The sequence below is a fragment of the Episyrphus balteatus genome, chromosome 4 (assembly GCF_945859705.1).
Source record: "Episyrphus balteatus chromosome 4, idEpiBalt1.1, whole genome shotgun sequence".
Classification (NCBI taxonomy): Eukaryota; Metazoa; Arthropoda; class Insecta; order Diptera; family Syrphidae; genus Episyrphus; species Episyrphus balteatus.
This window is the reverse complement of record NC_079137.1, coordinates 7353693-7497871: the sequence shown is the minus strand read 5'-3', so window position 1 is coordinate 7497871 and position 144179 is coordinate 7353693. Positions and strand designations below refer to the sequence as shown.

The 144179-nt window shown below is 29.3% G+C and overlaps 3 protein-coding genes across 3 annotated transcripts; all 3 read right to left on the bottom strand.

Moving 5' to 3' along the window:
• Window positions 1-30630: 30630 nt before the first annotated feature.
• Window positions 30631-35832, bottom strand: LOC129918054 (uncharacterized). The gene is made up of 3 exons (XM_055998382.1): window positions 35670-35832; window positions 30717-31435; window positions 30631-30642 (listed from the first exon to the last, which is right to left on the bottom strand). Exons 1-3 carry the CDS (start codon window positions 35830-35832, stop codon window positions 30631-30633), a joined length of 894 nt encoding a protein of 297 aa, XP_055854357.1.
• A 7862-nt stretch (window positions 35833-43694) lies between these two features.
• Window positions 43695-44279, bottom strand: LOC129918341 (drosulfakinins). The gene has a single exon (XM_055998815.1). The coding sequence runs from the start codon at window positions 44208-44210 to the stop codon at window positions 43824-43826; it is 387 nt and encodes a 128-aa protein (XP_055854790.1). The 5' UTR covers window positions 44211-44279; the 3' UTR covers window positions 43695-43823.
• A 30534-nt stretch (window positions 44280-74813) lies between these two features.
• On the bottom strand, window positions 74814-137541 carry LOC129917907 (uncharacterized). The gene is made up of 2 exons (XM_055998119.1): window positions 135145-137541; window positions 74814-78007 (listed from the first exon to the last, which is right to left on the bottom strand). The coding sequence occupies exons 1-2, from the start codon at window positions 135956-135958 to the stop codon at window positions 76779-76781; spliced, it is 2043 nt and encodes a 680-aa protein (XP_055854094.1). The 5' UTR covers window positions 135959-137541; the 3' UTR covers window positions 74814-76778.
• Between the last annotated feature and the right edge of the window lie 6638 nt (window positions 137542-144179).

The following is a 144179-nucleotide window of genomic DNA, read 5'->3' as shown; positions in this document are numbered from 1 at the left end:
AACTTCCGTAGTTTCTTTATTATTGAAAAAATTTCTGCCATTGAAGTGTTTTATTGACTTTTATGTTTTGGCATAAGAATTGTATGGAAAAAAAATCGTAGGTACTTAGAAAATAAAATATAAATTAAAATTCGTACTAGAAAATATTTTTAGATTTTTGGAGAATTTTTGACTTACACGCGTTTTCTAAATTTTAACATTTTATTCGATTTAAGTCTCAAAGAACGTTTAGTGTCAAAAATAGGTCTCCAACAACAAAGTTTTTGAATTCTTGAGAAATTTAAGCGCATTTTAAAATCTACTATATCCCTAAAATCTGAAATTTCACATTTTTCATTAGAACCAACTAATTTCTGAAAAATTTTAATTTTCTTAAAATCTAAAGATTCTGAAAATCTCGCAGTTGAATTATGTAATTGCTTTCAAATTTTGCATTTGCTCCAATGAACTTTTTGGAAAACCAAAAATCTGACAAAACACTTAATCCTGAAAGTGTAATACCGAAAAAAGCTAAGACTTTAAAAGCTAAATTCAAATCTAAAAATGAAAATATACCCGATAAAAATATATGTAATAAAAAATTGGCAGTTCGAAGTGCAAAATAATAAAAAAAAAATTTGGAGAAACTCTATTCTTGTCTCCAAATTTCTGTAACTCAAATTGAAAAATATGAGATGGCTGCGAAACCCAGAACCCTTATTTAATATTAGTATATTTCTGAAAGAAATTTTGCATTTAATTTGAAAAGTATCCACAATTTTAAAATGAGTAAAGCCCAAATTCTATTTCCCAAAACGCCATGAAACTAAAAATCCAAAAAACTTATTAAATTGAATAACGAAAAACAAAAATAAAAATCCAAAAACCAAAATCAAGAATCAGGGAAATTCACAGAAAAAACAAAAAAAAAAAATCGTAAGCCAAAGTCCCGAAAATGCAAATCCAAGGAACATACAATTGGTACCCAAAACTCATAAAAAGTAAAAAATAATTCAACATTTTGCATCTTTTTTTTTTGAAGAACCCAACAAAACAGGATTACGCAAAGCATATCCATCGAACTTATATTTCAACAATTCTCAAAAAAATTTAAGCTCAAGATTTTTTTACTGAAACTAAAAATTTTAAGAAAAAACAGAGAGAGAACAGATCTAATTTGTTTGGAAAAACAAAAATTCCGTGGTTCTTTTATTTCCCAAGGCCCCCACTTTGGGTTGCTTGTACCAAAACTAAAACAGCTCAATATTTAGAGTGTTTAAAACTTAAACCTAAAACCTAAAATATGCAATTAAAAAAATTGCATTTGAAAATTTACAAATTTAAAAAAATATCCTTTAACCTAAAAATTCTTTGGCTGAAACCCTAAACTACAAAAGCAAAAACCATATTCCATCCAATACCTGTAAAACTAAAAATTTTCATTCGACAAATCGAAATCCAAAGAACTTTAGAATTTTTGAAAATTTTGTTTTGAATCCCAAAAATTCAAATTTTTTTATATTATTAAAAAATTCAATCTTGGAAAGTGAGGATTTTGACTTTTTGCTTGGTTTTGGGTTTTCGGGATTTTGGGTTTCGGGAATTCTGGGTTTTCGGGATTTTGAATTTACGAGATTTCAGGTTTTCGATATTCTGACAACAACTCTAATTTATTGTCCAAGAGTTTCCATTCTTAAACTGGCCAACCACAGAAGTTGGTTCCCGAATCATTGACTAATTTTAAAATAAAAAAAAATAATATTTTACAGCTTAAATCACCAAAAAACAAGATATTTGTTCCCTAATTACTTCTCAGCTACTTATCAGAATTTGAGAAGTGAAATATTCTAAAAGCGTCTTTCTTGTCCGCTGGTTCAAAAACGTTTTTTTATATGACGTCCTCTTAAGACAAAAATTCGTTTTAAATGTAAAAGAAGGGTTCGTATATTGTAGATAAAATTTCTAAAAACTGACCCTTGGATAATCTTACATAAAAAAAAAATTAAACATTTTTTATAAAAATCAACTTGAACAATATTTTCTCTTCCATTTAACTAGCTCATCACATCAATTACTTCTATAGTTTTCTCAACTCAAAGACACCTAAAATGATGATCATCCAAACATCTAACTTCCAGCTAAACTGATCTCGGCTAATTGCTTACGAACAACTTCAAAACTTCATTCTCCAAGTATACATCCAAAAGGTGAGTTCTAATTTTGTTTTCATTTAACTTGAAAGTACTTTCTTGTAAAGAGATCAATTGTTAGTCACCTTTTAGTCAAGTAACATGGTTGCCACCACAGTTTTCTAACAATTTTTATAGATTTTTTTTTAAATTATTTTTAAAAATCGCGTTTTCTGTATAAAACTTATACATTTAGAACAAAAATTCGAAAATTTATATGCATGAGGAAAAATATTTTCTATTTTAAATGTGGGATTTCAAAGATATTTTAGGTTTTAAAGATTGTAATTTATTTATAAATTTTTTTTGTTCAAGTTTTTGGTTTTTGGAACGTTGACGAAAAACTTCTTAAAATTCAAATAACTAGGTACCTTTAATCTAATAGGTGTAACCATTTTTTGATTTAAAGAATTTTTAAAAGTGGCAACCATATTAACTAGCACCTAAACCATAACGAATTGTTCCATTTGAAATTTTTCTTCCTCAGTTACTTGCAAAAAATTATAACTAATCTGCCTTAAGTAGCTTCTACTTAATTTGCGCATCCAAAAGATACCGACTGTGTTCCTACTTAAGTTTTGCGTGCACTTTATTGACTGCAGTAGGTTTTGCTTTTCCTACATTTCCTTTCTGTCTATTCAATGACGATAGCGCACAACATGTCCGTGTCGTCAGTCAGTCTTTTTTTTTTGTTAAAATTTTCGTACTTTTTCTGTCTGGAAAACTTAAAATCGTATCCATCAGCAGTTAAGTAGGAGAAAATTGGAAACGCAGAGATACTCGTTCATACGATTAAAAAAAGTATCTTTGTGTAAATCTGTATCGAAAAGTTTGGTTGTTGAACAAGTCGGTCAAATGAAATTGAATTTTGTTTCTTTTTTTTTTTGATTTTGTTTTTTTGTTACCTCAGAGATTTTGTGCACACTCTCGTTGATGTTAACAGTAATGGTGCTTAAGGTCATAGAAGAGTGATTTTTTTTCTTCGGGCAAAGATCAAGGGGATCGAGAGGAATTATAAGTTTTACTTTTCTTCAAGTGCCCGTAAGGTTTTGTTTTTAATTTTCGTTTTTTTTTTTTGGAGAGAATTTAACGATCCAAAAAGTTGTGTAGATCACAATTGTAATGAAAATGAACTCTAATAAAAACAATATCAAGTGCAAAAGATACACAAATTAATGTGCCTATCTCAATTTTTGTTATTTTTACTTGTTTTTGCAGAATTATATACAGAAGCAGATTCATTGTACTTTCTCTTCATGGTATAGTGAATGCGATACATTTTTATACACATTACATATTCTATAAGATATCTAACTGCCTACAATCGCGTATCAAGTATGAATATATTTTTTTTTTTTTGTAAATTTTTTTTTTATATTGAAAATAATCCACCATAAACCACATGGGAGTGCATAATTCTATCAAGAAGCGTTCAACCATTTTGCGGTTTAAGATGAAGTACCCTACCTTAGTAATTGATGGTTGAACTAGTACCTATAGCCTCTTATAAAAATACTTGAGGCTTAAGGTTTTTTTTTTGTTTTGTTTTATTGCTCTTTTATATGCGTTTTTTTTTTCAACAACTTATGGGTTATTTAATGCAAAAATCAGTGAGTCGTGGTGTGCTTTAAAGGGAGGCAATATGAATTGTTTTGAAATATTTGTACTTTTTTTTGGGTTAAAGAATGTTATTTTACTTAGGTATGTAGTTTGTATTAAGAACTTACTAAATAATAATTATCATAAACAATGCATACAAAACAGCTGAAATATTCTTAGATTTGTGCAAAATTCCAAAAATTCCCCGAAAAAAACACCCTTTCACACAAAAAAAAAGCATATCTATTAGGGTGGGTAAAAAAAATCGAAATTCTTTTTTTTTTGATTTTGTACTACGAAAAATCGATTGCAGACACCCCTAGAATATACACACCAAATATGAGCTCTTTATATTAATGGGAAGGTCCTGCGCTTCTCAATTTTCCATTTTTACATCAAGCTTCTACTAAAAAAAAATCATTTTTTTATTAATTGACTTTTAAGAAAATTTCTTTACATATTCTTGTAGGAAATTGAACGCTCTACAAAAAAGGCATCACACACTTATTTCGTTTATCTAACCGTTTAATAGATATTTGAGGTCCGAAAATCGAGAAAATCTTTAAAAAATCGTTTTTTGTTCTTAATTTTGTAACAAATTGAAAAATTATAATAACACTGTTCTCCAAAATTTAACTTGTTTTTCTCCTTCAAATAATTTTTTTGATATTATGAAAGATTAGACTTTAATGAATCTAAATCTGGTTTCAGAAAAATTCTATCAGGTACCATTTTTGTAAAAATGATTTTTAAAAAATGTGGGTAGTTTCTAAAAAATCAACCGTTTAGATTTATTTGAACTCGTGCAAAATTAAAACTATTTGTAGCATTGAGCTCAAATTTGGAGCTCGTAACATGACCTATCGATTGACACCAAATATGTCCTTTTACATTGATGTTTACTCATATTTTCAAATACTGATTTATAAAAAAAGCTGAAATATCGAAATCCTTTACTTTTTAGTAAATCCAACATGAACAAAAACACCTTAATTAAGGAAAATGTAAAATATCAACGCCCATTATATTTAAAAAGTCAAATATGTAAAGAAAACCATAATAAAATATATTACAAAATTTTTACGAGTTTTGTAATTTTATATACTATTTATCTATTTAGAAATATCTGATTTGTAATAAACCATTCGATAAACTGCCTTGTAAAGCTTCAGATTTTTTTCTCCTAGAAACAAAAGTATACTTTTCTTATAGTTTTTGATGTGCTGAGTTAGAATCCGAAGTCAATAAAATTCTATCACGTTAGGATTTTAAGATATTCGCATTAAAGTAACACAAAATCAAGTTTTTGCTTAGAAAATCTAAAAAAAAACTACTATATCTCACAAACCAGAACTGACCGAAATTTTTTGAGTTCGGATTCAAAATCAACACACTAAAGTCCATTAGAAAAGTATATTTTTGTTCTAGGGAGAAAGATATATTAATTTTTAGAGATCAGTTTTTTTATGATAAGATATGCCAAAGCTACTAAACTTACTTAAATTAAGATATCTCGGAAAAGAAAAGAGATATTGAGACGATTGAAACTGAATTTGAAAGAAAAAAATAAGTTCTTTCATAAAACGTAACAATTTTAATTGAAAAATATTAAATTATGCCAAAATATTTTTTCGAAAACAGCAAAAAAATGGGTTTTTGAGATTTTCTAACGGAAATATCTAAAAAAACGTGACGTGCTAGATCAATTCTGACTTCGGATTCGGAATCAGCATACAAAAATCCTTTAGAAAAGTATAGTTTTATTTAAATAGGATTTCCTTGCAGACCAGTGTAATCAATAATAACACTGTGCTACAAAACAAAAAATACACCCGAGAAATTACATAGTGTAGGCTATTCGTATGGTCGAATAATGCATACAAATATTTTTGTTATATTTTTGGATCCCTCCAATTTTTTTTTTATTTACAAAAAACCATTTTTACAGACTCTACGATGTAATCTATCAATATCTCAGTCATTTTTTTAACAATTCTCAATATGTTATATGTTTTTGGAAAGAGGATTTCCAGACCTTTTGAATGATGTATATAAGTCTATTGTTTAAACAAATTAAGTGTTGGTTTTTATCCCATAAATCTTGAAAAAGTGATATTTTTCTCAATTTTTTCAACTTTACCCAATTTTTTTTGCAAAATAAAACAAACAAAAAAACAAAGTTAGGTTATATTCTGGAAGAATATTTATTTAGGCACAAATTGGTGTATTGTTTTGTTGAATTTGACCAAAGCTGAGGAATCTATGCTACTTTTCCGTAACTAGAAAATATGCCATATCATTATGTGAATTGCAAGGTGCACAATAGGGTGCTCGTTTTTTTTAAATAATTAGAATTTGTATGCTCCTAAGATCTTATATGGTTGGAAATAACGTAAAAATAATATTCCCCAAGTTTCAAGTCTCTAACTTCATTCTAACCCGTGCCGCCAAGCGGTTGAAGTTTCTTATGGGAATAACATGGGGTTTCTTGGACCTAGTTCGATCAATTTTATATTCCAGCCAAACCATTTGTTCAAAAAATTTAAAACTTAAAAGACTCACACTTTATAAGTGTAGCTATCATGTGAAAATTTTTCAGATTTTTAATTGTAATAATTTTAGAGATTTAGCTTGGTAAAGAAAATCATTTTTTTCAGACTTTTTCAAAAACCGCTTTTTACACATTTGATGCCAAAAAATTAAAAAAAACATACATTTTATGTATGTGGAAATCCTCTTTCCAAAAACATTATAAAATATTGAGAATTGTTAAAAAAATGACTGAGATATTGATAGATTACATAGTAGAGTCTGTAGAAATGGTTTTTTGTAAATAAAAAAAAAGGAGGGTTCCAAAAATATAACAAAAATATTTTTATGCATTATTCGACCATACGAACAGCCTACACTATGTAATTTGTCGGGTGTATTTTCAGTGTCGCATTGTGTAATCATATTCTTGTAGGAAATAGATTGTTCCACAAAAAAAGTCTTATTTACTTTTTTCATTAATCTAACCATTCTAAAGATATTCGAGGTCAAAGTTAAAAAAAATTATAAAAACATTTTTTACTTTTAAAAACTTTCCAGTTCACTGAAAATTCATTATTTTCAAATTAGCAAGATATATTCTTTTATTGGCTTAAAAGTTCTACAAATAATTCCTTGGCATCATATTGACCCGTAGTTGCTATGTCAAGCGCAATTTTTTTTTTCTTCGTTACCGTATCACTCTGTTTTCAAGGAAAATAAAACACCCTTTCACTTAAAATATTTTCATAAACTGCTAAGATTCTTTGTTTCTGTACCAATTTTCTATTTTTGTCTAGTTTAGTTAATATTCCTTAAAAAAACACCCTTTCATTCTAGATAATTTTGAAAAATTTTAAGATTCTTAGTTAAAATAAAAAACGAAACAATTTACTAAATTTTAAATAATAAACAAAACTAATGTCAAATCTCACGTTTTTATTATTATTGTGTACATTAACTCAACACCTACAAAAAAAAAAAACACCCTTTCACAGAGAATATTTCTCAAGACTCTATAAATTCGTTGTTTTTGGTTCAACTTACTCGTAAATCTCCATACCGAAAAAGTTCATTTTGATGTAACCAGGCATAAGAAAGTGAAAAACAAACTGTCTGTCTGAGATTGTAAAAATAAAATAAAAAAAATAAAAATAAAAACACTGAAAAAAAATAAATTTTAATTCCTGTACATGAAATTTTTAAAACAGCAAATCACTTCACGTCTCACTCAAAGTGCTCCAGAAACATATACATACATCATGTTGTTTTCATATTTAATTGGCCAACAAACTTGTTCCTTTATCATGATTCAACTACACACATTTTTCACGGCTTCAAATCCGATTAATTATAGAGTAATACTTTGTAGTTTAAAACTAAAAAGTTTGTGTGACGCCCGCTGAGCTGTTTACTTAATAAAATAGACCAAACCACACGGAATAGGGAAGTGTTATTAATCATTATAACATAGTAGCAAATTGTAAACCCCGATGACACCTTTCACTTTCAATATTTTTATTTTAAAGAGGTTTTTTTTTAATCCTGCAGAAAAATGCAAAATTAGTCCTATCATTAGGTTGCCAAGATATTATTTTTTTTAAATTTTCCCACAGTATATTTTAATGATGACCCAATTTTTCTTAACCTTTACAACCTTTTTTAAAAAAATTGCATTTCAAAATAAAATTTTAAAAATTAAGTTAAAATTAAATTGGTAACAACTAGTTCATGGTTATAATCAAAGTTAGCCCCTATTTAAGGCGAACAGCAATTACCTCTATAAAAATGTCATTTATTTGCTCTACTCAACAACTTATCCCCGTTTAACTGGGTGCTTCTTCTATAATAATTTACTCTTGACATAAGTTTAAGTGCAACTTACATCATATTTTTTTTTATTTTGAAGTCGAAGTCACATTTGTAATAATCTGAGGTTAATCGCTTTCAAATGGTTGTGTAATGTCACAATCGTGATGGAAATGGTGATGCAAAAAAAGGGCTCGTATGTCCCGTGTTGTTGTTAATAATGATGTTTTTTTTGTAGCAGCTTTTGTCTGATGGTTGTGCACACCTTCATAATGAAAGTGAACGCGACTTTTTTTTCTGTTGACTTTTTTCTATTGTCTTGAGTTGTACTTCGTTTGTAAGAAAATTTCTTACTTTATGTTTGTGTCAAGTAAAAAAAAAAAAACAAGCGCTTCACATTGTTCAGTGATTGACAGACAACTTGTGTTGTGCTTCCCTTGGAGATTTTTTCCTGTGTTGTTGTTTACACTTTAGTACTTGTCGGAAAGATCCAATTAGTCAATCACTTTCAATTTTTATTTTCAGTATTTGATTAAGTAATTTTGTAGCATTTTTGGACTGACATTAACTGTCATAAATTTAGAAAAAAATTAGGCTGCTTACTTTAAAGCAGGGTTGTAAAAAACAATTTTTTTAATGCATTTTTTTTCCATTACAAATAAAAAAAAAATAAATTTTTTGCATATAAAAAAATTTTGCATTACCTTGCAAAAATGTTATTGCAATTGAAAAAAATTTGCATTGAAAATAAAATTTATTTTTATTGCAACTAAAAATATTTTGCATTAAAAAAAATTGTATTGCAAATAAAAAATTTTTTGCATTGAAAAACAAAAAATGCATTCAATTTTTTAATATTCGTCGAATTTCTTACAGTTTTGGCTATTTGACAATAAATTATCTATTTCGATTATAATATTGAACCCCTTATGTAAGACCAAATATTCAAAATTGTGAAAAATTCGACGAATACATATTAAAAAAAAAAATATTTAATGTACAAATTTTGCATTGATTTTTTTTTTAATGCAGAATTTTTTGTTTACAATAAAATGTTTTTTTAACGTTAAATATTTTTATTTGCAATAAAAATCTTATTTTCAATACAAATATTTTTCAGTTGCAATACAATTTTTTAAACGCATTTTTTTTTATTTGCAATTAATATTTTTTTTTTCTAGTGGATTGTTTTTGTATTTGCAATAATTTTTTTTTAAATTGATATTTTAACAACCCTTGTTCAAATACTATTTTTTTTTTTTCTAAAGACAAAATTCTCGTATACCTATTGAAAGTGAAAGGTGCCATCGGGGATTTAAATTTACTATGTCTTTTGATGAATAACTACACTTCCCTATTCCTTGATTTGGCTTATTTTCAAGAGTAAACAATTAAGCAATTATAAATTTGAACTAAGCTGATGGCTACTAATGTTAACGCTTTTTAACTTCTTATTTTCTGTAATTTTATATTGCTTTAAATAAACTAATAATAATAATAAATTTGAACTACAAAGTTAGAGTCTATAATTAATTTGATTTGAAGCCGTGAAAAATGTGTAAATCATGTTAAAGCAACAAGTTTGAGTCAATTAAATACATGATAACACGATGAATTGGTAAAAAGAGAGGGAAGGAAGTTACGAGTAGTGTTTTTTTCTCTTCACTTAAGTTTAACATTAAAATCAAATCTTATAACAGAGGAATAAAAATTAATTTATTATCTATTACATGAAAATATATATTTGACGGTTAACAGTCGAATTGTTTTTTCCTGAACACCGTTTATTTTTAATAAATATGATTTAAAATCATGAAAATATATAACCAGCATAAAAGTGTTCATATATGCGTTTCGCCCCGATGTAATGGTTTGGCTCATCAGAAGATGACCATTACCCCTTGTCTTGACGCATATTTTCCCGGATAAATCGAGATTCCATATAATCCGAGCTGCATAGAGCAACTGCGAATTATCTTCTTTGAAGACTTGTAGCAACTATATAATTCGCAGTTGCTCTATGCAGCTCGGATTATATGGAATCTCGATTTATTCGGGAAAATATGCGTCAAGACAAGGGGTAATGGTCATCTTCTGATGAGCCAAACCATTACATCGGGGCGAAACGCATATATGAACACTTTTATGCTGGTTATATATTTTCATGATTTTAAATCATATTTATTAAAAATGAAAATATAGTTTTTTTCATCTTCTGATATACAAATTAAAACAGACAGTTTATTTTTAGCTTTCTTGTGCCTTCTTTCTTGTTGTTGCAACAAGATTTTTTTTCGAAATAAATGAAGTAAAATAAAAATATTTAAAAAAAAAATGTTAGGTACACATACGCCCGAGGTACCCAACATTATTGTTTTTTTTTTTCCTGATTTTTGTTTAACATAAGAGTACATTCAAATATTGTATTCTGACTCATAAATAATGGTTCACTTGTAATATTTTGGGGTACTAAACACGAATCAGAAGTTATCTAAAAATATTTCTCACGCCAACTATACAAACTATCGAGAAATTAAAAAAAAAAATCGTTTTTCCAATAATTTATTTTACACCTATTTTTTTTTGTAATTGTTGCTTCTGAACAAATCAGGCATTTTTGTTCATTGTCAAAACAATTTTTCTTTTATCATTTACAAAATTTTGAAATACAGAGTTTTAAAATACAAAATTTAGAATTTATAGAATTTTAAAATACAAAATTTTGAATCCGAATTTCGAGAGATACAAAATTTTGAGCCCAAACCTTAAAAAAATTTCATTTTTTTTTCTTATACATTAAAAAAAAAACGGGTTGATGAATTAATTATTTCGAAACATCGTTTTTAATTGTTAGTTAATTTATTTATTCAAAATTCGTACCAAAATTACAAATGATAATACCAACTTTTTTTTTGTAAAAATGTAAGAAAATTTGTATAAACATATATTTTTATAAAAAAAAATTAAAAAAAATTACCTCTTACGATTTTCATTTTACTTTTCAAGAAACTAAATGGCATACTTTGTTGTTTCATTAATTGTGGTACTGAAAAATGAAATTTAATATCCCTTCGGGGAAATCACTTAGGCTGATACTCAGTGGCGTAACTAGCCCTTTGGGGGCCCTGTATCCACATTTTCTTGGAGGCCCCCTTCATCTCCTAGACTTGGATACAGCCTTAAGCCTTAACAACATTGCATTGGTTCCGACTGTTTTGCAGAAATTTGAAGTAAGATAAATGTGGATAGATAAATGTGAATAGATAAATGTGGATAGATAAATGTGGATAGATAAATGTGGATTGATAAATGTGGATTGATAAATGTGGATAGATAAATGTGGATAGATAAATGTGGATAGATAAATGTGGATAGATAAATGTGGATAGATAAATGTGGATAGATAAATGTGGATAGATAAATGTGGATAGATAAATGTGGATAGATAAATGTGGATCGATAAATGTGAATAGATAAATGTGGATAGATAAATGTGAATAGATAAATGTGGATTGATAAATGTGGATCGATAAATGTGGATAGATAAATGTGGATAGATAAATGTGGACAGATAAAATGTGGATAGATAAATGTCGATAGATAGTGGTATAATCGGGTTTTTGGATTTTTTTCAAAATTCCGAGAAAATCCAGTTTAAAGTTCGGGTAAATTGTTTTTTTCGAAAAATTCCCGAACCTTTGAACGCTCCTGGAAGCTAAACCGCTTGAGAGAAATTTTTGGCAGTGATGCCAAATGGTAGCTTGTGTCATGGGCTTACGCTTTGCACATTGTAAGATTTTTAAAAAGCTTATCTTCCATGTTAAACCGCCAAATCATGCCTATTTTTTCAGCATCGGGCTTAACTTTTTTTTTAAACTTTAAGTTCTCCCAGTTTGAGAACCCGTGGACCTACAGTGATGGGAGTTGTACCCAAATGTAGGTTAGAGTCCCCGTTACCTTTGGGTATCAAAAAAAAATTTTTACCCTTTTTCAAAATCCCGAGATATAGGCGTTGGAAGTTGGGGGTGCGAAAAAGCTTCTGGGAGCTGGATTGATAAATGTGGATAGATAAATGTCGCTAGATAAATGTCTCTAGATAAATGTCGATAGATAAATGTGGATTGATAAATGTGGATAGATAAATGTGGATCGATAAATGTGGATAGATAAATGTGGATAGATAAATGTCTCAAGATAAATGTGGATAGATTAATGTCGATAGATAAATGTGGATAGATAAATGTCGATAGATAAATGTGGATTGATAAATGTGGATCGATAAATGTGGATAGATAAATGTGGATCGATAAATGTGGATAGATAAATGTGGATAGATAAATGTGGATAGATAAATGTGGATCGATAAATGTGGATAGATAAATGTGGATAGATAAATATGGATTGACAAATGTGGATAGATAAATGTGGATAGATAAATGTGGATAAATGTGGATAGATAAATGTGGATTGATAAATGTGGATAGATAAATGTGGATAAATGTGGATTGATAAATGTGGATCGATAAATGTGGATAGATAAATGTGGATAGATAAATGTGGATAGATAAATGTCGCTAGATAAATGTCGATAGATAGTGGTATAATCGGGTTTTTGGATTTTTTTCAAAATTCCGAGAAAATCCAGTTTAAAGTTCGGGTAAATTGTTTTTTTTCGAAAAATTCCCGAACCTTTGAACGCTCCTGGAAGCTAAACCGCTTGAGAGAAATTTTCGGCAGTGATGCCAAATGGTACCTTGTGTCATGGGCTTACGCTTTGCACATTGTTAAATTTTTGAAAAGCTCATCTTCCATGTTAAACCGCCAAATCATGCCTATTTTTTCAGCATCGCACAGTGTGTCGAGCCCATACAAAAGTTTATCATAAATACTTGCAGCTAAGTTTTTGGAGTTTTAATATCTTTTTTTGTGTTTTTATGGCAGGAATAGAAAAAAAAATTACAAGTTAACAAATTAAACAACCTATTACTTTTTTTTTAGTATAATTTATGAAATTAACATTTATTGAAGAAGCCACTTGTGAGCAAAATTAATTTTTTTTTTTATATATAAACAAAAATATACTTTTCGTAAGGTTTTTGGTGTGCTGATCTCGAATCCGAACTCAGAAAAATTCTATCATATCACGTTTTTGAAATATTCCCGTTAGAAAATCTGAAATGTCGTTTTTTAACAGTTTTTGAGGTTATGTTCTTGAACGTGGTGATTTATTTTAAATAAATTTGTGACAGTTTCTAAAAGAACTAAATGTTTTCTTTTAAAGCCCGTTTAAATCTTTTCAATATCTTTTTTCTACCTTGAGAAATCTTAAGTTGAAGTCAACTTGTTTTGTTTATATTCTCTATACAAAAAAATCGTATGTTTATTTGCGTTTCATAGCAAATCTCGAATAGTTTTTTGTCAATCGCTTTCAAATTTTGAAATAACGTTTTATTTGCATTTTCGTAAATTCTTATATCGGCGAGGTTGGTAAATACGCTATAATACACAGTAGAGCGTGGCCGGGTCAAGTAATTATATTAAAAATCTAGTATGCAGAAAAATATAATTTTTTTCTTGTTGAAAACAATATTTAAAATATTTTTAATTACATAAACAGCTTTTTGTTACTTGTGTATAGCTAAAAATTATTAAAAACATCGATTTTTTCATTTTTGTGATCCCCTTGAAGATGTTTCTCAAAAAATGAATTATTTTGAGTACTTGACTCGTAGCACATAAATGTGAATATCTCTGGTAATCGCAAACAGAAGCAGACCAAACTTTGCCAATATTAAGTATAAGCCTATGGCAAAATAATATAAAAAAATTATCGATATGATTTAATAAATATTTTTTTAAATTAAGTTTAAAAATTAAATTTTTTTTTTTTGGCCATTTATCAAAGAAATTTTAATAACTCATATATAATTTTATAAATTTAATTTTTTTTTGTTATACGTTTTACAACAACACTCAAATAAACAAAATAACATTAACAAAATTTTTCAAACAATTACCAAATGTGAAATATATACTCTCAAAGATTCCCATAAATTCCTCAAAATATTTTCGATTTCCGAGGTACTCATGTTTCGGAGCTTATTTTGAATACATAACCTGGGTTATTTTGTAAGATAAATATGTTTTCATATGAGTTGACACTTCTAAATTATATTTTAATAGCAAAAATATTAATTTTTAACAAAAAAAAAAGTGATTTATCATAAGGGGACGACACACTGTGCATCGGGCTTAACTTTTTTTTTAACCTTTAAGTTCTCCCAGTTTGATAACCCGTGGACCTACAGTGATGGAAGTTGTACCCAAATGTAGGTTAGAGTCCCCGTTACCTTTGGGTATCAAAAATAAATTGTTTACCCTTTTTCAAAATCCCGAGATATAGGCGTTGGAAGTTGGGGGTGCGAAAAAGCTTCTGGGAGCTGGATTGATAAATGTGGAAAGATAAATGTCGCTAGATAAATGTCGCTAGATAAATGTCGATAGATAAATGTGGATTGATAAATGTGGATCGATAAATGTGGATCGATAAATGTGGATCGATAAATGTTGATCGATAAATGTGGATAGATAAATGTGGATCGATAAATGTGGATAGATAAATGTGGATTGATAAATGTGGATCGATAAATGTGGATAGATAAATGTGGATCGATAAATGTGGATAGATAAATGTGGATTGATAAATGTGGATCGATAAATGTGGATGGATAAATGTGGATCGATAAATGTGGATAGATAAATGTCTCAAGATAAATGTGGATAGATTAATGTCGATAGATAAATGTGGATAGATAAATGTGGATAGATAAATGTCGATAAATAAATGTCGATAGATAAATGTGGATAGATAAATGTGGATCGATAAATGTGGATAGATAAATGTGGATTGATAAATGTGGATTGATAAATAAGGATTGATAAATGTGGATCGATAAATGTGGATAGATAAATGTGGATCGATAAATGTGGATAGATAAATGTGGATCGATAAATGTGGATAGATAAATGTGGATCGATAAATGTGGATAGATATATGTCGATAGATAAATGTGGATAGATAAATGTCTCAAGATAAATGTGGATAGATTAATGTCGATAGATAAATGTGGATCGATAAATGTGGATAGATAAATGTGGATAGATAAATGTGGATCGATAAATGTGGATCGATAAATGTGGATAGATAAATGTGGATCGATAAATGTGGATAGATAAATGTGGATCGATAAATGTGGATCGATAAATGTGGATAGATAAATGTGGATCGATAAATGTGGATCGATAAATGTGGATAGATAAATGTGGATCGATAAATGTGGATAGATAAATGTGAAAGATAAATGTGGATCGATAAATGTGGATAGATAAATGTGGATAGATAAATGTGGATAGATAAATGTCGATAGATAAATGTGGATAGATAAATGTCGATAGATAAATGTCGATAGATAAATATCGATAGATAAATATCGATAGAAAAATGTCTCTAGATAAATGTGGATAGATTAATGTCTCAAGATAAATGTGGATAGATTAATGTCGATAGATAAATGTGGATTGATAAATGTGGATCGATAAATGTGGATAGATAAATGTGGATAGATAAATGTGGATCGATAAATGTGGATCGATAAATGTGGATAGATAAATGTGGATCGATAAATGTGGATAGATAAATGTGGATCGATAAATGTGGATCGATAAATGTGGATAGATAAATGTGGATCGATAAATGTGGATAGATAAATGTGGATCGATAAATGTGGATAGATAAATGTCTCAAGATAAATGTGGATAGATTAATGTCGATAGATAAATGTCTCAAGATAAATGTGGATAGATAAATGTCGATAGATAAATGTGGATTGATAAATGTGGATAGATAAATGTGGATAGATAAATGTGGATTGTAGATAAATGTGGATCGATAAATGTGGATAGATAAATGTGGATCGATAAATGTGGATAGATAAATGTGGATTGATAAATGTGGATCGATAAATGTGGATAGATAAATGTGGATAAATGTGGATAGATAAATGTGGATAGATAAATGTCGATAGATAAATGTCTCTAGATAAATGTCGATAGATAAATGTGGATAGATAAATGTGGATCGATAAATGTGGATAGATAAATGTGGAAAGATAAATGTGGATCGATAAATGTGGATAGATAAATGTGGATAGATAAATGTGGATAGATAAATGTCGATAGATAAATGTCGATAGATAAATGTCGATAGATAAATATCGATAGAAAAATGTCTCTAGATAAATGTGGATAGATTAATGTCTCAAGATAAATGTGGATCGATAAATGTGGATCGATAAATGTGGATAGATAAATGTGGATCGATAAATGTGGATAGATAAATGTGGATCGATAAATGTGGATAGATAAATGTGGATAGATAAATGTCGATAGATAAATGTGGATAGATAAATGTCTCAAGATAAATGTGGATAGATTAATGTCGATAGATAAATGTGGATTGATAAATGTGGATCGATAAATGTGGATAGATAAATGTGGATAGATAAATGTCGATAGATAAATGTCGATAGATAAATGTGGATAGATAAATGTCTCAAGATAAATGTGGATAGATTAATGTCGATAGATAAATGTGGATTGATAAATGTGGATCGATAAATGGGGATAGATAAATGTGGATATATAAATGTCGATAGATAAATGTCGATGTCGATAGATAATGTGGATAGATAAATGTGGATAGATAAATGTGGATTGATAAATGTGGATCGATAAATGTGGATAGATAAATGTGGATAGATAAATGTCGATAGATAAATGTGGATTGATAAATGTGGATAGATAAATGTCGATAGATAAATGTGGATAGATAAATGTCTCAAGATAAATGTCTCAAGATAAATGTGGATAGATTAATGTCGATTGATAAATGTGGATCGATAAATGTGGATAGATAAATGTGGATAGATAAATGTCGATAGATAAATGTCGATAGATAGTGGTATAATCGGGTTTTTTGATTTTTTTCAAAATTCCGATAAAATCCAGTTTAAAGTTCGGGTAAATTGTTTTTTTCGAAAAATCCCCGAACCTTTGAACGCTCCTGGAAGCTAAACCGCTTGAGAGAAAGGACCCCGCACAAATTATATGGGAAGTGGCCCTCGGTGAAATTGTCTGAAATTTTAGTATGTTGTTCTCTTGAAGCCCCTGATCAAAAGTTGCTATGTTGCAAGGGCAGTTTTTAAGATAACGGGATTTTTCCGATGGCTATCTCAAAGCTTTTATAAGGGATAGTTACTCTCTATTTTGTGTTTTGTGCTATATTTAGTGGAATCTATAAGTTTTTAGGGTCGCTGAAACCGAATCCGAAGTCCATTTTGTCCTATCACGTCAGGTTTTCAAGATAACCTCAAAAAATGTCATAGCCTAAAAAAATAATATTTTTTGATCTGGGAATGCGACTATGTTATTTATATGTTTTTCGGGTCGCTGAAGCCAGATTCGAAGTCTATTTTGCCCTATAAAGTCAGGTTTCCGAGATAACCTAAAAAAATGTGTTCTTTCCTTTTTTGAGGTAATCTCGAAAACTTGACGTGATAGGGCAAAATAGACTTCGAATCTGACTTCAGCGACGCGAAAGACATATAAATAACATAGTCGCACTCCCAGATAAAAAAAAAATCGAAGCTGTAACTTTTTTTTTTAAGGTTATCTTGAAAACCGGACGTGATTGGACAAAATGGTCTTCGGATTCGTTTTCGGCAACCCTAAAAACCTATGGATTCCATTAAATATAGCACAAAACACAAAATAGAGAGTAACTATCCCTTATAAAAGGTTTGAGATAGTCATCGGAAAAATCCCGTTATCTTAAAAACTGTCCATTTTTTTACTTTCTGCCCATAGCAACTTTTGATCAGGGGCTTCAAGAGAACAACAAACTAAAATTTCAGACAATTTCACCGAGGGCCACTTCCCATACAATTTGTGCGGGGTCCTTTTTGGCAGTGATGCCAAATGGTAGCTTGTGTCATGGGCTTACGCTTTGCACATTGTTAGATTTTTAAAAAGCTCATCTTCCATGTTAAACCGCCAAATCATGCCTATTTTTTCAGCATCGGGGTTAACTTTTTTTTTAACCTTTAAGTTCTCCCAGTTTGAGAACCCGTGGACCTACAGTGATGGGAGTTGTACCCAAATGTAGGTTAGAATCCCCGTTACCTTTGGGTATCAAAAAAAATGTTTACCCTTTTTCAAAATCCCGAGATATAGGCGTTGGAAGTTGGGGGTGCGAAAAAGCTTCTGGGAGCTGGATTGATAAATGTGGATAGATAAATGTCGCTAGATAAATGTCTCTAGATAAATGTCGATAGATAAATGTGGATTGATAAATGTGGATAGATAAATGTGGATCGATAAATGTGGATAGATAAATGTGGATCGATAAATGTGGATAGATAAATGTGGATAGATAAATGTCGATAGATAAATGTCGATAGATAAATGTGGATAGATAAATGTCTCAAGATAAATGTGGATAGATTAATGTCGATAGATAAATGTGGATTGATAAATGTGGATCGATAAATGTGGATAGATAAATGTGGATAGATAAATGTCGATAGATAAATGTAGATAGATAAATGTGGATAGATAAATGTGGATAGATAAATGTCGATAGATAAATGTCGATAGATAAATGTGGATAGATAAATGTCTCAAGATAAATGTGGATAGATTAATGTCGATAGATAAATGTGGATTGATAAATGTGGATCGATAAATGTGGATAGATAAATGTGGATAGATAAATGTCGATAGATAAATGTAGATAGATAAATGTGGATAGATAAATGTGGATAGATAAATGTCGATAGATAAATGTCGATAGATAAATGTCTCGAGAGAAATCTCTCGAGAGAAATGTCTGGAGAGAAATGTCTCGAGAGAAATGTCTCGAGAGAAATGTTTAGAGAGAAATGTCTCGAGAGAAATGTTTTGAGAGAAATGTCTGGAGAGAAATATCTCGAGAGAAATGTCATGAGACATTTCTCATGAGAAATGTCTCGTTGGACATTTCTCATGAGAAATGTCTCATGAGAAATGGCTCATGAGATATGAGACATATCCCATGTCTAATGAGACATGTACCATGAGACATTTCTCATGAGACATGTCTCATGAGACATATCCCATGAGACATGTCCCAAGAGTCACACTTACCGGTGCCAGGAGCTGACTGTCGATGTTATTTCGTTGACGACCGCAGCCAAACTGAATATTGTGAGTGGTGTGTGGCCCTATTTATAGCAAAATATGATCCTCCCGCAGAAATGTTTAATTCTATTTCCTTTTTTGTTTAGTAGTAGGTACACTCCGCCCCTGGGTGTGGTGTTTTAAGTTTTTTTTTTTTTTTTTTCTTGATAGACAAAGTCAGATTGGTAGGGTTTTCAGAGCCATCCTTTGCTAGTTTTGTGTGGCATGATTCTGGAGGGTGGACCCTCTAGAACTTTTTTATTTATATTTTTTTATTTATTAGCCTACTTCCGATACGATAATCGGAAATAGGCTAAAATTGATTTGGGGTAATTTGACCCCCCAATACCCCACCTCTATTATAATCAAGTTCTATTTGAGGTTTATAGATTTATGTGAATTTTTTTATAAACGTCTTGTGCTCTGGTCTCTTGGGGGCCCCTATAATTCGGGGGCCCTGTTACTTTGATACAGCTGATACAGCAGCAGCTACGCCTCTGCTGATACTCCTAAGTTAGACAGAAAGATATACAGAATTCCTAAAGCTACTTTTTTCGCATTACTCTCTCATTTGCGTTAAAATGAGAGAGAAATGCGTTACATCATATCTGATTCTCATATCAAGTTGAATTCAAGTTTTAATTTTAAACGTGGCCTTTACTCCATTAGGTAGTTCTAATTATCTTTCTATGTATGTATGTATATTTAACAACATACAAGCAGGTTAATGATATTCAAAGTCAAAATCTATGTTTTTCACTATTTCCACGTTAAACTGCATCGCACACAAAGCTGCCATTTAAATGTCAGGGAGTTTTATTGGAGAAAATGAATAACACCCGTCTATTAGGTTGGCAAGAAACTGCATGTAACAAATCTTTTTGTTATCTAATTTCACGGATTGCAAGCCTAAGTAGTAGGTAAATTTAACTTTGAGGTATGATACATCCGCCCTGTGGCACACCATTATCTATAGTTTTCTTTTTCCATCAGTGAAATTTCAGAAGGAAAACCTCAAAACCCTAATTCTTATTCAACAATTTGTTTCCTCACGCAATTGACCTGCTTAAAGCATTTTACCAGAAGGTATCATTACACCAGCCCAATTGGTCAGTTAGAAAAAAATAAAAAAAAAAAAAATAAAATTTCAAACTAATACGCGCCTTAAACATACGTAAAGCGCACACATAAAATTGACTGACCGCATTTTACCTTATTATAAACGATAATCAGCGCCATAGGTGAGTGGTTGTGAATTACAGGTTCATGACTAAGATCGTATAGCTCTTGAGGCTCATCTGTCTGATGCGGCAGTATATATCAGCACCTCTTATAGTTCTAAAATAGGAAGATGATGAGCAAGCAGCGCTCGCCATAAGTGCATAATATAATAATTTCCAGAAATAAGGTAATGAAACGGTTTCACGGTCGAGAGAAGATTCATACGAGTATTATAAAAATAAATAATTTCTGTTGCCCATTTAGATGGGTTTTAGTATGCGCTTTTGCGCCAGCAGTATTTTTATGTTGAAGTGATGCGCGCATATATTATGAGGGACAACGATTTTTCATTCTTCATGGTTGCCATTTTGTTAAATAGAGATTTTTTTACTAAAATTATGGCATTTATAATTTATTCAGTACATTTTCTTAACTTTGCAAATTCGATCATTTGCGATCATTTCGCAATGTAATTACCAACTACTTTGCGTTGTAATCACTATGCATTTCTTATTATTCTTGAAAATATTTGAATTCAATTTTTTATTCCCCCTTTTTGATTTTTTATTTCAAAAATTTTGCTAATTTGCAATCTTTTGCAAAATAGTTTCTCTTTATTTCGCAAGAAATTTTCAATCATTGGCAATTATCTTGCGAAATGGCAAAAACTTTAAATATATTAAGGCTTGATCTGTTTGCAAACTAAATTGCTCATTGCGAAAAAGAAATGAGCATTTAAAACCATTCAACAATCGACTTGAAAATGAATTTAGTACCAAATAAAAGTTTGCGAAACAAGGAAAATATTAATTTTAGTGAACGCGAACAAATCTAATGAAATTTTTAATGTGAAACCTCATTGTTTATATGGCAACCATATTTCCTGGGTTTGCCTTTAGCACAAGTTGAGTCTATGATTTGTGATTCTTCTTCATATAATGCATAAGGTTTGCATTGGATCTGTAGAGATTGGCTTAGAACACAATATACAAAACGAAATGTGCCCGAATGACCCCAGGGACTGTTATTATGATTTTTCAAATAACAAAACCGAATGAGTGGGAGGTTTTCTTTTAGCAGACACAAGTTGAAAATTTATGAACTCGAAGAAAACAAATGTGAAAGGTTTCAAAACATAATGATTCTTAATGACTTGGTAATATTTACATGATTTCTAAAGATGCAAATTTGAAGGGCCTGCAGGAATAGACGTAGTGTGAATTTAGGCTTAAGTGGTCACGACTAAGTTTAATTTTTTATGTCAGGACGTTGCATTTTGCAATGATATGATATTTTAATTTTGCTTGTAGGCTTTCGGTCACTAAGTCACTAAGGCTTTTTATTAAAAAGTATTCAAAAAATTTACGATATACGAGTATTCATTCCAAAATAATAAGTAGCTTCGCATTCTTTTAATTAATTTTCTTCATTTTGCAATTTCCTTTTTTAAATGTGTGTTAAATTAAAAAAAATAAGAAAATAAAAAAGTACCATCACTAGAATAATGGGTAGTGATGGGCATTATCAACGAGTGAATAGTGATGGGCACTCAACAAAAACCTTAAAACAAAATTTTCTTTTAAAAATTTATAGTCATTTTGTAATTTTGTTCGCCTGTTTACTAAAATGCCTACACTGCTCATAGAATTGCTGATAATTTGTGCAAGTTACATTTTGGCAAGACTTTCAAGACAGAAGATCCCACATAAATCATTCTGAAAAAAGACGCAGCTGCAAATCTTCATAAAATAAATTAATATGTCTTCAAAAGTAAAGCAAAATGACAAGCCACTAATTAGAAAAAAACTCCATTTAAGGTCTAAATACTTAATCTTTCTTCTTGCCATTTTTCAAAAAAGCAAAACAAACAAACAAGCTTCGCATCTTCCTTAACAAGCATCTTAAATTAAAAACCACTACAAAGTTTTCAAATCTTTTTTTAAATAATGAAACAGCAACACCTTGAGGCTCATGTTTATTCCACCAACAATCTACAATCTACATCATCTCAAAAGCCATATGATGGATGTATAATAGATGGATTGATCAGAATTTTAAATCAGTTTTTGTAGTCGACATTTTGTGTCAACATCGTTAACAATCTTCACGTCCCAATGGACGCGATCAAGACGACGACGACGACGCCAAAGAAGACACAAAGAGTTGGCCAATTAAGTTCATCCAAAGTGGCGGCCACAATGATGACGGACGATTCACAACAACGCAACGTCCAGATCCAAAGCCTCCAGCTTATTGACTACCGCACGGTCCATCGGATCACAATTAATTCTTTATGCTGTGTGACTCCTTTGAAACACACTTTACCATCATCATCATCATCAGGCCATGGTCAAGAACTATCTTGAATCCAGTTTAAGTGGAATAATTGGGTCACCGGTGACAGAAATCGCAACAAACTAACAGAACTTGCAAACTTGCGAGACAGCATTTTGCAAAGAGAAAAAAAATCCAGGTCTCCTGTCTGAAAGATGCTTTAGGTTGCACATACTAAAGTGGTCCACACAATTGAATCTTCCTGCGATGCAACACTTCTTTCATTATTGTTGGCTAGAGATACCGTTTTGCAAAAGAATCAAAACAACAACAACAACGGCGCGGCGCACCACACGGAAGCCTAATCGCTTTGCGTTTCGCAAAATAGAAAACGTCAAACAAGTTTGTTTAAGCCATACAATAGTTAAGCCCCCTTCTTGTCCAGGAGACTCTCCCTGATATGGTCCAACGAACACAAAATCACTGTTGATCCCCACGTTAGATTCACAACAGTTATAAGGTGTATAAAGATGCTCTCTCACTCTGTCTAAAGATGGAGCTTGTATCAGTGGCAACTTGTACAAAATGACTGATGATGTTGTTGATGAAGTTCACATCACAAGATCAGAAACTAGAGCAGATCAAGACTGGCGATCCACAAGAAGCTGGTCAATCCAGCTCTGCGAAGGTAGGTCAAAGGCATAACTTCTAATCAACAAGAGATTTACTGCTCCTATATCGGTGATGTTGTTGCTGATGCAGCAGCATGCTGAGATGGATAACTGTTTGCTGTTTTGATAGATAAATTCTCTCCTTTTCGGGAGATATTACCATCGATCGTTGATCGTTGGGATAGAAGGGGAAGACTCTTGGAGAGCTGTTGTTCTAGAGACTATCTTAATGCTGACGGACTTGTACTATGTTATGTTAGTATGATGGCAATTATATTGCAAACGTTACGCAATTTTGATGCTAGCAAACATCATACAAAACAACATCGGGAATAAATAATTGAAAAAAAAAAAATATATAAAAAAAAAAGAAGTGCAATCATGAGGTGAATACCAAATGTCTGGATGTTTAAGATGTTCAAGATGTTCTGTTATTTTTTTCTGTTCACCTGCAGACCCACTGAAAGAAAAAAACATGAACGCAAAAAAAAAACTTGCCTAATGAACTTGTGCGTTTGTTTATGTATAAAAAGGTGAGCTATCGGAATGAAGATTAAATCAATTTATGGTTTAATTTTTCAGATTACGGGATGTTTTTTTGATGTTGCTTTGAAAAAAATGGTTGGTTAAGATTGGAAGGTTGTCGTATTTAGTGGTAATTAAAGAGTGTACACAGTTAGAAGTCGTACGTTTTCAAAGACTTTAATAAGCGTTACAAAAATTTTAAAACAGAAAACTGTCATGCTGCAAGTAGTGTTCGCTGTTTAGTAACCATGAGAGTTAAAGATTAGAGTTTTGAAACTCATTAAATATCGAAACATTGGTCGATAAAGCATGAAATTGTTTTGAATTTGACAAAGTTTTGATCAAGAATGAGCAAAAATATTTAAAGTGCTGGAAATGTATTCGTTTACGAAAATAAGGCACAATTAGTAACTTAGCGTTACCTTTAACCAGCGGTGAGCAAAAACGTTCCAATAAATTTTTGTTTGTTACATTACAATAAGTGGTTTAGAAGTTGTAAGGAATCGTTACCGATAACTAGGGAATTAGCAAGACGATTCCAACATTCATAGCAAAGTAGTTTAAAAGTTGTAACGAAGCGTTACCTATAGCCAGTGAATGAGCAAGACGGATCAAACACTCATAATATAATAGTTTAGATGTTGTAACGATGCGTTACCAATACTCAGAGGGATAGCAAGACGGTTTCAACAATCATAGTATAATATTTTAGAAGTTGTAACGCTATAACGAAGCGTTACCTATAACCAGCGCGAGAGAAATACGGTTTCTACACTTATGGTTATTTAACTTACAAATAAAAAGCGGATAAGCAAGAAGGTTCTGAAATAATCTTTAGTTAGAAGTTATGATAGAACAAATCAACATTATTTACATACTTTAATTCAAACATCCTATTAAATAGACAACTTCATTGATATTGAAAATATTTTGATGATTTACTTGACTTTTACCCTTAGGAGGCTGTATAATGAATAAAATATATTTTTATACGGCCTATAACGATCGAACAATCATGGCGCTTTCAACGATATCCCATTTGTCAAATTATGATAATTAACTTAGAAGTTATGATGGATCATACATCAGTGAAATACATAAATCGCCTTTTGGCTTTGCCTCTGGAGAACATCATATTTAATTTAAAATGATGTAATTTTAATGTTCTCGTCGTATTTTAACTATTTTTGGCTAAGGAAAATACTTTTCATAAAAAGCCCAATAACTTTTTACTTAATAGTCGATTTTTTTTTTTATTTTGATCTTATTAGATTGTACATAAAAACTACTTCAAAATTATTTAAAAGAAAAATGTGAACATTTTTCAAATTTATTGATTAATCTATAAAAAAAAACACATACAAAAAAATCAAATCACTTTTACTGAAATTTAAAAACATAAATTTCTCCAACAAGCGCCAAAATAGCAACCAAATATGCCAATCCCATCATTATCCAAATCCACTTTAAATCTTCAACTTTTAGCGATTGAAACTTTTTCGATGGAATACCACCAATCGTTAAATTCCGCTTATGAATTTTTCCAAAATCCATCAGCTCATAAAATGCTCTCTTTGTCCAAAATTCCATTAATCCAGCTGATTGAACTTCTAAAATATGAAAATTTAATGCATTTCTATAGATTGAATTCTCATTCAAAGCAAACGAAGCTGGTATATTTCGGGTACACATTTCCTCAGACCAACGAAATAGTTGATGACCAAAAAATTTTTGCAAATCTTTATAAATATTCCATTTGTCATTATAAATTGCATAGGCATAATTGAGGTAACGTGGTTTTTCTGAAGTCTTAAAATTATTTTCGATTTCAAATAAATTTGAAAATTTTTTAATACTCGGGTTTATTTTTAACCAAAGATTAAAATCAGATTTAAAAATTAAGATTTTCAAACCAACTGATTTCATATCATCGAAGGATTTTATCATATTTTCTGTTGGTGGTTGTGTCATGTAGGACTGAAGAAATGCATTGTATGAAGTTGCCATCATGATTCCAAGGAAAAATATCAGTGAATAGATGATTTTTGTACTGCAAGAAGCGTTTGGGGATTCAGAGAGTGGTTGTCCAAGTATTCCACGACAGCAATTAATGTTGAAGAAAAAATCACAAATTGTCAAATGTGATCGTGATGATGACCTAGCAGCTATTGCCAGTAATGTAGACATCAAAATTCCTACGACGATTGTAAGAAAAAATACGTCTGAATGAAAAACATAGGCAAACATTTTGAAGATTGGAATTTTCGGCTCAATGGGCAACATCAGTCCCCATTCAAGAGAGATAAGGGGATATGAAAAGTCAGTTGGATGTGTCAAAATTAAGGGAAAAGCACCTGATATCTCAACTGTTCCATTTACAACTTTCTTATATAACTCAGGAGGTGATAATGAAGTATTAACATTTGATGTGTTCAATCTAGCATTGTGTCTTTTAGCGAAAGCTTTGAAGAAATTTCCCATTAAGCCACGAATTCTTATTTCTCCTCTATCTTTTGATTTGGATATGATCAAACCTGGCCTTCCGCCGCCAAAAAATACTGGTAATATTATACCTTGAAGATTTCGCATTCGATCTGGAAAAATATTTGATTTTTTTTTAGTCCATTTAAATTTTTCAATACTGAAATCTCCGAAATTACTGTAACTGAAGTAAGTCGAAGAATTGCAAAAATTTTGAAAAACTGCTATTACATTGATCATTCTATTTTGCCAACAGAAGTTAAATACCCTTTTCAATTCCAAAACGTTCCTTGAAGAAGAATTTTTGAGTACAAAAACCATCTTACAAAATCGAAGATGTTGAAGATATTCCAAAAGTTGTTGTTGATGTAGAAATAAATCACTTGATGAATTTAATTGAATTATGTTTAAAATATTTTCATTAAAATCTCCTTTCAAATAAAACGAAGATACTCCAGTTGATAGGATAACAGGAATTTCAAGTTCGGTTAAAACAGTGCTGATGAATTTTTCATTTAATAGATTATTGGACTCAAGTTCTTGAGTAAGTCTAAACAGAAAAACACTTTCAAATCGTTCCACTTGGTGAAGATTTTCGATTAAACTCAAAAAATTCGAATTATTAAATGAAGCAGCTTTAGTTTTCAAAATTACAAAAGAAATTACGAAGAAAAATCGAAAACTTGCAATTTTGTTATACATCATCAGGAAAAGTGTCAATGTTGTGAGTTTAAAAACTTATCAAAAAGTCAGGAGTATCCACTCAAGACTGACAATTTGTCATTTTCACTAAATGCCTTTAATTGAAGGTCTTTTGATAAAATTAATTAATTTATAATCTCTTATTCTTCTCTATAATTAGTTTATTGATTGGATTTTAATTTTTTAGGAAAAAAAAGGGTGGAGAATTATAGCGAAACAAAGTAAATGTCAATTATTTTTACACATAAAAGTTTCGTTACTATTTTTAAAAGGCCATTAGTATTCCCATTACGAAGTGGAGAACAGTTTGCTTTAATTTAAAATAAGTGTATTTTATGAAATTGCTGTGTGTGAAACAGTGACTGGAAACTGTGATTTGGACTTCAAAGAACTAAGCTAAGCATTTTAAATATGATAACAAAGCTAAATCATTTTAAAAAACAGTTGAATTGACGCAGTACTTTTAACACTCTTGTTAATATCTGTAGATACAAATTGGCCATGAAAAATGTTATTTAAAAAATTGACTGTGAAAGAAAAATCGAAATGAAAAATTCTGCAATTTAACATAAGATCGAAAAAGTCAATTTTTACAAACTTACTATAAAATCAACCTCAAAAACATAAGTTTAAATTTAAGTTTAACATAAAATTATCAATTTTTAATTTAAGATTTAGATATCCAAAAAAACAAAATACGAAAATATTTTTAACAATATTTAATTTTTAATCATTACTCTCATTACTTACCCTTAAAATTCAACCCAACCTTGTACAAAAACCGAATAAATAAAATGCGACTGGGTCGCACGAACTTGCTCTTAGAGTTCAAGTTGCTTAAATTTTTAAGACTTTTTATATCAAAGTTTGGGAAAAGTAGATAAAAAAAATATAAAAAAATAAAAAAAAAAACATAAAATTCGGTTTTTAAAGCAATAAAACAACATCTGAAATCAAATTGTCCCACAAAAAAGGAGGAAATTTTCAATTTCGTTAGAGCCGTTTTTTAAAAAACTAATTTTTATAAATAATTTTTTGGAAAAATTTTTTTAATAAAATTGGCATGCCATTTTGTAGAGATCACTAGTCAACATCTAAAACCAAAATTTAAAAAAAACAATGTCCCGTTGCGAAAATTTGATTTTTAAAAAAAAAATTTTCCAAATTAAAAAAAAAATTATTTTTCTCAAAATTTTATTTTGAATTCCTATTAAAATTGAATAAGTGCTTCTGTGTAAAAAAATTCGTTGAAATTAAATTAGTAGCTTGGTAGAAAATAAGATTTGAAAAAAAAAAAAACGGTTCTATGGCAGGTACCGTTAATAATGTTTTCCGAAAAACAACTGTTTTATTGTAAGATAGACCTTACCAAAAAACTAATAAAATTTTTATACATGTCAGGTACCGTTATTTTTGGTCCAAAAATATTAATTCCAAGAAACCCTCTGGAGAGTCTCCAAATAATGCTAGATACCATGTTTGATATCAATCGGTCCATCAGTTTAGGCTGTAGCTCCTTATACAGACAGACTGACAGATTGACGGACTTCCGGGACCCACTTTTTTCGCATTCTCTTTATCATCGTAATATCATGGAAAATTGTTATCGCAACTTTTTTTTTGTACGAATGCATAACTTGATATATAGTTACGGTGACCATATTTCTAGGAGCGAAACTCGGACAAATAAAAGATTCGTAGGATCGTTTTAAAGACATTGGTTTAAAAAAAAAAGATAAACGAGTTTTCATAATTTTTTCTTATATTAATATCAAGATTTCGTAATAGATTTTATTTTAGAATTTTCGTTGAAATCATTTCAGTCGTTTACGAGGAAGTCAGAAATCAAGAAAATTGTTCAATTTTATAATAGGTTCTTTAAAAAAAATATTTTTTTAATCAAAATTGTGAAAGCTAGTTTTGAAATATAGCTGGGATCTTTCCTCTTTCATATGTTGTTTATTATTCGAAAACATTTTCGGGTTTAGCTTTTCAACCTGACAAACACAAGCTGGAACTAAATAATTGAGGATTTTTTTTTTTAAACTATTCGAAAAATTAAAAAAAGTTTATTTTCCAACCAAACATTTATTTTCCGTACAGAGTATTTAAAATTTTGAATACAAAAATCAGAGAATGTATAAATACGGGACAATCACGGGACAAACAACAAAATACGGGACACTTTTTTTTGAAAGTCTTTTTTACTTCAATTTTAATTTAAAATTTTTAAAATGAATTAAATCTGGTTTTCAGAACTCAAACCTTCAGCCTACCGAAAATCACAAATGTTTTTTTTTTTGTTTTTTTAATTTTTAGAAAAAAAAAACAATTTTTATATTGAAACGTAGAATTTTGGAAAAATATAAGTTTAATTTTATTTAAATAATATCTATTTTTATAAAAAAAAAATATTAGTAATATGAAACTTGGCCCAGTTTGACTTAAAAAATATTTGAGAAGAATAGGGACAACATTTTCTAAGTTAGACGCAGAAACAAGCAATCAGAATTTAAATAAATTAAAAGCTGGAGTACCACAAGGAAGTGCTCTAGGTCTGATACTGTTTTGTTTGTTTGTTTTTTTATTTAATTGAGTCCACATCAGCTCTCAATAAATATTTTAAAAAATTAATATTTTACATGCATATTTGTACCAAATAAAAAAAAAAAAAAATATACCCCAAGTTTTATGTCTCTATCTTTAGCTGTGTTTTATTTTCCTCGTGATCCAGATCAGATCATTGTTTTTATTAGCTTTACAACAAAAGTAGGATTTTGTTTTGTTATTGTTTCGCAAATAAATTCATGATCTGATCTGGATCACGATCAAAATAAAGCACAGCTTTAATTTTTAATTTTATTTTTTTTTTTTAAATTACATTACATTAAAAATCCAAATCTTAGGCCACACTAAAAAGATTATTTCTTAATTTTTTAATAAATAAAAACAATAAAATTCTTATTAGAAACTCCTTATTTTTGACTTTAAAAATAAAAATTTCTCCAACAAAACAAAAAGTAGCAACCATCAATCCCATCGTCATCATTATCCAAATCCATCTAAAATCTTCAATTTTCATTGATTCCAATTCGGTTTTATATGATATATTTAACTTTTCAATTTGACCAATTTCCATCAGCTCATAAAATGCTCGTTTCGTCCATAAATCCATCAATCCAGCTGATTGTATTTCCAACAAAAGTGTATTCAATATATTTTTGTAAATAGAATTTGCATTTATAGAAATCGATGATTGTGCAGCTCGAAGAAGACACAACTCCTTAGACCAACGAAACAATTTTTGACCAAAGAAAATTTGTTGATTTTTGTAAATTTCCCATTTGTTATTGGTAACTCCGTAACCGAAATTTGTGTTAAGTGATTCTCTTAGTTTTAAAAATTTTTCAAAATTAGTTTCGGTTTTGAATAATTTTGAATATTTTTTAAAAGAGGGTCTTACTTTTAACAAATTATCAAATTCGGTTTTAAGTACATAAACTTTCAAGCCAGATGATTTTAGATCTTCAAATGAGCTGATCATAGGTTCTCTTGGAGGTTCTGTGATAAACGATTGAATAAATGCATTGTACGAAGTTACAATCATGATTCCAAGTAAAAAGATCAACGAATAAATTAGTTTCATGCTAAAAGAGGCATTTGGTGATTCAGAAATTGACTGTCCAAGCATGCCTCGAAAACAATCGATGTTTAACAAGTAATCACATTTCATCATGATGATATTTCGATGTGATGATCCTGAGAATTTAAAAGCTGCCGCAAGTGATGCAGAGAGCGAAATCAATATTACAATTGTTGGAACAAAAGCTTCCCAATGGAAAACCAAGGTAAACACTTTATAAATAGGAATGTTTGGTTCGATTGGTAGCATTACACACCAATCATAGAATAAAAATGGGTATGAATAATTTATAGTTGGTTGTTGAATAAATATTGGAAAAGCACCAGATATCTCAAAAGTTCCATTAACAACACTTTTTCGAATGTAGTAGGGTAAAATTGAAGTGTTGATATTTGATGTGTTCAATTTAGCATTGTGTTTTTTAGCAAAAGCATTGAAAATATTTCCCATGTAACCACGAATTATTGTATCATTATTGGCAGTTTTTGAAATAATCACTCCTGGAGTTGTACCACCGAAAAAAACTGGCAATATTGAACCTTGAAGGTTTCGCATTCGATTTGGAAACACATTAAAAACATTCTTATTCCAGATGTATTCTTCTATCGTAAAGCTATTAAAATTGTTATAGCTGAAATAAGTTGAAGAAGTTGAGAAATTTTGAAAAACTGCTAATACATTAATCATTCGGTTCTTCCAGCAGAAATCAAAAACCGTTTTCAGTTCGAAATCATTTCTTGAAGAATTTTTCAATAGAAAAATAATTTTACAATATCGAAGATGATGAAGAAATTCCGAAAGTCGTTGAAGAAATAAATCACTTGAATGAAATTCAACGATGGTAAGGATGTTATCATTGAATTTGCCCTTTAAGTAAAATTTAGAATATTCAGTTCCTTGAATCACTGGAGTACCCATGGAAGTTGATAAGTTCCTTATGAATTTGTCAGCAAAATAAAGCTCCGTACTAGATGATTTGAGAAGAAAAATGGTTTGAAATTTTTCAACTTGATTGATATTTTCGATGAAGCTTAAAAACTTTGTTTCTGTTTCGAAAATCGGAGATAGAAAAACTCCAATAAACATGATGATATTGTTGAAAATATAATTCATAACAAACAGAATTATTATTTTTTCAGACAGTTATAGTTAAAGTTTATTATTGTTGTGCTGATACTTGACTGAACAAATATGTAACACTGTTGTATCTTCCTTCTCTTGGTCAAAAGCTTTTAATAGAGTGATACAAAATCACAACGGAAGTCATTAATTATTATGAAATAATTAAGTAATTTAGAACTGAAAGGATTGTGGAAACAGTGATTTGTTTTATGTTTTTGAAAGTCAATATGTAATAATATACATAAATCCAGGAAGTGTTCTGCAGTGTACTTAATCAAATAACAGTGTTTGAGTATGAAATAAATAGCTATTAATAACAAAGTGAAAGAACAGAGAATGTGTACTTGAAGATTGTTGATATTACACTAGTGAGCAACTTTGTTGTAAGCTCGGGAACTACTGAAAGTTTTAAGGATTGAGGATAATAACTTTTATATCGATTTAAAATCAATCCAATACCTTAATTAACTGTCGAAGGGCCCTGTTCTTGGTTCAGTTTTATTCACCCTGGTGATATTTAAGTAATTTCAATTTTTAACACTTTTTTTACACTTAACACATGTGGCTTGCCTCCATGGATTTTGACAATCTACAGAGTAATATCCTACAAAGTTAATAATAACATTATTGTAGTAGATTTCATAAGTTTGAAAATATTATTTCTTCGAAAGAAATTTTTATATCGATTCTTCTTCTGCTTTTATAAAATTCTGCTATTTTTATACTTCTGTTTTAACAAAATTCTGCAAAAAATTCAAGTTCAAAAAATATATTTTTTTTTTAACTTTTATTAACGGTACCTGCCATAGAAGCGTTTTCTTGATAACGAAATTTCTCCTGAACGACATAATCGATTTTTGAACAAGAACCTATGTAAATCTTCAAAAAATTTGTTTTTTAATTTTTAAAAAAATTTTCAATTTTTTTTTTTTTTTTGAAAACGAGTTGATATTTTTTTTTTTAAATTTTGTTTTTATGTGTTGCATGACTGGCGTCGCACGTACTTGCTCTTATGGTAAAAGTTACTCTAATATTTAAGCTTTTTAGTGAGCAAAATATAGGAAAATTATTGTATCATTATTGGCAAATTAAAATTTGATATTTTTAAGGAATTTTATAAGAGTATTGTAAAAAATATAATCTTTGTTTTTATAATTAATTAAACAACGTTTTTAATGATCTTTTACATAAAACCAAGCATGTCATTTGATTTCTTGTATAAAAAGGAATTTTTAGAAAAATAATTTCGAAAATCATTAGAGACGTTTTTTTTTAAAAAATAATTTTTTATTTATAAAAATTTTCTAACATTTTCCATTTTTAAGAAAATATTATTCAACACATAAGAACGAAATTTCAATGAAATTCATCAAACCGTTTTCAAAAAATCGATTTTTCCAAAAAAAAATTTTGAAATTTTTTTTAAAAACTCAAAAAAAATTATATAATGATTGTTTTAAAGTTTCAGTATAAAAATTTTGGTCGAAATCTCCTTTGTCGTTTACGAAAAATTCATAAATCAAAAATACCGTTCTATGGTAGGTCACGGTGATCTTGAAGACGCGGAAGGTTTTACAAAAATGGACCCCAAAAGTAATGATGCAGGATTGTTCGGACTGATTTCAGGATTCTAAATATGTATGTAAGCTTCAAAATCGTACCTGATCCTTTTTTTGAGTTATAAGCATTTTTGTATACACGGGAGGGCATTTTGACTTAGAATGGGGAAAAAATTGTCACTGAAAATTCATTATTTTCAATTTAGCAAGACGTATTCTTGTAGGGGCTTAAACGTTCTACAAAAAATTCCTTGGCATCAAATTGATTGCTTTAACCGTTTAGAAGATATTCGTATCCAAATCGCAATGCATACGGGTCATAAGAAAACTATTGAAATCAGTGAGCATTGGTTTGGATACGAATATCTTCTAAACGGTTAAAGCAATCAATTTGATTCCAAGGAATTTTTTGTAGAACGTTTAAGCCCCTATAAGAATATATCTTGCTAATTTGAAAATAATGAAGTTTCAGTGAATTGGAAATTTTTTAAAAATATAAAATGTTTTTATAATTTTTTTTAACTCTGACCTCGAATATCTTTAGAATGGTTAGATTAATGAAAAAAGTTAACAACACCTTTTTTGTGGAACAATCAATTTCCAATAAGAATATGTTTTGCGCGTTTGATCATTATAAATTTTCAATTTGTTACAAAATTAAGAATAAAAAACGAATTTTTAAAGATTTTCTCGATTTTTGGACCTCAAATATCTATTCAACGGTTAGATAAACGAAAAAAGTGTTTAAGGCCTTTTTTTTTAGAGCGTTCAATTTCCTACAAGAATATGAAAAGAAATTTGCTAAAAAGTCAATTAATAAAAAAATTATTTTTTTTTAGTAGAAGCTTGATGTAAAAATGGAAAATTGCAAAGCGGAGGACCTTCCCATTAATATAAAGAGCTCATATTTGGTGTGTATATTCTAGAGGGGTCTAGTAATCGATTTTTTCGGAGTACCAAATCAAAAAAAAATTTTCGATTTTTTTGACCCACCCTAATGTTTATGCCTTTCTCAACCCAAAAAAAATATACAAGTAAAATAGCAAAATTCGCAAGTATTAATTAGGTATATTATAATTTTATTTTTAAATGAACTTAATGATGTTAAAATTAAAAAAAAAAAATTAAATAGTTTTGACCACAAAAAGTTGTATAAAATTTATTCTTTAGGAAAAAATTGAATATTTCCGTAAAAAAAAAAACACATTTTTCAATAATCATTTTTATCGCAAAAACAAAACCGACTTCCATGGCTTAAACTGGGTTTTATGGTTTTTCTAATAGTTCCTATGGCCAGATTGAAATGGCACATGGCAGCCACCAGCTTTCCAATACAAAAAGAATTATCAAAATTTCTTCACTCAGTCCAAAGTTATGAGGTAACAAAAAAAAAATTCATCAACATGTTTTCATTAGATTGATTTTTCGAAAAAAAAATTGAATTGTTTTTAAAAAAATCCTAAAATGTGTTTTTTTAACATCTGTTGGCCAAAAATAAAATTCTAACCAATAAAATCAGTTTCATAAAAAAAATTTATAAAATGTAACTTTTTTTTTTAATTTCTCAAAAGCGCCTAAGTGGGAAGCCACAAAAATCTACCTAAGATAGAAAAATCAATTAAAAAATGTATGCTACCGTAACCGCACATCTCCCATTAAATAACCAAACATAATTTCCCCCTCAAATCAAAATTACATTATAATGTACATACCTACCATCTTCCATCTTTTATATTTGCATAATCCAGTAATGATTGAAAAAAAAAACACAAGCACTGAATAATTGTTTAAATTGTGTAATCGACAAAGCTACCGTATAAATAAATAAAAAAAAATGTAAAAACAATAACACTTCCTTCCTTCAATTCCAATTGTTCGAAAAAAAGTTCAAAGTTAAGTAAACATTTATCACAAAATAATTCAGCTCAACATCATCACTTTCACTTCGATATCGGGGGGTCATCAAAAACTGACAACAATACATTTTTTTTTCTATCGAATGCAAAATATTTTTTTTCTATTTTTTTTATTTAATTTTAATTGTTCGCACATATTCATATATGAAAAAAAAGTCTTCGAACAATGTGATTACATGCCCCAGCGCCAAGAGTTGCGGCTGCAACATCAGCACCACCAACCCGGGTAGGCTTTAACAAAAACTTCCGACTTTGTTTATGCAAACGATGGTCATGTCTAACGCAGACGATGATCATATTACCGCGCGAGTCAACAGATTCGCCACAACTGCATCCCATCTATGGCCATCATGGACCAGGGATTCCGAATCTCTGTGTTTGGTGAATGCAGCGGCTTCTAACCCGCAAAAATGTCCAATTAGACAAACCAACTTTGCCTGTCTTCTATGGCAGAGGGGATTTTGTGTTGTTTTTTTTGTTTCAACAAACTTGTTTTGACTTCTATCGGACAAGTTCATCAGAATAGAGCCTTTAGAAGAGGAAGCTTTAGATAGATCCTCTCTCTCTTGGTGCATTTCCATTTTTATGGTTTTAGGTCAGTCCGGGAACATAAATTTAAATTCCTGTCCGGACTACCTTGACTTATATATTTTGCATCTGTCGGAGCGGTGGTGGCGTGTGGCTTTTAAATCGAGATCCGAACCGAAAGGAGTCCGAAGAACGGTTCTATTTGCAGTCTCCTCGGGATTAGGTCAGAAATACGAAAAAAAAAAACATATTAGAATGTCCGTTGAGATTGGTTTGGTTAAACTTGTTTTGACGCAATCTTGATTGGAAATAGGTCGACATGCGAGGACTTGGCAGCACTTGGCTATGGCAATGGTTTGTGTTAGAATTAGGTCAATATTGTTTGGCGTCTTTCTTAATTACTTTTGAGCATGATTTTTTGTTAAAATTGATGAGACACGAATGTGGGGAACATGTTGATTTTTGTTCTCCTTTTTTCTATAGAGGAAAAGTAAATATTGGTGACAAAATATATATTTTGAAGTCGTCAAATGAATAAATTTGCAAGACAATCTTCTTCGTAAGAATCTAACGGGATAATGGAGAGAGAGGCTTTGAGAATGAAAAGAAGATAAGTTGCGAATTGGTCAATGATGATGGCGAGAGATGATGTGTGCACAAGTCTGGGAGGAAATTTACATATTAAATTGATTGTGGTGAATCGGAAAGAAAACAATTTTTCTATAGACTTGTGAGGTTTTAGAGGAAATTCGTCGATGGTCTGTCTTGTGAGTATTTTCTTGTGGAATTTTAATGGTTTGGCACACACTCTGTCGCAATCAGTTGGATGGATGGATGACGTTTGACGTCATGTTTTTGTTGATGAAGTGACAATAGATGGGAACATCAGCCAGGAAAAAATAATTTATCCAGTGTTTTAAGTATTTAAAAAAAAGTACTAGATTTTGTAGAGAATTTTAATTGATTCGAGAATACAATTTTTAAGAGCAAGTTCAAAAATATCATATTTGAAATCTGCTCTATGCACTCTTCTTTACTGGGCAATCCTCTCATACCGGTTAGAATTCTGCCTCGATTTTCTTCTTCAACGTGCAATTTTAAACTATATTATAATGAGGTCTACTTTGTCAATTTATAATTATTATATGATTTCAAATTTCAAATTATATGATTTTTTTTAATTTGGATTTTGATTTCAGATTTTTTTTTACTTTAAGTTTTTGATTATAAAGCTACGTTTTGAGTTTTGAATTTTGAATTTTATGAATTTATATTTTGGAAGATAAATATTTTTACATTCTGAGTATTCTGTTTTCGGTGTATTACTTTTGTAGCTATTTAGAGAACTCCATTTTCACTAGTAATGATTAGTATTTTGAGTCCCAATCCAAGTTTTTTATTTACATAATTTGTGTCGAATTTTTGTATTAAAAATATTTTTTGTTTTAATTTGCATAGTCGATACAAATAAAGAGAATAATATTCTTTAAAATTAAAAAAAAAAAAAAAAAAAACATTTAGAGAATGCCTTAAAACTTGGACTTTGCACTTTTGAACCCTTCTACCCCAAAGTACCTACGTAATAATAGCACACAATTTTTTAAATTTCTTATGACTAACTTTATAATTTTTAAGCTCAATAAGGTTCATTTGCTGAAACAATCTAAAGATATTCTCTGTATTCTCTTCCTATTCCTCTGCGTAACCTGTCACACAAGGTTTTATATAGCACTTAAATTCTTATATTTTGTTTCAGCAAATAACTTTTAATGTTTAAACAAAAATCTGGTTTTATGACTCGATTAGCGATATGAAAATGTTTTATCAGAACAAAATGTTACACATACGCCATAGTAAACAACTAGTATAAGAAATCTATGGGAAAATGAGTTACTTTAAATGTAAAAACAAATAACATAAAATAATTTATTAGAACTTTTCATAATAATGAATAATAAATGAATAATAACTTTTATAGAAATTTTAATTCTCTTCCAACTCGATCTTACTATTACTCAATCTAATAAACGGAATCATTTTAAATGGTATTCTGTCTAACTAAACACTGAACACAAAATTAATTTGCTGAACTTAATATTCCGAATCAGTTTCAAATAGTTTTCTCTTACCCCCTCCCCTTCTCTCTTTCTTATGTAAACTAAAAAAATCTTCAACCGTTTGCTTTACTTAGATAATTTGCAAAATAATTCATCAATAAATGACAAATGATTTCCATTTCTTTTTAACTGTAGATATGCATAATTTTTAAATAAATCTGATTGATAGAATTAAATTAGCTGATTGTTTTTTTGTGATTCTGCTAAATTTCTATCATTGGCTACCGGAAGTCGTATAGAGCTACTGATTATTTATTTAAACATTTAAAAAATGTTCAGTTAATTGCAAGGCAAGAAGAGAAAAAAAGGCCATTTATGTGAAATAAAGTAGAACAAAACCTTAAAAACTTTAAACAACCAATATAAAATGCTCATTGATTGGTATTTCGCTACACTAATGATAATTTTATTTAAATAATGCTCCTAAGTAAGAACTTTTTCATACAGAAATGTAAATGCATGTTTTTCTAAAAATTACGCAATAGCTCTCCTCTCCTCTTTTTATTGATTGTTACAAATCATTTTTAGCTCCATTTTTTTTTTTAATTTCAAATAAAAATAACATTTTATTTTTGACAAATCTCAGATAACTAAAAATCTCATCGCCAAATCAATAAAAATTAACATAATTATTTTAATCCGTGCATTGATCGCATTTTGTTATGAATAATAACGCCAGAGATCATAAATTTATGAGGCGAAAGTAGCAAAATTTTTTTTTTATTTTCTCATAATAAATTTAGGTTAGCAAGAGTTTTGTTTTGTTTTTTTTTTTTATTTGTCAAACAAAGTCACTGTGTCAATTTTTTTTTTAAATATACATTTATTCAAATTGTATCTGTCATTAATAAAATTAACTGTCAATTTGAAAAATAAAAACACAAAAGACCGAATCAGTAGCTCTTTCATATCTAATTCCGATTATATTAATTTTTTGATCCAGAAGTTTAAATTTGCAATTCAAAATTTAATTGCAGATTTATGATTTGATATCATATTTTTGGTAATAATATTTCTGAAATATTTATAAACTGACCGAAACGAATCAATTTTTCAATGACAGATAGTACCAAAATATTGCCCAAATTCAGGGCAAACTGGTTTGATTTGGTCGTATTTTCAAAGTAAAAAAAATATTTTTTCTACCTATCATAAAACTGATTTCTTCATTCCTGAGCGTTTAAATTGCCGTTGAATTAAAAATAATAAAATTTTCGAGAAAGATATTTATGGATTTTTCGAAAATTCATTTATATTTTGAAAATTAAATTTTTGAAAACATTCAATGAAATGTTTTAAAACTATGATAAAATTAATTATAACTTTCATTTATGTAAGTATGACTGGATTATTCTATTTATTAACAAAAAAAAAATAAGATTTAAAAAAAAATATATTGTAGGTATAGTTTTTTTTTTAATAAATTATCAACCTGTTTTCAAATAAGAAAATTGTTTTTTTTTTTTCAACAAGTAGTACAAATAACTTTAATAGGTATTACACTTATTTAAACGGTTCTGTTTAAAAATATTCGTTGAAATGGACTTAGTAGTTGAAAATTAAATAAAGTTTTCAAACAACACATTAAAATTAAAAATAAAATAGTTTTTATATTAAAACAAATATTTGTTTTATTAACAAAAAAAATAATAATTTTTAACAAAACAAAAATAAATTTTTTTTTTAACAAAAAAAAATATATTTTTTTTTGTTTAAAAATATTTTTTTTTATGTAAAAAAATAATTTTTTTTTTTTTTTTTTCAAAAATCGATTCTTTCCAAACAGCTTAGTGGATTTACTTGAAAATTTTGTTTTTAAGTGTAAATTAACTTATTGCACTTCAAATTATAATCAGTGAACTCCAGCAAAACTGTCTAGCAAAAAATCCAAACTGTCATAAATTAAATATCGTAGATTGTGTGCATAATTAAATTAATAAGCTTACTCACAGAAGTCAAACGCGTTTTTTTACTTTACATAAATTTGGATGAAAATCAGTTAACGCACAGATAGAAAGTCTCTGTCTCTGTATCATGCTCATGTTCGGTTATCTTTGAAGTTCATTCAGACAAATTTGCCAAACAAACATGAACAGATAAATCAGAAATCAATTTTATTTCAGATTGAAATCAAGTGACAAGATATATTTTTATGGGCGTTTTGATAAGATACTTGTTTGTTGTCCTCAAAATTGCAACCAAAATAATAAGAAAAAAAAGTATCACAAAATGTATGAATCCAAAAATAGAAAATCTTGTATTAATTCACGAAGATTCTCTCAAAAGTCTCGTTTAAATGAGATTTTTATTTGACACTAATTCGTTCCATATTAGAACTCGTTTGTTGTAGTTTCGGTTCCTTGAGAAGATTCAAACACGTTCTACATTTTTTGCCATTGATATATTTTTAGAACCAAATCAGGCTAAATATTTTATCAATGAAAGATGCTCTAATACTCTAGTTGAAAAGGAATACAAAATATTTCAAGTTCACAGTTTTGTATAAATTATTCTAAATGACAACAAGTTTGATTCTAAAAAAGGTTTTTGGAGTCAAGTTTGTTTGGTAAGTAATTTATAATTGATATTGACACAAAGTTAATTAAGTTAGAAAAAATGCAATTATACCTTGTTTGTCAACTACAATTTGTTGATCAATTTAATAGAGATCAAGTTGCAAAGTGCGTGTTCAATCACACTATTTGATGTGACATAATCTTGCTTATTTAAGTGTTAAATTTATTTGTCAAGATACAAGTTAGAAATTAGATAAAATTATTTGAATATTCATGCAAATAATAATATGCAAAAGAAAGTTTTTTCTATAAATTAAGACATTTTAATAAACAATTCCCAATAAATAAAATGTAGAACTACCTAACCTGAGGCCACCAACAGATTTCTGGTTTTTAATGAGTTGCATATTCAAAAAAAGACATGGTTCGTAAAAACTAACACAAAACACGCGACAAAAAAATGTTGCGTTGATTTATTTATCTTTATTTTATTGGTGGTTAATGAACTCTGAAATTGGCTAAAAACCCCTGAGGTGAATAGCGGCATAAATGGCTTTTAAATGATTTTTTATCGATGTCATTTGTTTTGAATAATTTTGTGGAGGTGTCTCTATTTTAAATTTTTAACAGTTTGCTGAGTTATTTAACATTATGAAGCAATTTATTTGATTGGCTAAATTTATTCATTGGTTTTTTGTTCTAATGTGATTTTTGGAATGAAAATTTTTATCAAATTATAACAAATTTCGAATAAAGTTTTAGAATTTATAAATCGAAATAAAAAAACTAACAAGTTTACCAAAAATTAAAAAAATAAAATGCACGACTGGGGTCGCACGTACTTGCTCTTGCAGTTTAGAACACTTTTATATTAGTTTACTTGTAGATTTCAAGACCTGCCTCTATATATAAATTTAAAGAAATTTTGTTGATGTTGGGGAAGAGCCGACATTTAGGGCAAAATTTTGAAAAATTTGTATGGGAGGTACACTTTTTTGACTTTTTTGATTTTGCAATTGCTTCAAATATTACGTCTGCAAAGTTTAATCAAAATCGTTAGAGCCGTTTTTGATTTATTTGGTTTGAATTGAAAAATTTGTATGGGAGGTAGGTACACTTTCTAAGCGAGATATGAAAAAACAAAGAAAAAAAAACAACTTTCAGAATTCCATAAAAATCATCTGTACCAAATTTGAAGAAAATCCGTCCACGCGTTTAGGCTGTGGAAATGTGTACAGATGGACGTACAGACGCACGGACGGAATTGCGAGATCCACTTTTTTGGTTTTGATTAAAACCTCAAATTTTTTTTCGACACGAAACCAATACTTGCCCTATAGAGCAAGTTGATACAAACAAATGACATCTACTTTCCTCGAAAATAAATTGAAAAAAATATTTTTTCCTAAAGTATCTATCCGCTTTTTTTATGATCAGAATTTTTAAAAAAGTAAAATACTGATAAACTTTATAAGTCATCACTTTCGTCACAGTGTTATGAACATAGCGCAGCGTTAAGAATTTATGACCTATGAAGATGCATAATACTCAACTAAAAATGCACCCATAAAATTATGTATCTCAACTTTTCAGCTAAATTATAAATGCACCCGCATTAAATTTTCTTTTTAACCCAATTTGTCATTCAAAAATCACAAACCAGATTTACAGTAATGAAGTCATAAAAAAACATGCCTAATCTTTAATTTATTTTTGGGCAATGAACTAATTTGTGAAAAGATAGGTTATCTTTATCATCGTTTTTTAAACCTATATGCCTCTATTGTTGTTTTATGGTCTTTTAAGGCCTATTTTAGTTTGGGAGAAATGAAAGTTTAAGAAAACGGGAAATTGTTTAGTTAATATTTAACACGTGCTACCTTTTTTGAAATGGGGTATCTTATACATGAAGATATTCAAAACGTAAAGTTTCATTCATAAATACAAGTCATTGAATAATTGGGTTATTTGTTTTATTTTTGTGTAAGATAAAAAGTCTTTAAGAGAAATAATGCCAATAAATTGGAGGAAGACGTTTTATTATTGAATATACACTGTAAATGATACTTCTGAATTGTAAAAATATCAATTGAAAAAAAAAAAAAAAATGCATTTGAATAAAAAAAAATATTTATTGCAAATAAAAAAAATTGCATTAATACAAAGGATTTATTCTCACTGATTTGCGTTGAAAAAATAATATTTATTGTAACTGAAAAATATTTCCATTTAAAATAATTATTGCATTGTAATAAACAAAAAAAAATATTGCAAATACAAAAATTTTTAATTTGAACAAAAAAAAAATTCAATGAAAAATCTGTGCATTAAATTTTTTTTAAATATTCCAATTTTGGCTATTTGACCATTGAGCTATGGTCAAATAGCAAAATTTATGGGAAATTCGACGGTTGTACAAAAAAAATAATTATCGCACAGATTTTTTTTCAATACAATAAATTGAAAAAATTAATGCAAATAGCTATTTTTTAGTTGCAATAACATTTTTTTTTTAATGAAAAATATTTTTTTTTAATACAAATATTTTTCAATGCAAATTTTTTTTGTTTTCAATAAATATTTTTTTTTAAATTTGTAATGGAAAACAAATGCGTAAAAAAAATGTTTTTCTACAACTCCGGCAAAAAGATTTTGTTTGCAATGAGAATGAAGAAACAAAAGTCTTTAAACTATTTTTATTTGGAATGGCAGTTTTCGCAGAGGAGAGAGAAGGGGTGAAGTTAAAAAAAAAAAAACAGTAAGAAAAATTGTTTATGCAATTTAAGCATTTGACACATGCTTTTAAGATTTTTTTTGTGGTTAATCTAATGACATCAAAATCAAGCAAATACGATTACTCTTAGAAACGATTGAACGCCTATTTTTAATGTCAGTGAATGGAATCATCAAAAAATTTCATGTTAAACAAATAATTTAGAAATTTTTTCATTTTCCCTAAAATGAATAACATCTATAACATTTTTAAAAAAAGAAACACAAAAGATTTTTTTTTTTTACATTTTTGGAATGCTGTAATATATTTTTTAATTTATTAAATTATTCACAATATTTTTGTTTTTGTATCTATTAATTAAAAAGAAGTTATCGTCTTCAGTCTCTCATATAGCTAGATCAGTGCATGATGGTGTAGGTGTGTGTGTCCTATAACTTAACGTCCAAATCTCATATGACCGTAATCATCGAATTGATCTTCTCCGCCACGCTTTCCAAATCTCATGTGTCCGTAATCATCAAATCTCTTTGTCCTTTCGCCATCGTTTTCACTATCAACCAGCAAATCCAATTCAATTGGAATCTTCGAACGAGATATCTGCATCATCCTTGGACCAAAACCATACAACGCTGATCGAAGATTTCTGTGTGATCCAAATTGTCGAATATTTCCACTTCCTCCAATACCGCCATCTTGTCGATTATCAAGTTTTTGTTGACTATCAATATATTTATCACTACTTGCTGATTGTCCTGGTACAATAAGGATATAGAATGAGAGTAAAAATGTACACAGGAATAATGACATTGAACAAGTAGACATTTTTTTGCTAGATAACTTGATGTTGTGTTGTGAAATACTTGCTCTGAACTGTGATCTAAAATTGTTTCACCTGAGGGTTTTATAGTTAAAATAAGGATGTAAATTGTTTTTGTATTCAAAAGGAGTATCCTTTTTGTTTTATTTTATTTCTACTTGCAGCAACAAAGTCTTCTTTATTTCTTCAATAATATTTTTGTGCGAAAAAGAAAAACACTGACAGCGTTTATGACAGTAATTGATGGTTGAAAAGTTAACTTAATTATTAGAAGATTTTCTCTGAGGGTGGATTTTGAAATTTAAAATAACTAAAAGACTGTATTGATGGTTGAGTTGTTGCCACGAAGATAAAAAGTATTAGAATGTCACTCAATTTTCTTTTGAGAAAAAATAACTAAAAATAAAAATAGCCACGTAAAATGAAGAAAAGATGAATAAATAAGTTCTGCAGTTTTATTTTTAACCCTAAAGAAAAATGTTTAATCAAAATGAATATTTCCAAACTATTTTAAAAATCTTTGGATCTTTAGAGTCCTAAGCTATCGTTATCGATTCAGAAACCTATTTTTTAAGTTTAGAATTTCTATGTTTTGAATTTTGTGGATTTATGTTTTCGCAATTTGGCTTTTCGTTGTTTTTAAGTTGAAATTATGACTTACATAAATACTAAAAGTATAGAAAAAAGTGCTTTTGTTTCTATTTTGAAATAATTAGAAATAATTATTTAAATTATTATGTAAATTTGATTAAAAAAAAGAAAAGAAAAAATAATTTGATAGAAAAAAGACTTATTATTACTTTGGTAAAAAAAATTTGAAATTTTGTTTAAAACAAAAAATTTATCTTTATTATTTTTTACATATTAAATCAAAAATATGTAATAAATAAATGTATATAGGAACTTAGTCCATATTAATCAGTGTAGTTATCAGATTTTCGTAGTTAAAAAAAAAAAAAAACTAACAAAAAGTTTAATGGATTATGGAAATATAAACTATAATAATAATAAAATAATTTTATAAAAACTTAAAAATCGAATTTCTATCCCACCACTATCCGTGTGCTTAGAGCCCATCACTACCAACTTTGCATTCAAACAATATTCAAACAGCATCAAAGTGGCTCATGCAACAGGTGATCATGAAATCTAGGTCAGATTTGTCTCCTTTGAACTTAAGAAATATAACCGGTTAAAGGGGGCGGATCCAAGAACCAGTTCAACGTAAATTCAATAATGCGATGTTGACAAATTTCACGAATAAAACTGTTTTAACTTAATAATTGGCCACTAAATGTCCCTATTTGTACTTATTCTAACACACTTTTAAAAATTTTAGCTTTCTATCAATTCTGATCCTATTTTTTTAAGAGTAACAAGAAACCGAAAACGACTTATGCACAAGGCGATCTGGCCCCTTTGAACTTAAGAATTCTTGCCGTTGATTGAGGCGTGTCCCTGTGTCACTTTAATAATCTAAATTGAATTCTGGCACGAGATTCTGAAACTCTTATTACAACCGAAAATTTTGCGTACCTATTTCATTTAACGTCTATAATTTTATTTGTGTGATGTCGGTTCCGAAATTATTTGATGAAAAATGATCGGGCTTTTAGAATTTTCTTTTTTTTTCTTTAAGTTTAGGTGTAACCAGTATCAACACTCTTAAAAATTTCAACAATCTTGAAAATTCTTTCAGGATATTTTCTCATTTGGATTTTGGTGTTTCTGAAATGCAAGCTTTTGAGGATTTTAGTTTTCGAAATAAATTTATTTCAATGAGATATTGGATTTTGAGATCACGAAAAGTTCTTAGAAATTCTTTCTTCTTGATTGAATAATAATAATTTTTCGAGTTTTCAAGTTCTTTTTTGCTTAAGTATGTGTTTTTGAAATACTTTGCTTTTCTGATATAAGGTATTTTAAATTTTAAATTTTTGAAAACTCAAAAGAGAAATTTTTTGAAGATATTTTGATTTTGTAATTTTGGCCAAACCGAAAATTTTGAATTTTATAATTTTTTAATTAATAAAGCGGGCCAAAATTCTCACTTCAAAGTTTCCGTTTTTCAAAATTATGTTTTTTTTTTAATTTTTAATTCTGTTTTTAAAATTATGCTTTTTTCTATTCTATTTTTAAATATTTTTCGAAAATTTTTAACACTAAAAACATTTTCTTGATAATTTTAAATTTATTGATTTTTCGAACAAAAAATTGATATAAAAAAAATTGACAAAGTACATAATTAATTTAATTATTAAGCAGCAATTTTTACGAGAAGATGATTTTACAAAATTCTGCAAAAAAAAACTTAAAAAAGGTTTGGAAAATGTTAAAAAAAGCGAGTTTTAATAACATTTTCCAAACTCTTTTTTTTTTTAATTTTCTGCAGAATTTTAAAGATTTACAAACTTTGAAACGATTATTATCGGCTTGTCGATTTATCATTTTAAAAATTACGGAATGACAATCCAGTATTTAAAAAAAGCTGAATTTTGACCCCAACCCAAAAAAAATTATAATGAAATGAGGACTTTCAGAGTTTTTTCTTTTGATATTGGTCTTCTAAGTTTTGAATATTCGAAATATTTTTGCATTTTTGTTCTTGCAAGCAGTTTAAGTTTTGAAGAATTTGAAATATGAAACTTTAAAAATTTTTTGATGTTTCCTAGACTTTTGTTGATCTTGGTGATATTGCTTTTTTTTGGAGTTTGCTTTTTCAATACTGATTTATGGATCCCCGATAGATTCGCATTTTTTATATTATTCATTTTTTATATTTTCGATTTTCGGTTTTGGGATTTTCAAAATTTTGGTTTTAGTTTTTTCAATTTTAGAGATGTTTGATATTCTGTGAAATCATTTCCTTAAAAAAAAGAAAAACCTCATCTAAGTTCCTTTAACAAAATAAAATCCTCTAAAATATGCAAATACAAGTTTTCCCCACAGATTAACCGCTTTTTTTTCAATGCAATTAAGTCATTTTGATCAAACTAGCAATTTATTCGATTGGCTAGATGTTGTCAAAATGTCATCTCACCTGGCTTTATGCACATTTTATTCAATTTGACAGCTGGTCTCAAATCAGGTGCCATAAACTAACAAAAATAATATTTCTCTCAAGCTTTCTCTCTAAACACAAATTCTATAAAAATATGATTTCCATAATTTTTTTTTTATTTTATTAAAACAAAAAAAAAAAAAAATATAAAAATATTTCTCCACCTTGACACTAACCATATTTGCTGGTGTTAAATGGAAATCCATTTTGTCAAAGACCAACAAAAAGTTCATGTGAATTAGCCTGTTGCATTTTTTTTATATAAATACTCACCTTGAATGGTATGACCTTAAGATTAAGTCGATGCAAGACCTTTTTGGGTCTTATATAAAATCTATGATGACTTTTGCAGTGCAAAACTAACAAAAACAAAAAAATAAATTTATTTTAAATTCACTTAGAAACTGTGCCACAACCAACCACTTCACTAGTTTTTCGAGAAATTCACGTTAGCATCGAGATAAAAAAAAAATATATAAAACAACTTTTTCTCCGAATTTCAAGATCGACATCGAGAAAAACTTAGACGATCGACAACGACGACGAAGTTGCAAAAAAAAAGCAGAGAAAAAAAAAGGAAAAAATCTGCGACGGCAAACAGCGAACGCGACGTCAACAACGGCGCACGATTGTACGACGCTGATAAATTATATTCCAAGGAAAGACCAGGACCGATAATGCGGTCCACGCTTCGTCCGTTACAGATTTCCACGGCAGACGAATGAAGCTGATGGTTGCTTCTTTTGCTGCTGCTGCTGCTGCTTCTGGCCAGGTGATGCTGCCGTGGAAGCTGTTAAGGTGGTGGTGGTATAGGTTAGTTGCTTGTTTCTGCAACTTTTCTGGTGGCGGAAAAAACTCCATAGATCGATTGAAGAGAAGAAAAAAAAATAAAAATATAGTGAATGAAGATATATCAAATGCATCACGATGAAGAAGCAGGTTTTTCGGGGTAAATCACCCATTTGATTGCGAATATCTAATTGCTGCTATCGCATATTCTCTTTAGAGTTTTTCAAGAAAAAAAAATAAATACTTTATGTCTTTTGGGCACCGATTTGATGGTCACTGAGCTATGAGGAATTCAATAATAATAATATTCAATGAAGTAGAGGGGAATTCCTTTACCATCATTAAGAATAATGTTATTGCAACACCTTCCAGAAGCTCAAAACATCAGCTTGCTTTAATGCAATTGATGTAGTTTTATTTGGGCCACACCAATCTATTTGATGGTAGCTGATAGAAATACAAGTGTAATAACAGTTATTTAGCAATTTTAAGTTGTTGTTCTGGTACTGGTATAGATTTTTGATTGAGCAATTTTGAGATTTTCAACATTTTTGTTTTGTTGAATTAAAATAAATTTGGAGAATAATATGAAAGCTTTGGTAGTAAAGAATACTGATAAGTTGTGCAAAGATTGGAGTCTTACAAATTAATGTATTTTAAGAATTCGTGATGTATTTACAAAAATATTGAGTTCCGTTATTTTTGTAGTAGATCTCCTAGAGGACTTTTTCAACTGAACAAATGACTTGACTTTTTCAGATGAATACAAAATTTTGATTTTTGACAAAATGGCGGCATCCCAAAGTAAAGAATTGCTTTTTACCAGGAAATTTTTCACTTTAAAGTGACTTAAAAAATCGAATTATCGTCAGAAATTATTCTTTCTTTCATTACCTGGCAAAAGTATCTAAGAAGATCGTGTAAAAATTTCAAGCCGATCGATACAGCCGTTTAGGAGAAATTTTACTCACCGTCTTTGAAAACACCGTTTCGAGAAAAACGCTTTTAAAATTGTGGGAACCATGTAAACTAAGTTAAAACGTATTTCTCCGTAACTAGTTGCCGTATCAATGTAAAATTAATATTCTTAAATATACATATGTACATTCAAAATATGCAAAAAAAATATTTGATTTTTTGACGTGATAACGTCTTATAAATCGATGAACCATGGCAGCCACCACAAAAAAGTGACGCCATTTTCTAACGTTACACTCTCGCACTTTCGCAATGCGACAAAAAATTTCAATTAAAAATTCAAAATAAACTACACTGGTCAACATAATTCAACTTTTTTTTTGTTACAGAAACCAAGGTATACTTTTCTATAGGATTTTGGTGTGCTGAGCTCAAATCCGAAGTCAAAAAAATTCTATCACATCACGTTTTTGAGATAATCCCGTTAAAAAATCGAAAATGCCGCTTTTTACCAGTTTTCGAGATTATTTCTTAGCTTTTGGTTATTTGTTTTAAATAAATTTGTAACGGTTTCTAATAGAACTAAATCTTGTCTTTCTAAATCCGTTTAAATCTTTTAAAAATCTCTTATCTTCTTTGAGAAATCTGAAATTGAAATCAACGTGTTTGGTATATCTCATGTTTATTTACTTTTAATAGCGAATCTCGAAAAGTTCTTTGCCAATCGCTTTCAAATTTTGACACAACGTTCCATTTAGAATCTTGCAAGTTTTTATATTTGCGAAGGTGGTGAATCGCAGTGAGATACATCAAAGCGTGACCGTGTCAGATACTTATACTAAATAATTACTAGTGAGAAAAATATAATTTTTTTTCTTGTTAAAAACAAGATAAGAACTTACTGGAATGTAAATGAAACGTTGTGTCAAAATTTGAAAGCGATTGGCAAAGAACATTTCGAGATTTACTATTAAAAGCAAATAAATATGAGATATATCAAACACGTTGATTTCAATTTCAGATTTCTCAAAGAAGATAAGAGATTTTTAAAAGATTTAAACGGATTTAGAAAGACAAGATTTAGTTCTATTAGAAACCGTTACAAATTTATTTAAAACAAATAACCAAAAGCTAAGAAATAATCTCGAAAACTGGTAAAAAAGCGGCATTTTCGATTTTCTAACGGGATTATCTCAAAAACGTGATGTGGTAGAATTGTTCTGACTTCGGATTCGAGCTCAGCACCCAAAAAACCTATAGAAAAGTATATCTTGGTGTCTGTAACAAAAACCTTGTTGACCAGTGCTATTAGAGATACAAAAATCTTCTATAGATTATTTGAAAGATAATAACCTAAAGCTTAATCCAAATGAAGGATTTTTAAAAATTCCGTCATTTAATAGGGTAAACAGGGGTAAAACGGAAAGATGAAATTTTGGCTAAAATCTAAACGCAAAGTCGTAGAGAATTGATTGATTTTAAAAAAATTTTGAAACTAAGCTATTACGTTTTGTTTCAACATTGTACACGTGTTGGGGCTATGACAAAATGATGATTTTGGGTTAAGAAATTTTTTTTTGACAATTCTACAGATGCCAGGTGAAAGATGAGGAAAAAAAGATTAGGGGTATAATACGGATTTTTTTCCAACACTCTGCGTTTCGAGGTATTTTTGCTTTTTAGGGGTATTTTTGGGTAATTTTTGATTTTTAGCTTTTTTTTTTGGAGCGTTTAAAAAATCTCAAACTTATAGGAAATGTGGGTTTTGCAAAAAGTTGGAATCGTTTAGTGAGTTTTGACTGAATAACGGAAGAAACAAGTTTTTATAAAACACGTTTTTTGACTGTTTTTAACTGATTTTCATCGTTTTTTGAAATGAGATTGAAAGGTGAAATAATAAGCTTTCACATGGTATATATAGGTTGTCAAACAAAAAAATTGATTCCATAGCCTGAGAACATAAAAATAAATGTTTTTTTGTTTTTGCTTTTTTTAATGAAATTTGATTTTTTAATGAAATGCTATCTCTTTTTTTTGGAGATGTCTCATAGACCTGATCGATATATATATTTTGAGCTAAGACAATAAGCTTTCAAATGGTATACAATTTTGTATAGGTTGTTAAGGAAAAAAATGTAATTAATGACATGAGAAGATAAAAATTCATAAAAAATTCATTTTTTGCTTTTTTTTGATGAAAATGATTGTTTTCAATAAATTATTTTTATACCTTTTGCGCATTGTAAAAATTTAAAAATGGTTTTATTCTTAAGAAGAAATACTTGGCTTTTAATTGCATATTTTTTTTTTGTAAGCTTTTAAAATAAAAAAATTAATATAATGAGAAAATATAAAAGGTATTTATTTTTTAGCTTTTTCTTGTTAATTATGATTGTTTGAAAAAAGTAAACGCTTCAATTGACTCATTTTAAACAAAAGCACACAACCAGTTTTCTGACGACGTTATCTCGTAAAATCATCGTCCGTAAACCGGCTTTACAGACAACCTCTTTTTTTCAAAATTACAACTATATAGATATATAACCCCTTTAATAGAATTTTACTTGTTTAAGTACTGTATGTGTATAGGGGTAAAATTCAATGGGGTCGAAACAGATGGAAGTTTTTTGAATAAACTGATTTTTAAAATTTATCTTGCAAAAGTCGACATTTTACGGAGAAAAAAAATATGTAAAATCTGAAGGCTGTCATTTTGTTGCATAACCTACAAATATGTATTGAGAACATTTTTTTTTTTATCGTAAACTTATGAAAATTTTCAAAAATGTACGGGTTTATGTTTCAAATAAGATTTTTTTTATGTTTTTTGAGATTTCACGATTAAAAACAAAATTCTTAATTTTGAATCAAGAAAATTATGTTGGAAAAAAAATTAAAACAGCATTTTTTTCTTCTGAGACCTTTTATTTAAGATGGTTTATAAAAATTTTTCTCCTATTGCATAGTCTTAAAAACGGAGCCAACCAAGAAGCACATTTTCAGTAAATTCCAAAAATGAGTTTTTTTTATTTTGTAAAATTTTTATATTTTACATTTTTGATTAAAAAAATTATCATGAAAAAAATAATTTTTTCATGGAAAATTTTCATACAATTTTTAGACGTCAAAAATATTAAAAAGTCTAAATTACCATGCTATCAGAAATACATTAGGGCATTTTTTCGAATTTAGTGATTTAAGCATGAATTAATAATACCATTACCATTCAGAAAAAAATATCTGCTACTGAAACAATTTTCATTCGCCCACTGTTATTGTTGTCATTTAAAATTTTCTGTTGCCTACTATTTGGCGTTTTCTATACTTTGATTTGCCTTTTTTTCTCTGAACGAAATTCATAAACTATTTTTGAATTATTATGGTCTACAAGAACTTGAACAACAAAAATTAAAATATCAACTTCCATTCAAATTAAAAAATAATAATAATAAAATAGGTACCTATTTCTTTTTAAAAAACCAAAAACTCAATTGGAAGAAATATACATATATTTCCCGTGACCATCGAATATTTTGTTTACGATGTTAATTTAAAATCGTTGTTTCGTTTGTTTTTGGTTTGTGTCTTAGATATTTGAATCGGAAACGGTTTAATTTTGTGTTGCTATTAGAGAAACAAACCAATTTCTTGTTCTGAAATAAGTGTGACCATCCTTTTTCGTTTAAATATTAAGATGATTTTTTAGTTTTAAAAGATTTGGAAACTTAGACATAATAGGCTTATTCTATGAAAACTTTGTTTTAATTTTTTTTTAGCTGTAAATAAATTTTTTTGTATTTTTTTTTATAAAATTCTTTAATTAAATAAAATTATATGACAATTCATTTATATGAATAGTTCATTATTATCTTATCTGTTGTTAGAAGAAAAAAACAAAAAATTCTGCATTAAGATTTTTAACATTTCAGGTATTTTAAAGTCATTTTTGTTTGTCTTTCGTTCCTTTCTATGCTGACTTTATATTATGATTTGCAAAATTTAAAAATATATTCACATTTAAGACCATTTTGTAGCTAATAATTTGTAAAGAGCTGATTTAAGTGACCTCTGAATGAGAAGTGAATACCTTAAAGTAGGTAATATAAAAGAGCTGTCGTGCAAACTTTAATTTGTGAAATTTGATTTCTGTTGCCTCCCCACAACCATTATTATATTAAAAGTACACATTTAGAAATGAATCATAGAAAATTGAAATATTCTAAATCATTTAACTACGACAAACGCACATATTTTGTGTTGAAAATCACCATAAATAAACCATGAGACCTTCTATAGTTCTTCTTTTTGTCGGTCATTAGCATTTATTAAATATTCTTTGCGAGGGTTTAACTAAAATAGTGAAGCCCTCCCATTTAGATACTTAAATATTCTTCGTTGGTTGATAGTTTTTGCATTTGAGTCTGCACTTTGTTTGCCATGAATGCAAATTATTCTCTTTGAAAAGATGGAATATCTGACAGCAACTCATAAGAATTTTGAATCATTTTTTTTTTCTTTAAAAACCGCCTTCTATAAAACTGAATGCATAATTGAAATATGCAAACAAAAAAAATTATACAGTGCACAATGTAAGTATGCCAATTGCGTGAGTGCACGCAGAAGTTTAGAAAAAAAACCTTAAAAGTTAAAAAAAAATATATTCAAATTTAGAGAGGAAATTTTAAATAACCTCCTTTGCCTTTTTCAATGCAGAATTTTCCAAAAACCAAAACTGATTGAAAATGGGAAAAAAGTCCATAAACTATACTCATTACTCATCATCCAATGTTTGGTGCCACCATATTAATGTGAAAGCCTCACTCTCAGCTCAGGTAAGTTCAAATATATTTTCTCTTTCGTTTCCAAGAAAACGCATTTAACAAAAAAAAAGCCCTATAACCACCTGTCTGTGAGATCAATCGCGGTACAATCACCAGATTGTTGTGCTTATTTTTTTTATTTTTTTTTCTCACTAAATCACCACATCCAGTTAGCCACAGGAATACCTTTAACTCTGGTTAACAATGAGTCAATTACATTTTGGTCACTTCAGCGCCGATAACCTCTCTCGCGACCCATTATATTTCTACCCGAAGGCAAAAATTGCCGACTGATGCAGTTAGCCAGTTCGTGCCACATTTATTCGCTAAAAAAACTTTCTCAAAAAAAAAAAACCGAAAGAAGTAAAAAGACACAAACCTTTTGAAAAACGCATTTCCTCGTCCTCTACCATATCGATGACCATTGCAGCAGATTTTACCTGCAACGCACGAACCAAGTAACCCCATTGATCGATTTGGCAAGTGGCCCGCCATTCTCCCTGAGAGAGGAGACTTTTTTTTGCTATTCGTCTTGTCTTGGTTTAGGAGACATTCCGCACCGGACATCATGATTGGCATTTGAGAAATGATTTTCGCTAAAGTCGGTGAAAGAGCTTAAGCCTGGGTCCAATTATGCAAGACACGATGAGAGCCATGCAGCTTGATGCAGCACAAGCTCTCAGTTCAAATCATGTGACATGATTATTGTATTCTGCCTAAGACCAGTCTTATACTATTGCTGTGTGGATGATGTTACGATGATAACTCTTAAAGGCATCATCGATTGTAACCAGTTCGTTCGACTATAGCTTCCAAGTCTTTCAAAGACGTCGACGACGACAAAGATAGAAGAAGAGCCAGAGAGCTCTCTGAGTCTATGGTATAGACATTCGATGTGTATCTTCTTTTTGGGTGGAGTAGCGATTAACAAGTTTATACGATTCGATGACCAGTTGTTTGTGTATTTATACATTTATTATGGTCCAACTTGTGACTGGTGGCACACCTGTGAGGTTGTTTTTCAGCCTCGAGTGAGCACATATCGTTGTTGTTTGGTGGATGGTATATTACAATGCGACCGCAAAAGTGAATAATGTTGGCTCAAGTTTGATGGGAGTTTGTTTTATTTTATTTATTTTTTTGTTTTGTTTGCTATTCAATGACCCAATGGAATGCGGACAGTCTAGTAGTTGAGGCATTATTACAGCTTATGCCAATTTTTGTGGGGGCATACATTTGTTGGTATTATGTTGGGAGGATAAGAACAAAATATACAGTTGAATTCGATGAGTTGTAGATGTTAGATGTTTTCTTATAAAAAAATACCGAAATGTAATAATGAATAAATACAATCCACAACATGTAATTAGTTATTTTAACAATATAAAAGCATGTTACTTAAGCTCCAAAAAGGTGAAAAGGTATGACAATACTTGACATTAGCCTACCAAATACCTTTAAGGTCTGAATTTCGTTGAAATAAAAATGAAAGATCGTTAGAGTGAAATTTCCAACCTTACATTCCACAACATGTATTTCGAGTTAGAGCTGCTCTATTAGGAAGTGTTAAGACTTTTAATATTTTGTTAATGTTTTCTCCTTCAAGTCATATTACTTTGGAATGCAAAATTTTGTGGATCGCAAGTTTGACTTGGGCACTCAAAAAAATTTTCTGTTTTTCTCATTTATTTTTTTATGTGAATATTAATTTTTTGGCAATAATATTCCTTTTTTTTCAAATCTAATAAAAGAAAAATCATCATTGAACACCTTCCACTACTTCCACAACTTCCACAACTTCCACAACTCATGGAATGTGTTAATTTTAACAGAATAGAGTTTTATCATTAAATTAATTTATCATTATTATTAAATTGTTTCATCTAAGAAAGGAAAGTAATTCATATTAATTCATATTCCACAATTTAAAAAATTGTGGAACATATTTATTGTACACTGAAATATGTTCACTTTCAGAAACATCGTTTGTCTGAAAAATGAAAGTTGTATCTGTTCCACAATGTTCTTAGTTTGTGAAAGGTATTTTTTTTAAAATAAAGAAAATATGAACTTTCCGCAGAAATAGTTGCAATTTACGATCCACAAAAACTGCTTTTTACCATGTGCCGTTTCTTTTAGGATTCTTTATAAATCCAATTTGTGGAACATATTTATTATTTACGAAGGTGTTAGAAGCAACTTTTTGCGAATGAATGCAGCCAAAAAAATGACTTAAATATGTGTCAAAAACTTTGTGGAACGCATTCAAGCTCATAACAATAGATTATATAAAAAGATATATGTGATTTATTTCTGAGATTGTATTCAAAATGGTGAAGGTAGAAAGGACAAAGCAAGTAAATTAATGATGTGGAATGTTAATTTATTTTTAACTAATATTTCATTTCTACTTTTATTGATCAACTTATTCAAAATTCCAATACCAGTTTTTTTCTATGTCAACCAAAACTCTGCACTTGACCTTAAAAATAAATACAAAACACACCTCCTCGATGATTGTCTTTGAGATTTGTTATAATTTACCTGGTCAATGACACTTTCACAAATGAACATTAAAAAAACATTGTCAAACTGACCCCAAAAATAAAAGTGAAATCGAAAATGCCTATCTTCCACTATAAAGTTTTATCAATATTTTCATTCTTTACTTGTGTCATACACGTGACCTGCATTCATGGGCGAGTATAATATACTTATGATGTCTACGAACGGACAAAAATCATCTACTTGGTAAACATATTGGTACCTCCTCAACGAAAAATAAAAACCAACAACAAAGACTCATTCGCCGGAAAGCCCTTTCAAATACATACTGTCGGGATCTTGTGGACAATAAATTGTTCTTTGTTGTTATTTCCTTCTTTTCTTTTCAACAAATTCGAAGAATTTTAACTGACAATCGAAAGTTTATCCTGTTTGTTGTTTTCTGTTCTTTTGTTGTTTGTCAGATTGGAGCTCAACCACCATAATCATCTCTAACACATGTTCGGAATTTATAATTCTTGAAATGAAGATTGTGGGTAGGTACTTGAAAGAACTAACTCAGCTGGAGTAGTGGATTTTTTAATTGTTTTCCAATTGGTAGTGGAACCTTGAAATAAAAATGATTCATCATCTCACAATACATTGAGTAATGGATAAGTTTTTTTTGTTTTGAATACAATTTTTAAATCCATTTGCGGTAGCTTTGTTTGAGATATACTTTGTTTGCATTGTTGAATTATATATTTTCGCTTGAACTTGAACTCAACAAATGGCATGAATTTTTTTTAAACACTTTATTTTAACAATATTTTGCTAAAGTTAGAAATATATAATGTTTAATGTACATACATTTTACGGATGTTATTTGAAAATAAAGAATTTTTTCGAGGGGTATTTTTTTTGTGGAAAGTGAAATCTTATAAAACTTAGAAAAAGATCCCAAAATTACGTAGGTATTGACAAAAATACACATCAACTTGTCGCATCTAGTCAAAATTAGCAACGTCAAATCAACTGAATTTAATCGTTTCTAATTATGTAGTAAAAAGCTCGATTTACCGCGAAACACTGTCGTTTTCAAATAAATACAGAATATGAGTCCGATGGAAACAAAAGAGCTGAGCAGCAAACTTGATTTTCAATTACTGTCACTTAATAACGAACGAGAAGCTTTTTCGTCATATTTTATTATATTTAATTTTTGCCCCAAAATGGTAAGGAAGATAACTTTTGTTGATTTCTATTGAATTTTTACTTCCTTGGAGTAAATCGACCAACTTTTGATACTTGCAAGGCTGTCTAAAGCGATTTTCAATTACATATCTGCCAAATCTTCGGCGTAAAGCAAAATTGTTCGAAGTTACAAAAAGCAAATTTTACAGGGCACGATTTTTAAGTTTCAAATTGGTTTAAAGCAACCATTTTCTGCTCGTTTGCCATTCAAGTTATGTTTTTTATAAAGTTTGTTCTTTTCTCTTGAATAAAATATACAAGTTTACCTCATTAGGTGCATACTATTTTTAAATATTTTTTAAAACTAAAAACCCAAAATTGGACATAGAACAATTCCTATACAAATACGTTTTTTCCTTAAATAAAAAGTGGACTTAGAACAAATATGATGTAACTTAGAACAATCAAGAATACTCGGGCTCCTTTTCAAAAGTCTACTTCCCTGTTTTTATTGTTCTATGTCCCATTAAACTATATTATCTGCGGAATGAAATTTTTTTTTTGACAAAAACGGTTTTCAAATTCGGAAAGAGCATCCTCAAATTAGTAAAACTGCATCATTAACTCATTTTCGGTAAAAAGTGGATTTAGAACAATTTTGCTTTACGCCGACGAATTATTCTCCATACTGTTTATTAAGCTAACGAAATACAGTTTTACAGCGTGGATTTTTAATTGTTTAAACTCATTTTTGCAAGCATGTGTACAGTTTGTCATCTTTAAGCAGTAAAATTATATTTTATCAGGATTTCCACAAGGAAGCCACATTGGACCAATTTTATTTGTTCTTTTTCTACATGACATCTCTTAGGTTATCTCGTATTGTATAATTATCAGAATAGTTTCGAATCTTCCAAGTTTGACCTCTATTTTTTTTATACTTCGTATTCGAATTTATAACATTTAAATCTGTTAGAAGAGGGCTACCTAAGACAGATCCTTACAACTTGCCTCCTTATAATCAGCGAATTCAACTTCTAAACATGGAAAATTGACGCTCCTAACTTGTTAGGTTTTATTATATTTAGCCCTGATTTTTCAATCGTCAGTTAGACTATTAGAAGAATAAATGTCAATATAAAAAAAACTTTTATTCCTAGGAATAAGCTCTATCTGAGGTTTATCTGACTATTGAAAAATTGGCCCTAAGCCTTGATTTTTTAATCGTCAGTTAGACTATCAGCAGAATAAATGTCAATATAAAAAAAAAAAACTTTTATTCCTAGAAATAAACTCTAACTGAGCTTTATCTGACTATTGAAAAATTGGTATGTTAGTATGTTATTTTTAGCTAATATAAATTGTAAAATCTGGATTGTGGAAAGTATTTTATTCATTACACTGGCCAACAATTTTCAACTTTTTTAAATTTTCCAAAAAGGTTTATATCAAATTTTATAGATTTGGGTTAAAAATAATATTGTTTTTTTTTTTTCTAGCAGCTCTAGTTTTTGAAATATTTAATTTTTCATATTTTGGGAAATATTCATACTAATTTTTAAGTTTTTCTTATTTTCAGCGTTTATTAAAATTTTACAGAAAAATTTATATTGTATTCGGGGTCAGTAAACCTAAAAATCACTTTTGTTTTTTTCTAGTAGCTCTATTTTTTGAAATATTTTAGTTTTTCACATTTTGGAGGTAACTTCGTACTTATTTTAAACGTAAGCTTATTTTAAATGTTTGTTAACATTTTCCAGAAATTCTCTTATGGAACCTAATGCATTTGGGTTCACTAAGCATAAAAATCACACTGGTTGCCTTATAGGAGCTCTTTTTTTAAGATATTTTAATTTTTCACATTTTTGGGGTATTTTCATACTATTTTTTTTAGATTTTATTATAACAAGCGTTTTTAAAGTTTTGTAAAAACAATTTGTTTCGAATGTAATGTATTTCGATTCAGTAAGTAAAATAAAAATAAAAAAAAAATTGTATGAATTTCTATGCCTTTTCATGTATGAATAATTTAAAAACTAGAGCTCTTAGAAAAAAACTAATATTATTATCAGCGCCCTTAATTTAGTAAGAGATGATAAACAATTAAAGGTCTGGAAATTTTTTGTGTGTTGGGCAGTGATTGTATACTACCTCTTAACACAGGCACTCATGATGAACTCTCTGATTGTAGTTTACAGCTTTTCTCTGAGGTGACTAAATCAAAGAATCTGAAGTGTAAAAAAAAGTCCAATACAAAATTTGCAGAAGTTAAAGATTTATTATTTTTTTCATTTTCTCTTGATTTATTATGTTCCGCTTGCTTAAATAACATCAATTTCCTTCCCATTACATAAATATTGATCCTTTCACAAAGTGTAGAATGTAAACTAATAAACAAATATGAACAGTTTAACAATTTTAAGCAATTAATCTACTTACCTTTACTATAAATAAACAAAATTTTCTATTTTAATAAACAAAACAAAACCTCATAAAAGCTAATAAAAGCGTTGGAGAGAATGCATAAATAATTTTCTTTGATGATTATATAAAAAAGAAGAAAAAGTTAAAAAAAAAAAAATTGAAGAATTTCCTGTTGGCCAGTCTCCATACAAACCAAGTTGCATGCTATATTCCAAATACAGATTGAACCTCATAGTCATAGTCTATAGTTGACTGCCGCACATGGTGTTACTATGTTGCACTAGTTCCCCTCCCTCATCTTCATCGTATCAACAACGAACCACGTACCACGCGCTTTCCAGCACTCCACTCGCGAGTGTTGAAGTTGCATGGAATTTTGTACATTTTTCTTTCTCCATTCACCGAAAAACACGTCCGGTGTCCATTGAATAAGGCAAAAAATTTTTGTTTCCAGGTCACCAAAGCATAAATCAGGAAGTTGAAAGTAAAAAAAAAAAATGAAAACAGAAACCTAAAAGATCAACCAAAAGGGACCACCATCGGGATCTGACAGGTTACTCTGATCACAAACACAAGCCAATCATCTAAAAAAAAAGAAAAGATTCATAAACGAGCATAACTTGGTTTAAACCAAACTGACAGTATAAGTCTGGTTTGAATTTTTGTTGAAAAAAAAAACTTGAAAGTTTGAGCATAATCATCGCTGCGCTGCACAATTCCTTCGACCTCTTTTCACAAAATTCATTGCATCAGCAGGTAATGCTGGTCCAGCTGCTGCTTTTGCTGCTGCTGGTTTGTAAACTTGTTGTCTCGTTGTTGTGTCGAGTGTCGTACGATTTACGCAATTCCTTTTTTGATTAGGCAGTCGGTCAGCTTGTACCTTACAAACTACTATACACGAGTGCATAACTTGAAAAATTAGGTTAGTAGAATCAAAGCAAACAAAAAATAAAAACCAAAAAGAATCAAGAAAAATTTTTTTGGCGAAATTTAGATTAAATAGTTTCCAGAAGCTTTTTAAAGCCTTTAAGGGTTGTAAGACATACTTAATTTTGAAGATTTACTAACAATAATTATTGTCCAGTGAGTAAATCCTTTTTAACTTTTACTCAAACTTGATTAATATCACAAATCGATTTTTTTTAAGTGGCGCCCCATGTGGGACGGTGTCTTTCATATGATATAAATTAATACAGTTTTCTTAATAATATTTTATTTCCTAACTTTAATATTAAAAAAAAAGTACTAACAATGATTTCGATTATATCGATAGAAATCGACAGATACTCCTTTAAACTTTCTATAACTATTTTATAAGATTCAATAGATTTTTAGAATTTTTTTAAATTCCTGCAGCCTCCTCTGGCCGACTGATTTTTGAAACAATTCTTAAGATATGCTATAATTGCTTAAAGAAACGTAACATGATTGATAGGAACTTCTATAAGCTTTCCTAATACTATTGTATTAAAGTCACTACCATTTTTTTTCCGTAATTTTTAAATCTCTGCAGCCTATTCTGACTCACTTTTTTTCTAAACAATTCTTAAGATCGACCATACTTACCAACCATACTTACTTCTATAAGATTTCTATAATTATTTTATAAGAATCGGGTGGTTACTGATTTTTAAAATTTTTGATTCTCTGCTAAAGGTGCGCTAAAGAGCGATTTTTAAAGAGCAGTGATAGCAGTTAGCAGCATATAAAAAAACAGCGAAAAACAGCTGCTATTTAATGACTTTTTAAATAGCAGTTAAAGCTGCAAGTTACTCTTTAAATTTCTTCTTGTTTAAAAAAAAAAATGATTGAAAATGTGGAATACCAAAATAAATGATAAGTAAGTTACCATTTTTATAACAAATAACTAGTTGAATGCTTGTTCTGAAACAATGGAAAGTCAGATAAAACTTCTCTGTTTAGTCATCATATGTTTAACTTTTGTTTACATCTTTGAAGAACATTGAAGAACAAAATGCTGGCAAAAAAAAAACAGAGAAATATTAAAGAGCAGAAAAAGAGCACAGAGCCTTTGCTTATAAAAGCAGTGAAGCAGTTCACTTAATTGCTTCATGATTATTATTGTAAATATAAGAAAAACATAGCAAATTATATTTTAATTTATTTATTTTTTATTTAAGTAAATTACAAAGTTTAAATTCATCTGTCAGTAATTATAATTATAAAATGTTACAAAAACTATTTTCATGTAAGTTTAAAATAATTTTTGTAATAGTGTAAAAATTTTAATATCAAGTTTTAACAGATTTAATAAAATTCGCCTGATGAAGTCGAGAAATTACGACGAAACGTAAGCAAGAAGAAGTATGAAATAAAAATTTTTATTTAAAGGAAGTGACCAAAAAAGCCCGATTCAACAAAATTAGATTGGTTTGGTTAGAAGTGAGCAGTGAGTAGCTATATTGAAGAGCAATCGCAGCTGTTTACTGGTCAGTAGAAGAGCAGAGTGATTGAAAGCAGCTATCACAATCTCAGCTCTATTCTCTGTAGCCTTCTCTATCTTACTAGTTTTTGAAAAAATGGGTGTTTTCATAAACGTCTGCCTAACTTAGGCCTGCGTTAGACATAAAGTCAGATCTGCGATCAGACTAATTTAGTCCAACTGCTGTTCATAAACGTCATTTATTTCACCCGTATAAACTTAGCATGACAACTTTTGAAAAGTTAATTTTTTTTTGGCTCAGTAATTGCCGCATAATTGCCGTGTTTATGCCGTGAAGTCAAAAAAATTGCCGCGCGCTTAGTTTGGTCAGAATCGGTAAACCAAGTTTGTCATGCTAACTTTATATAAAGTTAGCATGACAAATTTTAATTTTTGATCAATTTAAATTTTTTTTTCGCTAATTATTTAAAGTTTAATTGCCGTAATTATGCCGTGAAATCGAAAATAATATATCTCTTTTGGTTTTCTCAAAAAAAAATAAAATGTATTTTTTGTTAACCCTATTCCATATAAAGTTAAGATGACACACCCTGTATTTCTTAAATCCTTGGTCAATTTTTAATTTTTTTTGGCCAATTAATTGCCGCATTGGGTTAATATAAAAACTGCAAACTCAAAAAAATTGCCGCGCTTTTGGTTTTTTCAAAAAAAATTAAAAACTGTTTTTGGCCTCATATCGTATAAAGTTAGCATGACAAACCATCTATTACTTAAATCCTTGGTCAATTTGAAAATTTTTTTGGCTAATTAATTGCCGCATTGGGTCAATATAAAAACCGCAAACTCAAAAAAATTGATGCGCTCTTGGTTTTTTTTGCAAAAAAGTTTAAGTTTATTATTTGAGTCACTTTCCATATAAAGTTAGCAGGGCATACCCTCTGTTTGTTAAATCGCTGATTAAAATTTAATTTTTTTTTTTTTTTGCGAAATAATTGCCACACTTGGTTTTTTTGTAAAATGCAAACTCGAAATTCTTTTTGGCCAGTTTTTTATTCAAAGTAAAGGAAAAAAAAACTACTATTTTTTATGTAACTACATTCTTTGTTAAGTGGTTCCTATAAAGTCATACAAAAAAACATTTTTGTTTACAATGTAAGGTGTTCTTGAATTTTGTAGGTCAATCACATACACCATTTATTATTGTACTATTGTACATTCTAGGACATGGATTTTTATAACTGAGTGATAGTATGATAGACAGGATGTCGGCCTCTTACACGACGTACATGAGTTCGAGTACGGTGATGGGAACGAGTTTTTTTTTTTTTATTTATTTTTTTTATTTTTTTTTTTATTTTAATTTAACATAATTTGTATTCCGATTGACTAATTTGCGTTTCACCGAGTTTCAAATTAACTCGTATTATTAGGCCCATTTTTTCGATAAAGCAGATTATTTCCATCCGAATAACAGGTAGCTACCTATTACATATATTATAAGATAGTAATTTTTCGTTTGAGCAATTAACATTTCACTGGCTAACAGAATAACGTTACAGACGTCCATCCCAATAACAGCTATTAAAGACTATTATTACTTTTATTATAATAGAAGCAATTATATATTACGTCCTCGCAGAGATTTTTTTCTCGTTTATTACAATTTTAAAAATGCTTAAAATATTAATACTTAGATACTTTGCTTTATGAGCAGTGAGTTGTTGTTGCCACTTAAAAACCCATCCTTCCAATACTTGTTATTGAAAACAAGTCATTGGAATATCGCTTTAACAATAAAAATAGTTATTGGAATACAAATTATGTTAAATTAAAATAAAAAAAAAATAAAAAAAATAAATAAAAAAAAAAAAAACTCGTTCCCATCACCGTACTCGAACTCACGTACGTCGTGTAAGAGGCCGACATCCTGTCTATCATACTATCACTCAGTTATAAAAATCTATGTCCTAGAATGTACAATAGTACAATAATAAATGGTGTATGTGATTGACCTACAAAATTCAAGAACACCTTACATTGTAAACAAAAATGTTTTTTTGTATGACTTTATAGGAACCACTTAACAAAGAATGTAGTTACATAAAAAATAGTAGTTTTTTTTTCCTTTACTTTGAATAAAAAACTGGCCAAAAAGAATTTCGAGTTTGCATTTTACAAAAAAACCAAGTGTGGCAATTATTTCGCAAAAAAAAAAAAAATTAAATTTTAATCAGCGATTTAACAAACAGAGGGTATGCCCTGCTAACTTTATATGGAAAGTGACTCAAATAATAAACTTAAACTTTTTTGCAAAAAAAACCAAGAGCGCATCAATTTTTTTGAGTTTGCGGTTTTTATATTGACCCAATGCGGCAATTAATTAGCCAAAAAATTTTTAAAATTGACCAAGGATTTAAGAAATAGATGGTTTGTCATGCTAACTTTATACGATATGAGGCCAAAAACAGTTTTTAATTTTTTTTGAAAAAACCAAAAGCGCGGCAATTTTTTTGAGTTTGCAGTTTTTATATTAACCCAATGCGGCAATTAATTGGCCAAAAAAATTTTCAAATTGACCAAGGATTTAAGTAATAGATGGTTTGTCATGCTAACTTTATACGATATGAGGCCAAAAACAGTTTTTAATTTTTTTTGAAAAAACCAAAAGCGCGGCAATTTTTTTGAGTTTGCAGTTTTTATATTAACCCAATGCGGCAATTAATTGGCCAAAAAAAATTAAAAATTGACCAAGGATTTAAGAAATACAGGGTGTGTCATCTTAACTTTATATGGAATAGGGTTAACAAAAAATACATTTTATTTTTTTTTGAGAAAACCAAAAGAGATATATTATTTTCGATTTCACGGCATAATTACGGCAATTAAACTTTAAATAATTAGCGAAAAAAAAATTTAAATTGATCAAAAATTAAAATTTGTCATGCTAACTTTATATAAAGTTAGCATGACAAACTTGGTTTATAGTCTATTTAATAGACCCGAGCTCCAGAGCAAAAATAGAACAAATTCGTTCAAGACTTTTTATTGGCGATTATGATTCCTTGGCATACAAGAATACTCCAGCCAAAAGTGCTACTAAATCCGTTGGTGCATTTCTGAGAAAACGGCAACACTGGTCGGTTTTCAGTTTTTTTGATTTAACTCGAAAACCAAGCCTGACTTTGAAATGGTTCAAAGACACTTTTCATAGCAAATTAAATTTTCTGTCAAGTTAAGATGGTTAATAAATTTTAAAAATTATTTTTGACTTAAATTCTAACCTAAAATCAATGAAAAAAAAGTTAAAAAATTGACAATTTTATTTTTTCTTACTAAATCAAGGGGCATTTTGTGTATGTAGCCGGGACGTCCAAACTTTGTACTAATGAAATAAAGTAGAGGTAAAATCCTTTGATAATATGCAATTTTAATTTTTTTTTGTCAAGAAACAACTTAAATGTACCTATTCAAAAACTAGCACTTTTTCTAAATTTCTGACTTTTTTAGTTAAAAGCAAGTTTTTAAAACTCGATAAAATCGTATTAATTGGTAACTTTTTGACTTTTAAAGTAAACATACTTCGAAGGATTGATTTAATATAAACTAAATATGGCAAACAAAAAAATTTATTTGCATCCTTATGGCCTTTTGTGCAATTTTGTGTATGTGCATTTTTATAAATACGGGTTGAATGGATGGACGGAGAGTCATTAGCTTTGGTCTATTGCATAGAAGAACATTTAATACCAACTCTTTTACTTTTTTCAATGGCCTGAAAAACAATTCTTGTAAAATCCGCGACCAACGAAAAGTTTCTCTTGAAAAACGAAAAAAATACTCTAATGAGTTTGAAACAAAATAGCTCAGGCAAATTAGTAAATCCAATTGCACTTTTCGCAGGATAAATTTTTTTCATGGAACGTGTTTAGGTGAATGTCCTTATAGTAAAAGTGAATTTTTTGGGATGATAAGATATCGGGAACAGCCGCCATCTTGGAAAAGAGGTCGGTGCCGTTTTTATTTTATAACTCCATTTTTACTCATTTAAACCAAAAATGTCCAAGGATAGACTTATTATAAATTAAATTATCTAAAAAATGATATACAAATGAATTCCGTGAACTAGTTAAATTCAATTTTATAGTCGGTCAAAGTCCAGGTTCTTCTCGCAAGGTTAAGACAATATGACATTTTTTCAAATATCCGAAGAACTTTTTATTTGTTTGGGATTTTCTTAAAGAATGAATTATAGCACTTTTAAATATCTATAAAATGAGCCCTTTCTCGTAACTGTAACCAACATAATGTATGAGCCACCTAACGTCGAAGTTCACATTCTACTAGTCAAAAGTGAGAAAATAACAAGTTTTCTTCTATTAGATCGAGCAAATTTTTGAAATGGAGGCATAACCAAAATATAAGTAAACAGTTTTTTAACTATATTCGTCTAAATATTGAATTCAAAGTTTGAAATCTTTAATGTTAACCTTTATATGGTTTTCGAGGTTTTAAATGAAGTGAATTTTCCAATTAATGTGAATAAGCTAAAGTGACATTATTTATAATTCTAAATATAAGAACTGATGCCCTGTCATTTTTCCTAAACATGAACACCTCAATCTCAGCATTACGATAAGTATAACTCAAGATATGAGGCGTGTAAGCCGTTATGTTTTCGAGACTATTGTGTTTAATTTTTGATTGTTTATTTGAACTATTGAAATGTTCAGTTAAAAAATCGTATATCATGACTTCGACGTTTGGTTGCTTCTGCAATGTGATGGTTACAAAAACAATAAAGGGTTCATTTCATCGATAATTAAAAGTGCTATAATTCATTCTTTAAGAAAATCCCAAACAAATAAAAAGTTCTTCAGATATTTGGAAAAATGTCATATTGTCTTAACCTTGCGAGAAGAACCTGGACTTTGACCGACTATAAAATTGAATTTAACCAGTTCACGGAATTCATTTGTATATCATTTTTTAGATAATTTAATTTATAATAAGTCTATCCTTGGACATTTTTGGTTTAAATGAGTAAAAATGGAGTTATAAAATAAAAACGGCACCGACCTCTTTTCCAAGATGGCGGCTGTTCCCGATATCTTATCATCCCAAAAAATTCACTTTTACTATAAGGACATTCACCTAAACACGTTCCATGAAAAAAATTTATCCCGCGAAAAGTGCAATTGGATTTACTAATTTGCCTGAGCTATTTTGTTTCAAACTCATTAGAGTATTGTTTTCGTTTTTCAAGAGAAACTTTTCGTTGGTCGCAGATTTTTCAAGAATTGTTTTTCAGGCCATTGAAAACAGTAAAAGAGTTGGTATTAAATGTTCTTCTATGCAATAGACAAAAGCTAATGACTCTCCGTCCATCCATTCAACCCGTATTTATAAAAATGCACATAGGGTAGAAGGGGGAGCATTTGCCAATGGGGTGCCTTTGCCAGTCCAGGTTTTTTTCCAAACCAAAAGAATATTAAATTCCGAAAAATCATTTTCTGTTGCACATTTATGATTGAAAACTTTCCACAAAGTTTGACAGCTTTTGGCTGGACACGAAATAAATTAGACGCTTGTGTTAGTTTTTTAATGTTGAGAACCAAAATATGAAGGTACATAACCGTCGTAAATTTTAGGTATTTGTCTTGTTAAATTACTTTTTCATACAAATATCTTTTGAAAATTATGTGTACTACGCTGTGTAGAAGTGATTTTTTTATTGTTTAAGTTATAAAAAAGTTATAAGTACATTTTTGAAAGATTAGCTTGTGGGGTGCATTTGCCATTTGTTTTTGGGTAGGTTTTGCTGTGGCAAATGCACCCCATGGGGTACATTTGCCAGAAGCGAGCTTCCTCAAAAGAGGATGATGGAATCCTAAAAAATCAATCCCTTCTTTGTATTTTCAGGTAAAAAGAAGTTTTGTTTATGATTATTGGTTTTATTTGTATTAACTTTAATATCTAGGTAACTGGCAATCCCTCCCCACCCCCGTGGCAAAGCCTCCCACCTGGGGAGGCTTTGCCACATCACTTTTCGTTTTTTTGAATAAATTATTAAAAATAGAAATAAGTTATATATCAAGATGAAAAAAATATTTAAGTGAAGATAATAAAGACAATAATAATATCAGATACAAAAAAATTAAAAGAAACGTAAAAGCTTTGCGTTTAGACAATTTTCCTAAATCCTGGCAAATCCTCCCCCTTCTACCCTACACAAAATTGCACAAAAGGCCATAAGGATGCAAATAAATTTTTTTGTTTGCCATATTTAGTTTATATTAAATCAATCCTTCGAAGTATGTTTACTTTAAAAGTCAAAAAGTTACCAATTAATACGATTTTATCGAGTTTTAAAAACTTGCTTTTAACTAAAAAAGTCAGAAATTTAGAAAAAGTGCTAATTTTTGAATAGGTACATTTAAGTTGTTTCTTGACAAAAAAAAAATTAAAATTGCATATTATCAAAGGATTTTACCTCTACTTTATTTCATTAGTACAAAGTTTGGACGTCCCGGCTACATACACAAAATGCCCCTTGATTTAGTAAGAAAAAATAAAATTGTCAATTTTTTAACTTTTTTTTCTTTGATTTTAGGTTAGAATTTTAGTCAAAAATAATTTTTAAAATTTATTTACCATCTTAACTTGACAGAAAATTTAATTTGCTATGAAAAGTGTCTTTGAACCATTTCAAAGTCAGGCTTGGTTTTCGAGTTAAATCAAAAAAACTGAAAACCGACCAGTGTTGCCGTTTTCTCAGAAATGCACCAACGGATTTAGTAGCACTTTTGGCTGGAGTATTCTTGTATGGCAAGGAATCATAATCAGCAATAAAAACTCTTGAACGAATTTGTTCCATCCAAAAGGGTCTATTCAATAGACTATTACCGATTCTGACCAAACTAAGCGCGCGGCAATTTTTTTGACTTCACGGCATAAACACGGCAATTATGCGGCAATTACTGAGCCAAAAAAAAATTAACTTTTCAAAAGTTGTCATGCTAAGTTTATACGGGTATTTATTTCGTCAACGTCGGGCAGATTGCGCAGCCAAAATTTTATGGCTGCAGAACTCACGAAGAAGTTTATTTGGCTCTTGATTCGATGTTTTTATTGTTAATTAATGTAAATTTTGTAAAAAAAAATATTAAAAAGCAAAAATATTAATTAGGGTGGTGCAAAAAATTATTCTTTTTTCATTTTTCCAAAAATTTACATCTTAATGACACATAAAATTTCTAAATCGTGTTTTTTGAGATAATGAGTTCAAATAGATTTTTCTCGTATTAGGGTGGCTCTAAAAAATGTTACAGTTGCTTGTGGAATTCCAAAAAATTCTACGTGGATATTATTTTTACCAAATTATACCAAATTATACATATACACATTTTCTTTGTTTCTCAATTCTGTCAAAATATTAATTGGAAATTAAAAGTTCAAGTCAAAATAACAAAAATAGCCGCGAATTTCTTGGATATAATAAATTTGTAAATATTAACAGAAATGTTTAAAAAAAAATTTTTTTTCAAAGGATGGAATTAAGATAATATATTGTTAATTTTGGAGAAGAAGCTGAATTTGCAACTTAAAAATTTTGACAAATGACGCAAATCAGAAAAAGTGTTCATAAATTCAAAGTAAAATACATGCGCAAATAGTTTTTCTGACATTAGTCTGATCGCAAATGACCGCATGTAAACAAAGCAACCATGCAATTATGAAAGCACCCATGGTTTATGAAATAATAATCACAACAAAAACATTACTGTTAAAAAAGTAGCCAAGTTCTCCTATGTTGAAATTATGCTGGCACAAAAAGTACTGAGATGTAAAAGTGTACCAATTTCTAAAGTTTGGGTTCAAATTCGTATCAATAAAATTTTGATTGTTCTCTTGACAATTTTTCTTTTAATTACCGATTTTTAAAGTTATTTCAAAAATTGCCAAGTAAACAATCAAAATTTTATTGATACGAATTTGAACCCAAACCTTAGAACTTGGTACACTTTTACATCTCAGTACTTTTTGTGCCAGCATAATTTCAACATAGGAGAACTTGGCTACTTTTTTAACAGTAATGTTTTTGTTGTGATTTCACTACTTTTTGCAAGGTATGGCTGTAGAATTGAAAATCTCTATATTTGATGAAAATTCAGTGAAAATGGGCGGTTGCCACGCCCCCTGGCTGAAATTCTCAAACTTTAAATTTTTTCTTTGTATAAACTACCATCTCTACCATTCTACCAAATTTCAAGATTCTACGATAATTAGAAGTGCTTTATTATATTTAATGAAAATTCAGCGGAAATGGGCGGATGCCACGCCCCCTGGCTGAAATTCTCAAATTTAAATTTTTTTCCTTTGTATAAACTACCAGCTCTACCATTCTACCAAATTTCAAGATTCTACGATAGTCAGAAGTGCTCTATAATATTTGATGATAATTCAGCGGAAATGGGCGGATGCCACGCCCCCTGAATTGAAAATCTCAAATTTTCGATTTTTTCCTTTGTATACACCACAAGCCCTATCACCGTGTAAAATTTCAAGTTTCTACGTTAACGGGAAGTTCTCCATAATTTTGATGATCTGTCAGTGAGTGAGTCAGTCAGTTACGGTTTTTGCGATTTTTGAAGCCCTATACCTCAGAAACCACTCATCGTAAAAGGCTGAAATTTTGTGAGGAGTTTTGTTTTGACAAGCTCAATAAATGTAGCGAGTTTGAAATTTCTAGCATCTTTGGTGTGAAAGTTAGATGGGGGTCGAAAATGGCCTGAGTTGTTTCCTGTAAATAAGGGTGTAGTGCCAAAGTTGCTAGAGAACTTGGCTGGGCACTACCGTGCCCCTTGATATAAAACTGGGTACCTACATATTTTCGCATTTAGGGGACTCAGAAAAATGGTATATTTTACATTTACGCTTGGAATTCAACCAAATTCGATTTAAATAATTTGACACGAATTAATTCTACTCTAGCAAAAAACGCCCTTAACAAATTTTCTGTGCACTAAAGCTAATTTTTTTTCAAAAAATAAACTTTCTTGAACACCCTAATTAAAAATATTTTTTTTCCATATTGTTTCAAGTGTTGTTTTTATTATTATTTTAGAAGAAAGTATTTTTTTTAGCCACCCTAATGAAACACGGTTTACAAACTGTCCGTGTTATTAAAAACAATAATTTTGGTAACTGAAAAGTAAATATTTTTTTGCTTGCTAAACAAAACTTATTCTGTGGTCAATTTTTACATTTTTTTTCTGACGCATATGAACACTCAGTGACTGCTGAACTACACACATTCTGCAGAATTGGTGTGTTCATTTATGCAGCAAAGCAGAAAGACGATTGTACTAACCCAGATTTCCGACGTTTATGAAAACACCTTAAACAGCAAAATATCCCATTGACAGAAATTAAGGAGCCTTATAGTTACAAAAAAAAGCGGAAGGAAATGTCTCTATAAGGAATTTATCCAACTTGCTACGATAATATGCAACTGTTCTTTGATAATTTCTCACCTCCTTTTGATGTGAGTGATGAAAACCATAGCAAAAAATAGGTACATGTGAATATGATAAAATGCGCATGAACAATATTTTTGGATTCATTCATTTCAATCAATTCACATTATGATGCAGTTCAATAAAAAATAAGTCAAGAATGAAAAGAAGGTATCTTAGCACAGACACTGGCATCTGCAGCCTGTGTTGGAGGACATTCTGATGAAGTCGAGGGTGATAATTTCCGCTTTAAATTAAAAAAAAAAGAATTTTTGAAGGCCAATTAAAAAAAGTAAATATATTTTACTCTTTTTTTCCAATGGCCTAATATATAAATATAAATTTTGTTTTTATTTTCTTTTGGTAAGAAGAAAGTGCTGAACAAATTTCAGTTTCATCACTTTCCAATGGATGTTTCATCAAAATTCGGTAAGTTCTTATTAGCTTTAACAATTTTAGTATTTATTTTTCATTTAAAGCTACTAATTTGCATTGAAATAGTATGCAGAAAAGTACTAAATCAGATTTTGATTTTTTACATGGTGTCAGAAGTGGGATATGAATCTACACTTTCTTTACATTTTCGATGCATGAGAGATAAATTCAACAAAATTGTCCATTTTCAATATTCAATTTGTAAAGTGATTTATTGGTCCTTCATGGAAATTAAAGGAATTTCCATAGAGGGAAGGACCGTTTTCAAAAAATTTTCAAAAATTTTCATTTTTATGTACATAAAATCAGGTGATTAACAAAATCACTAAAAAAAAATAATATTTTTTAAATCTAACCTAGAATATTAATATTACTAGTTGATATTTTTTATATTGAAATCGTGATAGAGGAGACATAAAAAACTATAACCTATTTATTAGAATATTTCAACTAGCTTAAACCCTAAACTAAACTAAATCACCTAAATGATTGTTAACTATATGGTTAAAATACCTGATTTAATTTATGTATTATCACATAAAATTATCACGATATCAGGACTAAGATTTATTATAGTTTTTTGTTTCAAGTCAATGTAAACTTTATTGAAGAAGAGGTGAAGAAGTAAAAATTAAAAAAAAGTTCACCCCCTGAGGACGAATCGTCCCTATACCATAGACAGAAAAGCTTTTATTCATTACTTGTTGAGTGCGCAGAAACTTTATTAAGCTTTAATACAAAATATAGGAGCCTTTGCAAACATAAAAATAGGAGATATTCGATGATTTTGTTTAGTTCGATAAGGATTTTCGATGAAAGGAAACCTCGGAGAGCCTTTAACTCTATCAAATATGGTACATTTCGGCTGCATTTGAGTAGGGTTGCCGAGTCCGAAGAAAACTACTCCTGAATATTAGAGAAAAAAAGACATATTTGGTAGCAAATATTTCAGAAACCAAACCTGGAAGAAACTTTTAGTTTTCTGCTATGAATAGAGCTTATAGAGACCTTTCTTTTGATGTCTCACTCGATGGATTTGGAGGAAATTTTTGAAAATGTATTTTTTTTAGCCAAGGGGTTAACCTTGATTTTTTCTCGAAAATCCGAAAAAAATAAATTTCTAATATTTTTACATAAATTGATAGGCCTGTTCATTGTGAACTCGTATCTGTGAACCAAAACTTGTTTCGAGACTTTGATCCGCTTCCAAATGTACGAAAAAAGACCCATGCACTAGGCGCCCATGAAACTCAGAAGAGATCTGCACCTTTCAACTTTTTATTTCAGTAACCTTCCACAAAAAATAAATCCCACTTTTAAAAGAGGAGGATCCGGAGTCATTTCAAACACCCGTTGCATAAAACCTTGATTTTTTTTTTTTCGAAAATCCGAAAAAAATAAATTTCTAATTTTTTTACATAAAAAGTTAGGCCTGCTTATTGTGAACTCGTGTAAACCAAAACTTGTTTCGAGACTTTGATCCGAAAATATCGGCTTCCGAATGTAAGAAAAATAGACCCATGCACCAGGCGACCATGAAACGTAGATAAGATCTGCACCTTTGAGCTTTTAATTTCAGCAACCTCTCCCACAGAAAAGAAATCGTACTGTAAAAAAGGGGAGGATCCTAAACCAGTTCAAACTTCCATTGCACAAAACCAGTTCTGTGTGTGAAATTTGGCAACGTGGCATTCAACTGAAACTGGGATCCGCCCCTTTCAACGGTTAGATTTATTTACTTCGGAAGTTCCGTGCTAGATTTCATGATTGCCTGGTGTTTTCATGGAGTTTGAATTTGTTTCTCTTTAAATAAAAACACAAAAATGCAAGAAAGTTAAAAATTAGTTAAAATTTTCATCGTTCAACCAGGCGATCATGTTTACTAGAAGGTATATTGATTATTTTCTTATTCTTTCTTTTTTAGCCACACCCGTCAAAAACGGTAAAAGAGAGAATAAACAAAACATCAGGGATTGCAAACAAAGAGACTAGTGATGGGCTAAATGCAGTAATAGTGAGGGGCAGCTGTTTAATTTCCGAAATTTAATTTTTTGAGTTATTAATGTAAATTAACCGTCTAATAAAATTAAATATAAATAAAATTAAACAAAACAAATAATTTTTTATAAGTTTTTATTTTATTTATTTTCAATAAATCATAGTTTATATTTCTATAATCCATTTTTTTTTTTTGTTTAAATTTTCTTTTAACTACAAAAATTATATAATTCTACATTTCATTAATATGGACTAAATATACATATTTATTTATTTGTATATAATTTTTTTGTTTTAATGGGTTAAATATATTTATAAAAATAATAAAAATATGTGTAAGACAAAATTACAAATTAAAATAATAAAATAACCTCATTTTTTTCTGCAAATAATTTTTTGTTTTCTATTTTTGTTTTTTTTTTGTTTAATCAAATTTACATATAATTTTATTTATTATTTCTAATTATTTTATTTAAAATAAAAAACAAAAAATACTTTATTATTTGTTTTTTTTTTTCTTTTCAAATATTTATAAATAATTTTAATATTTAATTTAATATGTTCAACTTTAAAACCTAATAAGGCACATATAATAGTTTTTTTTTTTTCTGTTTTATTTTATATAATTTTTTAAATTTAAATATTTTTTATAATATTTTCATTTTCATACTACTTAAATGATTTTATTTTTATTGTGTTTTCTTCCAATTTGTGATGTTCGTTGTATGACCGATTTATATCTGTTTTTTTTTTGTCTTTTTGGCATCTATTTATAATTTATTTATAAGTATTTTTTTTTTTTTTTGTTATATAATGTATTATTTTTTTTTGTGTTTAAATAAAGAAATAATTTGATTCTCATTGTGAGTCTATTTATTTTTCCTGGCTTTGGTCTATCTGTTAATATTGTAAAAGGTTCTATTTTTATTTCTTTTAATCGGATGATGAATAATGGGTAAGTAGACATTAAATATTTTGTATATAATTATTGTATGGTTTTTATTTTTTGTAAATAAAATAATGATTGGATAAATGATTTAATAGCTTGTAAATTGTTCCTTTGTTTTTAATTTTAAATTTAGTTTAACATACAATTCACTTTCTTTCTTTTAAAAAAGAAGTGACTGTCTCAAATAAATTACATCAGTTTTTTTATTGTATGGTCCTTCGAGCCGGATTAATATTTGATTAAATACAAAGACAAGACTATTTCAAGTTAAAATTTATCATTTCTCGTGAGAAGTGGTCCCTCGATCCGGATTTATGTTATGTTTTTATTAACAAAAAATACTTTTTAGTCAAAATGGTCCTTCAATCCGGATATTAATAAGTTTAAGGACGTGATTATATTAACTACGTAAAATTCATGTTTTGGACAACTGCTCGGGTATTTTTTTTGTAGTAGACAAAAAAAATTAATGTTACAAGCTGAAAACTACACTTCTTGGGCAAAATGGTTCTTAGAGTCGAATTTGAATTTTTTTTCGTCCTAAGATATGACTATTGCAAGTAAATAAATGAAAAATTAGATTTAAGGTTGGGTTAGTCCAAGAACTTGACTATTATATCAAATTGAAGGCCGAAATGTCCAACGATTTGGATAAAAATTTGTTTAAGACCATAAATTAAAATAAAAAAGAGATGGCCCTTCGAGTTGAAAACTGTAAGCTCAAAAAGAAATAAATGGTCCCCGAGTAACACTTATTTAGGGATATTTTGCCTCAGATTTCTCAAATAAATAGAATTTGAGTCGAAAAAGCAGCTGTTTTGGGAGTTTTGCTTTGTTTCTAAGAAAATCTAGGTCCTTCGAGCCGGATCTATGCTTTTTTTTTAGCTTCAAATCAAACAAATTGATTGTGGCACTTAATAATGTTCTTAGTTCGATTGATTACAGATGCTTAAGGGTTTTTTGTTTAAAAAATAGAACTCAAACTTTTTAAAGAAAGAAAAGAAAGAATTTTAAAAGAAATGTCCATACCTTTGATTTAAAGCAATCTCGGAAGTTATCAAAAAAAAAAAAATATTTTTTTTGCATTTAAATAACTTAAGAACCTTATTAATTGAAGGGCCGAATTTGAAATAAAACAATTATCGTAGTTGATTATTGAGTTTAAACGTCTTGAACTTAAAAAAAAAATTAAATTGGTCCTTCGAGCCGGACAATTTGCATTATTCAAGAGTCTCAGGTCCATGGGAATATCCAAGACCTTCTTCAAACTGTTTAAAGAAATGTATTTTTACTCCTTAAAGCCTTTGTCTTTGACTCCTTTAAGCCAGTGTCTTTGGTCCTTTGACCAATATTTTCGATTTCTTTTTGACTTTTTTCTGCTCATATTCAATTTCATGAATTTTCATGAGCTTTCAAAACTTATTTCTCACATTCTTTAACTTAATTTCGTTTTTTTTAATAAAATTTACATTTGTATATTAAATTTAAGTTTAAAGAAAAAAAATAATAACAAACTAAATAATTCTAACCTTCTCCTTAAAAAAAATTCTCCAAATTTTCTTCACAAAAAAAGAACATTTTTTTATCTTCTTGGTTTGCCAAAACTTCCCGAAGGTCCACCACCACCACCATTTCCATAAATTACCGCTCCACCACCATTCCCATATATCGCTTGTGCACTCGTTCCCGGACCACCACCACCACCATTCATCATCATCGGAGGTCCTTGTGATGATTTTCTATGCAGTGTCGCCGAATCACCGCCACCGTTTTCATTCAAATCCAAACCAGCAACCATTTGTGCAATTTCACGTTCCTTCTTCATGTCGGGCGGATTAAATTGTAGACTAGCCAGAGATCCATGACTTCGACTTCGATGCTCTTGCCGAATGGAATAGCTGAAGGCACGTTCATTTAGATGGCCTTTTCTTCGGTAAATGCCAGTGCCACCGGGTGATTCAGCTCCAGAGTTGCCAGATTCGTCCAAACCGTTACCAACTGAGGCGGCTAATTTTCTACTACTCATTGCTAATGGTCGCGGTTCACCAATCATAGACTGCGCCACTTGCGGCGGAGGTGGACCGTGAGCGTGGTAGGCATAGAGTGATGGAACAATTGGCATTCCCACAGGGATGCCACCATTCATTTTGTCCTTTTTCTTCTTCTTCGACGAAGTTGACGTCCGGGATGGCTGCAGAGTTGCATATTGCTGTGGCATCATAACCTGCATTGGCATTCCCATTTGACCCATGTGATGGGCCGCCGCTGGATGATGACCCATCATCGGATGTGGCGGTGGATGGTGTGGATGATGTGGATGGTGTGGTGGAGGTGGGGCGCCATTCATTGGAAAACCTCGATGACTTATTGTGTGATAGTGTCGCGATGGCGGTGGACCGCTAACTGGGCCATACATCACGCTTGCTGCACCACCATGATGCATTCCTGGACGCTGCAGAGTATTTGCATGGATTGGTTTCGGTCGAATTAGAGTTCCCGACAGGCTTTGACTTCCACCGCCCATAACTCCGCCACCGCCCATTGATGATTTTGATGATTTTTTGTCCTTTTTCTTTTTACTTTCCTCTTTCATTGGCGGTGGTGGAACCTCGATGGGGGCACTAATTTGACGAGCCCTCACCGGTCGACCCAGAGTTGATGTGTTGCCTGAGAATACTTCATATGGACTTTCCATGGCAATGCCATCAAGTTGATCTTGCGAACCATTCCAGACTTTATGATTCTCATCGCCGTTGTAAATTGAGCCATCTCCGTCGTCAACAACATGAATATCTGCACTACTGCCATAAACTAGAAAGAAACAAAAACAAAAAAAAAACAAGAATTAGAAAAATGAGGAAAATGAAAATTCAATTAAAAAATCAGAAAAAATTGGTTCTATAACTCAGATCACGTATTAAAAACCTCAAAACAGTGAAAGTCCGTCTGTAAGATGAAAAAGTGGATAAATCTAGAGAAACTTGCGAAGCTTATTAGCTATGTAGGGTTAATTGTTAACAACCAACAAGTTAACCACGATATTATTATTATTTTTTTTGTTGATTAAGATCACCATCACGTGTGTTGTTTGACTTTCAGATTTTAAGATTTCAAGGCTATAAATTCTGTTTTACCTATACAGAAAAAACAGCACAAAACACAAATAAATGTGGAACGTTTTATAGTTCACAATTATTATCAAGTTGAGAAAGGCTGTAGAATGTGATTGATTAGGGGCCATTTAAGCCATGATTAAGATAGAGAGGGAGGTATTACCAGACGCCTAAATTGATTGGGAGATATAAAAATTGTTTCATTTTGATTGAACGTTTAAAAAAACTGTTAAGCTTTCAAGGTCGGTGATTTAGTTAATCTTTAAAATCTTTTGATTGGTTTGACATTTTTTCGAGTTAATTATAGTAATATCTTAGATAATTTACTACAAATATATTTACTCCAAGTCTTTTGGAATGTTAAATACATACAATCCACATTATTTTACGTGTTTATATCGCTAATAAGAATTGTGGAATGTAAGATGAAAATGTCATGCCAACGATTTATAATGAAGATTTTATATATTTCTTTCCATTTCTTATAAGAAGTGGAATGTATAACAGAATTTTTAGAGTGTTTGCCATTTATTAATAAATTAATTTTCTTGGAAAAAAAATGTTGTGGAACGTAAAATTGAAAATCTTACTTTTTTGGATTTTGTGTGCGGTATTTAATTTTACTTCAAAGTTCAAGCTTGGTAATCAATCGGGTCACCGGAAAATTTATCGAAAACAATTCATCGAATTACAATTCATCGAACACAATTGATCGAAAAAACAATTCACCGAACAACAATTCTTCGAATGACAATTCGTCGAATAACAATTTATCGAATGACAATTCATCGAATGACAAATTCATCGAATAAATTATTAAAAATCATTGTTTGCCACCACAATGACGTGCCATATCTTTTTGTAAAGCTAGTAACTTTCTCTTTTAATATGCATTTAAATAAAAATGTTTTAGGGAATTTAAAAAAAATTTCAAAATTTTTCTAAGTCCTAAATGTGAAAAATTTTTCTAAGTCCTCAAATATGAAAAATTGTTCTAGGTTCTGAAAAAAAAATTTCTTAGTCCAAAAATATGAAAAAAATTTCTATTTCATATTTCACGACTTAATAAAATTTTTAACATATAAGGACTTAGAATAATTTTTTATATTTTGAACTTAGAAATATTTTCAAAAATTTTAGTTTGAAAAAAAAAAAATTCTTAAAACATTTTTATTTAAATGCAAAATAAAAGTTAAAGTTACTCGCTTTACAAAAATATATGGCCATTGAATGAAAATTCTTCGAATAACAGTTCCTCGAATGACAATTGCTCGAATGACAATTCGTCGAAAGCAATTCATCGAATGACAAATTCATCGAATAAATTATTAAAAATCATAGGTTGCCACCACAATGACGTGCTATACCTTTTTGTAAAGCTAGAAGGTTACTAGCTTCAGTTTACACTTAAATAAAAATGTTTTAGGAAATTTAAAAAAAAATTCAAAATTTGAAAATTTTTCCAAGTCCTAAATGTCCAAGAATATGAATAAATTATTCTAAGTCCAAGAAAAGTACGGGAAAGTAAGAATTTTGCTGGGAAAAAATTCCAAAATGTATTTGGACTTCAGAACTCGAAAGAATATCAAGATACCAGCCGAAAACCCTCATTTTGCACACTCGGACCTAGAGTCATTTGGCCGCCATTTAGTTTTTTATAAAAATTTTACTTTTTCACATAACTCACGTATTTTTGAACCTACATAAAAAAAGTGTATGGAAAACTTGAAGCTAATTTAATTTCCTACAATATATGTTAAATAACTTTTTTCGATCATCCCTCCGGTTTAAGAGTTAGGGTGGTTTTTTTGAAACACGTCAAAAGGCGATTTTCTTATTTTTGTCATATCTTTTTTATTTGAGCTTTTTTTGAAAAATAGTTCGTAGTAAAAGTTGTAGATCTTTTTATTACCTTCATTTACTATACTTACGATTTGACACACTGTTTTCGATCTGTAGGCAATAAACTTCAAAAAAATTGCAATTTTTTATATAGGGACAAAGGTATTAATAAAGGGTAATTTGCATATAGTCTATTGAAATGTTACATTAACCTTGCATTTTGGGTAGGACAAGATTTTTTTGTTTTGATGTGTAGGGGAGGCGTTTATGTGAGTATACAATCTAGTTTTCGGGGTTGAAAGCCCCCCAATTTGGCCGCCATCTAGGAACAAGAGTTAAAAACTGTTGTTTTTTTTTTTCGATATTTTGGAGACCGTTCGTCTCACAGAAAAAATATTGAAACTTTTTTTATTGAAAATTAGTTTCTCTACAATTTTGATTAAGGGACTTTTTTCTGTAAAATTGAAAATAAAGAAGTTATTCTTCAAAATAGATTACCATTTTCAAGAAAAAATCTTTGTAGGGTCATAACTTTTTTTTAATACTACTATACTATATCGCAAGTAAAAATACAATTACATTTTCAAGAAAAAATATTTCATCATGAGCTGCTGTAGTGGCCTTATACCAAATTGTATTTTTACTTTCGATATAGGTACTATACGTATAGTAATGAAACAAAATTGAAAATGAGTATACGAACTTGTTTGCAGTAAAATTATCTTCAAAAACATTCTTAATATTTTTTTTCAATAGTAGTATTAAAAAAAAGTTATGACCCTACAAAGATTTTTTCTTGAAAATGGTAATCTATTTTGAAGAATAACTTCTTTATTTTCAATTTTACAGAAAAAAGTCCCTTAATCAAAATTGTAGAGAAACTAATTTTCAATAAAAAAAGTTTCAATATTTTTTCTGTGAGACGAACGGTCTCCAAATCAATCAATCGAGCAAAAATGTATTATTAAAAGAATATCTTTTATGTGAAAATTTTTAGTTTTACGTTTCACAACCTGCATTAAAAACAAGTTTAGTTTAATAGATAAGTATTTAGTTTTTTTTAGGGTTCTGACTTTATTTTTACTGGGTTGATAACACTGAGAAAATGATTTTATCAACCTTACATGCTGTGAAACGCATTCATTCAAAAAATCACAAAGTACTAAACAGTATTTTTGACTAATTAAAGGGAAAAATTAGAATCTGTCTGAAAAATAGAGATTGTGGAACGTAATGAAAAATTACACGTAAACAATATTTCGTCTTTGAATATTTTATTATCACAGAATACTAGACTTTACATGGAATATGAAACCAAAATTGTTTTCTCTATTCATTAATTTCTTTTTTTTTAAATAGAAAATGTGGAACTTAAATCTGAAAATGTCATTTCTATGAATTTCCTGCAAAAAAAAAAATATTTCATTGAGAACCTAGCGCTATGCAGCGTGAACAAAACAATCAAATTTTGGAAGAAAGTTAAAAGTTTTTTGGTTATAAAGAATTACCAAATAAATAGAGGTTAAAAAAAAAGTGGATCGCATTTATATTTCACATTATAAAGGCTTTGGGAAGAAATTGAACAGGTAAAGAAATGAAATGGAATTTGGATACAATTGAATATTTTTATTTCTCAATGTAAAATCAATAGAAAATCATTATTTTCAACATTTAACAATTAAAATAGAAATTGTGGAAGGTATCTTAAAGATTTTGAAATATGATTTTAAAAATATAATATCTACTTTTGCCTGAAAAAAAAGGCTTAACAAGACAGTTAAAAATTTCAAAAAAAGTTTGACAACTTGCCAACACTATGACATCTGAAAAATTTTTTTAGTTTGTAGTTTTTAGCTTTACAATCCACAACTTCTACATCGACTTAAAGAAGTTTGATTATTAAATGTCAAAATTCTTCCAAACACATGAATTTTTTTCCCTTCTAGTAAAACTAGATTCATTTTGGAAAAATAAGGTGTAAAGATGTGAAAGACTGTGGAACGTATTCAATTGTCATCTATGAAAAAGTGAAAAAGTTCAAAAACATTTTACGAGATATTATTCGCAACTTCTGAAAATGTCAGTGACGGTGAAATAAGCTAAGGAGGTTAAAAAAAAATTGACATTTGACGTACGGATATCCAAATAGAAGATGTGGAACGTAAAGTTAAGCGTGAATATTCCTACTACTTAAACTCAGTACAAAATGAAGGGCTAAAAAGAAAATTAAATACGGCAAAAATAAGCTCTAAGAATGCCTACAATCTAAAATGAAACACTTTTTAAGTTCAAACATTTGAACATGCATATCAAATCACCTATTTAACAGCTTTAAGTAATCCGGTTAACACTCATTAAATCGCCCACAAAATATCTTCACACTAAAATGCGATAGAAGTCAAATCAAAATCAAAATAGCCGATTTAATTTGAAGCTTAAAATGGTATTACCTTAAAAGCTGTTAGTTTTCTAATTGACAACAAAGTTTGTATAGAGAAAAGGTATCAAAAAGCAACACAGGAAAAAAAAACAAAACTGCTCAAAGTCAACCACCAGCAATATCAACTGTTATGATGATGACTTTGATACTAAACTTCCATAACTATCCATGAAATTCCTTCTTACTTTTCTGACACAATCAGTTTTTCTCATCTAAAATAATAATATTTTTTTATAGAAAATAAAATTAAAGAAGAAAATCAAGTTCTTCAAGGTAAAGACTAAGAAAGAATGAAAAAAAACCTGTCGTCAACAACTAACTAACTAATTTAACTTATCATTTTACCTAACCCCCTTGCATGAAGGGCAGGCAAAAATGTCTTCTATATAACACACACACATACACACAACTTGTTTTTTAGTTATTTTTTGATTTGAAAATTGACACCTCAAGTCTAGGTCTGAGAACAGTGTAATACAAATTCAATCAGATCAGTACCAACCGAACCGGAGTTGATCTGCTTTTTTCTGCTTTAAGATAGGAAGCAAGGTTTTTTTTTTGGTTTTGTAATAAAAAAATGAAGGAACTTGCACTTGAAGTAATGATATCGATACTTTGAAATAGAAAAAAAAAATTATTATAAAATGATCATATGTCAAGTACAACAGGAAGATGAATGAAATCAATGTCTTATAGCCCGAGAAGTAGAGTTGTTATTTTATGAAAGTGTTTTTTTTTTTAAGTAGCAATAAGGCCTTGAATCCAAGCCTGCTTTTGGGCTTTCTGGGGAGTTTTGCTGTAAAATCTGGAAAAGGAAAAAAATATAACCCAACTCCTGATAAATCAAGTTCTAAATCTAGAAGGCGTGATTTTCAATTAAATGTTATTCCATATAGCACATATTTAGTGGACAAGCAAGTCGATTTCAACAAGACCTCATTTGCCAAATTACGATAGGTAGTATAGAAGCTTTGATGGAACAAACATGCCAGTGAAACACTAATCTTGATGCTCAAATTTCAACGTAAACGATATTGATTGCACCAATTTTTTGATAATGTGGTGGAAAATAAAACAACCTACCTATGGTCGTTCTGAAAAACTGGAAACGTGGTTCCAGAGATAAAAGTTAAATATTTTCCACAAATAAAATGTATGTTCCACAAAATTTTTCACTCACTGTTTATTTTAAAAAGATGTTTTGGAAAGTAGAAAGTCATGAAAATATGAAATAGAATTATTTAACTTGATTAGAATAATAAATAAAATAGGTCCCACAATATAGATTTCACGTGAAATCGCTCAATTTAATTGAAGTGAAATACTATGATAATTCTACATAAGTTTAACGAACGTTTAACGATTGCAATTTGTATAAATTTAAAGACATTTTAGGATATAATCTACAACCGCCGCACATAGGAGTATTGTCATCAAAAACCTGGCCATAATTATTTTTCGTGGTTTATGTTATTATTTCTGTTTAAAATGAGTATTCCTACAAGAAAATACAATATAAACCTAGTTTTTGTTATTTTTATTTTTTTACGAAAAACTAAAAAAAATTGATTAATGGCCTGTACTCCGCCTGTCGACATTATTTTTCCCAAAAATTTTTTCCTCATCCCTAATAAGCAAATCTCAGTTTCTTTTCTCTCTTCCCCAACCTTAATTAAGATCACCCAAAATAAAACACACTAATAACATCAGTAAATTTAATTTAAAAATAAAAAACGTTGCATAAAGTAAGGAGTATTTTCTATCAGAAAGTGAAAAAACTAATTGACCCTCGATTCTCTAAAGAGCACCTAAGAGCACCCAATTTTTGTTGCATTGTGTTAAAGAATATATAAACTAACTCATAAGTTTCAATTTATCGCAGATTAACGGGGTATACCTACTAAAACAAAATCATTAAAGTTCAAATAATAACTTTTTGATTTTCAGAAAATCGACTTATGACCAGGTTTTTATTGCAAATACTCCTATGTGCACCGCGCCCCACAAAAAAGTTAGTACCTATTCTTTCACACAAAATGAAGGTCAAAATAGGTCCAAAAAGTGAATACGTGAAGCTAAATGAAAAATACCTATGTTCCACAAAATGTTTCACAAATTTATTGAATTTTACATAGTCTACTGACATGAAACTCTAAGTGAATACGATCCACATAATATTTCAATCAATATTTGTTACCATTTTAAATTTTTAACCAAGCTTTTAGTTTATTTTCTCTTTAAGATAATGTGTAATGAAATATTAATACGTTCCACAATATGTTTGGGCCTTTAAAGGGAAATTCTGTTTGGATTGAAAAAATATATTTTTTGCTTTTAATCAAATCACTTGATTAATCAAATCACTTACATTATTTATCATCTTCAAAAAAGATCTCCGAAGCAGTTAGTGAAGTCTAGTATGCAACTGTCAAATTAATTAGCAAAATTTATATCCTGTTTGTGGTTGTTTTAATTCCAAAAAAAGAAACTCACAGAAAATGGCCCACTTCTACATTTTTATTCTTACACTAATCTTAAATGCGTTTTCAACGCCCTCTACACTGGAAATGCATGCACTGTCACTTCAATTTACAGTCACCCACAACATCTGTCAAACGTCATTTTGAATTTATACTGTCAAATGTCATAGTTTCTATAAACGTGTTGTTCTACTACAAAAAAAGATAGATAACCTTGAAAATATATCTCTCATTCCTGTCACAGTATACTTGTACTTTTATGCTTTAACTGGAGTAAGTACAAAAAAAATGACTTTAAGTCATATTGAATTAAACAATTGTGTTACAATGGACATTAACATAGCGGTTTGCTATCTTGACAGACAATACCTACAACTCTTTTAGGTGCGTGGTTAATAATATAATGGCGTCAACCGTAGTGTCTGTCGGACTTTACTTTAAAAGCAGACAAAAAAAAAAAACACTACCACAGCGTGGGATCTCATAACAAAGCATATTACTAACGGTTTGAATGTCTTGAGATTTAAAAAATAAAACAAAACAACAACAACAAAATGAAACATAAACGCCAAAGGCATTCGTGGCCGGATTTATTGTTTTGTTTTTTTTTTGGCTTGTCTTTATTTTATTTCCGAAAATAGCGGTTGCATTTTATTAAAAAGGTTGAAGTCTTTTTTTTTGTTTTTTTTTTTTTTTTAATGGGTTTATTGAACCTTGGTTTATAAATTAGCAACGGGGCTCTAATACTTAAAATTAAGGTTATAAATATATTACCTTTTTTCACTCTGGCAAATTCAAACAAAACAAAGCCATGTCGATGGTGATTCATTGCCAATTTGAATTGCCAATATTTTCAACTTTCAATGAATTTGCATTAAAAAATATATCTCAAAGCCTACAAAACCCGTTTGGACACATGCATAATAGCAAAATTTGCACAAAAAAAAAAACCAAAGATGGCAAAAAAGAACTAGATTTACACTGTTATCTAACCTCTTGGTAGCAGCACTTTTTAGCCTGGGGCTTGAAACTTCTTTAGTTTTCATGTTGCCATCACCAGGTTCTTTGAAGAGCCAACTTTTATAACATGGAGATAATCTCAAGAAGGCCATTGGACTGCATTTAAGTGAGACAGAATACAAAAAAAAAAAAAAAACAAGGAATATTGAAAGAAGTTGATGACACAAAGTCCAGGAAAAAGAAGAAGACGACGAAAAAGTAGCAGACAACAAAGAAGAAAATTTCAAAGTGGTTATTTTTCATTGGTATTTTGTTGTTGTTCTTATTTATAATTCAAGAAATAATTCTTAACACCTGAAGAATTAGTTACACCTACTTGACGATGATGATGATGATGACTAACGGTTAGTGTCGTGGGTATTTGAATACAAGACATATGGGTTGTATGTGGAACATTTTGGAACATTTCCGCTTTTGGTTTTTTTTTAGCCAAACTGACAACTTGTCAATCAAAAAAAAACAATGTTATGAATCGAAGCTAAAATGTGTGCAAAAAATATTGGTGCCAATTTTGTTTCGTCTCCTTGTTTATATTGTTTTATATTGTTGGTTATTTCAAAAAGAAGAAGAGTAAATAAGCGAAAAAATTGGCCAAAATAAACATTCACGAAAAAAAAATTAGCAACACTTTCGAAAGTAGGTAAATTTCAATACCTTCCACAACAATTTCATTCAATCATTGTCATTCGTGCACAATTGAATAATAAAAGAAATAGTTCCACACAAGTTTCTTACTCATCAAAATGTAAAATTAATTCGTTCCACAAATCTAAACAGAAGTTGTGGAACGTAATGTTTTATGCCTTTAAAAACGGTTTTTAAGTGTCTATTTTGAACAAGGACTATTATTTTATAAGAAGGAAAAATACAGTTTTCGAAAACGTGGTATCGAATTTAAATTTTGGAATTTGGAAAAAAAAAATTTTTTTTATACACAAAAAAAACAGCCGTTTTTGAAAAAAGCCAACATTTTTGTATTAAAAATTTAATGCTAACAATTTTTAATTTTTTGTTTTACAAAAATGTATTTTAATAAGAAAAATAAAATTTCTTACTTTTTTCGGAGCTTAAATTAGCTTAAAATTTTGTTTTTTTTTTTACTCGAAATTTGTCTCAATTTTTTTTTGTGTGTTTTGAAATTTCACAGTTGGAAACATTTTCAACCGAAAAAATGTTTCAACCTGCTATTCAAAAAATAAAATCCTATCTTAAAATTTCTACCATCTCAATAACAAGTTGGACATTTTAAAATTGATAAAATAAGTTGAATGACAAAGGCAATTTTTAATGTTCGTTCTTGTTGATTCTCATACTTTTAAGGGAGGTCTTAATTTTTGTACTGTTCCAATTTTCTCGGATGAAAAAGATGGACATTTTTTTGAACATTTTTTTACAGATTAAATATTTTAGTAGTCTGAAATAAATTCAACTATCATGATGTTTTAATGACACAAGTTACAAACCCTTTTCCAGCTAAAAAGTATGTGCAAAAAAACAAAAATACACACCAACTGCTGACCTAAATTCCTAATTTCATCAATCAAAATTTGATTCCAGTTGAATAACATACAAACAACTCCACACGCCAAATGCAATAAAATTCAATTGAAAACTGGAAAAATCGTCAAATTAAAAAAAAAAAAAAAATAGAATGACAATAAAATGAAAAAATATCCATGGTATGAGTATTATGTGGCTTAAAAACAAAATGTCAATACAAAAAACTCGTTTCAATCGACATTATTTTTTATTGAACAAAAAAAATAAAAAAAATAACAAACATTGTAACAAACTTCGCGAATGTGTGGGTTTAATAAAAAAAAAATTTGTGTCTTTTACTGGGCCAACAAAATCACGTTTATGACCCCCTATAGCATGTGTTTGTGTATATAGTTTGAGTTTGTTGCCAGCCTCCAACCAACAACACACAAAAATTGTAATTGTACATAAAAATGAAGAAAAAAAAAAAAAAAAACAAAAATATAAACAGCCCATTGTTTTTTGGGCTCGTTAGCAATTTACCTTTGAGCAATTTTTTTTCTTGGTTTTTTTGAACACGTGCAGCCTTTTACTATAAAAAGTTTTTCGCAAAGTAATATAATTGAACAGGGACGAAATTATTCATAAATTTATGTAAAGAATTCCCATTGGGCGCCATTTTGTATGTCCCTTTTTTTTAATTTATTTCAATCACAAAAAAGCATTAACTTTTAAATGAAAAGTAAAAGTAAGTCATACACGTGGCAAAAATCAATACAATTGAAAAATGTTGCGTGAATTCAATTAAACTAACGCATAACGCCTTAATTTGCAGTTACAACATGATAATTAATTAATTAATTGACATTTGCTGATTTTAATACTATTCCATAAAGCATTTCATTTCTTTCAGTCGAAATGGAAACAATTGCAAAATTTTCGTTATGAATTTCATTACAGTCCGCAGTCTTGTTGTTTTTCTACTTATTTTTGGTGCTAAAACAGAAGCTGAATTAGATGTTAAGTTTTTTAATTTTGTCGAAAATATTTATAAAGTCGAAAAATTTGAAAGTGTTTTTCTTCTTTACAATGATTTTAATGACGAATTCATACGAAACATTACAACATCACTCAGATTTCCAGTCATTCTGTGCAATTCTGAAGACAATTCTTCATTTTACTTGAAGGGAAAAATTAATGCAAATCTTCTAACGATTGTACAATTTGATTCCAGTGATTTACTTCTTCCAAATCTTCTACTGGAATATCTACAACATCTTCGATTTTGTAAGATCATTTTTGTGCTCAAGAATTCTTCAAAAAATGACTTTGAACTGAAGAATCTTTTCAATTTTTGTTGGAAAAATGGATTGGTCAATGTTATAGCGGTTTTTCAAGATTTCTCTAGTACAATGGCATATTACAGTTATGTAAATTTTGAAAATTTCACTATTGAAGAATTTTTCTGGACAAAAAAGAAGAAGAACTCAGTTATTTTTCCAAATCGAATGCAAGATCTAAATGGCACTATAATATCAGTTCATTTAGGAGGACCAGTACCAGGAGTGATTTTAGCCAAAAATGACAGTAATTATGACAAGATTGGTGGTTTTTTGGGACATTTGGTCCGAACTTTTGCTAAGAAACATAACATCAAATTGAACACATCCATTCCTGAGGCCCCACTTTCAGATGAAGAGTTACGTGAACTTGTAGAAAATAGAACATTTGAAATAACTGCATCTTATGGATCAGTTGTAGCGGATCCAGCGACACATGACGCTAATCCCATTGTGATGTATGATTGGTGTGTAATGCTGCCTGTTGAGCCAAAAATACCAATTTATAAAGTCTTTGCCTTGGTATTTCATTGGGAAGCTTTTCTACTAACGATTTTCGTGTTAGTATTGTTTTCAGTGTTACTTGCGGTAACTGGATGTTTTTCAACTGCTGAACGAAGATCTTTCTTCACTCGATTTTACTTCTTGGATTCATTTCGTGGAATACTTGGGCAGCCGTTTTCTCAAGACCCCCAAGCTTCTGGCAGTACAAAAACCATCTATGCGTTGATCTTCTTTCTTGGAATCATGATTGATACTTCATACGATGCATTTCTTCAGTCCCTAATGACCGAACCTCCCAGACAAAATGTCATAAAATCCTTCAAAGATCTCCAATCATCTGGCTTAAAAGTTTTACTTGTTGAAGGCGACTACCTAGAATATGTACCAGATGATATGAAACAGTATTCCAATAATTTTGTATTGGAAACAAGTATTGTAAGATTCAATCAAATCCGTGATACTCTAACTAAAGAATATGCCTTTGCAATATCCGAATACAAATGGGCGATTTATAAAACTCAATTCGCGTTCATGGGTCAACAATTGTTTCGTTGGTCTGAAGAATTGTGTTTGCTGAAGAATATCCCTTCGTCAATTTTTATAAATGAAAACTCAATTTATAAAAATTTAATAAATATTCATATTTTGGAAATTCAATCGTCTGGTTTGATGGATTTTTATATGAGAAGTGCATTTTATGAGCTATTGGAAAATGGAAAAATTAGTAAGTCGAATTTGGAATATAAACCGAAATTACTTTTTAAACAAATGAAAGCTGAAGATTTGAAATGGATTTGGATACTTTTGGGATTGGCGTATACTGTTGGAATTTTGTGTTTTATTGGTGAACTTTGTGTTTTAAAATTGAAAAATCGAAAAAATATTGTAAAATATTTTTAAAATATTTGTTTTCTTGTTTTTGAAATAATTAAATAAAAAGAAATAGATTTTATTAATGCTTTATTGAAGATTAGTTCTTGTTTTAATTGCCAAAATGGTTGACTTTCGTAAATAGACCAGAGCCAATAATTTTGGAAAATAAAAAAAAATTATTAGCAGCATATGGGTGGTTGGAAAATTAAGGATAAATAATGTATGAAAGGGGAAAAATAAATTGCCCACAAACAAATTGGGTGGGCGAAAAAGTGGGTGTCAAAAATAGTGGTTTTTTACGATTTCTGTCAAAAGTAGACCTTTTATCGAAAATTAAAAGCAAAAGTTGTAGATCGTAAAAGTGGCTACAACTTTTACTCAAACCATTTTTTTTTATATAACTTCAAAATATTGAAAAAAATGCAAAAATACGAATTTTTTAATTTTTATTTTTATCTTTTACAAAAATGGTTGGATTTTAACAAAACTTGGTCAAACATTACTTTGTTATATTTTCTATGTATTTTTTGAGCAAAAAGTTAATTTTTGGATTTATGACGAATTTGAAAAAATAGCCTATTTTTCAAACAAAAAAGTTAGCAAAAAAATTTTTGATTTTTGAAAAGTTTGGAATGTAATTATTTAGTTTAAATACTATTATTTAAGATTGTGTGGAAAAACTATACCTTTGTTTTAGAAAATATTGAGAAAAATTGAAAAAAAAAAACAAAAAATCGATTTTTAATATCGATTTTTCCGTAAATAACAATAATGTTGGCAAGAAATAATTTTTAATAGAAACTAAATTATACTTTACTAATGGCCTTTGACCTTCTGAATTCAAATCTAGCATTAGAATAGCTCTAACGTGAAAAGTTTTTGAGATATTGAATTTTGAACGTCCAAAACGCTATTTTTGTGATGTTTTGGCATGGTAATATCTCAAAAACGTGATGTGATAGAATTTTTTTGACTTCGGATTCGAGCTCAGCGCACAAAAAAAAACATTAGAAAAATATATTTTGATTTCTATAAAAAACTTTGTGACTAGTGAAATCGAACAGGGCAGAAAAAATCGAATGCCTTGTGGAATTTCACTAGTCAAAAAGTTTTTTTTTATAGAAATCAAAATATATTTTTCTAATGTTTTTTTTGTGCGCTGAGCTCGAAAACGGGAACTTTTTTTTCTTACTTTAGGTAGTCGATATTTTGGGATCAAAGTTTCGAAAAAAGTTTTGTTTCACAGATACGCGTTCACAATGAGCAGGCCTATCAATTAAAAAAAAAAAAAAAAATACAAATTTATTTGTTTGGGATTTTCGAGAAAAAATGCATTTTCAAAAATTTCCTCCAAATCCATCGAGTGAGACATCAAAAGAAAGGTCTCTTTAAGCTCTATTTATAGCTGAAAACCAAAAGTTTCTTCTATGTCTGGTTGATAATTTATTTGCAATTGAATTTAAAAAAAAAAAATTTTTTTTACATTCGGAAGCCGATATTTTCGGCTCAAAGTCTCGAAACAAGTTTTGGTTTACAGATATGAGTTCACAATGAGCAGGCCTATCCATTTATGAGAAAAAATTACAAATCTATTTTTTAAAGATTTTCGAGAAAAAATCAAGGTTCCCTTGCTAAAAAAATTGGATTTTCAAAAATTTCCTCCAAATCCATCGAGTGAGACATCAAATAAAAGATCTTTTTAAGCTCTTTTCATGCCTGAAAACCAAAAGTTTCTTGAAGGTCTGGTTCCTGAGATATTTCTAACTAAACATTTTTTCTTTACATTCCGAAGCCGATATCTTTTGACCAGTCTCGAAACAGGTTTCAGTTTTGGAGGTCATAGTAATCCGTTCTTTATTTTTAAAAAAGGTTAGAAAAGAATGGTTCCAAGAATAGGTTTGAATAGGAAAAGAAATATTGAGCCAAGGTTAGTCTCAAAGGCTCCCTAAAGAGCTCATTAACGTCTGAAAGCTTATTCCCCAGCTTTTAAACATCTTTATCATTGAATGGTCGATAAAAAAAGAGCAAATTATCAAGTGCAACACATTTCAAATCTATTTATTTATTCAGTGTAAAATAAATCACAAACAAATAAATTTGACAAATTAACGTTTTTCAAAAAAATTTCTATTTTCCAACTTAAAAACATAAAATTCTCCAATAAAACAGCAAATTCCAACAACATACGCCAGTCCCAAAAATATCCAAATCCATTTCAAATCAGCAACCACCAATTGTTCGATCCTCAATTTCGGTTCAAATTGCAAAAGTGACTTGTCAATTCTATCATTTTCCAATAGCTCATAAAATGCGCTAATCAACCAAAAATCCATCAAACCAGATGATTGAATTTCTAATATATGAAAATTCATCGCATTTTTATAAATTGAATTTTCATTTATAAAAATTGATGAAGGGATATTTTTCAGCAAACACATTTTTTCACACCAATGAAACAATTGTTGACCAAGAAATTCTTGTTGAGTTTTATAAATTTCCCATTTGTATTCGGATATTACAAAGGCATATTTTGTTGTTAAACTATCACGAATTCGATGAAATTTTATAAGATTGCTTTCCAATTTAAAAGTATTGGAATATTTTTGTTTGATATTGCTTGGTACATAAGGGTAATCTTCAACGAGTACGTAGAGTTTTAAACCAGATGATTGAAGATCATCAAATGAGTTTATTTCATTTTGTCTGGGTGGTTCGGTCATTAGGGATTGAAAAAATGCATCGTATGAAGTATCAATCATGATTCCAAGAAAGAAGATACACGCATAGATGGTTTTTGTACTGCCAGAAGCTAGGGGGTTTTCGGTAAACGACTGACCAAGCATTCCACGAAAAGTATCCAAGTTAAAGAAGCAATAGCGAATGAAGAAAGGTCGTTGTTCAGCAGTTGCAAACTTACCAGATAATGCAAGTGATACCGAGAGCAATACCAAAACCAATATCGTAAGTAGAAATGCTTCCCAATGGAATACAAAGGCAAAGATTTTAAAAATTGGAATATAAGGCTGAACAGGCGCCATTACACACCAATCATACAAGAGAATTGGATAAGCGTCATCTTTTCCTGGATCCATTACAACTGATCCAATAGCTGCTGACATATCAACTGTTCCATCTCCAACCAGTTTTCGTAACTCTGGATCTGTCAGTGATGAATTAATATTGGCTATGTTCAATCTGGCGTTGTGTCTGGTACAAAAAGAAAGGAACATGTGCCCAAAAACACCTGCAACTATGTCATTCGGATTTGTACTTTTTGTAGGAATCACTCCTGGTACTGGACCTCCTAAAAAAATTGATATTGTAGTGCCATTAAGATCCCACATTCGATTTGGAGGAAAAACAACTAAATTCTCGTTTTTTTGCCAGAAGAATTCTTCAATAGTAAAATGGCCGAAATTTCTGTAACTGTAGTAAGCCAATGTATTGGAGAAATCTTCAAAAACTGCTATCACATTAACCATACTATTATTCCAACAGAAATTGAAAACATTCTTCAGTTCCAAGTCATTTCTTGAAGAATTCTTGAGCACAAAAATCGTCTTACAAAATCGAAGATGTTGAAGATATTCCAGTAGAAGATTTTGAAGAAGCAAATCACTGGAATCAAATTGTACAATAGTTAGAAGATTTTCATTAATTTTTCCCTTCAAATAAAATGAAGAATTGTCTTCGGAATTGGACAAAATCACTGGAATTTTGATTGAAGTTGAAAAGTTTAGTATGAATTTGTCATCAAAATCATTATAAAAAAGAAATACACTTTCAAAATTTTCAACTTCATAAAGATTTTCTAAAAAATTCAAAAACTTTGAGTTTAATTCAGCTTCTGATTTAGTAGCAAAAACAGTAAGAAAAACAACAACTCTACCGATGATATTAAAATCCATGACAAACTTTTTCTCAACGCAATTGTTTGACTTCTGTTTCCAATTCGACTGATAGAATTTCAATGTTCGTCATGGATGAATATTGTTGACTATAGTATTAAAAATCACTAACTTAAATTTGATTTTAATCTTCATTTTGTAACTGTATGTTAGCAATATGAAGTGCGTTAATTTAATTAAATTCAAAGCATAAATTTCTATTGTAGTTACACTTTTTCTTTAAAATCATCAATTTCAGAAATGAAGATTTTAATTAAAAAACTAGAAAAAATATAAAAAGTATTTAATAAGGCAGGTTTTAAGAATCATGTTGTTTTCAGAAATGTGGAGAAATATCAATATTGACATAACAATACTAATACCTTCGTGTTTGGAGCTTAAAAAGATTGTAGTGAATATACCAAAGATATCCAATAAAAGCGATGAAATTGAATTTGATGCCTGAAATCAGTGAAAAAGTGGGAGATTCCTTTATTAGGTACTTCTCTTGGGCGCCATTTTCTTTCTCTTTTTCATTAATTCCCACGAAAAAGCATTAAAATTTCTAACAAAAAATAAAAGTCAGGAATATGCGTACAAAAAAATCGCTCAAATGATATATCATTACTTGAATTCAATTTAACTTTTGCTTAAAGCTCTTCTATGCTATTACAAAATTAAGATTAAAATCAAATCAACCCATTAGAAAACATTAGTGACTTAAATAATAGTCGACAATGTTCAACAATTGCATTGCAATTCTATTACTCGGATTCTTCGAAACAGAAGTCAAAAGTGTTTTGAACATCGTTAGAAGTGTTTAGACAAAAAAAAGTTCGTAATGTATTTCAGTAGGCTTGTTGTTTTTCTTGCTGTTTTTATCGCTAAAACAGAAGCTGAACTAAGCTCAAATTTTTTAAGTTTTGTTGAGAATATTTACCAAGTCGAAAAATTTGAAAGTTTTTTTCTTCTTTTTTATGATTTCGATGACGAATTCATACGAAAAATTGTAACTTGACTAAGAATTCCAGTCATTCTGGCCAATTCTGGAGACATTTATTCCTCATTTTACTTGAAATTAAAATTCAATGAAAATCTTCTAACCATGTTGCAATTTGATACCACTGATTTGCTAATTCAACAACGTTTACTGGAATATCTTCAGCATCTTCGATTTTGTAAGATAATTTTCTTGCTTAAGAATTCTTTAAGAAATGAATTGGAAGTAAAGAATGTTTTCAATTTCTGTTGGAAGAATAGAATGATTAATGTGATAGTGGTTTTTGATGATTTCGCCAGTACATTGACTTACTACACCTATAGCAATTTCGGATATTTCAATATCGAAGAATTCATTTGGAGCAGGAAGAAGAAGAAGTCTCATATTTTTCCAAATCGATTGAGGGATTTTAATGGTACGACATTACCAGTTTTCTTTGCAGGACCAGAACCAGGAGTGATTTTCATAAAAAACCGAAGAAATAATACAAAAGTTGGAGGTTATTTGGGGCATTTATTCAGTTCGTTTGCTAGGAAGCACAATGCCAGATTAAATACATCGAATGTTAATACTTCTCTATCAGATTCTGATATACGTGAATTAGTACAAAACGGAGCAGTTGAAATATCAGGAACTTTTCCTTCAATTGTATTGGATCTAAGGAAATGTGATGCTTACCCAATTATCTTCTATGATTGGTGTGTAATGCTGCCTGTTGAGCCTCCGATTCCAATTTATAAAGTCTTTGCTAACAATATTGGTCTTGGTATTGCTCTCAGTATTTCCTGCAATAACTTCTAGACAACCCTTCTTCATCCCAAATTGCTTCTTTAATTTGAATTCTTTTCGTGGAATACTTGGACAATCGTTTTTTCGGGAGCGGGTCATAATTCTGCTTGTCAAAATTCTGTACGACAAAATTCTGTGGGGTCAAAATACTGTAATACCATAATTCTGTACATCATTATACTGTAAATACAAAATTCTGTACGTCAAAATACTGTATGAACAAAATACTGACATGCAAAATTCTGTTTTGTAAAATTCTGTACGGCAAAATACTGTATATCAAAATTCTGTAAAAATGCTGTAAAAAAATATCGTTTTGATAATGTAAAAAAGTGCACGCGCACTTTTTTACATTATCAAAACGATATTTTTTTACAGCATTTTTACAGAATTTTGATTTACAGAATTTTGATGTACAGAATTTTGAAATACAGTATTTTGACCAACTAGAATTTTGCTATACAGAATTTTGACTTTCAGAATTTTGTTCCTACAGCATTTTGCACATACAGAATTTTGACATACAGTATTTTGGCATACAGTATTTTGAATACAGAATTTTGCAACATACAGAATTTCGACCCCAACCCCGTTTTCTCAAAACTCCCAAGCTTGTGGCAGTACAAAAATCATCTATTCATTAATCTTCTTCCTTGGAATCATGATCCACATTTCATACGATGCATTTCTTCAGTCTTTAATGACCGAACCTTTAAGGGAAAATGTGATAAAATCTTTCGATGATCTTAAAATATCTGATTTGAAAATCTACATAATTGAAGAGGATTACCTTTATCTAACATCAAAGTTTAGAGAAAAATATTCGAATATATTCAAAATTGAACCGAATTTTCAAAATTTCAACAAAATTGCTAATAGCTTATCTACAAAATATGCTTTTCCAATTAGTAGACCGCAATGGGAAATTTATAAAAATCAACAAGAATTTTTCGGTCAGCAATTGTTTCGTTGGTCCGAAGAATTATGTTTGGAGAAAAATATACAATCATCAGTATTTGTTAATGAAAATTCAATTTACAAAAATTTAATGAATTTGCATATTTTTGAAATACAATCAGCTGGATTGATGGAATTTTGGATGAGAAGAGCATTTTATGAGCTATTGGAAATTGGAAAAATTAACAAGTTAAATATGCAATTTGAGTCGATATTACGAATTAAACAGTTGAAAGTTGAAGATTTGAAATGGATTTGGATATTTTTGGGATTGATGTATGCAGTCGGAATTTTTTGTTTTATTGTAGAACTTTGTGTAAATAAGATATTGTAAAAGTCTAGTTAAAACACATCTGCACATTCTCTACAGCGGCAGTTGTTAGACTCTCTTCAAACTACGCAAGCTTAAACCGTTTTTGTTGAAGAGGAACCTAAATATCTTCAACTCTTTAGTGACTTTTGTTTAGTTGGTCCTTATCACCAACTTCATGTCACTTTCACAAAATGTCAAGCTTGAAAAAAGTACATAAATGTCACATTTTTCTGTGGAGTTTTATATTTTACAGTTTCAAAACTTCGCTCAAGCTTAAAAATGGGTAAAAGATTGTCATTAGTTAGCTTAAATTAAATTCCTTGACCTTTCTACAAATAATTTTCATAATGATAGCAATTCATGAACTTTCAAAGCATGCAACCAAAGTCGAATAAAAACAAAACACACAATCTATGTGTATCCAGATAATGAAAGATTGCAAAAATGAATTTTCAACTAAAGCTTATAGTTATTACCTTCATGTTCTCCGTCAAAACTGCTTGTCAGTGCCAGTTTACGTAAGCATTATAACAATTAAATATTACAAGATAAAAAAAAAAACTAAAAATAATATCACTTAATGCTTTTTTATTTCTCAAGTCTTCAAGTTCAAAATCATATGAAAATAGTTTAAAACAAAAACAACAAATTTATTATCTAACTTTCAAGTTGAGTTGCTATAAGAGGTGCAGAGGCACAAAATTGGCCAGCTTTGAGCAGCAACGGGTGAGATGTATAATTTTCGAAAAAATGCATGCGTGCGTGAAAATTCATTTCTTCAATAAAAAAATACTCCAGGTTATAGATAGTTTTTTTTTTTTTTTGTTCAAATAGGAAGCACATTCATTTTTTACTAGGAAAAGATACATTTTTGTTATATTGCCAACTTAAAAAAAAAAAAAAATATAAAAACAATTTTCCCTGACCTAAGTTATAAGAAAATCATGGTTTTTTGCTTGCACACGCACCTTATTTAATCAAACAACGCCAACTATAATTCCCTGACTTGGCTTTCGTGTTGTTTTTTTGTTTTTTTTTTTGCTGGTATTTCATTCCGCTACCGTGTCGTTTGTTTATATTTTTGTCTCGGTTTCGGTTTGTTACTTTCGAAAGAAAAAGCAATTAAATTAAATGCAAGTTTATTTTTTTCTCTGACTTATTATTATTTTTTTTTTTGTTTAATTTTTTTATTTTAATTAAAAAGCGCATTTTCTTAGTCATTGCCGCCACCATCCATGAAGGCGAATTCATTTCCGACCTTCATTTCATAATAATTTTTTTATGGAATTTATAATAATTATTAAAATATTGTTGTCTGAATGTGTATTATCTACACCAAATCTGAAAAGAAAACAAAACATTCGGTGTTTAATTTACCTTTTGTGAAGTGAAAAATTAATGTGTTCCACATTCTTTTCTTGACTAAACCGAGAAAGGCTTGAAAATTAACAATCTTTTAATTTCACTCGAAATTTGATGTTGTGGAATGTGTTATTTAAAATTTCGCTGCTAAAATTTGGAACAAAAATATGTAACAATTTTTCATGTTAGTGCAGTTTTTTCACTTTAACCATTAAGGCTTCTTTAATAACCAATTTTAATTTCATTTTTAACAATTTTATCTTTACATTCCACAAATCTACAATAGACAAAGGTGAAGTTTTTCCTTGTTTTCTTAGAGTTTTCACTTTAAGTCTCATACTCAGTTATATGAGTAATAAGATCTGTGTTGTATTGTGGAACCTATTTATTTTTCATTTCATAAGTAATGAAAAAAAATGTGAATTTTTTAAAGTTTACCTTCCACACGTGGATTCATGCATTCATTCATTCATTTCACGGGAAGTCATATTTGTCATTCACTATTAGATGACTCAAAAATTGAAATCTTACAAAATTTCTTAATGTGAGTTAAGAAATTTTGTAAGATTTCATGCGAACAAAACTGTGGAACGTAAAAATAACATCTTCTACTTTTTCCAAAGAGCTAATTTTTCATATTTTTCATTTTTTTACCAAAGTTAAACGCCTGTCTTATCGAACTGAAAAAACTTGTGGAAGCTTAACAACAAAAAAAATCAAATCAAATAAAAAAAATGTTAAAAATTGAAGAAACATATTGTTTTGAAAATACTGATTTTTCATTTAACCAACGATATTCTGAATATTTAGTTATCACCTTAAATTACACTAGTTTACAAAAACACTTACACTTACACTTTTCGTATAGATTTGATCCCAGAAAACTCGAAAATCTTATCTAAAAAAATATTTATGGAATATTAAAAAAAAATCGAGTTTTTAAAGAAAATTTCTGAAAAAAAACTTTATTACTGAAAGAAAAAATTAAAATCTTTTGAATCCTCATAGTTTTTTTTTCTGTATAGTACACTTTTTGGCAAAATTTTCTTCAAAATCTATGGATAAATTTTAAAAATATGACCATTTTTGTAACGATCAATATTTACGACTTTTTCTGTTACTTTTTGAGTTTTTGTCAATAACTTGAAAAGCAAGCCGAATTTGAAAATTTTTATTAATTAATTTTTTGTAGATAATTAAGTTTCCTATGGTTATGTAACCTTTTAGAAAAATTAAAAATTTAAATATTGTAAGAAACTTAAGAAAAACTGTACAAAAAAAAAAAAAAAAGAAATTTTTGATGTTTTTACTAAATGGTCTATTTTTATCATTTGAGCATTTATAGATATTGAAAATGTAAAGGAGAAAAGTAGATAGTTTATCTTTCAACATAATGGTCACAAAAATTGAATACGGCTAAAATTGGATAAAATATGGACTTTCAAAATCTACTGTTTTTGGTCTTTTTGAATCATTTTTCTTTAATACATTTTAGAAGTTGTAATTTGGAAAAATTTAAAACTATGAGGATTCAAAAGATTGTGATTATTTCTTTCAGTAATAAAGTTTTTTTTTTAGAAATTTTCTTTAAAAAATCGATTTTTTAAAAATGTTTTAATACATTGCACTTTAACATCTGGAGTGACCCAGAAAAGTTGTTCTAGTGTTTATTGCTTATTTACTCAGCTTCCAGGCGCCGGCTTTTCTGTTCAGATTAGTCGTTTATTACTCAAGATATAGCCCGAATACTAAGTAGGCTGGAAAAAACAACGACAAAAAACTTTGAAAAATCTCGAAAACCTATCCATCGTATTATTTTTCAAAGTGATTTCTGAGTGAAAAATAATGCAAAAAGTATTTTTTTTTTTTTCAAACGAATCAGTTCTCAGTTTTGGTGCAATGCTGAAATCCAGCCACAAACATTATCGGAGACAGAAACTAACTAACCGAGCTCAACTCAGAGATTTTAACTGAGGAAAGTCAAAAAACCTTTCCTATTACATTTGTACAAAAAATCAAAATTATTGTCCAATCCAAATATGTCTAAATAGATTAATAGCCAAATTATTAATAAAATCAGAAGTCAATCATTGTGTTTTACTTGTCTTGTTAAACACCATCAATCAATCAAAGCAATTAAAACTCGAATCGAATCCAAAAGCAATTTCAAAGTTAAACAGCTCCATTTTCTTTAGTTTCAATCACGAAAAAGCATTAACTTTTGTAATGAAAAGAAACAATAAAGAACTATTACTTGAATTTACCCTAATTGCATTTAGAATTATAATGATTCAAATCAAATTGACTTTAATGATTTCAATAAATCAGTAAAGAACAATTGCATTGCGATTTCTTCGAAAACAGAAGTCATAGGTACTTTATTGACCGTTGTAACAAGTGATTAGAACAAAAAGTTGGTAATGAATTTCAATACAATCAGTAGTCTTATTGTTTTTCTTCCTGTTTTTGTCGCTAGAAAAGAAGCTGAATTTAACTCAAAATTTTTGAATTTTATTGAAAATCTTTATGAAATTGAGCAATTTGAAAGTGTTTTTTTACTCTTCAATGATTTTAATGACGAATTCATACGAAATATTGCAACTTGACTAAGAATTCCAGTGATTTTGTCAAATACTGAAGAAAATTCTTCATTTTACTTGAAGGGAGAATTCAATGAAAACCTTCTAACAATTGTTCATTTTGATTCTAGTAAATTAGTTCTTCAAAATCATCTATTGGAATATCTTCAGCATCTTCGATTTTGTAAGACGATTTTTTGGCTGAAGAATTCGTCAAGAAATGACTTGGAATTGAAGAAAGCTTTTGATTTCTGTTGGAAAAATAGTATGGTTAATGTTGTAGCAGTTTTTGAAGATTTCTCCAGTACAATGATTTACTACAGTTATAGTAATTTCGGACATTTTACTATTGAAGAATTCTTCTGGCCAAAAAAAAAGAAGAACTTTGTTATTTTTCCAAATCGATTGATGGATCTGAATGGCACTGAAATACCAGTTTATTTCGGAGGACCAGAACCAGGAGTGATTTTATCAAAAAGTCGCAGTAAAAATGACAAAATTGATGGTTTTCTAGTCCATATAATTCGGACTTTTGCTAAAAGACACAACATCCAATTGAACATATCGATTGCTAATAAATCACTTTCAGATTTAGAATTAAGTGAGATTGTAGAAAATAGAAAGTTTGAAATAGCATTATCTTTTGGAGCAGTTGTAGCAGATCCAGCGAAATCTGACGCCTATCCAATTGTCTTGTATGATTGGTGTGTAATGCTGCCAATTGAGCCAAAAATTCCAATTTATAAAGTCTTTGCTTTTGTATTTCATTTTGAAGCTTTTCTTCTTACGATTTTGATATTTATAATGATTTCAGTGTCACTTTTTGTAACTTCTGGACGACCTTTCTTCATTCGATATAGCTTGGATTGTTTACGTGGAATGCTTGGACAGTCAATTTCTGAAGATCTCCAAGCTTCTGGCAGTACAAAAATCATCTATTCATTGATTTTCTTGCTGGGAATCATGATGGTTACCTCATACAATGCATTTTTTCAGTCCTTAATGACCGAACCTCCGCGACAAAATGTGATAAAATCCTTTCATGATCTTCAATCATCTGGCTTAAAAATTTACTTACTTAAAAGTGATTACGATTTAGATGTATCAGACGAAATCAAACAAAGGTTTTTCAAAAATTTTGAATTGGAATCGATTTTTGAAAAATTCCATAGACTTCGTGATAGTTTAAATACAAAATACGGCTACGCGCTCTCCGAACACAAATGGGAGATTTATAAAACTCAACAAGAATTTATTGGTCAACAATTGTTTCGATGGTCTGAAGAATTATGTCTACTGAAAGATATTCCAACGTCAATTTTTATAAATGAAAATTCAATTTATAAAAATTTAATAAATTTTCATATTTTAGAAATTCATTCATCTGGTTTGATGGATTTTTGGATTAGAAGAGCATTTTATGAGCTATTGGAATATGGAAAAATAAACAAGTCATATTTTAAAATTGAACCGGAATTACGGATTAAACAGTTGAAACCTGGAGATTTGAAGTGGATTTGGATATTTTTGGGATTGGCGTATGTTGTTGGAATTTGCAGTTTTATTGGTGAACTTTGTGTTTTTAAATTGAAATATCGACAAATTGTTTTAGAAGTTTAGTAAAATGGTTTTTGTAAACAAATAACTGTATTTCAATAGTGTTTTATTGGGAAGAAGAAAACTTCAATTGATAAGGTAAAGTATGTTTGGAATGGAATATTTTCGTTTCGTTGAAGAATATTAGACAAAAAACATTCTGGTAAAAATCTCTTTATCTTCAAAAACTCCCAGGTTATCAAGGTATTAGTACTCATTTGCATATGTCAATACCAATATTTCCCCACATTTCTGAGAACTAGATGATTACTAGAACTTGTTTAACTCAATTTATTTGATATTTTCAGCAGGCTTATAATTATAACCTTGATTTCTGCAGTTGATTATTTGGTGAATAATAGTTCTGTTGAAAAATGCTGATGTTTTACTAGAAATCGATTGGAATCTTCTAAGAAAATTTGAAAAATCACAGAATTTTCTGTAGTCGGTGTTCGTAGTGGCAAATAGCCATGGAAAAATGGTGGTAAGGTAGATTTTACAACAGGACAAAATTGTCAACAACAAACTAGAAATTTTTGTTCTTCATATCCGCATGTAGGCAAAATTGAAGCAGTTATTAAATTGTATCCAGAAAAGTCAAAAGTAACTGAATAAAGTACAAATTCGTTCAAAAATTTGGATATCAGTAACAATCTACTTGACGTTCTAATGTGGGAAATGTGTTGAGCAAATGATTCTGAACACAAACTATTTCCAAGAATTGTTGAAGGTGCATTTAGTTCTTTTTGAAAAAGATTAGCTATTCCTTCTCAAAATGACAAGAATAAGACCTTGCCAAACGTTATTTCGGACAAAGAAGATGCCAAATTAGTAGATTCTTTTCAACAGTTAGCCTTTAAGAACTGAAAAAAAAAAACAGGAACTTATCTTCAACAAAACATTTTTAAAATATGTATATTTCAACCAAAAACAAGAAAACAAACAATTTACAAAACTTTTACTATATTTTATCGATATTTATATTTTAAAATACAAACTCCAAAGAATATCAAAATCCTTTTCAAATCTTCAACTTTCAACTGCCGAATCCACAATTTCGGTGCGAATGCCAAATTTAACTTGTTAATTTTTCCACTTTTCCAATATTTCATAAAATTCCCTCCACGTCCAAAAATCCATCAAACCAGACGATTGAATTTCGAAAATATGAAAATTCATCACATTTTTGTAAATTGAATTTTCAACCCATTTGATTGTGATAATGATGACTTTTAATACATTTAGTATTCAAGGGCTCTAAAAACAGTCCCAAGAGAAAAGGCCCTTTGAACACGAATATGCCATGTGCACTCTAAATTGCAATTAAACAAAATAAAATCCCTTAAAAGATGTATAACAATGAAATTAGAAGGGAAAAGAGCTAATAGGTCAAAAACCAGCTGTCTGGATAAGATAACTCTTTTGGAAATGAAAATATTTTTGGGGAATTAGATACTGTCTCAAATGCTTTAAAAAGTTCCATTTTCAAGGGACCCTAAAAATTTCATATCACTGACCAAAGTGGAAAACCTGCCAGGTCTTCTCGGTTTTTAAGGAAAAAAAAAAAAAAAATCTCACAAAAGCGGATGTGAACTATATTACTAAGAAAAGTAATTTTTTATATTTTATACATTATGAACATTTCTGTTAAAGATAGTGGCAGTAATATTGACACTAAACTCACTAGAAGAGAGGTTTTCTTGTATTTCGGTATCGGGAAACAGGTTACTTAAGTTTTTGAACACCCTTTAAAAACATTTAGGAGTTATTCTTAATTGATTTGCAATAACAAAAAAGTTATTATTGACGGTTGCTCTTCAAAAAATTTGGTTGGTAATTATTCAGACATAAGCTAATTAATGTCTGTCTAGACTAGACAGTCAGTGTTAACATGAGCTCATACATTTTTAGAAGGGGTTAAGTTTTTAATTCCAATTCGGAGGACACCTTGCATATTCGTGTTCAAAAGACCTTTCACCTTTGGACAAAGTAATAAGCTTACACTTTGAAAAATTGATGGGTACAATAGAAGACAACAAATTACATGTTTTTTTTTTAATTAAACTATATTATACCCTTCATGCATTAAAAATCATTAATCACACTCAAATAAAACACATGACCAGTAATCAGTATGATGAACTATGAAACTTAAAAATAGTAGATTAGAATTCGTGTGCAATGAATTACAATACCATCAGAAGTAGTCTTCTTGTTTTCCTTGTTCTATCAACTCAAGCTGAATTGAACTTAAAGTTTTTGAATTTTGTTAAAAATCTTGATGAAATTGAAAGATTTGATAGTGTTTTTCTTATCTTCAATGATTTTAATAACGAATTCATACGAAATATTACAACTTGACTAAGAATTCCAGTGATTTTGTCAAATACTGAAGTCAATTCTTCATTTTACTTAAAGGGAAATTTCAACGAAAATCTTCTAACTATCGTGGAATTTTCATCAAGTGATTTGGTTCTTCAGAATCTTCTACTGGAATATCTTCAACATCTTCGATTCTGTAAAACGATTTTTGTTCTAAAATATTCTTCAAAAATTGACTTGGAATTGAAGAGTGTTTTCAATTTCTGTTGGAAGAATAGAATGATCAATGTTATAGCAGTTTTTGAAGATTTCTCCAGTACATTGGCTTACTACAGCTACAGTAATTTCGGTCACTTTAACATCGAAGAATTCTTCTGGAACAGCAAGAAGAAGAACTTAGTTGTTTTCCCAAATCGAATGAAGGATCTAAACGGAACTACATTACCAATTCTCTTTGGTGGGCCAGAACCAGGAGCGATATTTACAGAAAATGCAAATGGTGATATAAAATTTGGTGGTTATGTTGGCCACTTTTTCAATTCCCTTGCCAAGAGACACAATGGTAAATTGGACAATTCAAATGCAAACACTTCAATTTCACGTGATAATATTCAGAAACTTCTTCTAAATGAAACAATTGAAATAACAGGAACAATTTTGATGCTATCAAAAGTATTTCTAAATTGGTGTTCATATCCATTTGCTGTGTTTGATTGGGGTGTAATGCTTCCGGTTGAACCGAACGTTCCAAATTATAAAGTGTTTGTTCTTATTTTTTCTAAGGAAGCTTTTATTTTGACAGTTCTGACATTCGTTATACTCTCATTGACACTTGCTGTGTCTATTAAAATTTTATCAGGAACAAAGAAGATTAGTGACTTCTTCTTCAACTTGGATTGTTTTCGTGGAATTCTTGGACAATCGTTTACTCAACCTTTAGAAGTTCCTAGGAGTACAAAAATCATCTATTCACTAACTTTTCTACTTGGAATCATAATTGTTACTTCATACGATGCATTTCTTCAATCTTTCATGACCCAATCGCCGAGAGAAAAAATGATAAAATCCTTCGATGATCTTCAATCGTCTGGTCTTCAAATCTACCTTACACAATGGGAAATCGATTCTAGTTTGTCCAAATTAAGACCTGAATTTATGGAAAAGTATGCAAATGCATTTTATGGAGAAACCAATTATTTGACTTTGAAGAAATTTCGAGACACTCTCAATACCAAATATGCCTTTGCAGTTACAAGTATCAGTTGGATGAGTTATGATAATCAGCAGAATTTCTTCAATCAAAAACTATTTCGCTGGTCTGAAGAATTGTGTTTGATGAAACATCAATTAATTGCCATGTTGATAAATGAAAATTCAATTTATAAGAAAATTTTAAATTTTCATATTTTGGAAATGCAATCAAGTGGATTATTGGATTTTTGGAAGAAGAGGGCATTTAATGAACTATTGGAAGCGGGAAAAATTCAAAAGTTAACTATTGGATTGGATCAGAAGGTGAAACCAATGAAAGTTGAAGATTTAAAGTGGATTTGGTTGATGATGGGATTGGCATTGATGGTTTCTAGTTTTTGTTTTGTTTTAGAAATTTTTGTTTTTTGGTGGAAAAATGGAAGAAATATTGTTCAATTATAGAAATTAACACTTTAATGACTCTTTTTTCTTTAACTTTATCCCAAAAAAAAAATTATAATAAATAATAATTTATGCAATTTGTTGAATTTTGTTTAAATTCTAATTTTAAAAAATTAAAAAAAAAAAAAAACGGGCCTAACAATTCCAAATGATAACTTATCAACTGGCAATTTTTTTCTATTAAAGTTTATTTTTTTTCCATCTTCCGTCAGAAATATATTCTCAAATCAATTTTTGTATAGAAACTATAAAAAAGTGGATAAGCTGTAACTTATCAAAAGCTATCTGCTTAAAATCTTTTGTTCAACAAGAGGTCACAATTTTCAACTAAAATAATTGCTTGACTAATCTCTGTTAAAAAAAAATATTCAAATACATTTTTTTATAGAACAAAAGAGAAAAAAATGTTCCAAATGATAACTTATCAAAATGATACAATACACAATTGTGTATTAATTTAGGCATCATAAATACATGTTTTTTTATTTTAGTTGCACTTCTCATCATTATTTAAAATGTATTCATAAAGTAAATGTATTATAGCAACAGTTGAACTAAAATAAAAACAACTTATCAATTGCAAATGATAACTTATCAAATCAAAATTAATGACATTTGTTTGTCTACCAAATAACTTGTTATAGTTTATAAAAAATTTAAGTGTTAATAGTGTTATTTCTTAAAAAAATAATCTTTTTTATACAAGCTTTTTAATAAATTGAAAAATTATATCTAAGGCCTCTAAATGTTAACTTATCAAAACGAATTTAAATCTTTAATACAAAAATATAATTTTTAATTTTCTCAGAACAAAAAGTGGAGATTCATGTTAGATGAACTGAGAAAAATATAAAATTCACATTTGACAGCTGTCAGTATCATTCGATCATATATCAAAAAATTAAGTAAAATGTAAATTTTTGACAAGAGAAAGTATCGTTTGTTGATTATTCCTATTTGGCCTCTAATCCATAACTGACCATAAACTAACGCCTTTTGCATTAAATGATAGAAACTAACAAAATTTTGTCACTTTGTTATGGAAACTCAAAACAAAGGGCTTTGGAGTTTCATTTATTCCCTCATAACTTTTAAACTACTTATCATACATTGACAATTGAGGTATCATTTTAAGCGTCTTGTTTGTTTGCTGGTTATAGTATAGCATAAAAGCCAACATGGTTCTCTATGAACAAATTTTTTTTTAAATACATTTTTTGCATCTTTTTGACAGCTGTCATTATCATCGTAAATCTGTCAAAAAAATTAGGTAAAATGTCATTATTGACATAAGAAAGCATTATTTCTTTAGTTATTCCTATTAGGCCTCTATAAGACTTACTCCAGATCTGACCGTTAAAATTGCTAGCAAAATTGACTGCAAGCTATCCCGTTTCTACGTACTTAAAATCCATTCAACTAACCATTTCTTTGTTACCTCAAAGCAATTTTGTAATTTTTACATTTGCCGTTTTTTTGTTGTCATTATTTTCTAACCAAAAAAGAAACAAATTATGGTAAACGAACAAACTAATGAGGCAGTTAAACTTAACTTCTTGTGTTTTGTGTGTCTCTATTCAAGCTGAAAATATTCACAAAAAATAATAGAACCTGCTTTGTAACTATCATTCCAGTGACCACTTGACCATGACAACAAACAAAACAAACGAAAAAAAAGAATCTGCAACAAAATTATTGCATCGATTGAGAGTCTTTGTTATGCAAACAACAACAAAAAGATCTTTCCAAGTTGTTGCATTCAACATAAAATTCGCAATATAACAACAACATTAATAAGCTATCACATGCAGCAGCCAGGCCAGGCAACGCCATTGTTATATGCACTCGATTATGGCACATTTTTATTGCAACAATGATGGCGCTGCTGTTGCATTTTGGGCCGGTGTTACACTATGTTTTCTTGCAGCGGATATGTGTATTAAGATGCTGTTTGTGTTTTTTTTTTGTGTGGCTGCCAATACAAAATGAGGCAATCTATTTGCATATTAAAATATGTGGCACGAAGATATTAGCCTGGCCTAGTCTTGGACGACGACGACCGACTCGACGCCAGCGCCACAATGTGTCCTAGTTAACGGTGAAAAAAAGATTGAAAGCAATTTACGACTTTGGTATTTCAAATATTTTGTGTATGTTGCCACTCCTTTTATTTGATTTTTTTTTTTTGTTATTTATTTAAAGCGTTAACATGGAATGTGGTGTTCTACAAACTGTCATTTAAAATGACAGTTTGGTGAAAAATCAGAATTTCACCTTTTTTAACCTTTGATTACATCAGATAATGAGCGTGGGTGTGGTAATTTAGTCAATTTATCTAAAGTGCTTCTATAACAAATAATTTATTGCGCATATTGATATTTAATCTTTTATTCTTCAAGCCTCAACAGACTTGAAGATGCATCTTCAAACAAATAATGATTAAATCATTCAACCAAAAATAGCAACTTCCTCATCGTTTTGAAATTTACCTAAGCACTCAGCTCAGACTTAGACAACAATAAACAACAAAGAACGTGCTCGCATCAGCTTTTGATAGCTGCTTGCGATGACTGACAGTTGTCTCCGGTTCATAAGTCAAGGTGGTGACTATGAATGCATCGTTGTCAATGGAAATAATAATAAGTAATCACCTCTCAAATTTCAAACTCTCGAATTACAATCACTAAAGTTTATTAAATTATGACATTAGTCTCATTTGTCATTAATGTCAAAGTGACATTTTACTTCTTTATGACACCTTAAGAAGTTAATGTCTCGTTATAGGAGTTTTATATCATTGAAATTTCAGTTTGTCGATGAAACAAACAGATCTTCTGGTTTTTTATTTTAGTGACGATGATGGTGATGATAATGATGAATGATGTCGACGACATTCAAACCATCTTACACAATCACACTGTGAGTCTTGAGATTTTCTTGATCAACCAAGCGAGTCTTTCCTACTTTTTTTTTTGTTGACGGTGAATCAAAAAATCTAGTGGAAGTGGTAGCTTAATGTGTTTTGTGCGCTCTAGAAAATCAAGTCAAACCTTTACACCAACAACAACGATTATAACGACATCTTGTGAGACTTTGAAAAATACAAACAAACAACAAAAAAAATATGAAGTTACCCACCTGGTTACCGGCCGGTAGGCGGCCTACAATCATCTTTACCAACTACAACACCGCTGTAAGAGCCGTAATAGCGTGAGAAAATTTACTTTTGGCACGGAATATGTATAAGAATCCATTGAACTTTTGCTTGTTGCTACCACGACCACCGTTGGTGTTGTCGGAGTTGGAGTCACATAGAATTATGGGAGTGTTGGCAGGCAGCACCTCATTTTTTTTCGTTCGTTTGTTTGTTTCTTCTTCCACTTTTTCTTGACGAGGTTTGAGAATCTAGATTGGCATTGTCTTTAAGTTTTTTTTTTTTCAGTGACTCATTTAATAATTCTATGTGACTTCCCATTCATTGCAGTTTTTATATTAACACAAAAAATGGTAGAAGAAAAAGACAAAAAGGAAGAAGTCGCAACTTTCTCACTAAGGTACCTAAATAACTTTGAGACAGAATGGTCTTCTTTTTACAGACGTAAGAAAGGTTTTTTAAATCAAGGAGGTTCTTTAGCAAAAAACTGTCTTAGCAACCAAGCATTTTTTGTCACAAATTGGTAAGGACTTTGAAGATACATTTGTTCCCTCATAACTTCTAAACTACTTATCATAATTTGACAAATGACGTATCGTTAAAAGCGTGTTGGGTGTTCGATGGTTATAGGCTGTAGAAAGTAAAATTTAAAAAAAAATATGAAGCCCTCTAGAGATAAAAATCATGAAGTATAAATATTTATAAAATAAAACTGACATGTAAAATGGAAAAAAAAAGGTTTAAGAAGTCATCAAGTAGGCTTCTGTTGCACAAATCACTATCGCGAAGGATTTCATATACATATTTGTTCCCTCATAACTGCTAAGCCTCTTAACAGAATTTGACACATAAGGTATCGTCGCAAGCATCTAGATCGTTCCTTGGTTATAGGCTATAAAAAGTCATATTAAAATTCAGATGACGCCCTCTAGAGGCAAAACTTACTAAAAGAATTTACGAAACATACATTATTAACTGTCTCATCTAAAAGATAATACATTTCAGCATTAAAAAAGTGCATTTTAATAGTTCAGAAGTATCAGTGAAATGACATTCAATTTATTATAGCCATTAATTGTTTAATGGTACATTACACTTGCAAACATTAAATAAAGTAAAAATCAGCTTTTACATCATTAATGTTTAACGTTCAGCTTTTAAGTGAAAAATAACATTAAAATCGCTTACAATTATTTGAAAACATTTAGAACTTAAATAATATTCAAAAGTATTCATCAGTAATGCAAAATTGCAGCTCAATTATAATAGTCGAATTCTGAGAAGCAAGAAGTTCAAGTAGAGTTTCGGAATGTTTTTTCTTTGCCTTGCTACTTTTTCAGCTGCATTATTCACAACAGAAGCCGAATTTAACTCAAAGTTTTTAAGTTTCGTAAAAGATTTGAACAAAATTGAACAATTCGAAAGTATTTTTCTTCATTACAATGATTTTAATAACAAATTCATACGAAAAATTTCAACTTCAATCAAAATTCCAGTAATTCTATCACAAACTAAAGTCAATTCTTCATTTAACTTGAAGGGAAAATTCAACGAAAATCTTCTAACAATTGTGCATTATGATTTCAGTGATTTTTTTCTTCAAAAGCTGCTACTGGAATATCTTCAACACCTTCGATACTGTAAGACGATTTTTGTGCTCAAGAATTCTTCAAAAAATCACTTGGAACTAAATAGTGTTTTCAATTTCTGTTGGAAGAATAGAATGATTAATGTCGTGGCAGTTTTTGAAGATGATTTCTCCAGTACATATGCTTACTACAGTTACAGTAATTTCGGACATTTCACCATTGAAGAATTCTTCTGGAACAGAAAGAAGATATCTATTATTTTTCCCAATCGTATGCGAGATCTAAATGGCACTACAATGCCAGTTTTTCTCGGAGGACCAAGTCCTGGATTGATTTTATCAAAAACTGGCAGTAATAGTGATAAAATTGGTGGTTTTTTGGGACATATCTTCAATGTTTTTGCTAAGAAGCATAACGCCAGATTGAATACATCGAATGTTAATACCTCACTAACAGATGTAGAATTACGTAAGATGGTAGAAAATGGGAAAGTTGAAATATCAGCAGCTTTTCCATCAATTATAGTCGATCCAGCTGAATATGACCTTTATCCGATTATTTTGTATGATTATTGTGTAATGCTGCCAATTGAGCCAGAGATTCCAATTTATAAAGTCTTTGCTTTTGTTTTTCATTGGGAAGCATTTTTTCTAACTATTTTGATATTTGTACTGCTTTCAGTATCACTTTCTGTAACAGCTGGACGGCCTTTCTTCATTCAATATTGGTTGAATTGTCTTCGTGGAATGCTTGGCCAGACAATTTCTGAAGACCTGCAAGCTTCTAGCAGTACAAAAATCATCTATTCATTGATTTTCTTGCTTGGAATAATGATGGTAACCTCATACGATGCATTTCTTCAATCTTTAATGACCGATCCACTCAGACAAAATGAGATAAAATCCTTTGATGATCTCGAATCATCTGGCTTAAAAATTTACATCATTGAAGATGATTACGTTACATTTTTACCCAGCAATATTAAACAAAAGTATGCCAATATATTTAAAATAGTACCGCATTTTGAGCATTTAAATAGAATCCGTGATAGTCTAACTTTAAAACAGGCCTTTTCAATTTACAGTCAAAAATGGAAAATTTATAAAACTCAACAAGAATTTATTGGTCAACAATTGTTTCGTTGGTCTAAAGAATTGTGTTTGCTGAAAAATTTACCATCGTCAATTTTTATAAATGAAAATTCAATTTATAAAAATGTACTTAATTTTCATATTTTAGAAATTCAATCAGCTGGATTAATAGATTTTTGGACGAGGAGGGCATTTTATGAATTATTGAAAATTGGAAGAATTAACAATTTGGCATTTGAACCGAAATTTCAGATCAAACTGTTGAAAGTTGAAGATTTTAAGTGGATTTGGATTTTTTTGGGATTGGCGTATGCAGTTGGAATTTTTTGTTTTACTGGAGAAGTCGTTGTTTTTAAATTGAAAAATAAAAAACGTTGTATTAAGACTTAACCATTTAGTTTTTTTTTTTTCAACCTAAAATGGGCTATAATATTCAGAATGGTGCCATTCATTGACCCTTGATTAAGAGCACAGCTTTAAAAAAAACAACCAAAACTTAACGAACGATCAACGAATCGTTCTATTCTAATAGGTATTAATTGTTTTTTAAGCTTTCAGTTAGCGGACCAACCACCTTCGGTTGTCTAACTGAAGATAAATATGGCACTTGATTAGAGAGATTTGAGCTTCCGAATAGTAGGAAGCCTTTCTATTCAAATAACATTGAACTATTAACAACTTAAGGCGCATCGTCGTAGCAAAAATAAATTTTTGTATGTTTGTGAGTATGTTTGTTCCACCATAACTTTTAAACTACTTAACATAATTGAACAAGTGAGGTGTCTTTTGAATCGTATTATTTTTCCGCTGGTTATAGGCTATATAGTGTTTTCTTTTAGAACGCCCTCTAGAGACAAAAATCTACAACTCTCGTAACAATATCGAATTCACTAACTATTTCATAAGATATTCGCAAAAATACAGCATTCTTAATGTTAAACATGCTACAAATTCTTCAACCTTGTTCTGAAACTGGTGTGTTGTATGAATTAATAAAATCCTATAACAGTCATTAAATTTACCGTTAAATATCTTATAAAAAGGTTGGTATGTAATAAATCACTTTTATATTTTAACAAAAACTTGTTTTGAAAAAAAAAAAAAAAATTCCACAATAATAAAAATAAATAATTGCAATCAAATACCAATAATGTTTGTTAGTGGCATTTCCAATGCCAACAACATTTTTGTCATTTTCATTTCATTACTATTGTTTGTTGCCAACTTATGATTTAATCGATTTATTGTATTGTTGTTGTTGTTTTTTTTTTTAAGGTAGTTTTTTATTTTAGAGTTTCACATGAAACTGATTGAAAATTCAATATGATTTTTAAATTAATTCAATCACTTCCAAAAAAAAATTGTATCTTTATTGATTGAAAAATAAGTTGATCACGATATAGGTTAGGTATATTTTTATGGTCAAAGAAAAAATATATTTTTTCCATTTCATGTGATCTCTGATATGGAATTGTGATAATTTAATTTGCATTTATCAATTAGCATATTGATACTCGTCAGATGAACACAGAAGAATTTAGACACATTTTGGTACACACCTCGAAGACAAAACATTATCATCAGGGACGGAATCATTATTATCTACGCACATAAAACCGCAAACTGTCTACACAGAGAAAAATATGATCCGCTAAAAACTAACAGATTGCCATATTGTTTTACCGTCCATACATTTCATAAGGAAATCTTATTAAAATCAACGATTAATAAGGTTTTTTTAAGGAGATTTCTTATTATTTTTATAGAGAAAATCTTATTAAAATTTGACTGAAAAGTTGATTTTTTTTTGCAACTTAGCACTAGAACAAAAATCGCGATCAATATTTTCATGGCAGGTTGGTTCAGGTGGTAAGGTGGGCGACTAAAGATTTGAAGTCTCCAGTTCGATTCCCAGCCTGGTCATCTTTTTTTTTATTTTTTTGCAGATTTTAAAACAATAAGGAAAACCCGATTGTTTTAATAAGGTTTCCTTCTTGGATGAAAACCATAGAGAAATCTTATTGTTTTTGTTCTATTTTATGTGGTCTATTTTTCTCTGTGTAGTTTCTACTTTTTTTTACTTAATTGCGACGCGTAGCAAAAAGAATGTTATGTATTTCATCAGTTTTTATGAATTTTAGCATGTATATTTCCCCATAACTTCTAAATTACTTGTCAGAATTTGCCAAATGAGGTATTGAAAAAAGCGTCTTGCTTTCGTGCTGGTTATAAGTTATGCAAAATTTTCTAATATCATGCCATCTAGAGGCAAAAGTCATAAAAAAATTGTATTCAAAAATATGTTATTATAAGCGTTGCCCTTTAAAAAAAAATTGAAAAAATTGTGGTTTCGGCCCACAAGAAACCATAATCCACTCCTGTCTCTTCTGTCATCTTAATGGAACGTGCACAGAAGTGACACAAATTCCGAAAAAAAAAACAAAAAAACTAAAATCAATAGAAAATATATAGGCAGCCTAACCTAAAACTGGAGTCAACATAAAGTTGGATAAATATTTGTACTTTTTCCATTCCATCAAGAAACCGTCCACCGTCCATCCAAGAGTTGGTCTTCAAACCATAACAAAACGACTCAAAAGACTCACGTAAAGCAATTTCGAATGAATATTGTAATTAGAAATGCCAATAACACTAAATAATTTACCTCCAGATATACCAACTTGTATTATACTCGAATACCAGTTCAAGACATTTTTTTTTTTTCTTCTTTTTAATATAGTTAAAATACGTCAAAGAAGAGAGCTAGGTCGCGATTAACATTTTTTTTTTTTTTTACCTGGTGGATTTGTTAATGATAATATCATATAGCTTCTATAACAGGTGATTTTAAGAGTTTGCTTCAATCTTATAAGACGAAGTTTAAAATTTAAGAAAAAATGACGAAGAAATCCACTTTGATGGTCATCATGTTCATGATGATGATGGACTTTATTTTTCTTTTCTTTTTTGTATTAAGAGGAGTGCCCAAAAGGTGTAAACTTGTCTTCGAAAAAAAAAAAAAATGCAAATTGGTACCGAAGCTTGCTTCTGTAAGTAAAGAATGCGGAAGAATTTAAAACGTTTTAAGCCTTTTTTTTGTTGGAAAATACTTGTTTGATGAAGACTTTTTTTTTAATACGATTGACTACACTCAGAGTGGATATGATCATGATGGATGAGATTATATATGATGATCTAGTCTACTGGAAAAGTTGGTAGTCTTGAAACTACTTTTTTTCTTTCAGAGTAAAACTAATCATCATCTAGTTGTAGTATCTTCAAACATAAAATTCAATGAACTTTATTAACATATGAAGCTTTAATTCATTCAGCTGTTAGCAGTCAACTTTTAATCAAGTTTAACTGAACTCCTAATTTCTAGATTACTATTAATAGAAGTACCTACCAAAAACACCCACCCATTCCCCAAAATCACTCTTTTAATTCTTTCACTAAGGAAATCAATTTTCCTAATTGAAAATAATAACACACTGTAATAACAAACTGAATTTAGTTAAACTAACTCATATTTAACTTCTAACTGATGAGAAAGATTAAAACCCAATTAAACCATTAGTGACTCAAGAATCATGGTCACTAGTTGTCATCAAAACTATGAACTATTGTGTATACACATTTTTTCAGTCAAATTCTTCTAAGCAGAAGTTAAACTTTATTAAAAAAAAAAATATTACCAAACGATTTAGCGTAAAAAGTTGAAGATGAAATACTCTATTAGTGGTAGCCTTGTTGTATTTCTTGGAATTGTTGCAGCAGCTAATTTATTAATAGCAGAACCCAAATTCAACTCGAAACTTTTAAGTTTTATTGAAAATCTTCAAAAAGTTGAACAATTTCAAAGCATTTTTCTATTCTTCAATAATTTTGATGATGACTTCATTCGAAATATTTCAACTTCACTCAGAATTCCAGTGATTCTATCAAACACAAAAGCAATATCTTCATTTTATTTAATTGAAGAATTCAACGAAAATGTTCTGTCAATTGTGCAATTTGATTCCAATGATTTATTTCTTCAAAAACGACTACTGGAATATCTTCAATATCTTCGATTTTGTAAGACAATTTTCGTACTTGGGAATTCTTCAAGAAATAACATCGAACTGAAGAATGTTTTCAATTTCTGTTGGAATAATAGAATGATAAATGTGATAGGAGTTTTTAAAAATTTCTCCAGTACAATGACTTACTACAGTTACAGTAATTTCGGACATTTCAACATTGAAGAATTCTTCTGGAACAGCAAGAAAAACTCTGTTATTTTTCCAAATCGAATGAAAAATTTGAATGGAATTACATTACCAGTTTTATTCGGTGGATCAGAACCAGGAGTGATTGTATTAAAAAACAGAAACAACAATGCAAGAATTGGAGGTTCTTTGGGGCATTTCTTTAATACTTTCGCTCAGAGTCACAATGCTAAATTGAATACTTCGAATGTTAATACCTCACTTTCATATCTGCAATTGCGAGAATTTGTTAAACAGGAAACAGTTGAAATATCAGGAGCTTATCCTTCAATTTCAAAAGATCCATCTAAATTTGACTCATATCCATTTGTGATGTATGACTTTTGTGTGATGCTGCCAATTGAACCACAAATTCCAATTTATAAAGTGTTTGGTTATGTTTTTCATTGGCAAGCCTTTCTTCTAACAATTTTCATATTCATATTGCTCTCAATATCACTTGAATTAACTGCTAAATTGTCAATTGGGCAACCGTTTATCATTCGTTATTGCTGCATTAACTTGGATTCATTTCGTGGAATGCTTGGACAGTCGATTTCCGAAGACCCTAAAGCCTCTGGCAGTACAAAAATCATCTATTCATTGATCTTTTTGCTGGGAATTATGATTGTTACTTCATACGATGCATTTCTTCAGTCATTAATGACCGAACCTTTACGAGAAAATGTGATAAAATCTTTCGATGATCTTCAATCATCTGGCTTAAAAACAATTATGCTTGAATCGAATTATCGTTTACATTTGAAAAGACCGAAATTCAAACTGAAATATTCAAATATATTCAAAATTGAACCGAGTTTTAAAAAGTTTTTTCAAATTCGTAATAGTTTAAATACAAAATATGCCTTCACAGTGAATAGACCGCAATGGGAAATTTATAAAAATCAACAAGAATTCTTTGGTCAACAATTGTTTCGTTGGTCTGAGGAATTGTGTTTGCTGAAAAATGTTCCAGTATCGATTGTTATGAATGAGAATTCAATTTATAAAAATATATTGAATTATCATATTTTGAATGTTCAAGCAGCTGGATTGATGGATTTTTGGATGAAAAGAGGATTTTATGAGCTATTGGAAATTGAAAGAATTGATAAGTTAAATTTGGCATTCGAACCGAAATTACGGATCAAACAGTTAAAAGTTGAAGATTTGAAGTGGATTTGGATATTTTTGGGATTGGCGTATGCTGTTGAAATTTTGGGTTTTATTGCGGAACTTTGTGTTTTTAAATTTAATAATAAAAAAATATTGTTCAAGTGATTAAATTAATTTTAAATAGAAATAAATTTGTTTTAACTTTAAAAAGTACGTAGTTTTTATATTTGAATTTTCGCTTGTTCTAAAAATTATAAAGAATTTTTGTTTCCATTTGCTTAGTTTTGTACAGGAAAAACACATTAAAAGTGTTTTCGAAACGTTAAATGCTTCTGGTCTTCATCGATGCAAAACGAACTTCAGTCTGACGAAAAGTAGAAATCTGCTATTTTAAAGAGTGGCTACATTAAAAAACTCATAAAAATCATAAAAACTTTAGATCATATAAAAGATACAATTTTGTACTGAGCTATTCAATCCCTTTCGCAAAGGATAAAATCGGGACCTTCAATATAAATTAGTTCAGTCAACTGACATTGATTGGAAAACTCAAGTGGGTTAAATAATCGAAAACCATGTTAAGTCGAAAATTAAAGTTGGGTACTTCCATTTTGTCCCGTTTTCGAAAATTCAATTTTTTTTAAATATACATATTTTTGGCTAATATTAAAATTTCTATTGGGTACAGAAAAAAATTGGAGAAAATCTGATTAAAAAAAAAAAAAAACGGTTCTATTACCTTAATAATAATTTTTGAAAAGAAAATTTTTCATTAAAAGATAGACTCTGTATAAAAAAATAAGATTTAAATTCTTTTAACAAAATCATAAGAGCCGTTTTTGAGTAAATTATTTTTGGTCTAAAATAAATAATTCCAAAAACCCCTCTGTATAGTGTACCCCAAAATCGCTCATAACTGAAAATGGAAAAAAAAAACTGAATTACGATTGTTTTAAGCAAAGTTTTTGTACGCGATAATCCCAGTTTTGTATTGAACAAAAGTGGATATCAAATTCAGAAAACTACTTTTTTATGGTGCATAGTTAAACTTTATTTATTAACAATTTAAATTACAAATCAAGTAAACTTATTTTTTTAATTTAAAAACAAAGTATTCCCCAACGAAACTAAAAATTGCGACTACATACGCCAGTCCCAAAAATATCCAAATCAACTTTAAATCTTCAACTTTCAACACTTTGATTGGTAATTTTGATTTCAAATTTAACTTGTTAATTCGTCCAATTGCCAATAGCTCATAAAATGTTCTTCTTATCCAAAAATCCATCAATCCAGCTGATTGTAAATTTAAAATATAAAAATTCAATACGTTTTTATAGATAGAATTTTCATTCATAAAAATTGATGCTGGTAAATTTTTCCGTAAACACAATTTGTCAGCCCAACGAAATAGTTTTTGATCAAAGAATTTTTGTTGATTTCGAATAAGTTGCCATTTTTGTCGGTTTATTGTGAAGGCATATTTTGTTGTTAGAGTATCACGGATTCTATTGAATTTTTTAAAATTCGGTTCCAATTCAAATATATTGGAATAATTTTGTTTGATATTGGCTGGTAAATATGTAAGATAATCTTCTTCAATAATCAAAGCTTTTAAATTAGATGATTGCAGATCATCGAAAGACTGAATTATATTTTGCCTTGGAGGTTCAGTCATTAAAGACTGTAGAAATGCATCGTATGAAGTAGAAATCATAATTCCAAGTAAAAAGATTAGCGAGTAGATGATTTTTGTACTACCAATTGCTTGAGGATTTTCAGAAATCGACTGTCCAAGCATTCCACGAAAACAATCCAAGTTAAAGAAGCAAAAACGTCGAAAGAAGGGTCCTTCAGCAGTTATTGAAAATGATATTGACAGTAATACAAATATCAAAATCGATAAAAGAAAGGCTTTCCAATGAAAAACATAGACAAACACTTTATAAATTGGAATTAGCGACTCTATTGGTAATATCACACCCCAGTCATATATTACAATTGGATATGAGTCATATGTTGATGGATCTTCCATAATTGAGGCAAAAGCTCCCGAGATTTCAATTGTTCCAAGTCTAACAAGTTTCCGTAAAGAAGAAACTGAAATTGAGGTATTAACATTCGAAGTGTTCAATTTGGCGTTATGTTTTTTAGCAAAAACATTGAAGATATGTCCCACAAAACCACCAATTTTATTATCATTGGTATTACTTTTTGATAAAATCACTCCTGGTTCTGGTCCTCCGAAAAAAACTGGTAATGTTGTACCGTTCAGATTCTTCATTCGATTTGGAAAAACTACTGAATTTTTCATCCTGCTATTCCAGAAGAATTCTTCAATAGTAAAATGTCCGAAATTGCTATAACTGTAATAAGTCATTGTACTGGAGAAATCTTCAAAAATCGCCATTACGTTGACCATTCTATTGTTCCAACAAAAATTGAATATACTCTTCAATTCCATGTAATTTCTTGAAGAATTCTTCAACACAAAAATCGTCTTACAAAATCTTAAATGTTGAAGATATTTCAATAATCTTTGTTGAAGAATTAAATCACTTGAATCAATTTGCACAATCGATAGCATGTTTTCATTGAACTTGCCCTTCAAATAAAATGATGAAGCGTCTTCAGTATTGGACAAAATCACTGGTAATTTGAGTGAAGATGAAATTTTTTGTATGAATTCGTTATTAAAATCATTGTAAAGAAGAAAAACACTTTCAAATTGTTCAACTTTGTTTAGATTTTCGACAAATTTAACGAACTTTAATTCAGCTTTTAAAAATTTAGCTGAAAAAATAGCAAAAAAAACAATAAGATTCTTGATAATATTGTTTTTCATCATAATCTTTTTTTTATAACCACTTTGAACTATTTTGAATCAAAGTTTGGACTTCAACTTCCAAGAGTTTAACGAAAATAACTACAATCAAACTTGTGGTGTAATGATGGAAGACTACCAAATATTGACTATTATTTGCGTCACAAATACTAAAAATACATATTGTTCAATTTTATTTTAGTGTAACTCATTATTTTTAATTTAGTCCGCGTAATAGTTGCAATTGTCTGTAACAATTGTTTCCAAGTTGTATTGCTTGTCAATTAATCAATAATTGTTTGTGTATTATTAAAATTCAACATTATTCAGAGGAATTATTTTTAGAGTTAATTATTTCAAACTTGACCAATAAACAATTTTAAAGCTGTACAAAAAGTAATGAAATAAATTTAAGATGACGAAAACTTAAGAGTGACATTTTATACATATCCAAAGACAAGTTTACAGTTTTTTGAAGTGAAAACTTCTTTAGTATCGTAGTGATTTGAAACAAGGTGAAACGAAAAATCAATTGGTCATAACTTTTTTGTTTTACTAAATACATGAATGAAATGATCCATTTTTAAAGACATTATATCTTTTGATCTAGAGCACATAACAAATTTATTTAACTTTAATTCGCATGCTGATAATATTACCTTTCATTTAATATATCACACATAACGGTACGTGCTCTACAAGTTATATCAAGGCACGGTAGTGCCCAGCCAAGTTCTCTAGCAACTTTGGCACTACACCCTTATTTACAGAAAACAACTCAGGCCATTTTCGATCCCCCTCTAACTTCCACACCAAAGATGCTAGAAATTTCAAACTCACTACTGATGTTGAGCTCGTCAAAACCAAACACCTCACAAAATTTCAGCCTACTACGATGAGTAGTTTCTGAGATATAGGGCTTCAAAAATCGCAAAAACCGTAACTGACTCACTGACTCACTGGCAGATCATCAAAATTATGGAGAACTTCCCGATATCGTAGAAACTTGAAATTTTACACGGTGATAGGACTTGTGGTGTATACAAAGGAAAAAATCGAAAACTTGAGATTTTCAATTCAGGGGGCGTGGCATCCGCCCATTTCCGCTGAATTTTCATCATATATTATAGAGCACTTCTGATTATCGAAGAATCTTGAAATTTGGTAGAATAGTAGAGCTGGTAGTTTATACAAAGGAAAAAATTTAAAACTTGAGAATTTCAGCCAGGGGGCGTGGCAACCGCCCATTCTTCTGATTGTCGTAGAATCTTGAAATTTGGTAGAATGGTGGTGCTGGTAGTTTACACAAAGGAAAAAATTTAAAATTTGAGAATTTCAGCCAGGGGGCGTGGCAACCGCCCATTCCCGCTGAATTTTCATCAAATATTATAGAGCACTTCTGTATGTCGTAGAATCTTGAAATTTGGTAGAATGGTGGAGCTGGTAGTTTACACAAAGGAAAAAATTTAAAGTTTGAGAATTTCAGGCAGGGGGCGTGGCAACCACCCATTATCACTGAATTTTCATCAAATAAAGAGATTTTATATTCTACAGCCATACCTTGCAAAAAGTAGTGAAATCACAACAAAAACATTACTGTTAAAAAAAGAGCCAAGTTATCCTATGTTGAAATTATGCTGGCACAAAAAGTACTGAGATGTAAAAGTGTACCAAGTTCTAAAGTTTGGGTTCAAATACGTATCAATAAAATTTTGATTGTTTACTTGGCAATTTTTGAAATAACTTTAAAAATTGATGGTTAAGAAAAATTGTCAAGAGAACAATCAAAATTTTATTGATACGAATTTGAACCCAAACTTTAGAACTTGGTACACTTTTACATCTCAGTACTTTTTGTGCCAGCATAATTTCAACATAGGATAACTTGGCTCTTTTTTTAACAGTAATGTTTTTGTTGTGATAATCTTTAATTGAAAAACTTGAAAAATACCTAAAAACACCAGCCGTACCGTAATCTCAGTTTGAAATTTCGACATTGTTGTTTTTAAAAAATTCTTACTTTTTTTGTAGGCATGGTAGAAATATGATTGAAGCGTCATATAAAAGGTGAAATAATAAGCTTTCAGATAATATAGAATTTATAAAAAAATCATTTAAAAAAATGGTATTAGAAGAGAAAAAAAAATTTGTTTTTTTCTTTTTTCATGAAAAATGATCGTTTTGAATTAATTATTTTTGTAACTACTTTTTGCGCATTGGTAAAATTTAAGTATGGATTTATTATTCAGTAGAATTTGTTAGCTTTCTAATGGTGCAATTTTTTTTCAAGACAATTGATTTCTAAAGGTTTCACTTCAACCATGTGAGTTGCACACCTGAATTTTTTTTTTTTTTCTTAAGCCCCATTATTTAAAGACTTTTATGTGGTGAAACCGATATTTTCAACATTTTTTAAAAAATAAAATTAATTTCACATCAAATCTGCAAAAACAAAAAATTGCATGATCAAAAACCCCGCCTTTAAAAGCTAGAAATTTAATTAAAGGTCAACACAAAAATTATTCAAGTTTCTATAATTTCTCATGGATTCTTACTCAATACAAAAATCATAAAAAATTATTACTAAAAGAAAAAAAAAAAAACAAATGACACCAAAATTGCACACCACGCATTTTTGAAACATTTAATAACTAAGTACTCGTTGTACACACCGTCTCGGAACTCGAGACCCCAATTCCCAATTTATTTTCTGTCTTTGTTTTTTTAAAAAATCCAAACACGATGACAATTTTAAATTTTAAATGATTGCATCAATTAAATTGACAAACCGAACAACAACAAAAAAAAAAAAAAATAAAAAAAACCTTACATTTAAAATGCACACCAGGCAATAACCATAAGTACTTGATAGTTAACTACAAGTATCTGGTCGGCAACATGAACAATTATTGCATAATACCTTACTCCACGCTGATTATATTGCAATAAGACACAACAGCAAAAAATTAAAAAAAAATAAAAAAACATTTTTTGAAAATAAAAATTAAATTCCTCACATCATATTAAGAGAGTCGATGTCGGTGTTTAAAATAAAAAAAAAAAAAATATTATTGTCTGTCGGTTTGTTTTTATATGAGCTCCGTGATGGAATTCGAAAGTGACGACTTATACCTACTTTCAGATTTTTTTTGTTGCAATTTAATAAAATTGATCTAATGTACAGCTGATGTCATTTATTTCTTTCTTAATAAAGACTTAAAATCTACTTCAAAATTAAAATGATTGGTGATTATAATTTTCTTAATTTTGATTTAATTGATGTGTTGTTTTTATCTTGTACAAGAGAGAAATATAGAAAAAAATTTTTTTTTAACATGGGAGAAAATTTATAATTTAGTTCATTTGTTTTGAGTAAACAAAAATAAAACTTATTTCTAGACTAATTTTATAAAATTATATTTAATGAGAGTTTAAAGTTAAAGCCAAAGGCAATAACTTAACGAGGGAAGCGATTAAATTTGGTTTGCGTTTAAAGTTCATTTGATGAGAGTTTAATTTTATTTTTTTTTTAAATTTTATTTTAAAACAAACTACATTATAATTAAATCGTTTTTTTAATATCATTCATTTAATTTGCTAGAAACATTATCTTCATTCTGGACTATTGGATTTATTAAATTTATCAGTTTGAAATAGGTTTGTGGTTAATCGTGTCGATAGTCGTGTGTCAATTGTCAAACAATAACTACACTCTCATTTATTTCATATTTTTGTAATTCCTTGGGTAGAAAAAAGCATGTTCATAAGTTATTTCAAATAGTTATTTTCTTTTTAAAAAACTATATTTTTTTCTTAAACTTTTTTATATTCAAAATACTACTTTATCACTCGATGTCTGTTTTGGCGGCGTTTTGGACGCGTCTTAGGCGCTTTTTGGACGCGTTTTGGATGCGTTTTAGACTCGTTTTAGAAGCATTTGAAGGCGTTTTGGAAGCGTTTTAGACGTGTCTTGGCCGCGTTTTGAACACGTTTTAGGCACGTTTTAGGCACTTTTTAGACACGTTTTAGACGCGTTTGGGAGGCGCACTGTCGGCCCATATGGCCTTAGGCGTCTCAAAAATCTGTAACTTTGTTGTCTTTTGTGATAATTGCTTCAAATTTGGAACATAATGCCTTTGATATATAACGAATCATTCAACTTACTTTTTTTTTTGAAATTAAAATTATTTTTAAGCTTTTAAAAATTAGTCAAAGTTCAAAAAGTACGATTTTCGCTTGATTTGGGTATTTAAAAATATCTGTAACTTTTTTGTCTCCTGAAATATAATTAAACCAAATTTGGAACATATAATCTTTAATGTATCAGAAATTATTGAGCGTAGTCTTTTTTTTAATGAAAATTATTTTTGAGCTTTGAAAAGCTAGGCAAAGTTCAAAAAGTACAATTTTGGCTCGACTATGGCGTTCCAAAAATCTGTTATTTCTTCGAGTCTGAAAATAATTAACTCAAATTAGGAATATATTACCTGAAATGTTTAATAAATTATTTGACACACTGTTTTTTTAGCTAATATTTTTATTTAAGTATTAAACGTTTATTCAAAGCTAAAAAAAAAATTCGATTTTGACTAGGCTAGAACGTCTCAAAAATCTGTAACTTTTGTATCTTAAAAGATTATTTTCTCAAATTTTGCAAAATAAGATAAAACTGGTTTCTTAATTTTATAAAGGCCTTCCTTTCGTGTCTTAAAATTACTTAATTATTTTTATGAGTATAAAATAAAGAAATAATACATTTCAATGTAGTTTGTTTGCGTTACGGTATTTGAAATTAAAGCTATTTTATTGGAAAATTATAAGAAAAATATTGATTATACTCATTTTAAACAAAGTCGTTTGTAAGCCAAAGTGAAATAGTCGAAAAACTACGCTTTTGAGAAAAGAGCAAAAAAATAAATCACAAAAAAAAAAAACTGGTTGTCAATTTTCACGAAAATCCTTCTTAATTAAATACTTTAAACGGCTCGGCTCTTTTAAAAATCTTCGAGTAAAATCAAAATTAGTAAACAAAATCTCTATGTAACTTTTTCCATAGATGAAATTTTTTTCAACAATAACAATATTAAATTCTATATAACATTTTTCTGCTACCTTAGACTTTTTGTAATAGTACAAATATCTTCAATTTCGGGTGCATGCATATACTAAGTCTAAGAGCGTATACAGCAAATTTTGGGAGTGAAGGTATAACCAAAATGTGAGTATGCAGTTTTATAGCCTTATGCGTTTTAATAACGAATTCAAAAGTCTCGCAGCTTTAAATCGCGGCTTTATATGGTTTCCGAGGGGTTAAATATCGCGAGTTTTCCAATTAATGTGAGTAGGCTAAATTTACACAAAATCACATTCTGAATATATGTAAGGACTGATGCTCTGTCATTTCCTCAAAACCTGAAGACATCAATCTTGACAGTGAGATCAATAGAACTCAAGATATGTATTGAAACAGGTCTAGATGCACCAAAATACGTTTTTTTTGTACTATGTCTTTCGACAGATATATCGTTCTCTATCAAAGAAAAGCAGATAAAAGCAGCCAATTCTTTTTGTATCTTTTAGTACATAAACCAAAGAACAAAATTGTGAAAAAAAGTAGACAGCGGAAGACAGCGGAAACATTTAAAACTCAATTCGAAATTAAAAAACTGCAAATAAAAGTTTATTGTGTGAAAAAAATAATATTAATTAAAAATATATTTTTAATGATTTTTTTTGTACCTCCTTGAAAAATATTGGGAATTTTCTCAAAAAAAAAAAAAATGTGTTCATGATTTTTTCTTATTTAAATTTGTGGAAAAATAAACGAGTTTTTTTAAATTTAAGTTGAAGTTTTTAAACAGTTTTGAGAAAATTGCTTTTGAAATTCTTTGAAAAATGTTTTTGAAGCGTCTATCAACGAAAAGGTAAGTATCACAGAAATTCTTTGAGCATTTCAATCCCATAGAGCCGAGCACTTGGATGTTAGAAAGGAAATATTTTGTGGTTGCGAGTTGATTGCTAAATGAACCTAAACAAAAGCTTTTCGTCCTTATGAGCCAATTCAAAAATAAGCTTTTTACTTACACTTGAATGATTCATTTGAATTTTAGAGAACTTAAAAGTTGTTTTGTTGTTTTTGAATAAGAGAATGAAAGTGCTTGCAATGAATACACACATAGCTCAGTGGGATAGAAGGGATACTTTTCTCCGAATCGTTGTCAGGATACTCGTAAACACAAAAAAAAGCTATCTTTTTTTGGCATTGAACTTGAATGTCCGTTTATCTATGCAATTTTGCAAAAAAAAAAAAAAAACTAACCTTAGTCTCTTAGAAAATATCTGCGCAAGTCAAAACTTTTCGCCGAAAAATAAACACATCAAAACACCCTCAATATTAATGCAATTTGGTCCATCAAGGATTTTAGATAGGAAGCATTGTTGTGTATTTACATTAGCTTACACATACAAATGCAGCGCACTCACCAATGTCCATCTAACTTTTGTGTTCCTGCTTCATAGAATACAAACAATGTTTTTTTTTTTTTTTGCACTAATTTTAAAGCTTTTTTTTAACAAATTTTTCTATCATCTATAAAAGGACTATAAAATGCATTTTCTAAATAAAATTCACATCAAGTTTGTTCAGAAAATTTTGATAAATACAAGTTATTGTGATTTTGATAAATTTACATTACTGTCTACTGTGCTAACCGCATACACGTACACACGATACTTAACCATCGCTCCAATGTCAATGAATTAAACACTAAAATGAATTAAAACATTGATACTGGATATTTTTGAAAAGGTTCCAATTATATTGTACAGGGATCGTGCTTCCCTTGGGACCCATAATTAAATACAACACAAAAACGAATTTAAACTCGAAATTTTGTAATTAAATTTTCAATAGTTCAAAATAAATAGTTATTTAGGAAAGAACATTATTAAGAGTGGCAAAAAATCAGTTTTTAAAAAAGAATATTTTGTACTAAAATTGTGCAAAATTAATGATTGTATGAATAGCTAATGGGGAAAAGTTGCACAATAAACTTATTTCAAGAAGTCTTAAAATGAGTCGATTATAGTCCTTATCAAGGCTGCCGTTTTGAATTTGCGTTGAGGAGTACTTTAAATGTTTTGAGGGGAGTATTTCACGCTCAAGAGGAGTATGCAAAGTAAAAAAATTGATTTTTTATTATTTACATAAAAATATTTACAAATTGTGCTAAATTCACAATTAATTTTAATAAAAGATTTGTTCTTAAAAAACTCGAATTAACTTAAATGATTTCTTAATCATTCTATGTGGATGTGCTTATATGAGTCTCATCAGAGGCGTACGTTGAGTTGCCGGGGCCCCGGGGCAAAACAAAATTTTGGTGCCCCTTTGATATAGAAAAGAGCAAATAAAAAAGTACGTATATATGTACGCCCTACTTTTTTTTGTGTCCCTGATGTATCATTTGTTGGTCGCTAAGATTATTCAAGTAACATTTTTTGGGGCCCCAAGAAAATCTGTAATTTTTCTTTCAAAAACCGGTTTATATTATGAAATATTTTATTTTTTGAGATGAAATATTATGTGGCAGGCTACCAATTTATTATGCATTACACTGAAGAATATAATTTTACTCTCTTGTGTCCGAAGTGATTCATGCCAAATATTTAATCTTTTCTCTTCGTTATTTATAATAAGTTGCATTCCGTGCATTGTCTCCAATCGTGGCACTGGCGTGTTGGGGGCCCCGGGGCACCGCCCCTCTTGCCCCAATGGTGTGTACACCCCTGAGTCTCATTTTTATAAATTTCTCAAAACAAACAAGTTAACAAGATGTTCTCATAAAATCAACAATTCCGATCCTTAATGATTCATTTTTATAGAATTATCTCCTATATAATTTTTTATTCAGAAATCTGAAAAGGAAACGATTTCCAGGTATATGTTCCTAGACGAGTAATTTATAAGTTTTGAACATTTTATTTTTATAGGATCCCACATCTAATTAATGCGATTTACATAAGTATCCTGTTTTGCCGTATAAAAATAAAATGATTTTCTTATTTAACTAAACGAATTCTATTAAATTAATACTTTCAAGAAATTCAGAAGATTCGTCACTTTTTTTTGAAGACCTAAGTTTTCTTATAAAAAACCATGTAGAAATCCATTATTCCATTCGCCTTTTTTCTCCGTGTAATTTTTGAAAACTTTAAACACATTTAATTTAATTTAAAAAAAAATAGTAAGAACTCAACATAATGATCCTCTATGTGGGTCACGGAAATAGGAATAATTTTCATGGGAAAACTTAAATGTTTTTAATATTATTTTTCAATTAAATTTTAATTAATAACCATTCCCGTTTGTATTTATTTGTATTTATTAAATAATAAGATATAGAAATTTAATTTTTATCAACTATCAATTGATAATTGTTAATCGGAATTAGGGTGAATATGTTAAAAATAAAAAAAAAAAAAAAACAATAGGTATTATAAAATATAAATAATTCAAAAGTTGAAAGAAATAATAAATTCATTAATGTGAAAAACAAAATACTTTAAAAAAGATAAAGGTTATGATATTCTTTTAAAAAAAAATTTCAAAAGTTCTTTTGAAGGTTGTCATTTATTTTGGAATTTACATAATATGAAAAAAAAGTTAAAACTTATTTTACATTATATTTTATAGCGTCTTCATTTAGCTTGCAACAAGTTTATACCTACATTTGAAATTTAAAGTTTGACAGATACTGTTACCCAGATATCAACCACATCGACAATGGTATAGGTCAGTATAAAAGAAATGGATGTATTTATAGCAATTTTGATGAAAACGTGCAGAATAATTTAGGCAACATAGGTACCTAATGGAAATATAGAATTTAGATACAAAAGTTAAAATTTAAGTAATATTAATCCAATATTGAAATATTTTTGAGGGGAGTAAAATTAAAGAGTGGTTAGTACGGGAGTACGGCGTATGCATGGGGAGTACAAATACTCCCTTAGTAGCGATTTCGGCAGCCCTGGTCCTTATTACGCATCATTTGTTTTTTGAAAAAAATTTTTAATAACCGAATTGGGTTCAAGATGTTCCGGCTGCGTGTCAATTGTTTTAAAATGTCTTATTATTACTTCCGGATTACAGTAGAAGTCAAAGTTCTTGCATTTGCTATTAAAATTTTATAGCTAAAAATTACACCGGCACACAAAAAAAAAAAGTGTCATGTACCAGGAACCAGACCTATCTTTCTATATGTTTTTGCCAGTTTTGAGAAAAATGTAAAAAGTACCCCAAAAAAGGCAAAAAACTTCCTTTTTTTAGTTTTGCATTTGCATTTTACTCAAAACTGGAGGGTGACAGGGCCAAACGGACTTGAAATTCGGATTCAGCGTGCCCAAAAATATATAGAAACATAGGTCCGGTTTCTGGTACATGACACTTTTTTTATTTTGTGTGCCGGTGTTATTTTTAAAGCTGGTATATTTTTTTTATTTTTGAATCAGACAATAAAGGATACCTAATTATAAAAATAATGCACATAATTGCGAAAAAATCAATAAATTTTCAAGCAATCCACAGGGGGTGTTTTGAAAAGTATATTAAAGAGAATGGGAAATTTTATTTAGCATTAGAAAGAGTCAAAAAGGGGTTGATTTAATTTTAACGATAGATTGTGAAGGATTTTTAATGCATTTAATTCTATTCTGTTATTCAGTGAGCAGAGTCAGAATTTCAGTAAGTTATTATTTTTTGCAACTGAAGCTAAGCAGTCGAAAAAAAAGGATTCCTTAAATTAAAAAAACCGGCATTGCCAATTTTGATCTCAAATGATTTATTTTATGTTCTAAAAGAGTGGTTAATTTTTTTTTAATTTTCATAAAATGTAGGTACTAGCAACGAGTTATTTGATGAAATGCCTTTTTCAACTTTGATTCAAAATGGTGGATCGAGTCCTAACTCGATTCAGAAAGATTTCACTTTTCATAAGGGTCAATATTCAAGTAACATGTTCAAATATTGGAAGGATTTCAAAGGACTAAAAACAATACTGAAAAAAATTCCCGATTTTGACAAAATTCGAAGACCAATATTTTAGAACCTGTTATACAATTTTTTAGAGATCACAAGTTGAAAAAATTAATAAGAGAACATTAGTAGTGAGGAAATTCACACCAGATGGTGGGAAATAAATGTGGGGGAGAGGTGAGGTAAAAAAGTCATTTTAGCAATTTCGGATAAAAACAAAAATCTTTTCGGAACAAAATTAGGTACACGTAAAAGTTGAAAATAGTTAAAAGATCTACCACTTTTTTTTTGATAATTTTTTTTTAAATAACCTTCAAAATATAGAGAAAAATGTAAAAATAAAAAAACTAATTTTTTGGTTTATCATTTTATCTTTGTTAAAAATAGTTGAATTTGATAAAATTTTGTGATAATTCACATTTTTATATTTCAAAGGACCCTAAATTTTGTTTAAAGCAAAAAAAAAAAAATTAAATATTTTTCAATAAAAAAAATTATTTTTATAAATATCAATATAGAGCATTTTTAATGGAGAAGCTTTTTTGCTTTAATATGGTGTACAAATAATTAGCTGATTTTAAAAAAAAATAGAATTTAAACAAATAAGCACAGGTAAAATAATATTAAAAAAAAAAACGGACCAAAAACGTCTATAAGGAAGGGTGTTTTTTTTACGGAAAAGAGGGAGGGGGTGAAGGTCAAAAATATGCATGTTTTTAAGGTATTTTTTGATGTTGAAACTAATGAAAAAAGAGGATTCATAAATTTCTTAAAAATATTTTTGGTGAAAGTGTGTTTTTTGGAGGGGTTGAGTTATATGTGTGAGAAAGGTATCATAAGAGCTGACATATATTTGGTAATTTTTTAAACGTTTCTTTTGTTCTAAGAACTAAGAATCTACAAAATTATCTTGATTTTGTTTGATTATTGTTTTTTTCTAAGAAATGATGAAATTCAGAATTTTTACCAATAAAACTAGGACAAAAATAATACCCCAATTAAAATTGGTACGAGGAATCTAAGCAGTCTATTAAAATATTTTAGGTGTTAAGGCTGTTTTCTTTGGGAAACTATAGTACCCTAACGAAATTTATTAAAAACTATCTGACCCGGCGGACTTCGTTCCGCCATTTCTTGTATTCATTTCCAATTTTCGACTTTGTAATGAACAAAAAAAAGGGGATTAAAACTTTAAAAGTTTGTAAAATGAGTCTAAAAATATTCACTTTTAAACTTTTAGCAAAAAGTAGCCTAAGTAAAATGCTCACTACATGCACTACAATGCTGCACCACAAAATGCAAAGTTATTAACTCTTTCAAACGTTTTTTCCATAAATATTTCAATACGGCTTGTTACGGCACTTTAAAAAAACAGCGTTTTGCAAATACACCCTATTATCAATATCGCACTTTAACGGCTCTTTATAAATTTGAATAATGTGTATGCTATTTAGCCTGCCCTTTCTTACGCCCATTTTTACTCGACTTTAGAAAATATTTTGATCTCTCTTTTTGGTACCTACATATAGTTAAATTTTTTCGTAAAGCATGTGCGAGTCAGCGGAAATATGCTACCCCATAATGGCCATGAGCGTGGTTCGCTCAACTGGATCGCTCGGCAAGCTATTCCTACGCTATGAAAAGCATGGCGTTATGTGAATTTCTCAAAATTGATTGTAAGCAACATGGATGCAATGGAGAGAATCAATTTAATTGTCTCTTAATAAAAACAAAAAAAACATATACTTTATTTTCTCATGCTATAAATCAATTTTTTCGATGACAACCTATAATAAATTTTAGATCATGTGAAAGCCTATTATTTCACTTTTCACATGACGTTTTAATGATATTTCTACGATGCCTACAAAAAAAGTAAGAATTTTTTAAAGCCAACCATATCAAAAGTTCAAACTGAGATTACGGTACTTCCCACACTGGTCACCACCACTGGTGGCTGGTCATGATCAACCGATCTCCACAGGTGTTTTTAGGTATTTCTCAAGTTTTTAATTTAACATTATGTAGCTTGTAGTTGATGTACGGCTATGTGCGATATGTGCGATCAAATGAAAGGTAATATCATCAAGATGCTCAATAAAGTTAAATACAATTATTATGTGCTCTCAATCAAAAGATGTGACGTGTTGAAAAATAGAACTTTATTTTACCGTTATTCAAGATTGTGTTTACATTTTGATACAAATATACAATTATAGTCTTGCTTATTATCTATCTACACAGTAAATTTCATTCATTTATATGTTGAAGAAAAAAAGATAAAAATAAAAAACAGTTAAAACCGGCCAAAAAAATTGGAACAAAAAAACTTGTTTTTCCCGTTATTCGGTCAAAAATAATTTTAAAAATTCAATTATTTGCACATGCATGCGCATAATTAAAACCCATATGTCCTATTAATTTAAAATTTTTCGCAGTTTTTTAAAAATTCCTTGTTTTTTTTCAAAAATTCATATTTAAAAGTACAGGGTCTATGAAAAAAAATCCGTATAAGACGCCTATTTTTTTTTAGTATCTTTCTAATGGTGTAATTCAAATTTCTGTACAAAATTTTGCCTATCTGTAATTAATCTTTTGTCGAAGGTATATCACATGTTTTGACTGCAAAAAACCCTTAACAACTTAATTTTGAAATTTTTTAGAATTTTTTCATTACCTTTTCCAAACTAACAATAAATGTATCTATCAATTTAAAAAAATCAGATCTCTAAAACTTACCGTTTAGAAAATAGCCTCTTTTTTCAATGTACTGTTACCCCTATTTACCCTATAAAATCATAGAAAATAGAAAATCAGACAACCGTTTTGGCCGGTTAGCGAACGTACACAAAACCAAACTTTAATTTACTATATATAAGAATATCACATCAGCCACCCATACAGTAGGCCCCAGTGTGCACCAGTGTATGAAGTTAGCAAAATAGTGAACTGACCAATATCATTAACATTACCATCATTAATGGCATCACGAAGTTGAAAGTAGGTACTCCTCAGAATTGAACTTCTTTTATTAAAAAAAAAAATAGAATTTAATCGTTCTTTTTTTGCATACATACCTAAATACATATCCACAGCATGACACAACAAAATCTGATTAAATTCATGTTTGCGAACTATTAACATGTACGCAAATGTTGTCAAAATCAGGCCTTAAACGATAATAATTATTTTGAAAGCCTGTCTAATAAATTTGTTTACAAATTAAGCTTTTTTATTTTTTTTTTAAGTGAGAGTGTTTTTTTACTCGTACAAATTGACAGCTATGTAAAGATGCGAGAAAAGGTATTATTTTTTTTGTATACAAACCATCTACACATTAATACCTTTCAAACAAAAAAAAAATTACCAAAATCGGACCAGCCAAACGCGAGTTTATCGGCCACACACACTAAATGAACTCATTTTTATATATAAGATATTGTCTTTGCCATATGAATTACGAATAAAATAAGTCAATACATTGTGTTCATATGAAAGAGTGTCTTTTTTAAGTGTAGAGAAAATGTGGGTCTGTTGCAAAAACTTAGGCGGTAATAATAATGGTCGCAATAAAATGAAATTTAGCAATAATGTTACTTTTGAGATTTGAAGCAAGAATCTGAAGTGACTATGAGAATATCATATTTAAAAGGGTGTTTTTTTTTATTGAAAAAAATTGATGAGCTACCTTAATGAAATTTGGTAAAAACGTTGAATTTGGAATAGAAAACTAAGAATAAAGCGTGTTTTTTTTTCGAAGAAATCGTAAATTCCTGTATATTGAATATCAAAATGTCAGTTTTATATTTTTTCTATCATTATTTCTATTATGTACCTTAATACATATTTTTGCTTTAATAAAAATTCTAAGCAATTTTTAAGAAAAAAAAAAAAATAAATTTCTTCTTTTTCTACAAATTTTTGTCCAAAAATTTATCAATCTGACATGTTTAAGAAAATACTGGAAAGAATGGGTTAAATACCAAATCTTATATTCTAGTACTTTTTTGGTAAAAAAATAATAAGAAACAAATTCGTACAAAACAGCTGAACAGTGAAATTCAAATATTATTCGACGTAAGGGTTTTCTCTGCAAATGTTTTCAAAAAATTGTTTTTTTTTTTTTTATGGGAACTGAAATCAACGGACATCTTTTCTGTGCGACTAAGACCTTTTTTATCCGAAAAAACAACAACATTATCTACTAATTTTAGAAACAAAAAAATACTAATACCATAACAATGACTTGGGACCTTAAGGTTTCAAGGTTTTTTAAGACCACAAATCTCTTTTTTTTTTCTATGAATATTGTATTAGGCAAATTTAGGTAGGTACTTACAATTTTTAACAGACGTATATCCTTCAGCTGCACTACTATTACTCCCCCCACCATTCATACTCAATCCACCATTCATCATAATATTATTGTGACTCTGCTGTGCATGATGTCCATTCGATTGCCTGCCAACACTATTCAATGTAGTCGTACTACCAGCCCTCGATCGCCATCCACTTCCACCCGCAACTGCTGTCAAATCGCCATTCGACTTACTCACTGCACCATTACTCTTCAATGTTCCATAAACACTACTCCCGCCACCCGCACTCGTCCCCCCATTACCACCACCACCGCCGCCAGTCTCCAGCTGTCTGGCATAAGAATTATCCGCATACGCATGAAAACAACATCTGACTAGAGCGTTAGCCGCAGCCTCACGCTTACATATGAACACATGACACTCAAGGACTTTAATTCCGGTCGTCCTGCGCAAAATCGCAGCAAATATTGGCGGATGTTGGGCACGTGGCATTCTTGCAAATGGTGAATCGAGGGGTAAAAATTTCGGCTCCGGATTCGAATTACCTCGTTCTGGAATAAGAACTTGTCGAACTGCAGCGCAGTAGTGCAAAGATTCGATTGGGAAGAATCTTGTGATTTGTTTCAAATTTTCATCGACATTTTCCAGCAGAATGCCATTTGACCAAACACTCAACCAGGAGTCGATGCCTTTTGCTCCAACTGCACCTTCAGAAGGATAAAGACTTCGCAAAGGTTCCTGAATACCCTGAAGGCCATCTTTACTTTGTCGGGGTACCGCACTGCCAAGATAGAGAACCCGGCAGCGACAAATCGGTGTCGAATCACCCATCATTTTTTTTTTTTGTGAAGAAGAAAAAGATTGTGTCTGACGGAGGAAAAGAGGGAAAGATAAAGTATCTTTTTTTGTCACACGCGACAACCGCTGTTAATTCGCATTAAATATTTGATATTTCACGTAGTTTGATCATCAATAACACGATCTCGAGGGCTTGTGATATTCAATACACCAACCCAAGGTGTCCACAAAACCTTTAAGAAAAAAAATACTAAAGAACACGACGACGAAAACAGAAAATTAAACAAAAAACGAGATAGGTACTAAACGAAGAAGAACCGAACGAAGAACGAATCAAGAAAAAACGAAATGAAGGTAACCAGATGACGAAGAGAAGATGGTGCGATTGTAAAAGAATTTATTTCTACCACGTTAATACACACACAAACAAACACACACTCACAGCAGCCGGGCACTAGTTTGTAAGGCTTTTGTGTATTGGTATTTGTGTTAAATTCCTTTTACTTTGACACTTACACAGTGCGAATAATTACGTTGGACATTTATCTCCAAGTTACACATTCATTTTTTTTTTGGAATTTTTTCAAAAAAATCACTTTTTTTGGATCACAAAAAAACTTGTATCTTTTTTATGAAAATTTTTATATTTATCCAAAAAATATTCACTTTACATCCGGAGGGTTGGTGTATCCATAAAAATGTGAAAGAAAATCTGGCGGAAGTTGCTTCCTTTTAGGGCAGATCACTTTTTAATTTTTTTTTTGAAAGATCACTTGATCACTTTTTTTTATGTGTATCGAAAACAGGTATCTTTTAATTGAAATTTGTATCTTTTTTGAAAAATATTCACACTACATCTGGAAAATTGGTTGTATCCGTGAAAAGAGTGAAGGAAATATGGCGGAAGTTGATTCCTTTTAAGGCAGATCACTTTTGAAATTTTGTATCTTTTTTTAAATTTTTCAATTTTTTATTCACAAAATGAATTTAATCCATGAAATGATTAAGAAAAATATGGCGGAAGTTTTTTTTTTTTTTGCCTTTTTGTGAAGGTAGATCACTATTTTTTTTGGATTAACGATCGTTTCACATTATTTTTGGATTTTCTTCACATTTCTTTTTTATTTTATGAATTTTCAAAAAAAAAAACCTCTTCCGTGATCTATTTTTCTAAGTTCGAATGCGCGAATTTCCTAAACGGAATTTATTATCAATCAATTCGTAATATATTTAAAATTTTCGTATTTTTTTAAAAATATCGATTAAAAAAAATAAATAATATTTTTACTCGAGTTGTTACCACGGCGCAGGTATACTCAAGAATAGAGACCGTAGCGACGACGTGGTATTTTTTTTTTTTCCAAATCGAATATATCTTTTACTTCGTTATTTCCACATTCCGCAAGTCCAACTAGTCTTGGAAGTATAAGTTGTATAGTTGTTGTTGAATAAATGTCTGTGGTATAGAAGAGAGATAGGTTCACAGGTGTGAGTGGGGCTTGGCGGTTATCAAGGTGTGTTTTTTTGGTTTTGATATACCAGTGTGTGTGTTTTTGTATAGGTATGTGAATTTGTATAAGTTCAGGTGTTTTTGTGCGAATAATGTGGCTGAATGCGAAAATATTCATATTATTATGGTTAACAACAGGTGAGAGCACATTTTAAATTAATGTGCTGTAGGTTTTGTTTTTGCACAGGGATCTAGTATTTTTTTCGACGAATACATATATTAAGTTGCACGTTCAATTTAAAAATATACCCAAAATTTTATTTGAAACAGAAAATCCTGATTTCGTAAAAGTATTTGAAATTAAAAGTATAAAATTATGGAGTAAACAATTGATCTGTCTAGAAAAGACTGCAGTACCATGGTTGTAAAAATATTAATTGAAAAAAAAAAAAAAAAATACATTTGAAATTAAACAAAAAAAATATTTATTACAAAAATAATAAAAAAAATTATTGCATGATAAAAAATTTTTTTGTTGCAACTTAAAAATATTTGCATTAAAAAAAAAGATGTATGAATTAAATATTTTTTTAATATTTGTTGAATTTCTTACAATTTTGGCTATTTAACTACCTATTTGATTAGGTTCATTATTAAAGTTGAAATAGCTAATAAATAGCCAAATAGCCAAAATTTTAAGAAATTCAACGAATATTAAAAAAAAAAATATTTAACATTTTGCATTGAATTTTTTTTTTTCAACTCACTTTTTTTATTTGCAAAATCTAAAATTGTCTTAATGCAAAATATTTGTGTTTGCAATAAAAATTTTGTTTTCAATACAAATATTTTTCTGTTGCAATAACATTTTTTTTAATGCAAAATTTTGTTTTTTGTAAAGTAAATATTTTTTAATGCATTTTTTTAATTGCAATTAATGTTTTTTTTTTTTAAATTTGTAATGGAAAAAAAATTGATTTTTTACAACTCTGATCAGTACAAACAAATATCAGTCCAAATTTAATAAAAAGTTTATCGAACCATTTATTTCGCTAAAAGATCAAAGTTTATTTTTTTTTAACATTACAAAAAGCTGTTTAAAGTCTGTTTACGGTCATATAATACTACTATTTTTAAATGTTAAACTGAATGTGACAAGGAAATTCCCTCTTAAAAAAAATTATAACGAAAAACTGTTATGAATAATGTCACGCACTGTGATTTTATTTTTCATACAACTAAAGAATCAAGAAGGTCTGCTTTAATTTTCCACGAGAGAATGAATTTTTTGTGGAAAATGAAATACGAAACACTGTAAGAATAGAAGCCAAATCATGCGAAATTCCTTGAAATTGTTGCTAGAAAAAATCACCGAATAAATAAAATAATTGAATGACTTTCTATCATTCATTTGCTTTTCATCCTAATTATCACTAGTTATTAATACAGTTCCATTGGTCTTAAAATTGGAAACGTGTCGTTATTCTGCATTTCGAAGTTTTGTATGGCCGAAATTCTGTATTTGCATCAAAAATTCATTAAGAACATAATTCTATATTGCATAATTCTATTTTTCTATTGCTCTGTATTTCAAAAGTTTGTAAATTCAGAATTTTTCTTTTCAAAAATCTGTAAAGTCTTCTGATTTTTAAAATTATGTAAAGGGAAGAAGATAAATTGTTTTGATAGCAGAATTTTGAAATCTACAATTATGGTAGGTATACAAAATTTCGGAAACCGAATTTTGGCACGTACAAAATTATGAACTTTACTTTGATGTTGAATGGATTTAAAAATTATCATACATGTTGGATTAAAAAAAAAAAAAACAAAACTTATAACAAAAATATGGAATAAGGATTTACTGCAATCAACAAAGAAACTTGTCAGAAATATCGCTAACTAACCCAATAAGCTGTGAAAATGATGACAGCAATATAGTGACATCTAAAACTTAAGTAGGCACATAAATCGAAATAGCATCGATAAAAGGAATATTGTGATAGAGTTGCAATATCTATAACGCCAGCTTTTAGCCTTGGGTCACACACACGTTTCATTCAAAACCTCCAGTGGAAATTTATAAAAGTCATCATTTATTTATTTTTTTTGCAATATTTTATTTAATGCAATATAAAAATAATTTTGAGCATCCATATTTCAAACAAAAAAACTAAATACACTTTAAAAGTATTTAAAAAGTCATTAAGATTTCAGATATGCAGAAAGTTATTTAAGCATTTATATTTCTAAACAAAATCTAGAAATATTTTAAAAATTATTCTAAAGCATTGTTTTTAAAACATAACTGATTTTGGTTCCTTTAAGCCATTATTATTTTAGATATGAAGAAAATTCAAAAATAAGACAAAAAGTTTTTGTTCAATTCACATTTCCATGGTATAAATGCCGTTGTATTATAAAATCAAGTTATGAAAATAAAAAGTTATATAATTTTTTTCTTGTCTACTTTTTTTATGTAGTTTTTTTTTTGGATTGCTGAACACGAATTTTTCACGGCAGTAAAAAAAAGTACAAAAATGCATTTTGTATTTGTCTTTTGGAGTATTATTTGAACTTGAGCTCATTTTGAGAAACCAAATTATGTTCTAAAAAAGAGGAGACCAATATCTAATAACAATTAATGCCGCATCCGTTTTGAACATTGAAAATTTCCAGACAAATCAGCACTTTTTGAAAAAAAAAAATAAATTGTTCAGATATTTATATTTTCACATTTGTGAGCGAAAAAAAAATTGTTGTTGTATCTCCTATGTAGTGCCAAATGAAATAGGAACAAATTGGTGGTAAATCATTTTTTGATTATTTACTTTTAACTTTTTCATATAATAATAAATTATTGTTTTGTTCAAAATGTGAATCACAACTTTTTTGACAAGTTTTTTTTAAAATTATTACAAACCATCTCCTAATGCCCATCGTATTATGAACCCAATTAACCCTATTTCAGACTTAACTGTGTGTCAGATCGAAGAGATTCTTGGAAATAGTATTTTTATTTTGAGAACAAACTAAAAATAATGCAAAATTTATACATTAATATTCCCCTAGGTCTGTTCTCACCTTTAAACCAAAAATATAATACTAAACCAGGTAAAGGCACACTCTTTCTCACCATTTAAAGATTCTCATACACAATCAAAACTCCTAAACTAGTTGCTCTTTTTCAATTTTTCTTATAAAGAAGAAATACACCGACAATAATAAGAGACGAGACAAGTAGGTATCCGTAAATTGGTCGATTTGTTGCACACGCTATTCCACTATCTGTGTATAATTTTTTGAAAAATACACACAAACATTCACACATTTGAAGTGAAGTTATTTTTTCTTATGCGATGCCATTTGATTGTATGTATTTCACCAAATCTACCGGTTTTTCCTCTTTTTCCTTATAATCCATTCTGCTAGAAATTTTTTTTTTGTTAATTTAAATTTTTCTATGACTTTTTCTATTACTTTTTTTTGTGTGTGTTTTTTTTTTTTTTTATTATTATTAAATTTAAATGCGCATGCCAATCGTATGAAATAGACCTCTAGCTTGAAGTTTTTTTGTGTTGTTTTTTTTTTTTTTTTTTGATTTCTTGATGGTTTATCCATGGATAAGACGCAGTTATTTCTTGGGCGTACCTATAACTGCCTAGCCTATTGCCAGTATTTTTGTGTCGTTAGAGAATAGAGTTTTTATTTTTCTTGTGTTCTCTTTTGTCTTATTTTTGTTTTCATTTATTTCTTTCGTTCTCTCTTTCTGTGTAATTGAAGAATTTTCATCTTTCTTTCAATCTATCTGGTTTGCTTTCTTTCTAAGTAAAATTTCAAACAACAACAACAACAAAAAATAGTTCTCTATTACGTATTCAGATAATATAATCTTGCCAATTTATATACACAACGAGAGATATTATAGAGATACACACACGCAAAATAGATGAATTTATTTTTTTATATCTATTATGGACATTATATTCTGATATGGAATGGAATTTAATTGCGTTAGTTGTTTTTTTTTTTTTTGTAGAAAAAAAAATAGAAAAGAACCAAATAGTATGAAACAAAAGAGTTGAGTTGCGAACCTGATTTTAGATTTTATTGGAATTTGTATGCAAAATAAGTGGATTTAAGGACGGGTTTTTCGGATAGGATGATAGCTACGCATTTTTATTAAATTATTTAGGTCGTTATCTATTCACTGGAAACACGCGTGCCTTAGAAACGTTTGTTAGGAATAAAAAAAAAAACAAGACGAGTTTTGTTTTTTTTTTTTTGGTTATTAACATCCGAATTTTTAAAATGTCTTTTTCCAGAGATACATTTATCAGCTTGAGATGTCTTGAACTGGATTTACCAGACCACACCTTCCCAATTTTAATAAAATACCAGACATACCGCACCCATATAGAATCTTGCGATTATTATCTAACATTGATTCTTTATCTTTATTTTCGCATTTTTTGAAATTTGTTGGAATTTTTAAAGGTTTTCAATATTGACACCTGGATCTTTTACGTTGTGATGATGAAAATAAAAGAATTCTTTTCATGAGACATCATCAAATAGCACATAAAATGTAAATTAATAAAAAAACAACATTCAAATGTCATAATCTCATGTTATTCCATGGAAAAAATTTTAATACCTCATCAAAATCAAGTTTTGAGTATTTGAAGAAATATTCAAAATGAGAATGCAAAAATAATTTCATTTTTAATTATTAGGATGAGTATATGGTTGTTAGTTAACAACGTAAATTATATAGCTCCCAACTCTTGATGATGCGCGACTCATCATCAATGAGATAATTCTTCTTCTTCAACAAATATGTGTCAGATTTTTGTTCTTCTTTTTTTTTTTCAAGCAAGTTCTCATGAAAGTTGTATGATAATTTTGGCTATATTGTAGGAGAAGACAAACTGTTTTTGTTGGTAAGTATATTGTTGAATTGGTTGGGAGTAAAATTAGACTTAAACTTGCTTTGAAACCAAAATGAAATATTTATAGAAAAATTACTTCAATCTGAATTCTATAAGATTCCGATTAAAAAAATATAAAAACTACTATGCAAATGGTGAAAATAGTGGAAATTGAGAGCAATTCATTAAGTTTTTAAATAATGGCAATCAAAATCAATATTTCAACCAGGGCTGTAAAAAATCATTTTTTTTTTAATGCATTTGTTTTCCATTACAAATTAACAATACAAATTATTGCGACTGAAAAATATTTGCATTTAAAAAAAAAACATTTATTGCAAATAAAAATATTTTACATTAAAAAAAAAATAATTATTGCAAATAAAAAATTTCTGCACTGAAAAAAAAAAAAAATCAATGCGAAATAAGTGCATTAAATATTTTTTTTAAATATTCGTTACAATTTTGACTTTTTTGACTTACAATTTTGACTTTACATTATTTTCAATATTATAGTTGAAATTGCTAATAAATGATCAAATAGCCAAAATTATAAGAAATTCGACGAGTATTAATAAAAACAAAATATTTAATGCACACATTTTGCATTGAATTTATCAATGCAGAAAATTTTTTATTTGCAATAATTTCTTTTAGTACAAAATATTTATATTTGCAATAAAAATTTTATTTTCAATACTCATATTTTTCAGTTGCAATAACATTTTTTTTAATGCATTTTTTCCATTACAAATTAAAATTATTACAACTGAAAAATATTTGCATTGAAAAAATATTTAATGCGAATAAAAAAAATTAGCAAATTGTAAGAAATTCGACGAATAGCTATATAAAAAAAAATATTTAATTGACATATTTTGCATTGAATGCAAATATTTTTCAGTTGCAATAATTTTTTTTTAATACAATTTTTTTTTCAGTTGCAAAAAATATTTTTTTTAATGCAATTTTTTTTTATTTGTAACAAATATTTTTTTTTATTTTGTAATGGAAAACAAATGCATTTAAAAAAAAAATTATTTTTTACAAACCTGATTGAAATATAAAAACAAAAAAAAAAGAGCAGAGTCGCCAAGACAATAACAAAAATTCCTACTCAATTTTGATAGAAGGAATTGAAAAGAGTTCACAGTTTCAAATAGATCGGAACTCATCTTCTTCTTCAAAGTCCAATTATTTGTAATTTCCGATTTTTTAACAAAGTCCTTACTTTTCCATATATATAATATAATAGTACTACCTTTTCTAAACCAAGCAGAAAAACAACGGAAACCTTTTGGTAGCAATTAAATGTCCATTACCACACTCAACTAAAATCCCATTAAACTACCATTAAGACTATTCCATCCATTTCTTTTCTTCTTCTTTTATATATTTTCATTCAATTCCATTTATCAATATATCGGAACTAGATTTCTTTCATCATCTTTTTTTTCAACAATCAAATAGCTTTACTTTGCCTACTCTCTCTCTTGCTGGTGGTAAAATATATATCAACAATTTAATCATTGAAACAAAAAAAAAAAAGTTGCAAAAAAAATTATTAACAAGAATACAATAATTAAAAATTCACACTATGAGTACCATTGCGACCTTGTTTGCCCACATATTCACATTTTTTATCATTTGTTTGGTTTTCTGGTAGAGAGCAGCAGAGTGGCGACAGTAGTCGTGAGGGCACAATGCGGGCAATAGTTAAATGCAAATGTGGAACCAAAATGCAAGCCAAACATTTGCCATTTTTCTTCACGCAAAAACATTCCACATACTGAATAGTGTGTTTTTTTTTCTTTTCTTGAATTTTGAGACACATACAGATTTGCTGATGGTTTAACACACAGACCCACTTGACTTC

What these genes read in the sequence shown, in the direction of transcription:
- LOC129918054 (XM_055998382.1), bottom strand. Translation starts at nt 35,832, where the DNA reads ATGGGATGCAGTTGTGGCGAATCTGTTGACTCGCGCGGTAATATGATC. An exon ending in AACTCTTGGCGCTGGGGCAT is followed by an intron (nt 31,436 to 35,669) that starts GTAATCACATTG and finishes GAAACCTTCAAG; the next exon opens with GTTCAATATTGCCAGTTTTT.
- LOC129918341 (XM_055998815.1), bottom strand. Translation starts at nt 44,210, where the DNA reads ATGTCTACTTGTTCAATGTCATTATTCCTGTGTACATTTTTACTCTCA.
- LOC129917907 (XM_055998119.1), bottom strand. Translation starts at nt 135,958, where the DNA reads ATGATGGGTGATTCGACACCGATTTGTCGCTGCCGGGTTCTCTATCTT. An exon ending in ATATACGTCTGTTAAAAATT is followed by an intron (nt 78,008 to 135,144) that starts GTAAGTACCTAC and finishes GTTTCTTTCTAG; the next exon opens with TTTATGGCAGTAGTGCAGAT.